Below are 144,179 nucleotides of genomic sequence, written 5' to 3' on the forward strand. Positions count from 1 at the left end.
GCTCTAATAGTCAATATTTTCATGAAATGTTGATGGAACAACAATAACAATATTATCCCTATTAAGACCTCAGAAAAGACTAGCAAACAGAAATACCAATGAAAGTGTAAGTGCTTTGCTTTATAACTTAAATTTATACTCTATTGTCAATAAAATAAGATACAGATTCTAAATACATACACAGGCATGAGCATGAAAGGCTTTGTCTATCATTGGTAGTTTCTCTGGCAGAATTGAAGTATAATTTCATGTTTATCCATATGTGGGTCTGAGAATTGCTCATAAGTCATATCATGCCTTGTAAAGTCCCTGAGTTGCAAGCATCAGGTTTAACCTTCTGTTAGCCTCTTGATCTTGCACACTTATTGATACTAAATAAACAATTATTTACAAACATAATTAATTTGATTGAACACCAGGATAACATAGAAAATCTTAAAGGAAAAGTAAAATTTGTAATACAATTATAAAAATGTATTTATTATGTTAACTTAAACTTTACTATTTAAAGATAGAAGTGTCACAGAAGTAAATATAAATTTTAATTTACCTGATTACTTTTAATTTGATATAAAGGGGGAAACTTTAAAATCTGGGAGAAGAGAAGCTTAACATTTATTATATATTTATGGATTAAAATTCTATTTCAATAGCTTTGACCTCTTCCATTACTTCAATAATTTTTTTCTTTATTTTAATTTTTCTTATCAGTGCACTACTCAACTCTGGTTAACAATGGTATAACAGATTGAACATTGGACTTTAGAGCCTCAGGCATGAAAGCATTTTGCATAGTGATTATGCTATACTCTATACATACTTCAGCAGTGCATCTACATACCTTAGTTCTGTGTCTTTAGATTGCTTTTAAAGTTCTGTAATTAATTCAGTATAACCCAACTCATGTGTATTTCTATTCTTCATGAAGAAAAGTCCAGTGACTCTCAAATTTCCACATACAAAGCTGTTTTTTTTTTAATTATCACTACCATAGTTTCAACAATGTTGGCTGATATATATTTATATACACATACATAAATATATACACATATGTACAAATAGATATGCATACAAATAGATATGTGGAGAAATGTGGAGAGAGAGAGAGAGAGAAAAAGGAAGGGCACTATAGCACTGAAGTGTGTACCATTGCAGTTGCAGCTGGGCTCAAGCTTGGATTAGGTACATGGCATACTGCCCAGGTAAGTTACTTTGCCATCTCTAGAGCTCTTTTATTATTATTATTATTATTTTTGGCTCCAAAGTATGATTACCTTTGTCTTACTTAACCAAGCCATCATGCTCTTAGAAAGGCTAAGAACAATCCTCTTTGTGTAAAAGGCTCTTATTCAACTTTTGCGTCTTCTAGTCCACTTCTTTTACTTAGATCCAACTAATTCAAAAGCATTTTCCTTTTACAAGAACTCTCTACTCCCCTAGGGAAAATAATCCTTTTCACACGTAATACTGGGGTATGTGCAATATATTTTAATTGTCATATTGAATTTTAATGATAGTAATAGATACTGAAAGTGTTAACACCAAAGTCTCAAAGAATTAGCATTGAATTCATATATGCTTCTAAGATTGTGATCTTAGGGAATGTACTTAATTTTTAAGATTAAATTTTCTAATAGGAAAATAAATAATATTAGTAACTGAACAAATTTTTTTAGTTGTTTTGAGTGTTATATTAGGTCATGAATATAAAATATCTCATACAGAATGTATACAAATGTCTATAATTATTTCTTCAGAATTACTGTTATGCAAAGTATAAAATTAAAGCATTATAGCTCTTTAACCATACTATAAGTATTTCTTAAAAAAAAGGGGGGGGACATAAATATTTGTATATCAAAAACATTTACTGAGTGGACTTACCTAAAAGAGGCAATTTTTTCTATATTTTTTCAAATTTAAAAATTCTCTCTCTATATATATCCTTAGATCATATAAACTTCATACTTAAATCATTTTATTAATAATTTTTGAATATTATTTAAAATATTTTATTATTTCTCAGCGTCTATACATAAAATGTACAATAACAATTTAGCAAGATGCAAATGAAATATGTATATAGCACTTAATCAGTCAAAGTAATAGAAATTCTTAGAAACACTGAGAGTTATCAGAGAAGTTTTTGTTTGCTTTTGTAGTTGCCATAATTTATTTCCTTATCCTGCCCTTTCAGATGGACAGAGACTGAGAGAGAGAGGAAAAGACACCATAGCACCAAATCTTCTCAGTACAGTGGAGTCTGGATTTTAGCGTGGGGGTTAAGCACATCTGACAGAGCAGAGGCATGTTCCCAGGGGAGATCTTGCTGGCTTTTCATTAAAGAATTTTTGAGCTTTTGTTTTGGTTACAATATTATATGAATGATTGGTACTATTAAATTGCTATTAGTAACAATAATAATTATCATCTATTAAGTATGTTTTAATTTAATAGCACTCACTCAAAAAAGTTTCATAATATTTGGGTATTACTGCTATCTTTATTTTATGGTGGACAAAATGGGTAAACTAAGTAGCAGACAAGACAATATAACATAAAGAAAATTAGTGAATGAAAGGCTTGAAAAAATTATCCATAATAAATCATTTAGAGGGGAAAGTTTGGAAAGAATGGAAATACTTTATAATCTAGCATTACATTTCCTATGCATATATCCAAAGGGAATGGAAGCACCAATTTAGAAAGATTTATGCATCCTTATATTCACACTCTTTACCATAGTCAAAATATGGAAACAACTTAAAAATGTGACAACAGATGACTGGATAAAGGAGTTATGAAATATATATTCAATGGAACACTATTATTCGATGAAAAATAACATTGTATCATTTGGAACAAAATGGACAGAAATGGAGATTATTATGGCAGGTGAAATGAACAAAGAGATAAAAGGCAACTAATAGATATTTTCACTCATATGCAGATTGTAGATTATTAAAATAAATGAACTTAAAAAAAGGTAGAACATTGTTTCTAGGATTTTGTGAAAATGTATGGTGACTATGGATTGGGGGTTAGAACTTTAGTGGAAAGTGTGGTGACTCAGAGCATGTGAATGTGAAATCATACCCTTGAAATCTTATAATTTAGTAAAATCTGTTAAATCTCTAATTTTAAAAATGTGAACAAAGGAAAGTATTTTGAAATGCAAAAAAAAACAACTGTGTGGAGAGACAGTATATAACTTTTGTCAACATGAGTGTGTTCAAAGAACAGAATATAAAGAAGGAATGAAGGAATGTGAGGTTACTTTTATAGCACTAAGAATATTTCAAAACTAAAGACTCTAGTTGTTAAATCAGACTAAACTGAACAAGACAAACTAAATAAAAAGTAACAGAAACATAGTAATAAAATTATAATGATAAAAATTGAGATAGAAAAATAGAAAAAGAAAGTTTACCTACAAAGGTATTAAACTGACAGAGTTTTGTCAATACTACCTAAGATATCTGAAGAGTGAAATATTTTAAAGCTTCTGAGGGAAAGTAAATGCCCACCTAGAATAAAATCATTACAAAAAAACTTTATTTCCAATTTGGTTTTAATATTTTCACAGTATTAAGTCATCTGATCCCAATTAGAGTCTCTTTAGTTCCGTTAACAATGATAATGTAGTTCTCAGAGTAACAGTTTTATATTTAGATTATAATGCAATATATATATATATATATATATATATATATATATATATATATATATTTGCCCCCAGGGTTACTGCTGGGGTTCAGTACCTGCACAACAAATCCACTACTCCTTTTTATATTTGGTAGGGCAGAAAGAAGTTGAGAGGGGAGGTGGGGATAGAGAGGGAGCAAGAAAAAGAGACACCTAAAACACAGCTTCATTGTTCCTGAAGCTTCCCTCTGTAAGTGAGGAGCTGGAGGTTGCACCTGGGTTCTTGATCATGGCAATGTGAACGCTCAACTGGGTGAGTTACTATCTGGTGCCTTAAATATTTTTAATTAATTTACTTTCTGTTTAATAATTCACTTTTTCTTTGTTCATTGTATGGGCATAGAATCCTCCCAAAATCGATCTACATTTTCAAGCAGTGGACCTATGTTTTCAAGCATTTTAGCAACAATGAATGGACAAGTTCATCCAATATTTATTTAGAAATAGAAAACAATGAAAATAAAATCAAAGTTGGAAGACATACAATTCTTAGTTTTGAAAGGTATATAAAGTTTAGTAATCAAGTAGGGTAGCATTGAGATTAGACACAGGTGAAAGGAACAGAATTGAGTGTCCAGATATAAACCTCTTATTTATAGTCAGATTGATTTTTGACAAAAGTATTGTGACAATCTAGATAGACTACTGTTTTTTTTTATCCCACAAATGGTACCAAAAGCACCTGATGTCTGTGTGAAAAATAGTGCATATTAAGAGCAAAAAATACATCAGCAAAACTTGTAGAAAAACAAATCTAAGAGAAAATCTTTATAACTTTCTTTATATAATGCTTTAAAAAAAGCGAAGATAACAAAAGCACAAGCAATGACAAGAACTAACACAGTGTACACTAGCAAAATTAAGTTTTGTACTTCAGCATCCAGAAGGATAGCCCATTGTGTGGAGTGAAGTTCTAGAATTTGGTTGCTTTTATGGAAATATGGTACATAATATTTGGACAAGTTATTAAGACATAGTGATTGTTCCTCATTAGCTTTCCATCAACTCCTCCTCTTCAGAAAAAGCAAGAATACTGAATGTGAGAACATTCAGTTAACTTTATTGTAGATACATGAAAAAATATCTATTGAAATAACTACATAAAACTCAGTGCATAATTTAAATGATAGTACATAATTATATTGAAATATATTTATTTTAAATATACATGTATAAATATACATATATAGATAGAGAGAGAGACAGAGAGAGAGACAGACAGACAAAAACCAGAGCTCTGAAAAATTCTGTTTTATGCTGGTGTTGGGGATTGAACCTGAGGTCTTAGAACTTCAGACATCGAAGTCTTTTGTAATATATAAGATTTAATTTTTTAATTTTTATTTATTTTCTTGATAGAGACAGAGAGAACCTGAGAAGGGAGTAGGAGAGAGGGAAAGAAACAGAAAAACACCTGCAGCCCTGCTACAGCACTTGTGAAGCTTTCCCCCTACAGGTGGGGACCAGGATCTTGAACCCAGGTCATTGCACACTATAATGTATGTCCTCAGCCAGGAGCACCACCACCACTACGTGGCCCATATATAACACTTTTAAAAGAAAAACTCCCATATGTTTTCTACCAAAAACTTAGATTTCAACTAGTGTCACAAATTTAATGCTCTGTGAAGTTACCACAAGGTATGTCTATCTAAATATTAAACTGGTATGACCCAATTATTGCCTAATTGATCAGAATGGCATTTGCAATATCACATTACTCAAAATCAAATGTTGTTCAGTACTTACTGGGAAGAATTTTATCTAAAGCTTGTACCTACAAAAGCTCATAGAACTCCCTTAATTCCAGTAGTATGCTAATATTTTATCCTTGTAGGAACAAGACTCTACTGAAATAACTTTTTTTGGTAGAGAATGCTGGCTTGTTCATTCACTGGGATTTTCTGCTGTTTCAGAAAGAGGGCTTTAGATGACTTTCATTGCTGTTTGCTAGAGCAATCTGCCATCTCAGCTGTTTTCCCTTACATGACCAAATTAAATTTCTCCTTCTAGCTTTCTAACTGTATCTCCTGAATTCCAATGTGTTTATTCAGGTGTATGATTTTCCAGATAGTTTATGTAGAGTCTTAGAAATAGTCCACTACATGTTTCACTACATTTGTTTTCTTTTGTTAGATTTCAACCTTACTCTGGCATGCCAGGAAATAAAATAATGCCTAACATCTATTTGTATGCTGACAGCTTTTATTCGGTATAGAATAGGTGTATTTTTTCTCTGTTTGATTGTGGATTTGCAAATTTACATCTTGTGAGTGTTACATCAACTAGTGTCAAGTATCATTTAGAGGTCTCAACTTTTTCTTTCACTCTCAATAGTTTCTACTAATCAAATGGAATTGGTTTATCAACTTTTAAAATTTATATAATTTTTATTTATAATAAGGAAATATTGACAAGACCATAGGATAAGAGGGGGTACAATTCCACGCAATTCTCACCACCAGAATGCCGTATCCCATATACTCCCTTGGCAGCTTTCCTGTTCTTTATCCCTCTGGGAGTATGGACCCAGTATCATTATGGGGTACAAAAGGTGGGTGGTCTAGCTTCTGTAATTATTTGCCCGCTGAATATGAGCATTGACAGGTTGATACATACTCTCAGCCTGTCTTTCTCTTTCCCTAGTAGGGCAGGGGTCTGGGGAAGCAGGGCTCCAGGACACATTGGTGGGGTTGTCTGCCCGGGGTCAATAATTTAAGGGTTGATTTTGATTTTTCTATCATTTTCCCATTCCTTATTCCACATATTGAAGAAAGTCATTACTCTTAATTCCAGTCTAAATAATAAGGAACAACAAAAATCGAGCCAATGAGTCAGTCAAATAGAAGATAAGAAAATAACAACACAAATAGAAGACAAAAAAAATAACACTGACAGGTTGGGAATATGGATCGACCTGTCAATGCCCATGTTCAGCAGGGAAGCAATTACAGAAGCCAGACCTTCCACCTTTTGCATCCTACAATGACCTTGGTTCCATACTCCCAGAGGGTTAAAAAATAGGAAAGCTATCAGGGGAAGGGGTGGGATATATAGCTCTGGTGGTAGGAATTGTACCCCTCTTATCCTATTATCTTGTCAGTGTTTCCATTTTATAAATAAAACATTAAAAAAATAACAGGATTTTCAAGGGCAACAGCTTGTATTAGTTAAACTAATAATAGTTCCTATAACAATCACGTTTGAAAATTTCAGTGTCTTTTGCAACTTTTTTCTCTTGTTCAAGAAATGTCACACTACATGCTTTGTTAATTTTTTGTAATAAATTATTATTTAATGCTTAATTGAGGAGATAGTATAACTTTCTACCAGGTTGCATGGAGAAGACAAGATGATGGTGAAAGTTTATCTGCTTAATTTGTTTTGTCTTGGAAGTGATATATAATCCTTATTTTATTTCATTGAGAAAGACTAGTTACAAAATCCCGTATAGCTTCAAAAGACTCTGGAAATCATAGCTCCTGTGTGTGAAGATTACTTAGAGCAGTAACAAAATTTTTAAAAAAGGAACTTTGGTATAGTACTAATTATTTCTCCTACTTAGCAGAAGTAAATGAGAGATTTTTATTAAAAGCATAAAGTCAAACTTTGACTCTTATTTTCAGCTATAGAAAATATAGCTCTTATTTTCAGTTATTGTTTTCTCTCTCTTTTTCATTTTAGGTACATTTTGAAGTTCAATACATAAATCTTCTTCTTTCTTGTAAAGAGGCATGCACTGTCCAAAATTGATATAGCTCAGAGTACTGCTCTTTCTAGTTCTCGCCCGCCAAGAGAATTGGATCATTCCTGTTAATTTCATGGGCCCGCTTGGCCCCGCCCCAAGAAAACCTGCCAGAGTTCCAGAGGAAGAGAGAGAGGGTTCCTGAGTTCCAGAGGAAGAGAGAGTGCTTGCGCCACCGCAAAGAGACAGCAGAGTTCTGTTTGGTGATTAGTTTGTCTTAGTTTATGAATCGTTGTTCCTGAATAAAGAAATACAGCTTCCCTGCCCAGCCGTTGTCTCCGCGTCTTTGTTACCTGCCCGTGAAGCTAGCCCGGCCTGCTAGAGCTTATGAATTTTAACAACAAATGTCTCCCACATGGACCTGACCTGCACATCTCTCAGATAAGTAAAGACAATTTGGCTACCTATGCACTATGGCCTTCTCTTCTGCTTGTGAAGAGATCTCCAAAGGCCTCTGCTCTTTCTTCATGAGACTGTTTCGCTGTTTCTGAAACATTTATCTCTGGACCACTCTGTGGTTTCCACTCGCTCGGGCGAACTCAGAACAGCCAGCGGGAAGAGCCAGCAGGCGGGAGGCAAGGCGCTGAGCTGCCGTTTCCACCTGGTTAAACAGCCAGCCAGCCGGCTGCGTCCAGACAACCCCACGCACCGCGCCCGCAGCCCCGCAGCCCTGCAGCCCCGCAGCCCGCAGGAGGCTGACGCCAGTATGCTGGAGCCCGATGCCAACACGCTGGAGCCCGATTCCACCACACAAGAGCCCGATGCCAGCACACAGGCCAGCCCACAGGAGCCGGCTCTCCACTGTGTGGTGCAGGGCAATGGACGCGTGATCCCTCCACACTGCTCGACCACTGCGAGCAGGGCAGCAGACATGGCAGGGCCATGGGGCAGGGCCGCGGTGGCCTATCATGGCCGCCACCCCTGGGCACCTAGGCCCACGCCTTCTACAAAACTGGCCTGCCTGCCCTCTTGCTATGAATTCTGGAACGATCCCAGGATTCCCGGACCCCCAGACTCCCTGTCGAAACTGGGCACATGAGATCTCCAGCTGCCAGTCCAGTCTGAAGACAGACAAGCTGGAGTACGCAGAGATTTGTACAGAGATCGCAACCTGCAATTCCTAGAAGTGAAGCTGCACGAGAAGCCACCTCCAGATGGTGAACCCCCCCCAACAACTAAGACAGTACAGATTTAAATTCGTGTTTGAAATGACATTTCTTAGTAACAAAGGTTTCTCTCCTTGTGTATTAATGACCATGTTTATATGTATGTTCAAAGTTTGGTAAACAGTAACTTTAAGGCTAAATTCTTACTAGTCAAAGTTAAATGGAAAAGGTTTTCAACGTAATTCTCATAAAGATAAAATTAACTTACATTTAAAATCTGAGGTAAAAATTAGTTAACAAGCAATATATTTTAACTAAGTTGGTCTAAACAAAAGGTTAAATAGACTTGTTGATGTGTAAAACTCTCCATTACCTTCTCTATTAAAATGGTAGATCGCACAATGGCTATGCTAATTATTCTCATGCCTGAGGTTTCCTTTCCTGACTCCATCTTGAATGGGTGTAACAAAAGGTTAAAAGACGTTGTTGCTATATAAAAGTCTCAAATTCCTTCTCTATTAAAAATATGCTAATAACAAGTTTTGTTTCATAGTAAGTAAGTTGCAGCCAGCTGCCTTTAGGACTCTAGGCCGTTCCCCACCCCCATGCAAATGTCCGTCTAGACAGGTATGCCCCCTAGAGGCAAAAAATGTTTTTTTTAAGCTGATAAAGTTTAGCCCACAGAGGCAGATATGGCCCCCTCAGGCCTTCCCTTAGCAGCACACTGGTTCTTGTTACTTGCTTACATGTTTCTCCATGTTTGTGCCAGTTTCTTTTTATAAAAATGCCTGTGCGATATAGGTTTCTGTTCACCCCACACCCTTGATACTGTAGCCATTTAGTTAAAAGAAAAGGGGGAATTGTTGTATGATTTACATTGGGTTCTAGTTCTCCCCCGCCAAGAGAATTGGATCATTCCTGTTAATTTCGTGGGCCTGCTTGGCCCCGCCCCAAAAAACCCCGTGAGAGTTCCAGAGTTGGAGAGTTGCAGAGTAAGAGAGAGTGCTTGCGCTGCCGCAAAGAGACAGCAGAGTTCTGTTTGGTGATTAGTTTGTCTTAGTTTATAAATCGTTGTTCCTGAATAAAAAATTACAGCTGCCCTGCCCAGCCGTTGTCTCTGCGTCTCTGTTACCTGCCATGAAGCTAGACCCACCCAGCTAGAGCCTCTGAAAACTTTAACAACAACTCTTGTTTTGAGCTGTTTTAATATTTCAAAAATTGAAGATACTGTAATATGTATTTACACATCTAATGAAATGTCTTAGTAAAATTATTATTTCACTTATAGGTAATTATTAATTAGTTGCTTAATCTTTTATTACATTGTGTATTCTTACACTTAACATTGTACAAGTGTTAAAACAACTTTTTGTTGTGTGAGAATTCTGGGGTCCTTATCTCCATATTCTAATGCTTGTACTGAGAAAATAAAGGAGAATAAATGAATTAATGCAGTCTAAAGAACAGGACATTTTTCTATTTATATTCATTTCTACATTCACTGAAATTCCTAAAATCATCTCATACTTAAGAGTGAATTAAGATATCTATTCTTTCATGTCTATTGAGTTCAAAGTGGAAATAATGTATATGAAAGATATCACGTAAATGTATAATTTAGGGAGTCGGGTGGTAGCACAGCAGGTTAAGTGCAGTTGGTACAAAGTGCAAGGATGGGGGTTAAGAATCCCTGTTCGAGCCCCTGGATCCCCACCTGCAGGGGAGTCACTTCAGAAGCATGAAGCTGGTCTGCAGGTGTCTTTCTTTCTCTCCCCCTCTCTGTCTTCCCCTCCTCTCTCCATTTCTCTCTAACCTATTCAACAATAACAACATCAATAACAACAACAATAATAACTACAACAATAAAATAACAAGGGCAACAAAAGGGAATAAATAAAATACTTTAAAAAATGTATAACTTAATGTGTTTTGTTTTCTTAGCATTATATAAAGAGCTCAGACAAGTTATTTTCTGATAGAAAATATTTCACAAATTCCTTAAATTATATGTATGTATTATTTGTATGTATTTGCATATGTTTATATGCAAATTAAAATCTTTGATGTGAATACAATATAGTAGAGAAAGACAAGCAAACAAATTATAAATGAAAACTATTGTTTCATTTATTTAGTATTTCAGATAAATTTATCCTTAAAATGTTTATATAGATAATACTTGACAATGGGCCCTAACCATTAAGTGTCAAAAGGAGAGTCTTTTTGACAAATAGTGTTGGAAAAAATTGGACTGAAACATGCAAGCAGATGAAATTGAATCATCACTTAACACCATGCTCAAAAGTTAGTTCCAAGTGGATCAAGGACATGGACATTAGGCCAGAAACTACCACATACATTTTGAAAGATAATCTGGAAATTTATCAGAACACTATACATAGACCTACCCTAAGACCCAGCAATTCCTCTCCTAAAAATTTACTCAAAGAAAACAAAAACACCTATCAGAAGATAATTGGTAATCTTCAGAACTTGAAAGAAACACAAATGTCCAACATCAGATGAGAAGCTAAATAATCTGTGATATATATATATATATATATATATATACAGTGAAATGCTACTCAGCTGTTAAAAATTATGAAGGTATCTTCTTTATATCCTCTTGGATGGAAGTTAAGGGCATCATGTTGAGTAGGATAAGACTGGAGGAGAGAACATAAAGTGAAATATGGAATAATGCTGGCACTCTGGTGGAGTGGATCCAGCCAAGAGATAAGTCACCAACCCTTCCTCTCTGGCTCTAAGGGGCCCAGAGATCAGGAAAGGTGCATCAGGGAGTATTCTGATACAAACACTCATTTATTTGAAGGTGAGTTTGAGTTTATATAGAAAGTTAAACAAAGAACAAAATACATAAAAAATTACAGATTTCTTAAAGTCAGTTTGCCCCTATGGTAGGGGGCTGGTATGACAAGAGTTGATGTGATACATAAAGGTCAAAACAATTAGTCTCCTGATGCAGGTATTTTAATTATCCAAAGGTATTTGAGAAAAGAATAGGGATTAAACCAGTAAGGTGAGATAGAGAAAGAAAAACAAGGCTTGATATAAATTAAGGACATCAAAGGACACAAGGAAATAAGATTTGGGGGCTTTTCATTGTCTGGTGTTAGGGGTGTGTGATAGGGTGTGTTCTTCTTTGTGATCAAAAGATGAAGTGGGTGTGTGAAGTTTGAGTGAGTGAACCTTTAAGCAGGCAACCATTTGGCCTGTCAGCAGGGGGAACTAAGTGTGACATGCCTGTAGGATTTCTGTGAGCTTGAGAGACTAACAAGGAGAAACTGAGTCTGGGAGACTTTTCTCTCTTGGCTCATCTCTATAAGGAGAGAGGCTAACAAGTGGGGTGTCTTTCCCAACCTCCATCCGAGGATGGGGGAGCTTCCCTAAGCTCTACCAAGCTTTCAGATAGTCCCACAGAATAGACATGATGCATTGGTAGGAAGGGAGAGGGAGGAGAGTAAGAAAACTTTGTGGAGCTGGTATATAATGAAACTATGTATGTCAGTGGCTACAATATAAAGCATTAACCCCCACAATAAAAAAAAAGTTCAAGTATTCATTTCATTTTAGGGAAATAATCTACTCATTATTATAGGCTCTCATTATTATTATAGATCCACTAATCTACTGAGATTACAAAGATATTCTATTTTTTTTCTTTTAGCACCAGTTGCTGGGGCTCAGTGCAATACATCACTTCCAGCAACCTTTTTTTCATATTCTATAGTACAGAGAGAAATTGAGAAGGGAGGGTACATAGACAGGGGGATAGCAAAACAGACACTTGCAGACCTGTTCACCACTTATGAAGGGACCCCTCTGCAGGTGGGGAGTGGGGAGGGGTTAGGGTGGAGCTCAAACTGGTATCCTTGTGCTGGTCCTTACAAAAATTTGAACAAATACCATTTTTTATCGGCTGAATATATATGCCTCATTTCAATATCATGTCATATATATATATACAGACACCTACACACACTCACCTGCTGTCATATACACAAGTACATTTTATAATTCACACAAAATACTTATATTTAGGATTATTAAAGTGAACAAAGTTTATATTTCCTTACAATACTTGGATTACTCTGATCATTGATTTTCCACAGAAATGCAGGAACTGTTTCTAACGAGAACAAGAAAACAATGTGAATCTTAACTTCCTTATCATTTATTTTTCTCTCTTCAGACTTCCCCTGCTAAATATTTCTATAGTTATTGATCTCATGACAATTTATATTGTTTTTCAGTGACATCTGAGAAAGCTATTTAGTCTTAAATTTTGGGTGGAAACAGTTAACATGAAAGTATAATTCTAAAAATTTCTGAATCTACTTAAGGTTCATCTACTTTCACTTTATAAGCCCAGTATCTACCATTCAACAAAAGGTCTTTATTTTGCATTATATACATAATCACTAAATACTAAAATATAAGGAAATTACCTTTTTACTATTACTCTCAACTACAGCTCTATCAATTTAAATGACACTAACATGTCATTTAAAATTAACAGTATAGTCAGAGTTTCTCAATTATTCTAAGATTAATGTTTCCCAAGATACCAGTAGCAGGGGAAAATATATCTTTAGACATTTTATGAATAGAGTTAGAAGCAAATTATGTCAAAAAAGATTTAGATAGACACTTAGTATCTTCGTTCTATGTTTAAATGCCTTCAGGTATTCAGCTCTAAGACTAATAAAAAGTAGTTCATTTACATAAATATTTAGAGAAAAATAATGTACTCTGAATTAGAATCAAAAGGTCTAAAATGGAATTTGATGGTTGAAACAAGAGATAGGGCAGTTGCAAATAAGGTAGTTTTATATATTATGCATATTTTATTTTGTTATTAGTATACACAAAAGGTTTGCATAGCAAATAGTGATATTAGTTAAAATCAAAGCAGTGATCAATGAAGTAGAAAACAAAAATACTATTAGGAATATTAATGAAACCAAGAGCTGGTTCTCTGAAAGGATAAATAAAATAGATAAACCACTAGCTACACTCACTAGAAGAATAAAAGAAATAGGTATGGTAAAATCACTCAGAAATGAGAGAGGAAATACAACAACAAATGAGGTAAAGATACAAATGATCATGTAAGACTCTTATGGACATCTGTATCGAAATAAATTTTACAACTTGGAAGAAATGGATTATAACAACTTGGACACAAGAAGCAGGCCAATCACTATTAAAGAAAGTGAAACAGTAAGAAAAATCCTCCTCTTGCCAAAAACGAAATCCAGGGTCCAGATGGCTATAATAATGAATTCCTAAAAGATTCAAAAAAGAACTAATGGGAGGTGGAGCCAAGATGGTGTCTTGGAGGCAGCTGCTGGTGTGAGCTCCCATAATAACGGCTGGATAGGGTAGGATACTGGGCCATCAGCAGTATCCTACCCTAAGAATAAGGAGTCCTAAGTGGGATACCAAGGAAGAGTCCAATATTGGGTTAGAAAACAGAGGAAAAAGAAAGGGAATATTTTGATTATTTCTGAAGTGCACACCTCCCCCCGCCCCATAACCAGACCCCAGGGATTGAGAGCTGCTACTAGCAGGCTCCCCACTCAGCTTTTTTCTTTACCAAGATTCCTGGCTCATCAGGGGTGTCATTCCAATCCTTTTCCTTTTTGATGTCCTTCTCTCTCTCTCTCTCTCTCTCTCTCTCTCTTCCTAAGTGGCTGGAGCTCTATTTGAGTGACAAAATGTCTGACCAATCAGAGCCTCACCCCTGCCCAGGAAAGACTACCTGGAGGTGTTTGTTTGTTTATTTAACAATTGGATGTCTTTGCTCAGGCTTCCTGAGCCAAATTGGAGCCATCCAAGCTGCGGACTGACTGTTAGGGTTTTTTTTACTCTATTTTATTTTATTATTACTATTATATATATGCATCTCCCCTTCCTCCCTCCTTCTTCAGGTTGACCAAAATTAACTGTTATTGTTCTTTCTATTGCTAGGTGAATGGGTGTCCTATCCATTGTGAGAGGAACTTGTTTCACTGTACCTCTTCCGTCCACTCTCCCCTTTTCCCCTCCTCTTAGCTAATTAAAAAAAAACACCTCTTTCCTTTCACTGCTCTTTTTTTTTTGTCTTTTCTAATTCTTGTCTTCTTTTTGTTCTTCCTCCTTTTTCTTCTTTCTGAATTCACTGATACTCATTTGTGAATTATTTTGGGGAAGAAATCTGACTCAGACTGGACTTTTTCTGTGTGTGTCTCTTCTCTACTTCCCTTTCTCCTCTTGCTACCCCTAGAATTTACAGTGGACAGTAGGTTTGCATAATTATATATTCTTGCTTTCCCTTTTTTTCCTTTCTCTTTCTTTTTCATTTGGATTTGGTTGCTATTTATTCTTGGACTGGAGGTGTTGTTTGCTGAACTGGTATTGCTAAAATGCATAAATCCTTCCTTCAGTTACCATTGTTGTAATTTCTGAGACTGGAGACTGCATTTGTCATAAAGGTATTTAGTAAGGATAAAGAAATAATCCTAAAAGCTGCAAGAGATAAACAAAAAGTCACATACAGGGGAAAACTGATAAAACTATCAGCAGACTTCTCCACTCTAACTCTAAAAGCCAGAAGAGAATGGCAAGATATCTATCAAGCCCTCAGTGAAAAAGGGTTTCAGCCAAGGATAATATATCCTGCTAGACTTTCATTTAAACTAGATGAAGGCATCAAAACCTTCTCAGACAAACAATAGTTAAAGGAGGCAACCATCACCAAGCCTGCACTGAAAGAGGTTCTAAAAGACCTCTTATAAACAAGAACATCACTATAATACTTGCCATATATCAGAGCAAATAAAAAATTGTTGAATAATGGTACTACAACACATTAAATCCATAAGATCAATAAATGTCAATGGCTTCAACTCACCCATTAAAAGGCACAGAGTGGGAGGATGGATCAGAAAACACAGCCCAAAGATATGCTGCTTGCAAGAATCCCATCTGTCACAACAAGACAAACACATATTGATACTGAAAGGATGGAAAACCATCATACAGGTTAATGGACCACAAAAAAAAAGGCAGCAACAGCCATTCTCATCTCTGAAACCACAGACTTTAAATTAAATAAAGTAATAAAAGATAGGCAAGGCCATCTCATAATGATTCAAGAACAATCAACAAAGAAAACTTAATAATTATTAACATCTATGCACCCAAGGAGGGACCGTCTAAATACATAAAACACCTATTGAAAGAACTACAAAAATACATGAATAGTAATACAACAATAGTGGAGACTTTAACACTCCACTCTCACACTTAGACAGATCAATGAAGCAGAGACTCAACAAAGATACAAGAGAATTAAATGAAGAGATGGACAGACTAGACCTCCTGAATATTTTCAGAGTCCTTCACCCCCAAAACTGGAATATACATTTTTTCAAATCCAAACAGCTCATACTCAAGGATAGACTACATGTTAGGCTGCAAAGACAGTGTGAACAAATTCAAGGGCATTAAAATCATCTCAAGTATCTTCTCTGACCACAGTGGAGTAAAGTTAACATTTAACAACAAGCAGAAAATTACTAAAAGACACAGAATTTGGAAACTAAACAACATACTGCTTAAGAGCCACTGGGTCAGAGAGACACTCAAGGAAGAAATACAAATGTTCCTGGAAACAAATGGAAATGAAGATACAACCTATCAAAATATTTGGGAAACAGCTAAAGCAGTACTGAGAGGGAAACTCATAGGCATATAATCACATATTAAAGAACAAGAAAAAGCTCAAATAAAAGACCTTACTGCACAGCTTAATAACTTAGAGGAAGAGGAAAAAAGGAACCCTAAAGCAACCAGAAAAACAGAAATCACTAAACTTAGAGCAGAAATAAACAACATCAAAAATAAAAGAACAATAAAAAAGATCAATGAAGCCAAATGTTGGTTCTTTGAAAAATTAAACAAGATTGACAAACCCCTAGCCACACTCAGTACAAAAAAAAAAAGAAAGAAAAGAAAAAGAAAAAAAGAAGGAGGAAGACTCAAATTAATAGAATTGTAAATGATAGAGAAGATATCACAACTGATACTCACCAAAGAAATCCAGAACATCATGCGAAACTTCTAAAAATAACTGTACGCCACCAAGCCAGAGAATCTGGAAGAAATGGATGAATTCCTGGAAATGTATACCCTTCCAAAACTGAACCAAGAAGAACTACAAAACCTTAATGCACCAATCTGATACAAAGAAATCAAAACAGTTATTAAGAATCTTCCCAACAACAAAAGTCCTAGACTAGATGGCTTCACAAATGAATTTTACAAAACCTTCAGGAAACAGTTAATACCTATATTCTAAAGCATCTCCACAATATCAAAGAAACAAGGACATACCCTTCTACCTACTATGAAGCCAACATCACCCTGATATTAAAAGCTGATAGGGACACACAAAAAAAGGAAAATTACAGACCAATATCTCTGATGAACATAGATGCCAAAATATTAGACAAGATGATGGCCAACCAGATACAACCGTATATCAAAAAGATTGTTCATCACGACCAAGTGGGATTAATCCCAGAATGCAAGGCTGGTTCAGCATATGTAAGTCAATCGGTGTCATTCACCACATCATAAAAGCAAAACCAAAATGCACATGATTATCTCAATAGATGCAGAGAAAGCCATTGACAAAATCCAACACCATTCATGCTCAAAACACTACAAAAAAGGGAATAGATGAGAAATTCCTCAAGATAGTGGAGTCCATGTACAACAAACCTGCAGCCGACAACATACTCAATAGAAGCTCAAAGCATTTCCTCTCAGATCGGGGAATAGACAAAGTTGTCCACTATCACCTTTACTCTTCAACATAGTATTGGAAGACCTTTCTATAGCAATCAGGCAAGAGAAAGAAATTAAAGGAATACAGATTGGAAGGGAAAAAGTCAAGCTATCACTACTTGCAGATGATATGATAGTATAATAGAAAAACCTAAAGAATCCAGCAGAAAAACACTGGAAGTTAATGGGCAATATACAAGGTGTTCAGGCTACAAAATCAATATATAAAAATCAGTGGCATTTCTTTATGCAAACAATATATCTGAAGAAGAAGACATCCAAAAATCACTAGCATTCACTGTTTCAGCAAAATCAGTAAAATACCTAGAAATAAAGTTGACCAAAAGAAGTGAAAGACTTTTATACTGAAAACTATGAGTCGTTATTCAGGGAAGTAGAAACTGATACCAAGAAATGGAAAGACATCCCATGCTCATGGGTTTGAGGAATAAATATCATCAAAATGAATATTCTCCCAAAAGTGATATATACATTTAACATGATACCCATGAAAGTTCCACCAAGCTTCTTTAAGAGAATAGAATGAAAACTACAATCATTTATCTGGAACCAGAAAACATTCAGAATTGCCATAAAAATTTTGAGGAAAAGAAACAGAAATGGAGGCATCACACTCCCATATCTCAAACTATAAGGCCATCATCATCAAAACAGCATGGTACTGGAACAAAAATAGGCACAAAGACCAATGGAACAGAATTGAAAGCCCAGAACTAAACCCCCACACCTATGGACATCTAATCTTTGATAAGGGGGCCCAAAGGATTAAATGGAAAAAGGAGGCTCTCTTCAATCAATGGTGCTGGGAAAAGCTAGGTTGAAACATGAAGAAGAATGAAACTGAACCACCTTATCTCACCAGAAACAAAAATCAACTCCAGTTGTATCAAGGACCTGGATGTTAGACCAGAAACTATCAAATACTTAGAGGAAAATATTGGTGGAACACTTCCCACCTAAACCTCAAGGACATCTTTGATGATATTAACCCAACTGCAAGGAAGACCAATGGGAATACATTAAATTGAAAATCTGCACGGTCAAAGAAACTATCACAGAAACAAGGAGACCCCTCACAGAATGGGAGATCTTCACATGCCATACATCAGACAAGAGACTAATCACCAAATTATACAAAGAGCTCAGCAAACTTAGCATTAAAAAAATCAAATGACCACATCCAAAAATGGGCAGAGGATATGAACAAAACATTCACTTCAGAGGAGATCCAAAAGGCTATGAAACATATGAAAAATTGCTTCAGGTTTCTACTTGTCAGAGAAATGCAAATAAAGACAACACTGAGATACCATGTCACTCCTATAAGAATGACATATGTCAAAAAGTACAACAGCAACAATTGCTGGAGAGGCTGTGGGGACAGAGGAACCCTCCTGCACTGCTGGTGGGAATGTACATTGGTCCTGCCTCTGTGGAGAGCAGTTTGGATAATTCTCACAAGGCTAGACATGGACCTTCCATATGATCCAGTCATTCCTCTCCTGGGGAAATACCCCAAGAACTCCATAACATCAAACCAAAAAGATATGTGTACTCCTAGGTTCATAGCAGCACAATTCATAATAGCTAAAACCTGGAGGCAACCCAGGTTCCCAACAACAGATGAGTGGCTGAGAAAGCTGCGGTATATATACACAATGGAATACTACGCAATTATTAAGAACAATGAACCCACCTTCTCTGACCCATCTTGGATGGAGCTAGAAGGAATTATGTTAAGTGAGCTAAGCCAGAAAGATAAAGGTGAGTATGGGAGGGAATCAGCAGTAGTGCAGCGGGTTAAGAGCATGTGGTGCAAAGTACAAGGACTGGCCTAAGGATCCCTGTTAGAGCCTCTGGCTCCCCACTTTCAGGGGAGATAAAGCAGGTGTGCAAGTGTCTCTATTTCTCTCCCCTTCTGTCTTCCCTCTCTTTCTCCATGTCTCTCTGTCTTATCTAACAACAATGTCATCAGCAACAATAAGTACAACAATAGAAAACACAAGGGCAACAAATAGGGAAAAATAAATATTCTTAAAAAACGGAAGAGTATGGTATAATCCCCCTCATAAACAGATGTTGAGAAAGAATAACAGAAAGGGAAACTCAAATTGGGATCTGTCTAAATTTGTATTAGGGCACTAAAGTAAAAACCCTGGGTGGAGGGTGTGGGTGGATGTTCAGCTTCATTGGGGGGAGGGTCTATGGGATCATACACAGTCTTTTGGTGGTGGGAATGGTTTTTATGTACACTTCTATTAATTTGTAGTCCTATAAATCACTATTTTTAAAATTTATTTATTTATTTTATATATGTATTTTTTTCCCTTTTGTTGTCCTTGGTTTTTTTCACTGTTGTTGTAGTTATTATTTTTGTTGTTATTGATGTTGTCATTGTTAGGATGGAGAGAAATGGAGAGAGAATGGGAAGACAGAGAGGGGGAGAGAAAGATAGACACCTGCAGACCCGCTTCACCACTTGTGAAGCAACCCCTCTGCAGGTGGGGAGCTGGGGTCTCGAACTGGGATCCTTATGCCAGTCCTTGTGTTTTATGCCACATCTGATTAACCCTTGCTACTGCCCAACTCCCACAAATTACTATTTAAGTAAAATGAGAGGGGAAAGCTGACTGAATGTCTCAAACTTTTGAAAGCACAGACTGGGTCTTTTTAATACATAGGCTGAGTCTTTGATAAGTTGACTCTCTTAAAAATTTAGTACAGGGAGAATAAAAGCAATTGATGGCATAGCTATATGTAAATAATGTCAAAGTAGATATAATATGGTGATGGTGTGTATGATACAACAAATCCTAACAAAGGGATTTTTTTCCAAGTTAACCCAATTGCCAAACAATGTGGTTATTGAAATAACTACCTATTGCCTTCTTTAACCCTAAGACAACAGGAATCTCCCACTTCCTCTATAGAGCCAATGTTTCTCCCAAACCTGGAACCTCTGGGGTGGGGCACACTTGCCTGCATGCTTCTCTCAAGTCATACCAAATGATATTGCATCCACCAATTCCAACCTAGTCAATGCAATGATTACCATTTCAGCATGCTTCACCTCAGACTGTGTATAGAGACGTCAGGCATGGAATGCCAACCTTTCACATTCATCACTTGGGTGAGACCTTTCCTTTCATGGTATTCTCTAATTCCATTCCAGGAGGTTCACTTTCTAACAAAGTCCCAAAACCTAGATATAGTCCAGGTCCCGTTAGAGCATATGTTCATATGTATCCATAAACTAGGGCAAATATATATACCTGAACGCAAAAATGCATAATAGTCTGTAGTGAGTCAGTATGAAGGTCATAATGAAATAGTGTCCACTTAGACTTAGATACCCTCCTCACCTACTTCCTATAACAGTTCTCCCACTCAATCCAAAGCTATCCCTATCAAAGCAAGGACTGCAAAAGCTAAATAAGGGCAAGAGACTGGTGTCAGGCCTTAAGCCAGCCCCCCCCACTCTGCTCCATGCTACATTGCTGACATTATGGTCTATTTACATAATAATTGTTTTGCCTGAAAGATCCCCAATTTTGATCTATATTCTTTCTACTTTGAGACCTGCACTATTAATCCCGCCAGTTAAAACCCTAGCAACCATTGCTATGGAAGCTTTCTACCTTCCCGCTATTTCTTTTCTCCACCCCCTTTCCCAGACATCTCCATTCCCAACTTGCCATTTCTAGTTTTACCCTATAAATATCACTTCTGTTCCTGGTTTCTCTCTCTTTTTTCTCCCACATCCTAACATGGAGAAGTGCTGGTGCAGAGTGGGAGGCGGATATTGCTGTTTGGCACCATGTGGCTTAACCCAGTGTGCTCAAACCCGACTCTGGGGTGTACACATGAATAAAGATTTGTATTACTACCACCACAAGCTTGATTCCTGGATCCTCTCTCCCACCTGTGACACTAGCCAGGCAGACTGGCATACTTTAACAATTACTTTTTAGTCACTATCAGGTCATTCCACCAGCTGGGGCCTTAATCGGGGAATCCTGAGATTCCCAAACATACCTGATGGACCTAGAACTGGAATAAATCCCTCTCTACATTGTTACTGGTCATTTCTATCAGGAACAAAACAATAGACCTATTTATGGGTCCCCATAGGACATTGCCCTCAATTTGGATCAATGATGGTAGAGAATGTCCCATCCTCTGAAGGGAGGATGGACAACATACTCTATGCTACAACTGAGGATGATGGATTGATACTGAGGTAGCATGGAATGTTCTTACTCATGACCACAGAATGTGAGCTCAAATCTAGAGGAATGCAGAGGTCACACAGACTCCTAAACTAATTATGGGCCCCAGATCACATCAAATTGATGGGGTTTATAGTCAAAAATATTTATACCCCTTTCCCATATTAGGGAGCTACTCTGTTCCCTAATCCAGCTTTCTGGTCCTTTTCCCAGCCATGATATCATCTCCCCAGACAATAACTTGGATCTATTTGCATATCAGATTTCAAACTCAGGCAAAAACAAAAAACAAAACCAAAAACAAACAAACAAAAAAACAACTCTAGTATAGCTACAGGCCCTTTGAAATATAACTAAAATATGCCTACTAGCTATCTACAAAATGGAGGACTCCCCAACACTTCATCTACACTATTCCAGCCTTTAGGTCCATGATTGTTCAACAATTTGTTTGGCTTTGTATGTTAACTCTCTTTTCAGCCACCAGGTTCCAGATGCTAGCAGGATGTGACCAGACTTCCCTGGACAGACAACCCCACCAATGTGCCATGGAGCTCTGCTTTCCCAGAGCCCTTCCCCATTAGGGAAAGGGAGACACAGGCTGGGAGTACGGTTTGACCTATCAACCCCCATGTTCAGCAGGGAAGCAACTACAGAAGCCAGACCTCCCAGCTTCTGCATCCCACAATGATTTTGGATCCATACTCCCAGAGGGTTAAAGAATAGGAAAGCTATCAGTGGAGGGGATGGGATATGGAGGTCTGATGGTGGGAATTGTGTGGAGTTGTACCCCTCTTATCCTATGGTTTTGGCAATGTTTCCCTTTTATAAATAAAAAATAATAATAAAAAAACTAACATCCATCCTCCTCAAAGTCTTTGAGAAAGCAGAAGAGGGAATACTTATAAACACATTCTATGAGGCCAACATCACTCTGATCCCCAAAACAGGAAAGAACTCCACCAAAAAAGAAAATGATAGATCTATATATCTGATGAAGAATGACACAAAAACCCTCAATAAAATCTTGCCTAATGGAATCCAACAACACTATAAGATAATAATCCATCAAGAAAAAGTGCAAAAGAAAGGGAATAAATAAATTGTGAATGTTCAAGACTTCAACCATACACACCCGAACCAATTACCAAAGAAAACTAAGAAAAGGAGAATTATTTGGGAAATTCAAGATTAACTTTCAATTCCTGATCAAGTATCTATCTACCTAGTATGCTCATTAATCCAATGTTACTGATGTTAAAAAGGAAAATACAGCAAAAAGATGCATATGATTAGATAGCAGTTAGGAAAGGTTGATCCACTGACTTCTCAGTCTGGAAAATTACAGAAAGTGGGTTCTGTCTATTTTTACCAGCATTAGATTAGATATTTGAAGCTGAATTGGAAGCCAAGATGTGTGTGGATGAGAAGTAAATAGTTTAATGTTCTCACAGAGAACACCAGGAAAATGAAATAGCTTTATAAAGGCATATTCTATTATGCCAAGGGATTCTGCTTGGTTGTAGTCTCTCATTACCATGTTCTGAAGGATTTTTATAACGTACATTAAATCATAGACAATGAGCTAGAACAGTTGTGAAGGTTATTAAACAGCATAGTGACCTTACCAGGGAAAATCACACAGAAAATTCTTTTTCCTCTGTTTTCTTATGGCCTCAACACTAGTAGTTAAGTGTAAGAAGATAGAAAGTTAAATGTAGAAATAATAGGGCATATCTCTTTATACTCATATTAAATAAAACCCAGGCAAGTTATAGAAAGAGTATCAGCATGTACAACTATTGTTACTAATTTTGCTCATTCTTCAATAAAAAATTGATTCAGTTGTAAAAAGGGAATATCTGTGTTGGTGAGATTGCTCACACAGGAGAGCATCTCCTTTGCCTTGCACATGACCCAAGTTCAAATCCCCAATACACCATATGAGAGTGCTCTAGCACTGAAGAAACTTTGATACTGTGGTGCTCTTTCTCTCTGACAATCTGACTTTTTATTTGAAAATGTTGACTGTAAAACTCTGATGACACAATAACAACAACAACAAAAAATATCAAATGAGTATTTAAAGTTCAGACTAAGGTGTTCACAGTAGGAAAGTAAGACCTTGTAGTTTCAAGCACCATGCTAATAATAAGTAATGATGAATAAAACAAATAAAATAAATAAAAACAAATAAAGCTTTATGAAACATTCTCCATTTTATGTAACATAGATGTAGACTATAAATTATTAAGAGCAAATTATCCATATACAGAGAAATGAGTGACATGAATATATGGCTCCGAGTTCTAAAGAATACTTTTAGAATTACACAGACGTCTTTAGAATCTATATCTGTCTCAGTTTCAAGTCCCTGGGAGTAGAAAACTGATTGTCCAAGTCAAATTTAGCAGGGATGGCTAGGTTGCAAGAAAGACATGCAGAATTTATCTAATTCTTTTTTATTATTATTTTTTTTATTTATGAAAAGAAAAGGTTGGCAAAACCATAGGATAAGAGGGGTACAACTACACACAATTCCCACCACCAGACCTCGGTATCCCATCCCCTCCACTTATAGCTTTCCTATTCTTTAACCCTCTGGGAGTATGGATCCAAAATCATTATGGGATGCAGAAGGTGGAAGGTCTGACTTTTGTAATTGCTTCCCCACTGAACATGGGCATTGACAGGTTGATTCATACTCCCAGGCTGTCTCTCCCTTTCCCTAGTGGGGAAGGGCTGGAGTTTTTTTTTTGTTTGTTTGTTTGTTTTTGTTTTTTGCCTGAGCCTGAAATCTGATATGCAAGTAGATTCAAGTTATTGTCTGGGGAGATGATGTCATGGCTGGGAAAAGGACCAGAAAGCTGGATCAGGGAAGAGAGTAGTTCCCTAATATGGAAAGGGGTATAAATATTGTTGATTATAAACCCCATCGCTTTGATGTGATCGGGGGCCGATAATTAGTTTAGGAACCTGAGGAAGATGGGTCAACACTGGGGCAGCATGGATTTATCTAATTCTTGTTGTATTGGTTGTACTGTTTGACTGGTATCTGTGACTCTACCTGAAAGCTATCTCACTCTCAACAATGATTTCCAGTGTTCACATAAAGTTTCATCAGTCACAATGTAAACAATGCTTTATAAAGAGTAATCCAAGTATCAATAATGCAGTATCTTTACTTACATACAAGGGTTAGAAATCGAATAACATTTATACTTGTATATATTATTTAAAATTCACCATTAAAAGTCCAAGCCTTAACTTAACTTTTCTCCTTGGTTCTGAAGTAACATTAATCTATAAAACATGTTAAGTTTTAGGTAAAATGTACATGCTGCACTTCAATTTATATTAACAATCTACTTTCTTTTTTATTTTAATTTTTATTTAAGAAAGGAGACATTAACAAAACTATAGGATAAGAGGGGTACAGTTCCACACAATTCCCACCACCCGATCTCCATATCCCATACTCTCCCCTGATAGCTTTTCCATTCTCTATCCCTCTGGGAGTATGGACCCAGGGTCGTTGTGGGTTACAGAAGGTGGAAGGTCTGGCTTCTGTAATTGCTTCGCCGCTGAACATGGGAGTTGACTGGTCTATTCATACTCCCAGTCTGCCTCTCTCTTTCCCTGATAGGGTGGGTCTCTAGGGAAGTGGAGCTCCAGGACACATTGGTGGGGTCATCTGTCCAGGGAAGTCTGGTCGGCAGCGTGCTGGCATCCAGAACCTGGTCGCTGAAAAGAGAGTTAACATACAAAGCCAAACAAATTGTTGAACAATCATGGACCTAAAGGCTAGAACAGTGTATATGAAGTGATGGGAAGTATTACCTATAGGCTCTTCTGTACTTCTGCTTTCAGGTATATATTTTTCCCCTAGTTTATGGGCAAGGGTGAACCTATGCTCTATCTCAGGGGACCTGGACTATATTTAGGTTTGGGGACTTTATTAGGGAGTGGAACACCTGGAATGGAATTAGAGAATACTATGAAAGGAAAGGTCTTACCCGAGTGATGAAGCTGAAGGGTTGTCATTCCACACCTGAAGTCTCTGGACACAGTCTGAAGTGAAGCATGCTGGGGTGTCACTCGTTGCGTTGATTGGGTTGTGATCCGCGGATGCAATATTATTTGATTTGGATTGAGAGAAGCATGCAGGAAAGTGGGCCCTATCCTAAGGTTCCAGGACTGGGGGAAATATAGGATCTATAGTGGAAATGTGAGGTTCCTTCTGTCTTAGGTTCAGGAAGACAATGGATAGTTATTGTTATCATCACATTATTTGGTGATTGGGTTAACTTTTGAAAATTCCCTTTGTTAGGGTTTGGGGTATAATACCCATCATCTTGTATATAGCTGTGCTACCAGTTGCTTCTTTTCTCCCTGGTCTAGGCTTTTGAGACAGTCAACATATCAAAGATAATCTACTTTCTATCTACCAACTTAATTCCCTCTTTATTTTCTAGTCTCTACCTCTCCCTCATTAGTGATCATTGTTTTCTCAGTGCACTATTAGTAGTATACAGTTATTTAATAACTAAGAATGTTAATATTGTTCACTTTGTCTAGCTGGTATCTTCTACATTTTTCCATCATATTTTATTATTTACCCTTTTAATTATTCAGTTTTTTTCTACTAATAGAGGTAATGAGAGATTTCGTGATGACTCATTTTTCATCTTCCATTCTATCCATTGTTGAATTTCACCTAGAATAATTTTATGCATAATAGTTGTCTACAGAAGGGAAAAAGGCAAAGGAATAATACAAAGAATGGAAGATAACTTAGGAAGAGCAACAAAGATGGAAAAGAAAACAAATTTATTGAAGATGAGAAGAAAAGAGAAAATATAAAAGGAGGGCAGGCATAAGGATTGCTCTCTTTCTAATCCATTAAGGAAAGCAAAATTATCCTAACTGAAAAATAAAACTTGTAATACTGTTTGACTAAATATTGAATTGGGTACTTATGATTCAAAATGCTGTCTAAGTAATTGTTGTGTTTACTTCTAGGTGAAAAATACAACTTGCAGGAGTTGGGCGGTAGCGCAGTCGGCTTGTTAAGGGCACGTGGTGCAAAGTGTTAATGGACTGGCGTAAGGATCCCAGTTTGAGCCCCAGGCTACCCACCTGTAGGGGAGTTGCTTCACAGGCTGTGAAGCAGGTCTGCAAGTGTCTCTCTTTCTCTCCCTTTCTCTGCTTTCCCCTCCTCTCTCCATTTCTCTCTTACCATCCAACAACGACTACATCAAGATCAACAACAATAACTACAACAATAAAACAAGGGCAACAAAAGGGAATTAATAAATTAAATATTTTTAAAAAGAAAAATATTACTTGCATTTGTTTTATTTTTAAAAAATATTTATTTATTCCATTTTGTTGCCCTTGTTGTTTTATTGTTGTAATTATTTTTGTTGTTGTTGTTGGATAGGACAAAAATGGAGAGAGGAGGGGAAGACAAATAAGGGGAGAGGAAGACACCTGAAGACCTGCTTCACCTGTGAAGCAGCTCCAATGCAGGCTCCAATGCAGGTGGGGAGCCGGGGACTCGAACTGGGATCCTTCTGCCAGTCCTTATGCTTTGTGCCAACTGCGCTTAACACGGTGTGCTACCGCTGGACTCCCGCATTTGTTTTATTATGTTCAGAATCTTGTTATCATTTTGAGAGACATAGGTGTGTGAAAGAACCAAGAACTAACAGATCAGCCATATTATCTGGTTGATCATTTCACATTTGTTCTGGTAAATAATATATATATACATATACATACATAGACATGGAGTAATTTAAAGACTGGATGAAAAATATAGAGCAACTGTTTGAGGATCGGGTTCCATTCATGTCCAGTCAAAACTAGTTTGTTTAATGGTGCTTACAGTCATATTAGCAAGTCTCAGGCCTCCCAGAATTGTTTAATTGCTTCTTTAAGATTTTCCACTAATCAGAACTACACTGAATATACCAATACATTTTCTTTTCAGGTTTTTTTTTTTTTTTAATCTAAGCACACAGTTAGATTCTTTGTTCTTTGAGCTGTAGTTCTGAAGCCTTGGGAAAATGTTTAGCTGTAATACTCACTCCAGCTATAATAATGAATCTACAAAGCTACAGCTGTAGTGTAATGTACTTTAACTTGATAAGAGTTTTGGTTTCTGGACCAATGGTTGCTAATTAATGTGGCCAATTACTGTTTGTTAGTAAAGGATTTGGATCATGATTTTTAGGCACTAGGGAATAAGTGACAATGATAGTTGGGTGATTCTAAGAGAAAGGGGTTTTGTTCTTCCAGAACAGTTCATAAGTATTTTAGTCATAGCTACTGTAATTCTTTACTAGAGTCCTTAACTAAGTATTTACATGTTTAGTCTGTGAATTCTTTGTGAGCAAAAATACTATCTTGATCATTTTTTCTCTTAGCACAATGTCTAGATAAGAGTAAGGATTTAATTAATAATCTGAATTATTTTTTTATTTATGAGAGTGAGAGAAAAAGAGAGCAGAATACTGTTTATCTTTGGCATGAGACAGTGCTGAGGACTAAGTTTGAAGCTTCAAGTATGCGAATCCTGTGCTTTCATGTTGAACTATTTTCTTGACCCTTCATATATACATAGTTTTTCAAGAATGATTAGATTTGTATAGTTTAGAATTTGATGGATTAATAGAATCTAGGACTGAAGTGAAGGAGTAATTATATAGAACTCCATAGATTTGTGGCGTGTCTGGCAGAAAGTCTCCTAGCTATAATCACTGCAACAACTGCCAGCATACCACTGCTAATTTCAACATTGAGAAGTTTTGTTTACTTTCTCAACAGCTCACTTCCTGACTAGGTCTTCAACATTTGACTACATTTGATGGCTAATGCTCAGGTTTCCTCCATAGCTGGGTCTTCATTTCAAAAGTACTTAATCCACTTAAATAACTGACCCTGAAAAAGGAATGCAGGAATGTTTAGGGGCTCAGCCAGAACTTACTCTTGCCACTGTGGTGATTAATTTGTGAGGTAGAACAGTTGTGTTAGCATCAAGCCAGGCAATGTTGAACTTTGTTCTGCCAAATTGTAATCAGGAAACACTAAGGTCATTTACTTAATCAATTTATAAAGGTTATGGTTTCAGAAGTCAGTAATAGGCACACAACAAAGAATGTAGTCAATGAACACTGTAAAAAGTGTGCAGACTTAAGGAAGTGGTAAAAGATGATGAACTAACAAAACAGGAAATTGTTTCCACCTGAGGACTGTTAAGGAAATGAGAAAAAAAGAGATTAAAACTTCATCACAGCTGAACATAGAGTGTGATCACTGATTTGAGATACATCCCTGGAGACAGTTCTCTGTCAGAACAATGGCAAGGTGAGTTACATATCCTGATCTCTCCTCTCACACTCTGTTCTTTCTTATTTCTTCAAATTCCCACACCTACCCAGCAGCCAAAGTTACATAGATCCTAGGAAAAGAAGACTTTAAGGGTAAGACTTGGAGTCCAAAGCAAATTAGAAAAAGTGTTGAGAAAAAAAAATCTGGAGAAAAGTATAATACTAAAATTATCTTTCATTGTCAATTTCCATTTCTGTGAACTGAATATTAAACTCATATTCTCTTAATACATATGACTTGAACTAAAAATGAATAATACTTATCATGAAGTATTATATTGCTAATACTTGATAATTTTATTTTTATTTTATTAGTGATTTAATAATGATCAACAAAACCATAGGATAAGAGGGGTACAAATTCACACAGCTCCCACCACCAAGTTTAAACATCCCATCTCCTCTACTGGAAGCTTCCCTATTCTTTATCCCTCTCAGAGTATGGACCAAAGATATTCAGGGGGTGCAGAAAGTGGGAGATCTGACTTCTGTAATTGCTTCTCCTCTGGACATGGGCATTGACAGGTAGATCCATACCCCCAGCCTGTTTCTATCTTTTCCTAGTGGAGTAGGTTTCTGGGGAGATAAGATTCCAGGACACATTGGTGAGGTCATCTGCCCAGGGAAATCAAGTTAAATTTTAAATATTCTTGGAAAATTGCTCAAGGCTCTAATCATAGATTACCTAATTTGTAAATAAAGTTATTTTCTAATTAGCCTCTTATTTCAAAACATAAAATAGAATCCAAGAGTTATGTCTCCCAACTTCAGAATATATATATATACTCATAGTTTATATACTTACACACATTTTGGGGCTCTTTTGCTTCAGAAAGGCCAAGACTGCAGTCTGGTCTCCAGTTTCATTACTAAGTAATATGACCTGTGAAATTATGTATTTTGTATGATCCAAAATTATTTTGATCATGGAAATAAGGGAATAACAACCACTACTTTAAGGATGTATTTAATAATAGTATCTAACAAATGGTAGACTCTCAGAAAATAACAATATTGTGCTTTAACATCACTATAGAAACTAAATATGAAAAATAATATACATACACATATAAAGGAAATAGACTTATTTTGCCACATGGTGTCTTATATTTAATATAAAAAATATTTGTACTGTATGTGTACTTAATCTTAAAACCTGTCTACAAACCATCCTACACCAGTGTTTCAACTGTGTGTTGAAATTATAAAGTAAGTATCTGAACACTAGTAACTGAGTTTGATGTTAATACATAATCTAAAAAGAGAATAAATTTCAATAGCCTTTATATATATTTTTGTTTCTTTGCCTCCAAGTAGTAAATATGATAATAGGTTGACTTTAGATGTCCACAGGAAAAAGCCTTCTTGTTGAACTTTATTTTCTTTTGACTACTCAACTATGTGAAGTCATTTTAGACAATTAAATATTTTTCTTTGCCCTACTTAGTCAAGAGACACTAGAATAAAATGTTTGGGACATTGCTAATACTTGATAATTTTATTTGGGACAAAACTAGAACCACTATACATTTTTTAGAGGGAACCCACAAATTTCACTGGGTGAGAAATGTTCTTGATGCAGAAGAATGCACCAGTGATAAGCATATTTAGCATTCTTGATGACTTTACCAAACCCACACCACCATCAGCATTCAGTGCAGTATCAAGACCTGCAGTAAACCATTCCATTTGTAAAAGGTCAAACATTGGTGGCCCTAAGCTTCTGAAATGAAGCAGAGAAAACTATTTCAGAGCTATTTATTACATTTTTCTCTGACAGCTTTCCTCCCTGCTCCCAGTAAGACATATTTGCTTTTATAGTTACAATCCTTTAAGTAAATGTGATGCCTGTGGCTACAAAAAATGCATTTGATTGTTTTCTCTGAGTCATAAGGCTTTTATCTTGTTTCTAAAATCATAAAGCCTACTAGACATTGAAATTTTCCAGGAGTACTGACTGATGTACATCCTATACATTTGAAAATCAGATAAGGGTGTAGATGATGATATTGGTAATACAAGAAAGAATTTATAATACATGAAGACTCTTTTACAGTTGAAGTAATGTTTCTTTCAGAAGGTAGAAAATTTGGTATTACTTAGCTAATAACATTCATCACACCTAATAAACTCTATAGCTTTATATGTTAAAAAGAATATACTTACCAGTCCTGTTAAGCACTGCTTAGTACAAACAAATTTGCACATTAACAAACTTGACTGCCATGTATCAAGAATATTATATCAAAATGATATTAGAATATATAAAACAAAGAAACTTTGGGGCAATAATGGTTTACAATGCAGCTATTGTTTCATTAGCACAGTTTCTCATTTCTCCCTGCATCATGCAACAGGACAGCAAGTTTCTCTCCACCTTCTCCCTCCATCTCCCTTAGCAGAGTGACTTGCTTTGGTATAATACAGCACAGCCTGTTCAAGTTTCAGTTAGTGATTTCTTTCTTTGTGCTTATTTTTTAAAGTTCTACCTATAAGTGGCATCATTCAGGATTTATCCTTCCCTTTTTGACTTATTCCACTTAAGATGATGTATTCAAGGACCATCCAAGATCAGGCAAAGTAGAATGATGCTGGGGAATTATGCAGATGTAGTATTTGCCCTCAGGCTTTGCCACTTCCCACGATATTCTCGCAGTGCCTTTTTCAACCAATCTTGTCCCGACACGTCACTCCTGGTTGTCGCCCTATAAAGCCCTTCTCCTTCCGTCCCTCATCCCTCTTTCCCAGTTTTCACCTCAGTGGTTTAGACACAGAAAAGGGTGGTCCAAGTGGTGGCCATTTTTGCTACCTCCACATGGTCCAAACCACTGTGCTCTCACCAAACTCTGAGGTGTCCGTGCAAATAAAGATTTGTATTCCCTCTTCGCTTTGGATCTCCTCTCTCTCTTCTCTACAGTGCAGCCCAACAGAATATTTTATATTTTGGGACCCGGCAGTGGCACAACTGGTTGAGTGCACATGTGACAATGCACAAGGACCCAGGTTCGAGCCCCCAGTCCCCACCTGCAGGAGGAAAGCTTTGCAAGTGGTGAAGCACTGTTGCAGGTATTTCTCTGTCTCTCCCTCTCTATCACCCCCTTACCTCTAGATTTCTGGCTGTCTCTACCCAATAAATAAAATAAAAATAATAATTTTTTTAAAAAATAATACTTCATATTTTTAACAATTGAGAAATATTCCACTATGTATATAAGCCAAAGTTTTTTAGGCATTCATATGTCATTGAACATTTGAGTTGGTTCCAAGCTTTGGCTATTAAAAATTATGTTGCTATGAACATAGGCATTTTTGTTTTCTCTACGTAAACCCTCAAGAGAGATACTGCTGGGTCATACAGAAGGTCCATTTCTAGTGTCCTAAGATATCTCTAGACTGTTCCCCACAAGGGTTGAACCAATTTACATTCCTACCAGCAGTTTCCATTTTTCTCTGCATCCTCTCCAATACTTGTTTCTATCCTTTCTGATGTATGACATTCTCACAAGTATAAAGTGGTATCTCATCCTTGTCACTTCTCTGGTAGTCAGTAACTTTGGGTATTTTCTTATGTATCTGTGTGCCATGATCTTTCTTATAATATTTTATTTACTTATTTGGCTAGAGACAGATAAATTGAAAGGGAAAGAGGAGATGAAGAGGAAGAGAAAAAACTGTAACACTGATTTTCTGCTTTCAAAAATTTCCCCCTGCTCTTTGGGGCTGTGGACTTTCACCCAGATTCTTGCACATTGTAACATGTGTGCTCAACCAATTGCACCAGTGCCCAGCCCATGTATACCAATAATTTATTTTTTAATCTGTAACAGATTATAACAGATTAAAAAAAATGGGGATCAAAAACTTAAATAGGCTAATTTACTTTAGAATTGTCTAACTAAAATGATCATATTATTAAATCTGACTCATGACAATCTGAAATCTTATTTAATATCAAAATTTACAATTTTATTAAGGGTATCAATTTCTAGAATCAGTCAAGACAGAAAGACTTGCCAAGAATATAAGCATAGTATGGAAACATATTCAAGAGTTGAAAGAACATTTCACTAAGGAGTTAGAAACACAAAAGAAGAGAGTACACTAAGAAACTAGAAAGCATTAAAGAATAATTTCAATCATAGTTCACTAAGCAGTTAAAAAGCATGAAAAGAAAAGTTGAGACAATAGCAGAGAGCAAAAGACACTTCGAGTGCAGTATACACTTAGGTAGAAGGCTTAGGAGGTAGACTTACTCAAGCAGAGGAAAGAATATATAATCTAGAAGATACAACTAATCCATTTTTCAATTTAAAGATAAGGGAGAGGAAGGGTTTATAAAGAATGAAGCGATTCTGCCATAATCTTTCTAGCTATTTTCTCTACTCTGATATCATTATCTCATATAATATTCTTATACAACTTCAGACTATCAAACTCAAGAAAAAACTACCATAATTGGGTGCACCCAAGAACATGCCTAAAATGGAATTTCTAACTTTCTTCTACCTTAAGATCCCAAATCACATCTCTAGTCCTACTTTTTGGTTCCTGTTCATTAACCATTTAGTCTCAGTTTTTGTCCTGCCATTTTCCAGACACAAAACTGCAGATGCTGCCATGATTCTATCCCGATTTCTCTAGGCAGATGACCTCACCAGTATGTCCTAGCTCTTAAGAGCTTGTTTGGCAGTACTAGCAGGGAAGCATAGCCTCTTGTATAGCCTCAACCAAATACCAGTTTGTTGTTATTCGGGGGCAGGCTGTCCTCTTTGACTAAGTGTGCACAGATTCAGGAGGGATGCACATGGAGCAGTGAGGAAGAAGGGTTACCCTCCTAGCCAGCCAGATCAGCCAAATCAACCCCGAGGATCAATGGGTGACAGATGTCACAGCCAGATTACCTCACATCCACCACTGTGTCCTAGAACCTCGCCTTTCCTACTAAGAAAAGATGGAAACAAGCTAGGAGTATGGACTGACCTGCCAATACCCATGTCCAGTGAGGAAGCAATTGCAGAAGCCAAGATTCCTACCTTCTGCACCCCAAAATAATCCTGATCCATACTCCCAGTGGGGGAAAAGTGAGAGGAGGAAAAAGATGGGAGGGCTGTGAACTCCAGCTCCATTAGCACCCAGACAGAGAGAGTGGAGGAAAAGGAGAGGGATATATGGAGGTAGTAATGTTGTCATGAGCGGCTTGGAGGGGAAAAGTCGATTGCATCAGGGAGAAAAATGGGACAATTAAGTATAAATGTAGACAGTTAATTTAGAGATGATGATTGGCCCATGTCTATAACCTTGGGGGAACTGTGGTGACTTGCAGTGGGGAGGGTGAAAATTCATAACCCTGGTGCTGGGAATGGAGTAGATTTATACCCCTGTTGACATGTAATTTTGTAAATCAATAGTAAATCACTATTAAAATTTAAAAAATAATGAAGTGATTATCTGTGAAATTGTGGACTCCATCAAAATGTTGAACGTACAAGTGATAGGAATTTCTGAGAAATAGGACAAGGTGAAATGAAAAGAGACCATATTCAGGGAAATTTTAGCTGAGAATTTTCTTCACTTAGGCAATCCTCAGAACATATTCATCCAAGAGGTAGACTATATACCCAGGTACATGAACACAAAATGACCAATATTAAGGCATATCATAATAAAATTATCAAAGCTCAATGATAAGAAAAAAAATTACAGATTTATACAGAAAGGAAAAAAGTGAAATGCAAATATCAGACTTCTCTTTACAAATCCTAGAGGTTAGGAGAGAATGGAATGACATATTCAAAGTACTAAAGGAGAGAATTCCAGCAAAAGATCTTATATTCTGCAAAATTATTCTTCTAATATGAAAGAGAAATAAAGGTCTTCTCAAATATCCAAAAGCTAAAGGAATTTGCCATCTCTAACTCCACCTTACAAGAATTACTGAACAGAGTTCCACAAGAAAATAAGAAGCAATGAATGTATGTTTAAAGTGAGGTGAACAGCAATGGATTAAATGTAAGAAGACAGTAAAAAAGGAAAGAAAAAAAACAGGAAAGGGGAGTAAAGTAATGGAGAAATCAGCTCTATTAAATATTAGTTAATCAAGGCCAAGTTAAAAAAATAATTTTTTAGATACACTGTTAATTATTACACTTTTAATAACCACACTACAAATCAAGGAACAAGGATTTACAGAAAGTACAAGAGAAATCAGTGAGGATCTCATCATAGAAACCCATCCACACAAAATGACAGATAGAAGCAAATGGTCAAAGAATCAACAATTTAAAACAAACTCACAACAAAAAATCAGAATGGATGTAAGTAAACCGCATATATCAATAATCACCCTAAATGTGAATGGCCTAAATTTACCTGTCAAAAGACTCAGAGTAGCTAAATGGATTAAAGAAAAAGATCCATCCCCAGGAAACACACACCCAAAGAAAAGACAAATGGAAGCTCAATGTAAGAGGTTGGAGGAAATTGATCCAAGTTAATAATTCAGGAAAAAAGACAGGGACAGCTATTGTTAACTCCTATTAACTTATAATCTTATAAATCTGTATTGATTCACTATATCAGGAGTGAAAAGTAAATTTAATACTTCCTGTTCTCTGCCTAGATCATAGCTCTGAGTATATATATATATTTTATTGAACCTAAGTATTTAATGTCTCAGATTTTAATGTGATCAAATTATGAAATTGGACCTAAATTCTTTAAGCAGCTCTAAAATATATACTTGTATGTTTTCTTATATATTTTATATTTAAGTTAACTACAATCTTAGGTGTGATAGATCAAAACCATTTGACCCTGGCAATATCTAAAATGCTATCATTAATGGACATTGTTTATGACATTCAAATGTCATAAAGCATAATGAGGTCAAGTATATTACAGTAAATCCTAACCATTGCATTTTTAAAGAAAAACAAGCTCCCAACTAACTTGGTTATAACAATAATTGACTATTACTATTTTAAATTATTTCTAAGACTACAAGGAGCTCTTTCCATTCTATTTAAGATTCATAGTTCTCCTAGCCCTGAAATCTGTGCTCGAATTTTTTAATTTTTTTCTCTCTGATACTGCCTGTTATGCTGCTCTGTTGGCCTCTACTAAATCAAGGCTACCAGTGCCACTATACCACATTATGCTGCTACTGACTTGTTACTGTGGTTTGTCACCTGAGATGTCAAGCACCTAACTCCCCTAATCTGGGATATTTCCAAACACATGGGACTACTTTGTTCCATTTCTGTGACACATTTTTAACACAGTTACAGATACTAGATAGAGGCTAGGGCCTAGGGTACTAGGAATGTGTTTACATGTATCCACAAACGAGGGGCAATTATATATATCAAAGTAGCACTTCATGATTAGACTTAGACCTAATAAGCCTGACATTGTAGTATAATGTGCTAAAGAAGGCATCATAAATTCTCTAATCATACATTTATTACTTAGGCCTAAACACTCTCCTCTCCTACCACTTCTCTTCCTTCAATCACTCTATCTACTGAACTAACTATACAAAAGAAGGTAAGAAATACTCTTCCATCTTATTTAATCTCTTCTAAGTATCATTATTGTTTCTCCTTTATAAGCTTCAGAAGAAACTTTATACAACCAGCCCAAGAGTTATACTGGCAAAAAAACTATCTATAAAATAAAGGACAATTATTGCCCATATAACAATCTTCATTATAGCAATCAAACAAGTAAATATAGAAAAGCTTGAAGCTGATTTAGACCCCACTAAAATCCTAGGTCTATTTCCTCCCTAACTTGGGGCCAGATCCTATAAACCTAATACTGGTTTGCATACAACAAAGTACACTCAACACTTTAACAACTGGGAGAAATTATAAGATGGTCAGATAAAGAATGGAGGGATTACAAAAGCTGGATAAGGGCAAGAGACTGATTCACTTAACGATGGACCTTTTGACCACTATCAGGCCATCCCATCACCCAGGGTCCTATACAGGGAATCTTTGGATTCCTCCATAGATAATGGGACTAGACCTCTGATAGATCTCTCTTTCTACCATTACTGGTCACACCCACTGGGAACATTATTATAAGCCCTTTCGTAGGCTTCTTCAAGAGCATACCCTCACTATGAAATAGCAATGGTAGGAATTGCCCCACTCTCTGAATGCAGAGTAGGTCATCCTACTCTGACATTTGAGTAAAACTAGCTCTGAAATGAGCACTGCCTAGAATGTTCCCTGTTGTGACTATGGACTGTGAGCTCAATCTGACAGGGACCAGTTGTACAGGCTTCTGTGCTAAATATGAATAGATAATCTCCCTGGGTTGGATCATTATGGCAATTTATGTATCTTCTTCAAGTTTCGGGCAACTTTCTACCCTAATCTTGCTTCATTGTTCTATTCTCAACTCTGAAGCCATTTTACCAGAAAATATTTCTGGTACACCCACATGTTAACTGTAAGCTCAAGCAAAGGTTATAAAGACATAGACCCCCAGTAACATTCCTAAAATAGACTTCCTAGCTTCCTTCTACCTTAAGGTCCCTACATTCATCTGCTTTATTACTATTTTACAGTTTCATTTATTAAACCTTTTGTATTACTTTTCAATCTTATTGCATTTCAGCTGCAAGTTGCAGATGTTACAATGATTCTATCCTTACTCCTCTGGGCAGATGATCTAGAACCTCACCTCTCCTGGAACCCTACCAAAGTAGGAAAGATAGAAACAGGCTAGGGGTATAGATCAAGCGGCCAACCCCCATGTCTAGAGAAGAAGCAATTACAGAAGTCAGAACTCCTACATTCTGCACCCTAAAAAATTTGGTCCATACTCCAAAAGAAATAAACAAAAGATAACATATTGGTTATGCAAACCGACTCTTATGCCTGAGGCTCCAAAGTTCCAGGTTTAATCTCCTGTACCATCATAAGCCAGGGTTGAGCAGTGCTCTGGTAAAAAAAGAGAGAGAGAGAGAGACAGAAATAATATGGAAGTTTTCAATAGAACTCTAGGGGTGGTAACTGTATATGATTGTACCCCCTATTATAATTATACACTTAACAATCTTATAAATCAATATTAAATCACTAAATAAAAACAAGACATTAAAAAATAGAATATGGGGACCCATGAAGAATTTACAGTAGATGATTTCATACAGGAAGATTTGTACTTTTGGAATGCTGAGAATGACTTGGGCATAGTCTTCAAGAAAAGAATGCAGATCCTAGAGATGTTTATGAATCAGAGTCATGGAACTTAATGATTAGTTAAACATAGGAGGTAAAGTGAACTAATGACCATGTTGAATAATGAGATACTTAGGACTTAGTAACTAAAAAATGTAAAGATATCATCAAACTCAGGGGGAAACATTAGCACATCTAAAAATGGGGAGAGAATATGGACAGAACATTCACAACAGAAGAAGTCCAAAAGGCCAACAACATAAGAGAAAGTGCTTCCAAGTCACTGATTGTCAGATAAATGCAAATAAAGACAACAGTGATATATCACTTTATTCCTGTGAGAAAGTCATACATCAGAAAAGGTAGCAGCAACAAATGCTGGAGAAGTTGTGGGGACAGAGGAACCATTCTGCACTGCTGCTTGCAATGTCAATTGTTCCAACCTCTGTGGAAAGCATTCTGGAGAACTCTCAGAAGGATAGAAGTGGACCTACCATATGATCCTGCAATTCCTCTCCTGGGGATATATCCTAAGGAACCAAACATAACCATCCAAAAAGACTTGTGTATACCTATGTTCACAGCAGCACAATTTGTAATAGCCAAAAAACTGAAAGCAACTCAGGTGTCCAACAACAGATGAGTGGTTGAACAAGCTGTGCTATATATACATAATGGTATAGACCTAAGTATCTACTTAGGTATTAAAAAATGTTGAATTCACCTTCTTCACTGCATCTTGGATGGAGCTTGAAGGAATCATGTTTAGTGAGGTGAGTCAGAAACAAAAGGAAGAGTGGTCTGGGAGGTGGTGCAGTTGATAAGGCTTTGGAATCTCAAGCATGAGGTCCTGAGTTTGATCCCCAGCAGCACATGTGCCAGAATGATGTCTGATTCTTTCTCTCTTCTCCTATCTTTCTCATTAATAAATAAATAAAATCTTTTTTAAAAAAAAAAGAAAGAAAAGGAAGAATATGGGATGCTCTCACTCATAGGCAGAAGTTGAAACACAAGATCAGAAGAAAGGACAATAAGTATAACTTTGACTAGAGTTGGTGTATTGCACCAAAGCAAAAGACTCTGGGGTGGGTTGGAGAGAGGATTTAGGTCCTAGAACATGATGGCTGAGGACCTAGTGTGTGTTGTATTGTTAAGTGGAGAACTGGGAAATGCTATGCATATACAAACTATTATATTTTATTGTTTGTGAACCATTAGTCCCCCAATAAAGAAATTAGAAAAAAAAGAATGTAGTAGATGAGATTTGGGATATTCATGTTGGAAGAAGTTAGGAAGTCTATTTTAGTTAACATATTTTCAGTATCAACTCTGTTAGATGTATGATGTGCAAATATTTTCCCCCAAGTGCATTTTTATCATGTTCTGTTTTTTTATAGAATAAAAGCTTTTTAATCTTATGCAATCCAATTAATTATTTTTATCTTTGTTTCCCTACTTTATTATTTGTTAATGTGGTAAATATATTTCTCAAGCCTCTGTCTAGAAACGTTTTTCCTAAGTTTATGTTTTCATGTTCTTTTATTTAATTCTTATGATATATATGTGTGTTATAATTATATATACATATATGTTATATAATTCTTATGTATTTAATTCTTATGTGTTAGTATTAAGTAATAAATTATTTTTTGTGCCTATGTCATACATATAGTTATCTAGATTTCTAGACTACATATTAAAGAGGTTTGGCTTCTTTGTCTTTTTGTGGTACAGTTTGAAATTAGAAAGTGTGAAACTTCAGCTTCTTTTCTATGAATTGCAATGGTTGCTTCCACAATTCAGGGCATTTTTGGTTGCATACAAAGTTTAGATGGTTCTATTTCCTTGAGCAATGTAGTTGTGATTTTGATAAGGGCAGCCTTTGAATCTGTGGAATGCTTTCACTAAGAATTATTTTGACAAACTATGAATAATCTTTCATTTACTTTTAAAGTATACTTTTTGTGCAATTCTGAATGAGATTATTAATATGTTTTCTCAGATTCACTGTTTATGGAAAAGTTTATAGTATATTTTTATGTACTAATTTTGTGTCCTATAACTTTACTGTTATTTATTGAATATTTCTAATATTTTTACTGTTTTCAATGAATATAATCACATTTTCAGAAAGTAATCATAGTTTTACTTTAATTTCATTTTGGAGTCTTTTTTTTTCTACTCTGTTCCAGAACTATGTTGATTGATAGTGATGAGAATAAGACATCTTCATCTTGTTTCAGGTCTTAGTGAAAAAGCTTTTAGTTTTCCACCATTAAGTATGATGCAAACTACAGGTTTCTGATATATGACATTTAATTGTTGCATTATGTTCTCTATTTTCAGTTTATTGAGAGTTTTCGTCAAGCATTTATTTATTTATTTTCATGAGAGAGACAGAGAGACCAGTGGTGTTATATCTATTCAAGGTGCCATGAGAACAATACCTAGAAGTGTGATTATCATCTCGCAAAATTAAAACTCTATTCCCTTTAAAGAAATGTATATCTTCACTTCTTATAATTCCTAGAAACTATTATTACATTATATTTTCTCTCTATGAATTTGATTAGTTTCCTTTTGTATGTTGAATAACATAGTGTGTCTTTTGTGACTATATTATTTTAATGACATTAAGAAGGTTTATTTCTGATATTGTATATATCAGAATTTTTTTTTCTTTTCTCTCTCTCTCTGTCTCTCTGTTTCATTCTTTATTTTTCCTTCTTCTTTTTCTGTAGCACTGAACTCATTCATGTATGACTTTTTGTACTGTAATATGATGTATATTCTAAGGAAGAAAATATTTATGGATATTTACTTTAAATGGAATGACACACAGTCAACAATGAAATTGTTTATACTTAAAAGTGATCTTTGTATTAAACTGGGGGTTCATATATAACTAAGATAAAGAACATTTAAAATATCTTAGAGTCAGAAGAAAATATTTGCTTCTTAAAAAGAAGAAAAATGTTCACTGATACTGTTAACTCAAAACAATCCATCAGAGAGAGCAATGGATGACTCCTACTTAAGGAAAACAGCTACTAGAATAATAATAATAGTATATATAAAGTATATAAACATTGTAATGTACTAAAACAATTTTATAAGAATAAAACTACAGATGCATGTACTAGTAAAATATGTGAATATTCATCAATTCAATAGTTCTCAGTAAAAATAACTGCATGTTTTCTGTGAACTTTGATCTTGCCATAGTGTGAAATATGCAAATGTAACATTTTCTCTTATGTTTGACTTTTAATTACCTTTTGCTCCATTTCCTTGAACTTACTAAATTTTTTTCCATTGTTTTTGTGAGTTAGACGAATGATCAAGTACTTAACTTCATGGGATGTAAACATTTGTTTAGCACATATAATTACTTTTTTAAAAATTTTCTTTTGTGAAACTTAGACTATATTCACTTTGAATTTCTCTCTGCTTTTACTACATGAATAAAATTTTAATGTCATCTCCCTGGAAAAGTTTTGGGCAGACAATAATTTGCTTATACAAAATTTCAATTTAAATTGGAGTTTCAATGTAACTAATTGACTTTAAGACCTTGTACTAATGTGAGATTGAGCTAATGGATGAGGATTAAAGGATTACATTTACAAGGAACATGAAGAAGATCTGGTGCACCAAGCATGATTTTAACTCAGATGTTCATGTTTATGTAAACTATTTTTCATTTGTAAAAATATAATCATAGTTTTAATGTTTCAGCTGTATCATGATGACAAGATGTATATATTTCTTTGTATGTGACTGTTTATCTTTAGACATAATTATATATACAAAGACTATTATTACTCAACATAGTGAATGATAAAAATAATGTAATAGTTTAGAAGAAAACTGATCTTGGTCTGGTGTCAGCAAGAAATAATAGCAATGCTTTGCTAGACTTCTATGTTTGCCAAAAGAGCACACTTTCTATTTTGCACTAGACACTCAGTTTACAATAGGCTGTTTTTATAATATTTTGTTTTTAATAAAAATTTTACATTTTTGTAAAGAGAGAACTATTAACAAAGATTACTATTTTTATTTTTCATAAGTCAAGCCAAAGAGTGATTTTTTTCTTTTTTGTAATTTAAGGTGGTTATGAGTTATATTCATGGTTTATAATGACTTTCAGAACCCAATTCATGTACTGCAACATTTCTTAGTCATTATATTGGAAACATAATAGTTAACAGTATCATTGTTGGCATGAGTACATTTCTTCTTCTTCTAGCGTTTGCCCTTCTTCCGTAGCCAGTCAACAGGTCAGGTTGAAAGCTGTCAGGAGCTGCTTGTTGCTGGCTTTGAAAGTGACTGGGATCCATGTGGATTCAGTCGGCTAGGAAGGATCGTCAGTTTCCCCAATGAATGGGTACTCACGGGATGCACCACGAAAAGGTCGATCCAATGCATCCCAAGTAAATTTCAAGATAAGGCAAAAATAAATAAATAAATTAATTAATTAATTAATCATGTTTTAACAATGAAATAGCAATCCATTGTGTATATATGCCACAACCTGTCCTTGGCATCTGTTTGCTCCCTTGTTTGGGCTGTTGCACATTGAGCTGCTGTGAACATAGACGTACACAAATCACTTTGGATAGATGTGTTTGTTTCCTTAGGATAAAGTTCAAGGAGAGAAATTGACAGGTTATAGGGTATATTTATTTCTAGTGTTCAGAGGAAACTTCACACTGCTTTCTACAAGGCGTGGGGCAAGTTGCATTCCCACCAACAATGTAAAATGTTTCCCTTTTCCCCACATCATCTCTGACACTTGTCATTTTTGTTCTTTCTAAAGTATGACATCTCACAGGTTTAAAGGGGGGTATTTCATCATGTCTTCAATTGAATTTCTCTGATAATCAGTGACTTCAATAATTTTTTCATGTCTTTTAGCCATCTGGATCTCTGGTGAAGATTGTGCCATGTCCTGCCCCCATTTTTTAATAGAGGTGTCTTTCCTTTCTTTTTGTTGAGTTTAGTGTCCTCTTTATATACTTTGTTATTATTCCTTCATCTGATGTATGATATATAAAGATTGTCTCCCATTCTGAAGGGTATCTTTCTGTTTTGGTGATGTTTCCCTTTGCTATGTGCAAGCTTTTAAGTTTAATGTTGTCTCAGTGACTCAGTTTTTCCCTTTGCTGTTCATTCAAGTTTTCACAGACATTACCAAAGCATATATCATGAAATGTTTTGTCAATATTTTCTTCTATGCATTTAATGTTTTCAGGTCTAATTTCCATGCTTTTGATGCATTTGTAGTTGACTTTTGTGCCATAGTGATATGTGTTGGTCCAGTTTTATTTATCTGTACATTTCAACCTAATTTCCTTAACATCATTTGTTGAAGAGACTCTCCTTTCTGCATTTAATGCTTTGGGCCTTCTTGTCAAAAATGAATTGTCCAAAGATGTGGGGGATTACTTCTGGAACCTCAGTTCTACCCTAAATACCTGTGTATCTATTTAGTCCTAGTACTACACAGTTTTGATTATGATAGACATCATTGGGACTCCACTGCTCCAGACCAAATGTCAAAATAGAAAAAAAAAAAAAAAGACAGAGATAGAGAGACATAAAGAAATACACCACAACACCAAAAGTTTTCCTCAGAGTGGTGGGGGATGAGCTGAAACCTGAGTCACATGACAAAGTAATTGCACTTTCCAAATGAGTTACCTTGCTGGTCTGTTAATCTTGTTTGTGAGATTCTGTTTTCTGAATGACACATGAAAGAACCCTTTCCTTTCTTAACTAGATCTAATTTTCAATGTAATTGATTCTGCTTACGAAATGAAAGAAATAGTCTTTGTTTATTAAGCGAATGAACCTTTAGAAATCAAGGAAAATGTTTTTAATATTGAAATACTAGAAATTCTAAGGAACTGCAATGAAAAACATGCTAAACTAACCGAAGCCCATAAGCTTGCTTACATTTCAGAATCTGTTAATATCTATTAACATCTCTTTGAATCAAAGAGTTCTCAAAAAACGACTTGAAAACAAAAATGTGGTCTGGAAAACAGCATAATAGTTATGCAAAAGAATAGGCTTTGAGGTCCTACTTTCAATCTGCCAGCACAACCACAGCCACAGCTTAGCAGTGCTCTGGTCTTTCTCTACATGATTCTCTCTCTGTATCATTCTTTTTCATTAAAATAAAGTAAATAAACTGTATGTTTTCATTGCAATAGGCTTTATCTATCTCCAGATTTTGATAGATATTTCCTATGACACAAATTAGTTCTTAGCAAGATCCATGTTACATTAACTAAACACTGAAGTTTTAAGGGAAATTTGAGTTTCAACTTTATATATTAGCAGAGAAGTTTTATAACACTTAATTAAAAAGTGTCACTGGTCACAGATAAGTGATTGCTCAATTATAATTTGCAGACATGTTATAGTTTGACTTAAGCAACTTGAGTCAGCACTGAAACTCAGGATATTATGAATAAAAATATTCATTCTGGCACAACATAGAAAACTAGAATATTTACAAATTTTAAGAACTCTTTCCCTCATGGTGATACTCAGCTACAGCTAAGTGACACTGCCTCATAAAGAGTTTTCTTTCTTTTTTTTTTTTTTTTTAACATTTTTTTCCTTTATTGGGAAATTAATGTTTTATAGTCACCAGTAAATATAGTTTGTATATGCATAAGATTTCTCAGTTTTTCACATAACAATACAACCCCCACTAAGTCCTCTGTCATCCTCTCCATGATATCCTCAACTGTGATACTGCTTCATAAAGATGTGCCAAAAATAATCCCTACTAGTCCAACTCACTAATGTTACCTGCCTAGCTATGAAAACATTTGAGCTTAAAATTCCTGATTATTTATTCTTTATTTTTTGTTTTTGATTACTTAGTTTTTGAGCTTAAGTTTGTTACTTAACATTTATTGAGTTCCTTTTCCATTAAAAAATAAGTTTGTAAATCTATACAACCAAGGTTCATAAACTCTGTAGAAATATAAATTAACAGTAGGACAGAGAGGCCTGGAGTTAGCACACCTGTTAGAGGGCTCACTTTACCAGGCATAAGACTCTTGGTTCAAGATCTGACATAATACAGAACCATCACAAATTACAAGAAGGTTCTATGGATGATGGAGCAGTACTATGGTCTCCCTTTAGCTCTCTCTCCTTCCTACTTTCTGAAGTAGTAGAATAAAATAAGTAGTACAAGAATGTCTCCTAGTGGTAACGTAATCCACACATAAGACCCTGGGTTCATTCACTAGCATGTCATATAAATTGCTTCAGTCAATAAAACATCTGTTAGGAAGAGAACATCATAAGAAGAAAAATTAGCAGAAACACAAAGTCAATAAGCAGATACATTTATGTAGACACAGTTTGTTTTATACAGTTGAAAGAAGACATACTCACTGTTCATTTAACGGACATTTTTATACAACATTAAGAAGGCAGATAACATGTGCCAGAAACCACTCAATGACACCTTTCAAAAGGTGCTTTATTGAGTGTATTGGGATATAGATAAGAAAGAAATGTGAGAAGCAGATAATTTGCAGTATAATCTAAATTGTAATCAGTTTTTTCTGCTACAAAACATAAAATTCTATAAAAAATAAGAAATTCAGTGGAAAAAGAAATAATATTTTATGTGTACAGTGTTTCTAAAATAGATTAAGGCCAGAAGAAATTTGTGTTCAAGAAAGCACAATTACTTTCACATTTTCACTTATAATATCTTTTCCCAAATGAATTGTAGTAGAGATAAGTTGTAAAAAATATTTGCAATCATTTTGGTAAACAGATTAGGTCTTGAGACTGTCAAATATAACTTGACATAGTAATCTAGTTAGAACACAAATTTCCTTATGGATAAACAACTAAACATTTATTTTGATGTTTTATAAAAAAAATAGTGACTAAATATTAAGTCTCTGAGGGAAACCATAATGAAATATGAAAATGAATAAAACATATTATAATACAGATGTTAAATTGTTTCTAAAGAAAGCTTCCCAGATGCTAGCAGGATGTGACCAGACTTCCCTGTACAGACGACCCTACTAATATGTCTTGGAGCTCCACTTCCCCAGAGCCCTTCCCCACTAGGGAAAGAGAGAGACAGGCTGGGAGTATGGAATGACCTGTCAATGCCCATGTTCAGCAGGGAAGCAATTACAGAAGACAGACCTTCAACCTTCTGCATCCCACAATGATTTTGGGTCCATACTCCCAGAGGGTTAAAGAATAAGAAAGCTATCAGGGGAGGGGATGGGAAATGGAGTTCTGATGTTCGGAATTGTACGGAGTTGTACCCCTCTTATCCTATGGTTTTGTCAATGTTTCCTTTTTATAAATAAAAATTTTTTAAAAAAGAAAAACAAAATGACACTGTAGAGAGAGCAAGAGACAAACTTGACAATGCCTTGTTAAGCCACACTAATGTGACTATAAAACTTTAAACAAAAAAGTAAAAAAAAAAAGTATTTTTCAAACTGTTCCATGAAGAATCTGATCATCTTAATGTATTTTAAATAGTTATACACCATTGAAACTATGTGATCTTAGCAACTGAATGAGTAGCTAGTCCTTTTTCCACTTCAATCAAACATTTCACCATGAATTCATTAATTCAATCCTAAGGCCCATTTCCTCTGAAATTATCCATAAATCTTCTATGTCCTATGGGATAACTGTAAAATTTAACAACATTTTTTAAAGTCTTGAAATTAAACTATGCTGAATGTTTAATGAAACTCTAAGTTGAGTGTGACATCCATAATCCTTTGGGAAACTACTGAAACACTTGCAAAAAAATCATTTCTGTATGAAACTTCCTGATTTGTTTTTATACACACATTATTAGTCCCTCTTGTTCTTTTATTTCAAGGGAAATATAATATTCTTTACTCTCTCAGAAACAGTCTTTAAACTTTAGTAATTTTTTTTCTCTACTGCTAGAATGCTCTGTAACTTTGAGCTTATTATTTACTTTACTAGGTTTTTGATTAAAGATGATGAGTGCTTGCCCTATACAAAATGTCTGAAACTAAGTAATTATATATAAAAAATTTCTGCCATGCATTTTTTAGATATCTTTATTGGAGGATTAATGGATTATAGTCAACATTAAAATACAATAGTTTATACATGTGCAACATTTCTCAGTTTTCCATATAACAACACAACATTCACTAAATCCTCCCCTGCAGTCATGTTCCAGGACCTGAACCCTTTCCCCCATCTACCCCAGAGTTTTTTACTTTGGTGCAATATACCAACTCAATATACACAAATATACCAACTCAATATATACAAATGTCTTTGGATGGGTATGCTTGGTTCCTTAGGATATATCCCCAGAAGAGGAATTGCAGGGTCATAGGGTAAGCCCATTTCTAGCCTTCTTTTTTTTTTCTTTTTTATTTATAAAAAATGAAACATTGAAAGAACCATAGGATAAGAGGGGTACAACTCCACACAATTCCCAACACCAGAACTCCATATCCCATCCCCTCCCCTGATAGCTTTCCTATACTTTAACCCTCTGGGAGTATGGACCCAAGGTCATTGTGGGATGCTGAAGGTGGAAGGTCTGGCTTCTGTAATTGCTTCCCCACTGAACATGGGCATTCACAGGTCGATCCATACTCCCAGCCTGCCTCTCTCTTTCCCTAGTGGAGAAGGGTTCTAGGGAAGCGGAGTTCCAAGGCACATTGGTAGGGTTGTCTGTCCCGGGAAGTCTGGTCGCATCCTGCTAGCATCTGGAACCTGGTGGCTGAAGAGAGTTAACATGCAAAGCCAAACAAAATGTTGATCAATCATGGACCTAAAGGCTGGAATAGTGCAGATGAAGTGTTAGGAGGGTCCTCCATTTTGTAGCTAGTAGGCATATTTTAGTTTCAAAGGGGCTGTAGCTATACTAGTGTTTTCAATTAATTAATTAATTAATTAATTTGCCTGAACCTGAAATCTGATATGCAGGTTCTCCAGACTGCTTTCCACAGGCCTGCTTTACTTCAGAGGCATCCCTGTGCAGGTGGGGACCAGAGGCTGGAAACCAGATCCTTGTGTGGGTTCTTGAGCTAAGTACTATGTGCGCTTAAACTTAAGCACTACTGCTGGCAGCCAAGAACTTATTCTTGTTTGTTTATTGTTGCATATCCTATATAAGGAGATGGATTTTGACTCTACACTAATTCAATACAACCTCATGTTAAATAACAACATATATAAAGACTTTACCCATATAAGTTATATGCTCTAAATATATATTACTATTGGAAAAACACTATTCAGTTCACTTTGGTATTTAGAGGTTAATAAATGAATATTTCTGTTTTCTATATGTAAATAAATATGATTTTTTAATTGCCTCCAGGGTTATTACTGGCTCAGTCTGGCACTAAGAATCTAGTACTCCCAGTGGCAATCCCCCCCCCCTTTCATTTTTCTTTTTGTTTATTCTTTCTTAGATCAGACAGAGAAGTTGAGAGAGGTTGGGAAGACAGAGGAAGAAAAATATAGACACTTGAAGACCTGTTTCCTTTTTAGTTCCCTCTCAAACTCTTTTTCTCTTTGCTTTTTTTGGTCCAGTCTTCAGGGCTTCACTATTCCTTATATACTTTCTTTCTTTTTAGCTAGAGAGACATAGTGATAGAGAAAAACAGAGGGAAATACAACACAGCACCAAAGTTTCCCCCAGTGAGGTGAAGGTCAGACCTGAACCTAAGTCAAACTCATGACAAAGTAGATGTACAATGCACTACAGTATATGTATTCAAACTTGCCAGCCTCAGTTCCCTCATCTTTTTAAAAAAATCTCTTTTAATAATATTTTAAGTTTCTTAGACTATGTATCATTTTCTTTATCTATAAAATAAAGATATTGCTAATGCCTATATGATAAGTTCCTACCCCCTTCGATAGCTCAGCTGGTAGAGCAGAGAACTGTAGAGAAGTTGTTATGATAAATTCCCTCAGAAATTAAACGTATTCATTTTGCTTATTACAAAGTTTTGGAGTCTGAGTGGTGATACATCTGGATGACTGCACATGTCACAATGTACAAGGACCAGGGTTCGAGCTCGTGCTCCCTACCTGGAGGGGGAAAGCTTTACAAGTGGTGGAGTAGAGCCACAGGTGTCTCTCTTTTTCTCTCCCTCTCTATTTTCCCCTACTTTCACAATTTCTGTCTCTATTCAATAAATAAAGATAATAATAAAAAAGAAAAGAAATATGGGGGTGTTTGTTTTGTTTTTACCAGAGCACTGCTCAGGTCTGGTCTCTCACTTCTGTTCTACTGGTCTATGTATCTATTTTTGTCTCAGTACCAGGCTATTTTTATTATGATGGCTTTATAATATAATTTGAGATCTGGAAATGTGATACTTCCATTTCAGTTTCTTGTTGATTGTTTTGTTTTTGCCTTTTATTTTTATTTTTTAGCATTTTTTATTTATTTATAAAAAGGAAACACTGACAAAACCATAGCATAAGAGGGCTACAATTCCATACAGTTCCCACCACCAGAACTCCATATCCCATCCCCTACCTTGATAGCTTTTCTTTTCTTTAACCTTCTTGGAGATTCTAGATGTTTTATCATTCCACATAAGTGATTGTAGCTTTTATTAAGTTCTCTTAAAGAAACTGAGTTTCACTTTGATGGGCATTTCATTAAATTTGTATATGGCTCTGGGTAGAATATTCATTTTGATGATACTAATCTTTCCAATCCATGAGCATAGGTTATCTTTCCATTTCTTGGTATCATTTCCATTTCCTTGAACAGCAACTCAGTTTTCAGTTTTCATTACACAAGTCTTTCACTTCTTTGGTCAGGTTTATTCCTAGGTATTTTATTGATTTTGCTGCAACAGTGAATGGGAGTGATTTCTTCCTCTTTGGACTTAGTGTTTGTGGAAAGAAATGCCACTCCTGTGTATTTGGTATGCGGACTCTCTCAAAAGCCTAGACCAAGTAGATCAGAAGCAACCAATAGCACAGCTATATACAAGATACTGGGTACTGTACAGCAAACCCTAACAAAAGGACTTTTCAAAGTTAACCCAATTAACAAATAATGTGATGATAATATTAACTATCGATTGTCTTTTTGAACCCTAAGACAGCAGGAACCTCACATCTCCACTATAGAGCCTCTACTTCCCCCAGTCCTGGAACCCTTGGATAGGGCCCACATTCCCGTATACCTCTCCCAATCTATATCAAATAATATTGCATCTGCCGATCACAACCTAATCAACGCAACGATGGCCACCTCAACATGCTTCACTTCAGACTGTGTCCAGAGACTTCACATGTGGAATGACAACCCTTCAGCTTCATTACTCGGGTGAGACCTTTCCTTTCATAGTATACTCTAATTCCATCTCAGGTGGTTCACTTTCTAACAAAGTCCCAAAACCTAGATATACACCAGTTTCTGTGAGAGAGAGCATATGTTCACACGTATCCATAAACTAGTGCAAAATATATACCTGAAAGCAGAAGTACACTAGAGTTTGCAGTGAGTATCCCCCTAACACTTCTTCTCCACTATTCCAAGCTTTGGGTCCATGATTGCTCAACAATTTGTTTGGCTTTGTATGTTAACTCTCTTTTCAGCCACCAGGTTCCAGATGTCATCAGGCTGCCAGCCAGGCTTCCCTGGACTGAAGACCCCACCAATGCATCGTGGAGCTCCGCTTCCCCAGAGACCCACCCTACTAGGGAAAGAGAGAGGCAGACTGGGAGTATGGACCGACCAGTCAACACCCATGTTCAGCGGGGAAGCAATTACAGAAGCCAGACTTTCCACCTTCTACAACCCACAATGACCCTGCGTCCATGCTCCCAGAGGGATAGAGAGTGGGAAAGCTATCAGGGAGGGGGTGGGATATGGAGATTGGGTGGAGTTGTACCTCTTCTACCCTATGGTTTTGTTAATTAATCTTTTCTTAAAAAAAAGAAATTAAAAAAAATTAAAAAGTAGTCCAGGAGGTGGAACAGGAGATAAAGCATTGGATTCTCAAGCATGAGGTCTTGAGTTGAATCCCCAGCAGCACAGGCACCAGGGTGATGCCTGGTTCTTTCTCTCTTCTCCTATATTTCTCATTAATTAATAAATAAAATCTTTTAAAAAATTTTTAAAAAGAGGGAGTGGGGCTGTAGCGCAGCGGGTTAAGCGCAGGTGGCGCAAAGCACAAGGACCGGCATAAGGATCCTGGTTCGAACCCCGGCTCCCCACCTGCAGGGGAGTTGCTTCACAGGCGTTAAAGCAGGTCTGCAAGTGTCTATCTTCCTCTCCTCCTCTCTGTCTTCCCCTCCTCTCTCCATTTCTCTCTGTCCTATCCAACAACGACGACAACAACAATAATAACTACAACAATAAAACAACAAGGGCAACAAAAGGGAATAAATAAATAAAATAAAATATTAAAAAAATTTAAAAAAAGAAATGCCTCTCATTTTATACATTGATTTTGTCTCCTGATACCTTGCTATAATGCCTAATGCTATATATTGCCTAATGCAGTTTTCTCCTGGATTCTTTTTTTGTTTAAATTTTGTTTTGATATTTATTTATTATTCCCTTTTATTGCCTTTGTTGTTTTATTGATGTAGTTATTATTGTTGTTGTTACTGATGTCATCATTGTTGGATAGGACAGAGAGAAATGGAGAGAGGAGGGGAAGACAGAGAGTGTGAGAGAAAGATAGACATCTGCAGATCTGCCTCACTGCTTGTGAAGTGACTCCCCTGCAGGTGGGGAGCCAGTAGCTAGAACTGGGATCCTTAATCTGTTCTTTGTGCTTTGTGCCATGTGCGCCTAAGCTGCTGTACCACCACCAGACTCCCCCTGCTGGATTCTTTAGGTTTTTCTAAGTATACTATCATATCTTCTGCAAATAGAGCTTCACTTTATCTCTTCCAATCTGTATTCCTTTGACTCCTTTCTCTTGGCTGATTTCTCTGATGAGAACTTCCAATATTATGTTGAAGAGTACTGGTGATAATGGGAAGACCTTTCTAGTCCCTGATCTGAGGGTGAATGCTTTCAGCTACTGCCCATTGAGTATGATGTTGGCTGTATGTTTGCTATATATGGACCCCACCATCTTTTTTTAAAATTTATTTTTTATTTAAGAAAGGATAAATTAACAAAACCATAGGGTAGAGAGGTACAACTCCACACAATTCCCACCACCCAATCTCCATATCCCATCCCCTCCCTGATAGCTTTCCTATTCTCTATCCCTCTGGGAGCATGGACCCAGGATCGTTGTGGGTTGCAGAAGGTGGAAGGTCTGGCTTCTGTAATTGCTTCCCCGCGGAACATGGGTGTTGACTGGTCGGTCCATACTCCCAGTCTGCCTCTCTCTTTCCCTAGTAGGGTGGGTCTCTGGGGAAGCAGAGCTCCAGGATGCATTGGTGGGGTCTTCAGTCCAGGGAAGCATGGCCAGCATCCTGATGGCATCTGGAACCTGGTCGCTGAAAAGAGAGTTAACATACAAAACAAAACAAATTGTTGAGCAATCATGGACACAAATGTTGGAATAGTGGAGAGGAAGTATTGGGGGGGGGTACTCACTGCAAACTCTAGTGTACTTCTGTTTTCAGGTATATATTTTGCAGTAGTTTATGGATACGTGTGAACATATGCTCTCTCTCACAGAACCTGGTGTATATCTAGGTTTTGGGACTTTGTTAGAAAGTGATCCACCTGGGATGGAATTAGAGAATGCTATGAAAGGCCTCACCCGAGTACCGAAGCTGAAGGACTGTAATTCCATACCTGAAGTTTCTGGACACAGTCTGAGCTGAAGCATATTGAGGTGGCAATCATTGCGTTGATTAGGTTGCGATCGGCAGATGCAGTATTATTTGATATGGATGGGAGAGGCATGCGGGAAAGTGGGCCCAATCCTAAGGTTACAGGACTGGGGGAAATATAGGCTCTATAGTGGAGATGTGAGGTTCCTGCTGTCTTGGCGTTCAAAAAGACAATCGATAATGTTATCATCACATTATCTGGTAATTGGGTTAACTTTGAAAAGTTGTAAGGGTTTGCTGTATAGTGCCCAGTATCTTGTAAATAGCTGTGCCACTGGTTGCCTCTGATATACTTGGTCTAGGCTTCTGAGAGAGTCCACATATCAAATACACAGCTTATATATTAAGAAGACCCAGTCTGTATTTTAAAAACTTCGAGACATACAATTAATTTTTTCCCTCTCATATTAATTAGTATTCTTCTTCTAGCGTTTTCCCTTCTTCCGTAGCCAGTCAACAGCATCAGGTTGAGCCTGATGTAAAGTTTCGAGACCTCCTTGAATCTGGAGAGGTGGCAGTCATTGACTATGTGGGTCATAGTCTGTCTGTAGCCGCAGGGGCAGTTCGGGTCGTCTCTGGCTCCCCAGCGATGGAACATAGCGGCGCACTGGCCATGGCCTGTTCGATAGCGATTGAGGAGAGCCCAATCATAATGTGCTAGGTCAAAGCCGGGTTGACGCTTGCAGGGGTCTGTGATGAGGTGTTTGTTAACTAGTGATTTATATGACTACACTTTACTAAGAGTGTACATAAACACCATTCCTACCACCAAAAGACTGTGTCCCATAACACACACCCCAACCCCCCACCATCCCAGGAAGCTGCATGTCTACCCCTCACCACAGGGTCTTTAATTTGGTGCCCTACTTTCAATTTAGTCAGAACCTCCTTTTAGTTTCCCTTTCAGATCTTCTTTCTCAACTTCTGTTGATGAGTGGGATAATCCATACTCACCTTTATCTTTCTTACTTGGCTTACTTAACATAATTCCTTGTAGCTCTGTCCAAGATGGGTCAGAGAAGGTGGGTTCATTGTTCTTGATAGCTGTATAGTATTCCATTGTGTAAATATACCACAGCTTTCTCAGCCACTCATCTGTTGTTGGGAACCGGGGTTGCTTCCAGGTTTTAGTTATTATGAATTGTGCTGCTATGAACATAGGAGTACACACCTCTTTTTGGTTTGGTGTTATGGAGTCCTTGGGGTATAACCCCAGGAGAGAAATTACTGGATGATATGGAAGGCCCATGTCTAGCCTTATGAGAGTTTTCCAGACTGCTCTCCACAGAGGCTGGACCAATTTACATTCCCACCAGCAATGCAAAAGGCTTCCTCTGTCCCTACAGCCTCTCCAGCACTTGTGGCTGCTGTCCTTTTTGATGTATGCCATTCTTACAGGAGTGAGGTGGTATCTCAGTGTTGTCTTAATTTGCATTTCTGTGACAATCAGTGACCTAGAGCAGTTTTTCATATGTTTGTTAGCCTTTTGGATCTCCTCTGAGATGAATGTTTTGTTCATATCCTCCGCCTATTTTTTGATGGGGTTATTTGCTTTTTTGGTGCTAAATTTGCTGAGCTCTTTATATATTTTGGTAATTAGTTTCTTGTCTTATGTATGGCTTGTGAAGATCTTCTCCCATTCTGTGAGGGGTCTCTTTGTTTGTTTAGTAGTATCTTGGCATGTGCAGAAGCTTTTCAATTTGATGTAATCCCATTGGTTTGTTTCTGCTTTAGTCTTTCTTGCAAGTCTTTCACTTCTTTGGTCAACTTTATTCCTAGGTATTCTATTAATTTTGGTGAAACATTAATAGGAGTGATTTCTGGATGTCTTCTTCAGATTTAGTGTTTGCATAAAGAAATGCCACTGATTTGTGTACATTGATTTTGTAGCCTGACACCTTCTATATTGCCTAATAATTTCCAGTAGTTTTATGCTGAATTCTTTAGGTTTTTCTATGTATAGTTATTATATCATCTGCAAATAGTGAGAGCTTCACTTCTTCCCTTCCAATCTGTATTCCTTTGATTTCTTTCTCTTGCCTGATTGCTATGGCAAGGACTTCCAGTACTATGTTGAAGAGTAATGGTGACAGTGGAGAGCCCTGTCTAGTCCCTGATCTTAGGGGAAATGCTTTCAGCTTCTGTCCATTGTGTATGATGTTGGCTGTAGGTTTGCTATATATAGATTGCACTATCTTGAGGAATTTCCCATCTATTCCCATTTTTTGTAGAGTTTTGAGCATGAATGGGTGTTGGATTTTGTCAAAGGCTTTCTCTGCATCTATGGAGATAATCATGTGGTTTTTGGCTTTGCTTTAATTGATGTGGTGAATGACATTAATTGACTTATGGATGTTGAACCAGCCTTGCATTCCTGGGATGAATCCCACTCGGTCATGATGAACAATCTTTTTGATGTGCTGCTGTAACTGGTTGGCCAAGATCTTGTTTAATATTTTGGCATGTATGTTCATCAGAGATATTGGTCTGTAGTTTTCCTTTTTTATTGTGTCCCTATCTGCATTTGGTATCAGAGTGATGTTGGCTTCATAGAAGGTGGAAGGGAGTATTCCTGTTTCTTCAATCTTATGGAAAAGTTTCAGAAGTATGGGTACTAACTGTTTCCTGAAAGTTTTGTAGAATTCGTTTGTGAAGCCATCTGGTCCAGGACTTTTGTTGTTGTGGAGATTCTTTATAACGGGTTCAGTTTCTTTGTCTGTGATTGGTTCATTTAGATTTTGTAGTTCTTCTTGGTTCAGTTTTGGAAGGGCATATGTTTATAGGAATTGTTGCCTTTCTTCCAGATTCTCTAGCTTGGTGGCGTATAGTTCTTTATGGAAGTTTCGCATGATTTTCTGGATTTCTGTGGTGTCAGTTGTGATATCTCCTCCATCGTTTAAAATTCTATTAATTTGAGTCTTCTCTCTTTTTTGTTTGGTGAGTCTGGCTAGGGGTTTGTCAATTTTGTTTAATCTTTCAAAGAACCAACATTTGGCTTCATTGATCTTTTGTATGGTTCTCTTATTTTCGATGTTGTTTATTTCTGCTCTAATTTTAGTGATTTCTCTCCTTCTGGTTGCTTTAGGGTTCCTTTGTTCCTCTTCCTCTAAGTCCTTGAGGTGTTCAGTAAGGTTGTTCATTTGAGCTTTTTCTTGTTATTTAATATGTGATTGTATGGCTATCAGTTTCCCTCTGAATACTGCCTTAGCTATTTTGATAGGTTGTGTCCTCATTTTCATTTGTTTCTTGGAACATTTGAATTTCTTACTTGAGTGACTGTCTGACCCAGTGGTTCTTAAGGAGTATGTTGTTTAGTTTCCAAATTCCTTGACTTTTAATAATTTTCTGTTTGTTGTTAAATGTTAGTTTTACTCCACTGTGGTCTGAGAAGATACTTGAGATTATTTCAATACTCTTGAATTTATTGATGCTGTCTTTGTGGCCGAACATGTGGTCTATCCTTGAGTATGTGTTATGTCAATTTGAAAAGAAGGTGTATTCCAGTGTTTTGGGGTGAAGGACTCTGAAAATGTCCAAGATGTCTAGTCTGTCAATCTCTTCATTTAATTCTCTTGTATCTTTGTTGATTCTCTGCTTTGTTGATCTGTCTAAGTGTGAGAGTGGGGTATTGAAGTCTCCCACTATTATTGTATTACTATTGATGTATTTTTGAAATTCTTTCAGTAGGTGCTTGATGTATTTAGACGGTCCCTCATTGGGTGCATAGATGTTAATAATTGTTAAGTCTTCTTGGATGATTGATCCTCTAATCATTATGTAATGTCCTTGCCTATCTTTTATTACTTTATTTAATTTAAAATCTATTGTGTCTGAGATTAGAATGGCTGTTCCTGGCTTTTTTTTTGTGGTCCATTAGACTGTATGATAGTTTTCCGTCCTTTCACTTTAAGTCTGTGTTTATCTTGTTGGGTCAGATGGGATTCTTGCAAGCAGAATATGGTTGGATTATGTTTTCTGATCCATCCCCCCACTCTGTGCCTTTTGATGGGTGAGTTTAAGCCATTGAAATTTATTCATATTATGCATTTAATGTATTGTAGTGACATTGTTCAGCAAACTTTGCTCTGATATATTGCTTGTATTAAAATGATATTCTTGTTTTAAGAGGTCTTTTAGAACCTCTTTCAGGGCCGGTTTTTGTGATGGTTGCCTCCTTTAACTGTTGTTTGTCTAAGAAGGTTTTGATCCCTCCATCTAGTTTGAATGAGAGTCTAGCAGGATATATTATCCTTGGTTGAAACCCTTTTTCATTCAGGGCTCGATAGATATCTTGCCATTCTCTTCTGGTTTTTAGAATTGGAGTGCAGAAGTCTGCTGATTGTCTTATTGGTTTTCACCTGTATGTGACATTTTGTTTTTCTGTTGGAGCCATTAGGATCCTTTCTTTATCCTTACTCCTTCTCATTGTCACTATATGTCTTGGTGACTTCAGGTCTGGGTTGATTCTGTTTGGAACTCTCTGGGCCTCTTGAATCTTGATGTCCTTTCTGTTATTCAGGTCTGGGAAGTTTTCTTCTATAACTTCCTCTAGAATGTTTCCTTCCCCTTGCTCTCTTTCTTCCTCTGCCAGGCCAATTATATGAATGTTACTTCTTTTGAGATCATCCCATATGTCTCTGTTTCTGTTTTCAGTGTCTCTCAATCTCTTTTTGAGTTCTTTCTCCTCTTTTTTAGTTTTCTCTAACTCATCCTCTGACTAATTCTGTTTTCTGCTTCTGTTAATCTGATTTCTCTTCCCTCAGCTTCATTCTTCATTATAGCTATTTCAACTTTCAGTTCTCTAATTGCCTCAAGATAATCAGTATTTTCCTTGTGGCTCTCAACTGTTGTTTCCCTAATACTTCCATTCCTTTCCTCCAATGTTGTTTACATTTCTGTGATTAATAAATTTATTATTGCTTCCATACTTTTCTTATCTATGGTTTCTTCTGGCTGATTTGTAGTTTATTCTGGGCTCTTGTCTTCATTCATTGGAGTAGCAGTTTTATTTGGTTTTGATATACCCATTTTTTTGATTTATGTGTTTCTTACTTTTATGCTCTGTTGTTCCCCAGTTGTTGTTTCTTGATTACAAGCAACACTGTACTAAATACCTTTATGACAAATGCAATAACCAACCTCAGGGATTACAATAGCAACTGAAGCAAGGATTGAAGCAGTTTAATCACTACCAGTTAGCCAAACAATGTCGCCAGTCTGTGAAATAATAGCAACCAAGTCCAAGTGAAGAAGAAAGAGAAAGGAAAGAAGGGATAGCAAAAATAGTCAGTTATGCAACTCTACTATCCACTGTATATTCTAGGGGTAACAAGAGGGGAAAGGGAAGTAGAGCAGAGATGCATACATAGAGAGTCCACTCTGAGTCTGATTTCTTCCCCAAGAAATGAATATCAGTGAATTCAGAAAGGCAAAGAAGAAGGAAGGAAGAAATGGAAGACAAGATAAAAAAAAGAGAAAGAAAAGAAAAAGGTAAGAAAAAGAGCTGTAATAAAAGAGCAGTGAAAGGAAAGTTTTTAAATTGATTAATTTATTTTTTATTTTATTTTATTTTATTTTTTTAATTATCTAGGAGAAGGGACAAGGGGAGAGTCTGTAGAGGAGGTAGGAGTAATGAGACAAGTTCTTCTCACAATGGATAAGATGCCCAGTCCCCTAGCAATGAAAGATACCCTAAGAGTTCATTCTGGTCAACATAATGGAGGGGGTGAAATAGACACACCTTTATATAATATTAATAATAAAATAGAGCTGGGTAAAAAACCTGTCCCAGATTGCCTCAAGGTTCCTGAGCAGAGGCAGCTGATGTTAAGAAATTAAAAAAAAAAATCTCAGGACTAGACAAGAATAGCAGGAATAGACAGTTATGCAAATCTACTATCCACTGTATATTCTAGGGGTAGTTAGAGGAGAAAGGGAAGTAGAGCAGAGATACACTCAGAGAGTCCACTCTGAGTCAGATTTGTTCCCCAAAATAATTCCCAAACCTGTATCGGTGAATTCAGAAATCTGGAGGAAGGAAGAAAGGATGGCAAGAATGAGAAAAAGAAGAAAAAAAATATAGAAAGAAAAAAATAAAAAGATATGAAAAAGAACAGTAATAAAAGAGCAGTGAAATGAAAGAGGTTTTTATTTATTTGTTTATTTTTATTATTTAATTAGCCATGGGGGGAGGGAGAGTATTGGTATGGGCGGTAAGAAGAGTGAAACAAGTTATTTTATCAGTGAATAAGACACTCAGTACCTTAGCCATGGAAAATACACTAAGAGTTAATTCTGGTCAACCTGAAGGAGAGGGGGAAAGGGATACAGGTTTATCTTGTATTGATAATAAAATAGAACAGAGTGAAAAACCTGTCCTGTCTTCAACTTGGATGGCTCCAGATTACCTCAGGCCCCCTGAGCAGAGGCAGCTGATTGGCTACTTAGAAAGAAAAAAGGCCAAAGGTTTCAGAAGGGAATAAAATTAGAATGAATGGCACCCCCTGGTGGGACAGGAATCTTGGCAAAGAAAGTAGCTCAGCAGGGGATCCTGCTAGGAGCAGATCTCTGACCCCCAGGGACTGGTTATGGGTGGGGGAAGGGGTGCACTTCAGGAATAATAATTAAAATAAAATTTTCCCTTTCTTTTTACTCTGTTTTTTAACCCAAATTGAGTTATAGTCACCTCCTTGTTGTCACCCTACTATCTTAAGGAATTTTCCATTTATTCCCTCTTTATAGTGTTTTGAGTGTGAAAGGATGTTGTATTTTGTCAAAGGCTTTATCTGCATCTATTGAGATAATCTTTTGTTTTTTTGGTTTTGCTTTTATTGATGTGGTGAATGACACTGAGTACAAGCCACATCAAACCAAAGTATTTCACAAACAAAATTACAAACCTCAGAAAATACAATAGCGACAGAAGCAAAGGGTAATGCAGTACAACCAAAACCAGTTAGCCAAACAACACCTCCTCTCTGAAAACAAAACAGAATCAAGAACAAAACCAAAACAAGCAATCAAGGAAAGACAAAGCAAGGACAGACAATTACAAAAATCAACTATTAACTATAAATTTTAGGGATAGTGGGAAGAGAAAAAGAAGGAGAAAAGAGAAAGAGAGAAACATTCTACTCTGAGTCAGACTTCTTCCACAATATAATTCACAAACAAGCACAAGTGAATACAGAAAAAAACTGTAACAAGAGGGGAAAAAAATTCAAATCCATGAAGAGGAAAGAAAAAGAAAAGTGGAAAAAGGAGAAATAAAAGCAAGCTCCTCCCACAACAGAGAGCACACCCAATCACCAAACAATGGGAAAACAACAACAGCTAATTCTGGTCAACCAAGAGAGAAGAGAAAACAGACAAAGGCAAATAATAATAATAAATTAAAGAAAGAAAGAAAAAATCCCTAACAATCAGTCTGCAGATTAAACCACTCCAGATGTGTTGCACACAACCTCTTCCCTTTTTAAACCAAGCAAGAACAACCAACTATAAGAAGCAACTATTAAACTCAAAAGGTGGAAAGAAGAAAAATAAACCAACCTAAGCAAAACTGGAAACTACTCTTATAGCCCAGCAGGGGCAGAGATTGGTTAGTTATTCAGCCACTCAGACAGAGCTCCGGCCCCATTCAAAAAAAAAGGGAAGGGAGGTGGGGCTACAGAGTAGCAGCAACTGCTTCTCTCTCCTCTCCACAGTCAACTAAGAATAACAAAGAAAATCACCCTAGAACACAACAAGACAAAACTCTTTGGGAACCCACCAAATCACAGGTGAATGTAAACATGTGCAGCTCATGGACAGAGAGGAGCCTAAGGAGAGATTCCTGCAGCTGAAAGCCTGTAACTACTTGGTAGTGACTGGTAATAGTCCAGCAGTTTTCCAGAAATAGAAGGATGAATATGGGATGATCTCACTCATAGACAGAAGTTGAAAAACATAATCAGAAGCGAAACACACTAAGCAGGACTTGGACTGGAGTTGGTATATTGCACCAAAGTAAAACACTCTAGGTTGGGGGAATGGTTCAGGTCCTGAAACATGATGGCAAAGGAGAACCTAGTAGAGGTTATATTTTTATGTGGAAATGTTATACATGTATACATTGTATATTACTATTGATAACAGTTAATCCCACAATAAATAAATAAATAAATAAATAAATAAAAAGAATACTTAAAAAAAAACTTTAATTGGGAAAAGATTCCCTTTTCTTTGAGTAACTCCCCACTGAGCTTGGAATCTTGATAAGGAGATTCATTCCACAGGAGGGCTTCCCTATCTGTAGCTTGCTCCCTCACCCCACTTCTGTGGGTGATGGTCTTGGTGTGTTTGTAGAGGGTGGGGAGGGTGCAGAGGAAAAGAGCTCAGGCCAACTCCATGTTTCCTTTGTCCTTTTCAGCCTACATTTGCCAGCCTAAAGATTGGTTATAGGGCTCTTCCTTGGTTCTACCTTGACCCCCTGCACTCCTCCTCCACCACTGGCTCATAAATCCTACCCTCCCTAGAAAAATTACCAGGTTTAAAGCAGCCTCCTTGCAGAATTCATGCCAAGTGTTGTCGCCAAGCTGATTCAGAGTTTATCTGAGATATTGACTGTATCCTAGTAACAACAGAACAAAGAAAGCAGTAATGTGCTTTTTTCCCCTTTCATTCTCTCCGTGAATTGCACAAGTATGGTTTTGTGATGCAAAAAAATATATACAACTTTATATAATAAACAAATGAAGCAGATTCCTTGCAATCACTAATACTTCAAGTCACATGGTTCTATAATATACATTTCTAGGAATGTAAGGTCAAAACAGTAAAGGTTATAAGTATATGGTTAATAACCAGCTACATTTGGACTTGTCTCTTCACTTAATCCTTCCAAGTAGAATAACAGAGAAAGTTACATAAATGTTCTATGCTAGGAAAAAAAATTATACCTAATTCATGAAATGTAATATGGAAAGAAGTATAACATTTAAACTTTTAAAAATGAAAGCAATTAATTTTGTTTCTTCTTGCTATTCTGAAAGAAGAGAACACAATCTCAGGAGAACAATTTAATAATTTTCTGTCATTGCAGAAATGGGAGTTTGTATATAAGAGTATAGGAACAAATCAGGAACAAGGTAGATTTATCATATATACCAAAGACACAGGAAGAAAAATATATATTTGAGAAAAAATAAAATTTTAGATTGAATAATAAATGGATCTAAACTGAACTTGTCCAAAAGGAAACTATGTCCTTTTGATAAAATGTATTCTTCCAGATTTAGAATGATTTTTTTGGTCTATGTCCATTTCTGCCAACCTATTATATCATGGAGATAGGGAAACGTTTCATGAGAGAAGCAGAGTCTGACAAAGATAAACAACTATTCTAAATGCACCTTTACTTATATCTTTAATGTTACCAGCTACTCACTGGGTAAAAGTCAATATTCTTTGGACAGTTTATAAAAATGTAGGCAGACTCTAATGTAAGTATCTAAGAAGCAGTCTTTGAAAAGGCATTCTTCCAACTAGTCAATTCAAAGTGAACATGACACTCCCCTGTTTCTTATATCATGTGAAGGATTTTTGTGGAATATGCAAATAGGTGATTGTTTTCAGCTTGAAAATTTGTGTAAGGTTCTTGAAAAGTGGGTGTAACTACCATGGAAAGATTAGAAATTGTATCATTGTGTCAACAATTGTACTATAACTCATTAGCCCCAAAATCAAAGGGGAAAGTGGTTGTAAAATAGTTCATAAGATACTGTAAATGAGATATTTATGTGAAGTTTTGTTGTAAGATGTTGGGAGCAGCGTTCAAGGTAAACCTCTCAGGCCCCCTGAGAAGGGGGATAGCCGGGAGGGGTGACATGGGTACACCATGACCTTTGGCTGCGCTCTGCAAATTCCCCTATTATTGTTTATGCCTGGCTATCTAATGTGGACTTGGTGGCATGTAGCTGCTCCCCTGTTTGTGCTCTTCTGATTCTGGTAGGACATATTAATCTTAAGATACAATACTGTGTAATCATAGAATAGTGTATGAAAGTAAGCAAATGCCAGTTACCACTCCCCTGTTTTACTGTTATGCTCAGTTGATCATATTCCTGGAACTAGGTACATACAGAACAATAGTAATGGGAACATAGCAACTGTAGAAAAATAAGTTTGTAAGTAAATCATTAGGGGAGGACAGCAAATTCCAATAACTTACAACAACTGATTGATATTTAACTGCAAGTAAATCATGATATCTTGTATTGTGTAAAACTATCTTGTGTGATCTTGTATTGTGTAGAACTTCTTGCTTTCTGTATAAATTTTGGAGACTCAGAAATAAAGTTGCCTTATCTTTGACATGGTCCTCCCTACTCCATTCGTCTCTCATACCTTCTTCTCTCAGGCTTATCATTGAATTTTACTCCATGCTGGACATGGAGACAACAGTAAGAGATCATGTGCGGTCGCTCTGGGTCACCTGCCTCCCCAGTCACTGGTGACGGAGGGTGAAGCAGCCCCCTGGGAGATCTAGGGTGGCTCTGCATGATGAGGATGTAATGCATGGAGAGGAAGAAGCCACAGATTTATCCAGTCCTGAGAGAAGCCTCAGAAGGTCAACTTAGTTATTAGGAGAATGCAGGCAAGCAGGCATACTCATAGTCCAGAAATAAGGTTGAGGTAATCATTAATCCAAACACAATGCAACACAATGCATAATTACATCTTGACCTACAAAGTATATGATCATAACTGGAAAGTTATTGTACAAGGCTTAGTCATGAGCTCAAAAATGCAATTTTCTCTGGGGGTAAATTACAGGCACTTCAGAGCATGGCAGAAGGGAGCAATTGAGTAAAATCAAGATATTTGCGGTGGGTTACAAGTTGACCATACACAATAAACAGTAATTCATGGCCTTTGCTTTAAGAAGATATACACCTGCAGACCAGCTTCACCATTTCTGAAGTGACTTCCCTGCAGGTGGGGAGCCAGTATCCTTATGCCAGTCCTTTCACTTTGAGTTAATATTTTAACAAACATTCTTTGAAGGAAAAAGTAACTCAAATGGTTTAATAATGAAAGAGAGAAAAGGAGAGAGGGAAAGATACACAGAAAGAGAAAGTGAGGGAGGGAGGCAGAAGAGAACATCAGAGTATTACTGGCAGTGCCAAGGGTTAGATTCATTGCTTCCTACTTGCTAGTACAATACTTTACCCACTAAACCATCTCTCAGCTTGGTGAAATAAATATTATATTATTTTAAGATATTAGCTTAATTTTCTGCTTGTCTACATTTGCAAATAATTGACATAGTTAAAATATCCATCCTATAGCTGTTAAACATGTCAACATTATTAAAATACTGATTCTAAATAGGGTTCTGGGGTGATGCAGACTGTAAGTGCACACTTTCCATGCTCAAGAATCCAGGTTCAATATAGCATTGTTGACTACAATGATGAAGCTACATGAGTGGTGAAAGCAGTGATGCAAGTGTCTCTCATTCTCTCACCTTTTGTATTTCCGTCTCCTTTCTCAAGTTGAACAGACCAGTATCTCTGATTAACATAGATGCTAAAATATTAAACAAAATTCTATCCAGCCAGATACAGTAGTATATTAAAAAGATTGTTCATTGTGACCAAGTGGGTTTTATCCCAGGCATGCAAGGTTGGTTTAATATATGTAAATCAATCAACGTGATCCACCATATCAATAAAAGCAAGACCAAAAACCACATAGTCATATAGATAGATGCAGAGAAAACCTTTGACAAAATACAACATTCCTTTATGATCAAAATACTACAAAAATGGGAATAGAAGATAAATTCCTGAAGATAGTGGAGTCTATATATAGCAAACCCACAATGAAAGTCAATGGTCAAAAACTGGAAGCATTTCACTTCAGATTAGGTACTAGACAGGGCTGCCCACAATCACCATGACTATTCAACATAGTGTTGGAAGTTCTTGTCATAGCAATCAGGAATTATAGCAAGGAATTAAAGGGATACAGATTGGAAGAGAAGTCAAACTCTATTTGCAGATGGCATGATAGTGTACATAGAAAAACCTAAAGAATTTAGCAAGGTGTTTTTGGAAATCATCAGGCAATACAGTAGGGTGTCAGGATACAAAATTAACATCCAAAAGTCAGTGCCATTCCTCTATGCAAACACTAAGTTAGAAGAAGTAGAAATCCAGAAATCAATTCCTTTTACTATAGCAACAAAACCAATAAAATATCTAGGAATAAACCTAACCAAAGAAGTGAAAGACTTTTATAGAGAAAGTTATGAGTACGAGTCAAGGAAACTGAAAATGACAGAAAGAAGTGGAAAGATATTCCATGTTCATGGGTTGGAAGAATTAACAATCAAAATGAGTATACTGCCCAGCGCCATATACAAATTTAATGCTATACCCATCAAGATATCAACCACAATTTTTAGGAGAATAGAGCAAATGCTACAAATGTTTATCTGGGTCCAGAAAAGACCTTGAATTGCCAAAATAATCTTGAGAATAAAGAACAGAACTGGAGGCATCACACTCCCAGATCGCAAATTGTGTTACAGGGCTGTTGTACTGAAAACTGCTTGATACTGGGACATGAATAGACACACTGTCCAGTGGAATAGAATTGAGAGCCTGGAAGTAAGCCCCCACACCTATGGACATCTAATCTTTGACAAAGATGCCCAGACTATTAAATGGGGAAATCAGAGTCTCTTTAACAAGTGGTGTTGTCAAAAAAGGGTTGGCCACTCCTTAATTTTTCTTGGATTACTAACTTTGTCTTCTTTTCATTTTGAGATATGCTAGGTTACATAAGCTTGCATCAATATGGATAGAACATTATTAGGGCTGGGCTGGGTGGTGACACACCTGGTTGAGCACACGTTATAATGTGCAAGGACCCAGGTTTGAGCCCCTAGTCCCTACCTGTAGGTGGAAAGCTTTGAAAGTGAAACACTGCTACCGGTGTCTCATTTCCTCTTCCTCTCTATCTCCTCCTACCCTTTCAATTTATGGCTATCTCTATACAATAAATAAAGACAATAAAAACAATTTTTAAAAAAGAACATTTTGGAGCAAGCTAGTAGCATATGGAACTTTGTCCTTCAATTCATCTACTTAAAAATAAATTTCACATAAACTTTAATAGTCAAGTAATAAGCTTGTAATTGTTTCAGTAAATTTAAATTTATAATATCATATATATATGTGTGTATGTGTGTATAATTAATATTTGTGCTGCACTGTTTTAGAAGCCAAAATGATGAAAAATAGAACATGAGCTCAAGTCCTGATGACTGGGGCATAGTAGTATCAAGCAGTGATTAATAAGTTAATGTGCATTATATAGTAGTCAGACATGGGTTGTGTAGAAAACTCAAGTCCATACACAGCAAACACAATTACATAAAGTTTACTAGAATAAACAAGTCAAGAATAGATACTAAGAGATATGATGGGCAGACATAAAGAAACAGCTACTGAAGGTGAAGTAAAAGGAATCAAGTCCAGGAAGAGGAAAGCAATTGCCCCCTGTTAGGCAAAAGTTCACTATATGCCATTTCTAATGGTATTTTTTGGGTAAGCAAAGATAGAAGTTAATCTCTACTGAGGGTAACTTCCTATCTTATTCAATTACTAGGTGTGGATAAAGAAGTTCATTTATGGCTCCTGTCTAGGTTAAGCATATTAGTATTAAACAAAAGTTACAAGATTTCTTTATTGATTTCTTTTTAAATGCCACAAAGGTTATCACTGCTCATAAAGCATGCAAATCCCCCCCCCCCTTGTGCATGGTAATGTGCCATTTTCAGTCCCCTTTGATTTTCTTTTGTTTTCCTCTCTCTCTTTCATTTTCCTCCAGGGTTACTGCTAGGACTTGGTACTGGCACTACAAATCCACAGCTCCCAGCTGCCACTTTATTGGATAGGACAGAGAGAAATTAAGAGAGGATAGAGAGAAATTGAGAGAGGGCAGAGAGAGCGGGAAAGAGAAAGATATGGACCTGCTTCAAATCTTGTGAAGAGGCTCCCCTACAGGTGGGGAGCCAGAGGCTCAAACCCAGATCTTTGCAAGGGTCCTTGCACTTAGTACTGCTTAGTACTGTGTGGGCCACTGCCTGGCCCCATTGATTAATATTCATTTTTGTTGTTGCTGTTGAAGTTTTGATGATATTGTTTATTGCTTATTTAATTTACTTATAAAATAGAAAATATTGACAAAACCACAAGGTAAGAGGGGTGAAATTCCACACATTTTCCACCACCAGAGTTCCATATCCCATCCCCTTCCCTGATAGCTTTTCTATTCTTTATCCCTCTGGGAGTATTGACCTAGCATCACTATGGGGTACAGCAGGGGGAGGCCTGGCTTCTGTTATTGCTTCTCCACTGGACATGGGTGTTTTCAGGTCAATCTATACTCTCAGGAAAGTTTCCATCTTTCCCTAGTTGGGCAGGGCTCCAGAGAGATGGGCTTCCAGGGTACATTGGTGAGGTCATCTTCCCAGGGCAGTCAGGTTGGTGTCATGGTAGCATCAGCATCATCTGAGAAAGCATTAAGGTATAAAGAACAATTTTTAATCCAAGTATCTGACAACTAACAACCCAGAAATTTCACTTACTAATGTTGTACACCAAAATCTAGTGGTTGAGGTTTTCCTTTGGCTTAGATTTTGAATTTCTTTATTTCATCAGCCTGACAAAAAGTCATATAGATAAATTTATGTATGGACCAAAAATGGTGAATTATGAAGTGTTAAATCATGTTCCTAATAGTCATTCAGTAAATATGTATAGAGACCTAAGTCCAGGTGCTCTTTAGATGATGCACATACAGTATTAAACAAAAGTTACAAAAATACTTGTCCTCACATAGTATACAGTTCAGAGTATCAGATAACAGAGAAGTAGTACTTGCTTTGTTCTGGGCATGACCCAGGTTTGAGTCTAGCCCACTATTGACCAGAAGAAGCTTGGTGCTGTGGTGTCATTTCATTCCCTCTCTTTGTCTCTTCTATCTAAAAAAGTCTGCCCTTGGAGTTAGGTGGTGGTGCACTGGGCTAAGCATACATAATAAAAAGATCCAGAATCCTGGTTCTAGCCCATGGCTCCCCATATGCAGGTGGTGTGTAGCTTCACAAGTGGCGAAGCAAGTTTGCAAGTGTCTATCTTTCTCTTTCCTTCTCTATGTCAAATCTTAGAAGATTTGAGCTGAGATGTTAGGGAGAAAAAAAAAGATAATCTCTCTAGGGGTTGAAATGTGAGCTGCATTTTGATGAGTAGGTGAGTTTTGAATTAGTATGTCACCACTGATGAATAGCTAAGATCAAAAGGCATAGGAGAAATTTCTTAGGATATCTTGATGGAAAGGTGCCTAGTGTGTACTAAGTAGAGGAAACATTTTCAGATTAATGAATTATGATGAAACTAATGGCCTTGGAAGATATGAAACCAAGCTCACTTCTGGAAAAACAAAAAGTCTACAATCATAGAAATGTTATACCCTGAAAATTTGAATCAATTGGAGGAAAAAATGGAGGATAAGAGATAAAAGGAAAGCAGAGAAAAAGGAAATTTATTTGCTTCCATAGCAATTAAAAAAAATCAAACTATTTTTTCTAACACTCAGTGGACTCTGAATTTCCTCTCATGATCTGTACACATGATAGTTTTGTGTATGAACAGAATTACTGATAATGGTAAGGTAAGAAATATTCTTTGAAGAGGTAGGGGGAAATGGGAAGTTTAGAGGTTTAAAGAAATATAAATGCAAAATGTCTAGCCAGAAAATCTGAATTTTTATTAGCACTGTCTTTAAATTTGATATTAAGAATGTTTTAATGTGTTAACATCTATTGCTATATAGTAACCTGCTCTTGAGGCTACCTCCCACTGTTTCTTTAGCTGTCAACATTTTTAGATAAACAAGGTTTTAAAGCTCACTTTTCTAACAGTAAAATAAAAAAAAAAAGTACTTTAATGTTTGCCTCATACTTCCTCTCTGACATAGAAAGATTTTCACATAGGCTGATACAAGAGGTAAAAATAAAAATTACTTTTACTGGGCCATTGGACTGAAAAATGCAGTAAATTTCTAAATGGCAATGTTAGATCAGTGCTTATGACTATGGGGATTTGCTTACTACATAGATAACTTTTAGGTGGGATGGGAATTTGTGAAATTATATTTTCTATATGTTGGGTAGTATGCCAGCTCCCCCGGCTTAAAGCTTCTGTCTGTAATCCTGCTTAACTAAGCACCAGCATGCCTGCAGGGCATTGGTTTGATCCCACTTAAAGCTGTGGTCTATTTACATAAACCACTGTTAACTAAGCACCACCCTCCCTCCAGGGCATTGGTGGTTCAATGGTAGAATTCTCGCCTGCTCTGCCCTCTCTCCTTGTCACACCCTGATTTTCACCAACCTCTTTTTTTGCTCCACCCTCTCTAGGTCACACCCTGTTTACAGCCTACTTAGCTAGTATATATACAAGCTGCTTTTTTGAGTAAAAACACTTGGAATTGCTTTCAAGCTCCCTGAGTTCCAGAGTGTATCTCCTGCGACGTTAGCTCGGCCCGAGTTCCTGATCCCTCTCCCACGCAGCAGCCTAGATTGGCTCCAGTTGAGTTCTGTCCAACCCAGAGAGCACTTGCTCAGGAAGAAGCACTCTCAGGCTACCCCAGCATCTATATATGACCTTTTCCAAATGTAGATGATGGGCAAAAATTCTTTTCAACCTTGACTGGGTTTCCAAAGTTATCTTCATTAAATGGACTGTCACTGTCACTGAATGGTTAAAATAACTGAAATACAAATCTGCCTAAGTTTATCAGCTGTGAAGACTCATGTTTGTGTGCCAAAATTAAAAAGAAAAGTGAGTTTTATGAACAACAAATAACATTGTTTCAAGTATATTTAATAAATTTCTAGTGATCTACTTATGTATTTTGTTGTCGTTATCTTAAGAAGTGACACAACCTGACAGACAACGATCTCCTTACCTCACATATTGAATTACCGATGGGGAAAGAACAGAGAGTGTTGTCCTAAGACTAGAATTCTTCCAACTATGGCCCTTGGGGCAATCTATTTCCAAAACATCACCCCTTTTTGCAAGTGAGATTTTTGTATCAATATGCATTCACTATGCATTAATTAAGGCTATTTTTACCAGACAATGAATGGCAGAGCTGAGAGTTACTATAGAGATTGCCTCCAAGCAAGGGAAAAATGATAGGGGAAGCTCTAAACTTCAACTTGATCAGAACCCAGAGAGAGAAAAAGAAAAAAGGAAGGACATCTGATAGTAGTAATAGGTGTAGGTGTGACTTAGACCTTTCTCAGAGAAGGCAGGTATATATGGGTGTATATATATACCAATGTATACAAATATAGACAGAGATAATAGTTAACTCCTATCTGCAAACTTGGAAGAACTACTGTAGCTTCAAATATAGGGCATGGGAACTCAAATCTCTGGTGGTGGAAACAGTGCTGAATTATAACCCTGATCTCTTATAATTTTGTGAATCAATATTAAGTAACTAATATATTAAAAATTAAATTTTTTTAAAATTTTGGTCTATAACTCCTGGCTATATTTACTATATGGCTTTTTTAGAAACATGTTGTCATTCTTTTTTAAAAGCCCTACCACTTATGAAAATCACACTGCTGGAAGGCAACATTCTGTTAGGAGATTGCAGAGAAAGTTAGGAAGATTAAGAAAGTGAGAGACAAATAAAGCAGTAAGAGAACTCACTGGCTTTGTTAAACATCTTTTGAAGACCATTGTTTCTGTGCAACTTATTTGAATACCCAAATCATCCAATGTATTACTTACTTTGAAAAATAAAAGCAGATTTTTCCCAAACCCTATAATAGTGAGTTTTTTGCTACCTTCAGAAAAGATTTGTTTGGAGTTTCTATTTATCTAATACAAATACAATTATTATGCAACATACCATATGGTTGCTTACATTATTTCTTTACCAAGGCAGTGATAAATAGGCTGTTGTCACTTTCTCATTCTCATCCCCTTTTATTGTAATAGCTATAGTATACAACACTATGTGGAAAAAAATTGCTACTTTCTGAGGTCACAATTTAACAGCAAAAATAGATGGGAAATTCAGATCTGTGGCATGCCATATGTACTACTATAAATGTAAAGACTGAAATCTGTGGTATTTATTGAGGAAAATATCCACTTTTGTCTCTTGAAAAAGAGCATTATGTCTCATTTTTACCTGTAAAACCTCAGAAAACTATGCATTTTATAAATATGAGAGAAAAACTTGAATTGTGCATTGAGGCGATGAAAATACTGTGCTAAATTATTAAACTTAGAAGTACTTGTTGATGTCAAGGCTGTTGCAAACTCTGTTTACAGAAATAAATAAGTTGTAAATTTTGTTTTCACACAATTATAGTTACATTTTTCTAAAGTGGTTGTGCCTCACCATCTTTGCAATTAATTTTAATTCTAAGTTAATGATAAACTAAATTAATGAAAATATTCAAAATATATTAAATTTGAGTATTAGAAGACTTTCACATTCAAAATCCTAGAACGTCAAGGTAGTTTTCGTTACTCTATCTTTTACTGCCATTTATAGTATTATAAATTAAAATTAACTTAAGATATTAATTAGTTTTTAATTTCTAATTGTCATAAATACACATAATAAGAGGATTATATTCTTAGCATTCCTGATTCAGTGTAAGTATATATGCATTGCTTTGTATTATAAGTCCATTTAAAAATATTTTTATTTGTGATTAATAGTAGGTTACAAGATTATAAGATTACAGTGTATAGTTCCATACCACACACACCACCAGAGTTCTATAGTTCCACTGTCCCAACTCCCAAAGGTAACCACTATAGTTTTCACAAGTCTTAGAAACAGTTTACTTCCTTATTTTTTTCTTCAAGTTGATGTTCACTACATTCTGATTTAAGTTAAACCACTTAATAACTCTTCCATCTCTTTACTTATTTTGCTAAGGTATTTCTTTTTTTAAAATATTTATTTTATTTATTTATTCTCTTTTGTTGCCCTTGTTTTATTGTTGTAGTTATTATTGTTGTTGTCATTGTTGGATAGGACAGAGAGAAATGGAGAGAGGAGGGGAAGACAGAGAGGAGGAGAGAAAGATAGACACCTGCAGACCTGCTTCACTGCCTGTGAAGCGACTCCCCTGCAGGTGGGGAGCCGGGGTTCGAACCGGGATCCTTATGCCGGTCCTTGTGCTTTGCGCCACCTGCGCTTAACCCGCTGCGCTACAGCCCGACTCCCCACTAAGCTATTTCTTAGCAAAATTATTATTATCACTTCCAGTTTCATCCATTTTGTACCGTAAAACATAATATCATCTTTTTTGATTGCAGAGTAGTATTCCATGGAATATGTATCTCATAGCTTCCGTAGCCAGTCATCTTTTGAATAAGTTAGGCTTATTCCACTCTTTAGATATTGTGACAAAATGCAGTTATGAAATAACACATTTGTCCCTTCTTATTAGTGTTTGAATGCCTATAAGACAAAGGCCCAAGAGTGGTATTGCTGGATCATAAGGTATTTCCATTTTGGACTGTCCATACAGTCTTCCAAGGGAACTACATCAGTTTGTATTTTCTTTTTTTTTTTCTTTTTTTATTTTATATAAGAAAGGATAAATTAACAAAACCATAGGGTAGGAGGGGTACAACTCCACACGATTACCACCACCCAATCTCTATATCCCACCCCCTTCCCTGATAGCTTTCCCACTCTATATCCCTCTGGGAGCATGGACCCAGGGTCATTGTGGGTTGTAGAAGGTGGAAAGTCTGGCTTCTGTAATTGCATCCCCGCTGAACATGGGTGTTGATTTCTAATGAGTCTGTCTGGATGGAACAGTGGCCTTTGCCTAGGGAGAAGATAGAAATTTTAAAAGAGCTCATCTGAGAGCAGTTGTCCTTGGGACACATTCGTCATTCCCGAAGCCCATGGAATACTCCTGCCGTTGTGATCAAAAAGCACCCTGGAAAATTGGGCCTCCTACAAGATCTCTATGTGGTTAATAAAACAATGCAGGTCTCTGGCTCCCCCTAAAGGGGTTTGCCTCTCACTTCTGCAATTCCCACGGGACTTCCAATCATAGCTATTAATATACAGGATTGTTTTTTTCTCTATTCCCTTGCACCCACAAGATTGTAACTGTTTTGACTTCTCTGTTCCTTCTATTAATAACACCAGCCCTGCCGATAGATTTGAATGGGTGGTACTGCCCCAGGGCATGGCTAATAGTCCTACAATTTGTCAAGGGGCTGTTAAATCTGCCGTTTTCCCATATATTCATAAGGGCCTTAAGGTTTTTCATTATATGGATGATGTCTTAATATGGGGAGAATTAGGTACAGATCTCTGTGCCCTACGTGCTTTTCTTATTCCTACCTTAAAGAAAAGTGACCTTAATGTAGCTCCTGAGAAGGTACAGCTAATTCCTCCAATATTTTTCTTAGGTTCAGAGATTTCTCTGATGCAGATTCGTCCCTTAAAGTCTTGTGTTATTTTTCCTTCTAATCTCACTCTTGCTTCTTTACAAAGTTTTCTTGGAAACTTAAATTGGCTTAGGCAGTATCTTTATCTGCCTACTAGCTGCCTCCAACTGCTGTTTGATTTGTTAAAAGGAAACAAACTGCCCTCTTCAAAACGTATATTAACTCCTGAAGCCTCCTTGGCTCAGGAAAAGGTTAACCAGGCCCTCCAAGACATGCACCTTGTTCGGTTCTCCCCCTCCTTTCTGGTAAATCTTCTAATCTTTAACTCCATCCCCACAGTAGTGGAGGCACTGTGGCAGAACCATGGGGTTTTTGAGTGGCTTCATACACCAGTAGGTGGAGCTCCAAGACTCCTTACCGAGATAGACGTGTTAGCATTCATGGTTTGTCAACAAAGAAACAGGTTGGTGCAGGTCTTAGGAAAGAAACCAGATTCAATTATTCTTCCCTTTTCTCTCACAGATACAGAGTGGCTCATATGCCACCATTCTCTTTTTGCCATAAGTTTAATGGGGTTTCCAGGACAAATAGATAACCATTTTCCTTCTAATAAATTGATAGCTTCTTTACCTATTTTGCATCTACTAGTACCTAAACTTTTCTCTCAAAATCCCATCCCCTCTGCTCCTACAGTCTTCACTGATGGTGGAAAAAAGGGAGCTGCTGTCCTTATATATTATCCAGACCAGCAATACCCTAAACCTCTCTTTACTGAGCTTCTTGATACTTCCCCTCAGTACAAAGAACTTTATACTGTTTTCCTTGCATTAAAAGCTGTACCAGAATCCTTCACCTTTTTTTCTGACAGTGTGCATACTGTTAACTTACTTCCATGGCTTGCTTGATCTTATGTGAGAATTGATGACAACCCACTTTCCCCTCTCTTAATTCAGGGCACACCCCCTGAAACCCATGATATGACGTGACACGATCTGAAGAACCTGATTCACAGACTCCAAGGACAGAACTTTCTTACTGCCTGTCTGCCCTTCCTGCTGCTGCTTTGCTGTCACGTGTTGGCAGTTCCAGCTCACTTTCTACAGAAAAGTGGAATTCCAGTGGCTAAGCTTCCCCATGGAGATAGACGTGCAGCATTTCATCCCCTGGCATTTCTTCCCCTAGTTTCCTACTTTAGACTGAGACTTCTATGGTACTTTCTGGTATACCTTTTGGACACTTTAAACAATTTTACAGCAGCTTCCTTCCCTTCACGCTATTGGCTTTTCAAAGACTGACCTGCAGTAGTTCATGGACTTTGCAGCCTGTTGCCTTGAGGACTATACAATGCCAACTAGCCCCTCCGTTGGCAGGCCACACTCTCCCACCTGAAGGTCCTGTCCTTTGAGGCAAGAAACACCCCCCCATTACTAAACACTGCCCCCAGAGGTAAGAGATTCCCCCAGATGCAGGAGATGCCCCCAGAGACAGGAAACACCCCATTGCCCAACAGCCTTCTCTTGGCATTACACTGGCTCTTACTGCTCCCCTACTTTTCCCTTCATGTTTTGTTATAGCATTCAGGTTTATGCCCAAAAGGTTTCCGCTAACCCCTACACTACTATTTCTCTGTCACAGATGGAGTCTTTTACAGACATAGACCCATCTTAATGCCATGACTATGTCGGGACCCTCAAATCTCGGTCCCTGACCCCCAGGGAAAGAAAGACGCTGCCACTGGCCTCCCAGCCTGAAAGGACACTCAGACACAGCAGGGAAGCCTGCCAAGCAATTCTTCTTTATTATGTGATGGGCATTGATATTTAAAGGAATTTTTGGTGGGCAGAATTTTGGCGGGCAGGGTTATCTTATTTTGCAGAGGGGAAGCCGGTGTGGTTATGCTGAAGTGGTTTCCGAGAAATACAACCATTGAGGTTATTCTCGGAAGATGAATGGCATGAAGTGTTCTCATACCAGAGTTATGAGGAAGTGACTTATGGGCCTAGGGTGTATTCCACACTTCCCTCTTTTTTGTTTTCTTTGTCAGAGCTATTGTAGTTTGAGGCCAGTTGGTGACATAGCCTGGAAGCCTTGGAGTCTGTGCCTGTTAGGTTACCTCATCCGGGAAGAGAGCATACCCGTTTTTGGTCATCAGACCAGCTTGAGTGAGGTCGTTCTCGGGGTACTTTCCTGTCTTAGGTTGCCCCTCCCGGGAAGGGCCTTACCCATCATTGACTACCACACCAGCTCACAGAACTCATCAGACACTTTTACTTTGTAATCCGTTTGGACCCAGGGCATCTTTTGCCCACTACAGTTTGTGAGGTCTTCGACCACATGGGACAGCATAACTACTGACTTAAACCTTTGATGTATAAGGCTATTCACTCGGTTTAAAATACAGGGCCAAGGGTAAGGAGCAAAAGCAAGATTACTAAGGGCCAAGCAAGAGAGGATAGCAGGGTGGACAGCCAAGGAGATTGGTTAAACCAGCTTTCAAACCATCCGGTTTGTATTTCTCTTTCCCGTCTTCTTTTAGCGAGCCCCTCCTGCAAACTGGTCATGGACTTGCGGACCATTCCTAAATGGTCAGCACAAAAGCAGCACTATTCTCCCAATGCAGCACAGACTTCTCCCTGTTGAAGGAAAATCAGGTCAAGTCCTCTCCTGTTCTGTAATACTACCTCGGACAGTGACGTAAGGGATTTTTCTAAATGACTTATGGAGGTCTCTATCTGCTCTAGATCTTCATCAATGGGTGCTCTGAGTGAGTGTACCTTCTTATGTGTGGTAACGAGGGAGGTTGTGCCCACTCACTCTCTGGAAGCCCCCAGCAGGGAGGCCACAGTAATGAGGGTAGCATCTATCGACCACCTATGTCTCTGGGCTTGGTGGATTCCCTCTATGGTGTCTAAGAGACTCTCATAAACATGATAGATCACACAAGGGTATACAACAGGACTAAGATGCACCACTCATGGTTTTTTCCTAAGATTTCTACCAAGACACAGGGGGTCACTCCTGAGGCCTTGCAAGCCCACCAGGCTTCATCAGGGGCCGGGTAAAAAGCTGTCTTGTTGGGTTGAATGGTGCAATTGCATAACCCAGGTTCTATTGAGGTACCAATACAAGTCCCATTTCCCTGTACTTCCTGAAGGGTCATTCCTGTCTCAATAGCCCTTGTCCACCTACACCGATGGGAAGCCTCTCCTTGTATGGTAGTGTTGGTAGTTGCTATCTCCTCGTAGTACAGGGCTGCAGTGTGGAAACATAACCAACAGGCAGTGGTTAGATTTGGGGTGGTGTTGTTGAGAACAGAAAAGGTTCCCTGGATAAGGGGCCACATGGGATCTGTGGGAGGAGAGGTCCGTGGAGGGATAACTGGCCTTGACCTATTAGAGGTCATCAGTGTGGTAAGGGAGGAGGAGTCAGCAGGAGTAAGGGTAGTAGAGAGAGTGGGAGGGGGCTTTGGCTTATTTCTGCCCGTTTGGGATCCCTTTATTACAGGATTGGGTCCAACCGGGTGGGACGGTGGTGTCTGTGGCTGCCACCTGATGGTAAAGAAAATCCCTGGGTCTTTTCCTGAAACATATAACCTAAGCCCCCAGGTATTTCCAGTCCTCCACTGGATATCAGACTGCACTCCTTGCCATGTTTTAACCTTGATGGTGAAGGGATTTCATTTGCCTATTGTTGGTACATCTGTGTCATTTCACTTCATCTCTATTTGTGTATCTCTCTGAGCCCATGGTGCCATGGTCTCACATCCCCATGCTTTAAAATGATAGTCGGCCTGTCCCTTGCAATCTGGGGAAGCCTCAGCATAGCAGCCGTACCACCCCATGGATCTTACTGTTCCCTCTATTCCTGTTTGTCCACAGTCATATGCACTTGCACCGGGAACCCAGTTCCAGGTTGTTCTGTCTACAAAAGTCCTAATGTTGGAGCCAGACTGTTTCATGTGGGTGTCTATCTCTAGGGTTAGATCGCATAGGTCTACATGAAAGCATGGCTGATCTGTCCCTGTGTATTCCTCAATCTGTTTCCTGTTGGGGAGGACTTGACCTGTGGGAGGTTATTGTATTCCTGAGTATGGTGGTGGTCTAGGTTAGCCAGCATAACCAGACTCCAGTACTCAACGTGTTTTTCAGCACGGTGGTGAGGGCTTACCCTTTGGCGGATGTGTGTGAAAACAAAGGAAGGAACCTCAGGAACCGGTGTCCTTGGGCTAGGTTAAATTATTCAGAGGGGGAATTTTGGGGGGACTATAGTGTTTGTGTTAGTGGACTGCAGTTTGATATTTCTGGCTGGGATCCAGATATGTCTGGGTTCATTAGGAAAGACACACCCGAACCCTTGCCCCATCATTAGGAGGGAGTCTGGGCCTTTCCATTCTCTGGTAAGCTGGTCTCTCCAAAGAACAATAATCTCTTGTTTTGGGTTTATGTTAACCCAATGTTTTTGAATAGGTGTGAGGGGTTCATTTTTTTTTGAAAATTGAGAATATTTAAGGTGAAGAGGGCAAGACTTAGCTGTTGATGTGGGCTAGATATCCCCCTTTTTTGTTTTAAAAGCTGCGTTTTTAGGTTTTGGTGGAATCTTTCAACAATTGCTTGTCCTTGGGGGTTATAGGGGATCCCTGTGACATGATGGATATTCCAAGTATTACAGAAATCAGTAAGGATTTTACTGAGAAAGCAAGGGCCATTATCCTCATCTTCCCAATCAAGGTCAGTCTCAGGCTCCCATGACGATGTGTCCCCCCCCTACTCCATGAATGACAGACCCCTGTTTAATAGATCAGGAGGAAGGAATCTCTTTGGCCTTTAAGACCATCCTGTCTGCTCCTGTGTCTACCAGGCAATTAAACCATTTTCCTCCTATCTTAATAGTCATTTTGGGCTTGATCCTGGGAACTATAGGGATGGTCCAGTGAGCCTGGGGCTGTCAGGGTCCCTCTTGGTTTAACGGGGCTGAGGAAAGCCCCCCATGAATTTTAAAGCCTTTCCATCTTAATCGTATTTGGATCGGCACTCTGTCTTCCAGTGGAACCCTTTCTTGCACCTCAGGCATGGTGTGGAGGGGGGCCTGGAGCTTGGTGGCCAAGCTTTGCCTTTAGGGCAGGAGCCTCTCTGTGTCCTCTCAGGGCGGTGGCAAGAAATTCTGCCTGCTGCCTGTGGCTCCATATCCCTGGTGGCCACTATACACCTCTCCATAGACCTATCTTTTAGCCACAAACAGGCCATTTTATGATCAGCATTCATTCCTTCCCATACCGAAATTCTGACAAACTGATCTCAGAGAACCCTGGGGGGGGGGGGGGAATTTCCTCTGCAGACTTTTCTCTACTCTATCAATCAAAGTAGCTAAGTCTTCTCCACTTTTCTGATTGATTCCTGAGAAGGGAAGGTCCGTGGGACCTCAGCCAATTGTTTCCAGGCTGATAAGGCTAGGTGACGAATCTGATCATGGTAGCGGTCAGGGAGGGCGGCCTGTTGGGTCCCTGTGCTCCATTGGTCTGCCGTTCCCAAGAGTTGGCCAAATGTTAAAGGAATTGATGGTTGGGCTGCTAGGTTTCTCTCAGCCTGCATGTGGCACTCCTCTTTAAAGAGGGTGCACCATTTAATAAATTGCGGTCCTGACAGGGACCACCTTGCAGATGGTAAGCCAATCTTGAGTAGTACAGGGCTGATGGCCAGACACTGAAGGATCGTTTCTGCCCAAGGCAAGTTAGGACCATCTTCTAAAACAGTCTCTTTCGAATCTTTAAGAGTTTTCAGCTTCCAGGGATACCATGCAGCAGGTCAAGCAAGATTTGGATTAAGGTTGACAGGATAAGCCTGATATGATGGGGGGCCCGGATGGTAGAGGTGGGGTCAATTGGATCAGGGCTGGTAGATCTGGATGAGGAGGGTTCTTTCCTCCAAAAATATCTTGGGCTATCTGATCCTCGATATCAACCGGATCAGGATCATCCCAGCATAGGATGGGGGATGAGTCCCTAGGGGGAGGATCTGCACATGAGTCCGGACTATGAGAGTCAGGTTCAGGGGGGGGGTCCTATTGCCACTACTTTCTCCAAAGGTGGAAAACAAGCCTTAAGGGCAGACAATGTGGCAGGGACGCCCAATGTAGGTTCTTCTCCATACTTGATTTCTCTCCATTTAACGAGAGCTTCAACACTTCCCAAGTGTCCCAAGAAAAGAGATTCCCCCCCTTGATCCACGGGGCATCCCTCAAAACGGCCTCCCATGATTGAAGGGCATGGCGATTAGAAAGCTCAATGCCATGGCTCTTGAGCATGTACCTGAGAGACTTGAGGGAGGGATTTTGTCCTTTAGATGATATCGTACCCATGGTGGGATCAGAAGAAAAAGAAGAGAAAGTATACAAGAAGGGATATTAAGACAAGGCAACCAACAAAAGGGAAGAAAAGGGGAGATCTGAGGGGGGAAGGTATCTGTTCTGACCTATCATCAGGTAGTAGGCCAAAGGGGGTCCACAGTTTCCCTAGGGGGGTATAGGATTTGGGCATAGGGAGTGTAAAAGAACTGGCACCCAAGGGGTGACAGACAATCAATTGTGCTTGCCTGGCCAGGCCCCTCGCAGGACCTTAAGGAGTCTTAGCTTAGGAGTGGCCGTATAAACCCCAACCTCGGTCTCGACAGTGTCGAGAATCTCCACTGAGCTGAGATGACGCCACAGACACACAGGTTGAGAGCTCAATCATGCCCCATAGTATAACGACTGTGAGGCACACAACATGCACACAGACATTCGTATAGAGGCATTCATTCAGTCAAGAAGGGGCAATTGCCTGTCCAGCTGCTGCTACTGGAATGTCGCAAGTCAGGCCTTCAGGGTTCACCAGAGAGTAGCTCCGGCCAGAACCTGTCAGTTGCACTGACAAGGTCAATTCATTCACGAATTGCCAAAGTGGAGAGAGAAAGTGCAAGAAAGAGGGAAGTGAATGAAGAGTTATTGGAAGTGACCAGCACCCTGATCTGAGACCTCCTGTTGTCTGGCCAGTTGACTTACAACTGGTGAAACCTGTCTCTTTCCTCATGTGGAGCACCACCTGTCTGGACCCTCAGATCTTGGTCCCCAACCCCCGGGGGAAGAAGGTAGCTGCTGCCGGTCCCCCAGCTCGACAGGACACTCAGATGCAGTGGGGAAGTCTGTCAAGCGGTTCTTCATTTATTATGTGTTGGGCATTGATATTTAAATGAATTTTTGGCAGGCAGAATTTTGGCAGGCAGGGTTATCTTATTTTGCAAAGGGGAAGCAGGTGTGGTTTTGCTGAAGTGGCTTCCAAGAAGTACAACCGTTGAGGTTATTCTTGGAAGATTAGTGGCATGAAACGTTCTCATACCAGAGTGATGAGGAAGTGACTTATGTGCCTAGGATGTGTTCCACATGACTAGATAGAAAGTTAGGGAAAGATGTAGAAAAATTGTGAGGAGATGGTGGAACCTGGCAGAGCTTAACCTATGAGATGAGTCCCTATAGGTAAGTCTCTCTCTCTACAGTGGGGTTGAGCACAGGGGGGGACACATAAATCTCACAAGATTGGTGGCCATGTAAGTCTTCCCTCCCCTACAAAAACATCCTACATCTTCCCAGCTGAGCATGGCATTACTTAACATTTAAAACTGCTCCACTCTAAATACTGTGGCCATTAGATAAAAGGAAAGGGAGAGATGCTGGGAAATTGTGCAGTTTCAGTCACAGCTGCCATGTTGTCCCCTCAGGTTATTGCTAGTTCCCATGAGAGTTAGATGATATTCTCAGAGTGTCTGTTCCCACTATGTTGTCCCCTCAGGTTATTTTCAGTTCCCATGAGAGTTAGAAAATATTCTTGGAGTGCTTGTTCCACCATGTTGTCCCCTCAGGTTATTGCCAGTTCCCAGGAGAGTTAATTCGATATTCTCAGAGTGCCTTTCCCAACCAATCCTGTCCCGTCTTGTCACTCCTGGTTTTTGCCATATAAAGCCCTTCTGCTTCCCCCCCCTCTTGCCTGGTTTTCACCTCAGTGAATGGACACAGGGAAGGGTGCTGTACATAGAGGGAGGCGGCCATTTTTACTAGCTCCATGTGGCCTGAACTCCTGTGCTCTCACCCAACTCTACACTGCCCATAAATAAAGAATTGTGTTCCCTCTCCGCTCCAGATCTCCTCTCTCTCTCCTCCGCATTGCATCCTGACAGTTCCTGGATCATCTCTCTCTCCCACTCACAATGCTAGGCCAGCATAAAAAATTTAAAACAATTAAAGTACATTTTACTCAGATATTTTCTTTGTTTCATACTGGTATTTTAGATGAACATATAAGCTTGCTTTATGTTAGATATAAAATGATTCCAGTGAGTCCTTCATAAGCTCAGTTCATAAGAATCTAAACCAAATATCAATTCAACTATTTTTAGGTAACAATCACAATGACTATGAGTTTTTTTTAAATCTCATGATACTTTTATAGTTATTAAAACATGCTCATTTGAACTTTCTCATTACAGAATCTAATTTTCCAAAATTTCAATAACTATAACCATTATAACCAAAATGAAATAGTTTTTCTAATACTGTTACTAAGTAAATGTCAGGTCAACATTTGATCCATAATGTTTATATCCCAGTAATTGTGTGTTTTCACACTATAGTAGTTCCCTTTATAGTCAGCAAAATTAGCATTTTAAAAGAACAATATTATACCAGGTTCTGTATTCACCAGCAATTTAGCAATCTAAAAAGTTACTAAATTAACATGTCAAGTTTTTCCTTTAATAAGTAGAGTTAAGTAATTCAGCATAAATCTAATTTAATGTGCTATCCATCAATTAATAAACTTTTATTAGTGTTCCAACAATTTAAATTGCATTTAGTGGATGACCAGTCATTTCAGGGTAGTATATTATATATATTATATTTTACCATAAAATAGATGATGCATCCATGTTTTCTAAATATTTATCTTAATAGAAACCATTGTAATACTTCATTATATGTGGTACCAGACATAGAATCATGGGTATCATGCTTAAACTATACTTACATGGTCACCGTACAAGCTAAAATATATTTTCTCCTTACCAAGTTAATATTTTTCTTTTTTAGCAGGTAAAATGTGAGTGATATTAATAATACCATGTTGGTACAGCCACCATAGTAAGTCATGCTCTTGGGTGGGTAGTAATTGAATATTTTTCTATTTATCATATTATCATCTATTATTTATCTATAATCCATCCATTAACCTGAGACTTAGTATAATATTTTAAGCCAGACATTCCATCTTGTGCATCCCATAATGTCCCTTGGTCTATCCTCTCAGAAGGATAAAGAATAAGAAAGCTATCAGGGCAGGGTATGAGATACATAGTTCTGGTGTGGGGAATTATGTGGAGTTGTACCCTTCTTATTGTATGGTTTCTGCCAGTGTTTCCTTTCTATAAATAAAAAAATTTAAAAATGTCAAAGAAATAAAAAGAAAATTGAAATGGGTCATTGTATGAAAGCCGCACGAGTGAAAGACTTGTATACTAAAAATTATGAGTCACTACTCAAGGAAATTGTAAAAAAAACAAAGAAGTAGAAGAATTCCACTCATGGGCTGGAAGAATTCACATCATCAAAATGAATATACTACCCAGAGCCATATACAAATTTAATGTTATCCCCATCAAGACCCAACCACATTTATTAAGAAAATAGAACAAATGCTACAAATGTTTATCTGGAACCAGAAAAGACCTTGAATTGTCAAAACAATCTTGAGAAGAAAGAACAGAACTGGAGGCATCACACTCCCAGATTGCAAATTGTATTTACGATAGGGCCATTGTACTGAAAACTGCTTGGTACTGGAACATGTATAGACACACTGACCAGTGGAATAGAATTGATAGCCTGGAAGTAAACCCACACACCTATGGACATCTAATCTTTGACACAGGTGCCCAGTCTAGTAAATGGGCAAAGCAGAGTCTCCTCAACAAGTGATGTTAGAACAAATGGGTTGAAACAAGCAGACGAATGAAACTGAACCACCATATTTCACCAAATACAAAAGTAAATTCCAAGTGGATCAAGGACTTGGATGTTAGACCACGAATTATCAGATACTTATTGGCAGACTTCTTTTCCACATAAATTTTAAAGACATCTTCAATGAAACAAATCCAATTACAAAGAAGACTAAGGCAAGCATAAACCTATAAAACTACATAAAATTAAAAGGCTTCTGCACATCCAAAGAAATCACTACCCAAACCAAGAGACCCCTCACATAATGGGAGAAGATCTTTACATGCCCTACATGAAACAAGAGACTAATAACCAAAATATATAAAGAGCTTGCCACACTCAACCACAAGAAAACAAATAACCCCATCCAAAAATGGTTGGAGGACATGGACCACAGAAGAGATCCAACAGACCAAGAAACATGAGAAAATGCTCCAAATCTTTGATTGTCAGAGAAATGCAAATCAAGACAACAATGAGATACCACTTCACAACTGTGAGAATGTCATACATCAGAAAAGGTAACAACAGCAAATGTTGGAGAGGTTGTGGGGTCAAAGTTATCCTTCTGCACTGCTTGTGGGCATGTCAATTGGTCCAACCTCAGTGAACAACAGTCTGGAGAACTCTCAGAAGGCTACAAACGGACCTACCATATGATCCTGCAGTTTCTCTCCTGAGATATGTTCTAAGGAACCCAAAAGACCCATCCAAAAAGATCTGTGTACACATATGTTCTTAGCAGCACAATTTGTAATAGCCAAAACCTAGAAGCAACCCAGGTGTCCAACAACAGATGAGTGGCTGAGCAAGTTGTGGTATAGATACACACAATGGAATACTACTAAGCTATAAAAAATGGTGACTTCATCATTTTCAGTCAATCTTGGATGGACCTTGAAAAATTCATGTTAGGTGAAATAAGTCAGAAACAGAAGGATGAATATGGGATGATCTCAGTCTCAGGTAGAAACTGAAAAACAAGATCAGAAGAGAAAACACAAGTAGAATGTGGACTGTAATTGGTGTATTGCACCAAAGTAAAAGATTCTGAGGTGGTTGGGGTGGGGATACAGGTCCAAAAAGGATGACAGAGGACTTATTGTTAGTTGTATTGTATACAGAAAACTAAGAAATGTTATGCATGTACAAAAAAAAAAAAAAAGAAGAAAAAAGAAAACCCTGCTAAAAGAACAAAGAATGATTCAAGTCATAATATTTAGATTGGGTGGTTTGTATAGCTTATAACTATTTGACAAAAGTTTAGAAATGTCTCTGAAAATCATTCAGAGATAGTCATTTTCTTCAGAAAAAAATTTAAGTTTTTCAAAAACAAGACATGCAAATACTAACACTTTCCTTTTTGTAGCTGTTACATGACATCAGACCTAAAGACAATATCTAAGGGAGAGGGAGAACGACTAAAATCAGACTGAAACTTTCATTTAATTTTTCATGCATCTTTCCTCTCTGCTGAGATTGCAGTATTTCTGTTTATATATTTACACATAATGAACTTTATGTCCAACCAACTGAGATGTTTTTCTCTAATTATTTTTTCTTTTATTTTGATAGGATAGAGAGAAATTGAGAGAGGAGAGGGGATATAGACAGGCAGTGAGATACCTGAAGTCATGCGTCATAGTTGAGGAAATTCCCCCTGCAGGTGGGGACAGTGTCAGGTGATGGGGGCAGATGTCTGTGCCAGGTAATGGGGGCAGGTGTCTGTGCCAGGTGATGGGGACAGGTGTCTGTGCCAGGTGATGGGGGCAGATGTCTGTGCCAGGTGATGGGGGCAGGTGTCTGTTCCAGGTGAGATGGGACAGGTGTCTGTGCCGGGTGGCAGGGAGAGGTGTCTGTGCCAGGTGGCAGGGACAGGTGTCTGTGCCAGGTGATGGGGGCAAGTGTCTGTTCCAGGTGAGATGGGGCAGGTGTCTGTGCTAAGTGGCAAGGGCAGGTGTCTGGGCCAGGTGATGGGGGTAGGTGTCTCTGCCAGGTGAGGTGGGGCAGGTGTCTCTGTTCCAGGTGAGACGGGGCAGGTATGAGGGTTGAATCCAAATTCTTGCACATCGTAATATGTGAGCTCAATCAGTCATGACACCACCTGATTCCATATATTTCTAAAAAAAGAAAATGAAAATTGTTTCTCCAAATGAATACTCTATTTTTTTTTTAGCATTATCAATAAAATATTGTTTTTTGGTTTTGCCTCCAGGTTTATCACTGGGGCTTGGTGCCTACACTACAAATCCACTGCTCATGAAGGCCATTTTTTCCATTTTGTTGTTGTTGTAGTTGGATAGGACAGAAAAATTGAGAGAGGAGGGAAAGACAGAGAGGGGTAGAGAAAGATAGACACCTGAAGACCTGCTTCATTGCTTGTGAAGTGAACCTCTGCAGGTGGGGAGCGGGGGGCTTGAATCAGGAATCCTGCACCACCTGTCCCTGTTCTTGGTGCCATGTGTGCTTAAACCAGGTGTGCTACTGCCTGGCCCCTAACATATTATTTTCAACCTGCTCAAAAGAAGGAAACATACTATATTCCTCCTTTCATCCTCAACACTTGCCTAAAAGCCAAGACGCTCATAAGGTTTCAGAGATCAGATTTATTGTTGTTTTACACTTTCATTTTTATTTCACTACATATTCTGTATTACAAAAATGGTAAACACTCTATCACAAACTACAGTAAATAGTTGTCACTAGCAGACTGGGAGTATGGATAGACCTGTCAATACCCATGTTCAGTGGGGAAGCAATTACAGAAGCCAGACCTTTCACCTTCTGCACCTCATAATGATCTTGGGTCCATACTCCCAAGAGGGTTAAAGAATAGGAAAGCTATCAGGGGAGAGGATGGGATATGGAGCTCTGGTGGTGGGAATTGTACTCCTTTTATCCTATGGTCTTGTCAGTGTTTCCATCTTATAAATTAATAAATTTAAAAGAAAAAGAATTGAAAAATAAAAAACAGTTGTCTCTAGGAAAAGTACATAAGTTATACTGAATTGACTGCTCTTGTCATACAATACCACCTTCAACTGAAAGAATGTCTGGCAAACATATATTCATATGGAATATAGGCATTTGCAGACTTTTTCTTATAAAGGAAAAAAATGAGCTTATCACTGTAAAAAATCAGCAATAAACAGTCATTAATGATATACCTTGCTATACAGATTTATCTTAATGTCATGCTTGTTCAGTGTATTTAAGTTATGAAGGATAGGAAGCACAATAGATTTTTTTCTGCTGTCAGGGTGCATTGCAGGAGAGAGAAGAGACCAGGAACTTGTGGCAGAGCGGGAACGCAAGTCTTTATTCACGTGGACACCCCAGATTTGAGTGCGAGAACAGAGGGTTTAGGCCACATGGAGCTAGCAAAATGGCTGCCTCCCGCTATGCCCGCCAGCCCTTCTCCAGGTCTTCTCCATGTTGGGACATGGAAGAGAAAAAGAGGCAAAGCCGGAACAGCATTGGGCTTTATAGGGTAAAAAATAGAAGTGGCAAGTTGGGAACAGGATTGGCTAGGGAAGGGGGTGGAGAGAGGCAGAAGGCATGCTGGGAAGTTGGAAGCGTCCTTAGCAACTGTTGCGGTGGTTTTAACTGAATTAGCAATACCCTGAGGGGATAACATGGTGGGGATCTTTCAGGCAAAACAATGATTATGTAAATAATACTTGCATGGAAATATAGTGGTTTGTGCATCCTGCCTAACTCAACCACATCTGTACAATATCACAACATTCTGCCTTTCTCAAAAAGAGCTACATGATGTAGTATAACATAAGTTGTTACTTGTAGATAATATTTTTTAAATTTTGCATTCAAAAATTACAAATACAAACATATAAAAGTTATGTACAAAATTGAATTCTTCTAGCCTTAGACATTAAGATTTTTTTTATCTTTTTCTGTTTTTCAAAATTATCTGATCACAGAATAAATTCTTCCCATAATAATCTTATTGGATATGCAAAGAAAACACATATATAGTAAAGTTAAAAGCACTATGAAGTCATATATGCTTCTGCTATTATCTAAAAGACAGAATTAAAAAGAGAAAAGAAAGCTAGCTGAAGCCATCAACTTATTTCTCTGTGCTTCCACTCTTTCTAAAGATTGAAACTAAGAGTGCTCAGTAAAATAAAATAATAATAAAAAAAAAATTTAAAGGGAGTCGGGCTGTAGCGCAGCGGGTTAAGCGCAGGTGGCGCAAAGCACAAGGACCGGCATAAGGATCCTGGTTCAAACCCCGGCTCCCCACCTGCAGGGGAGTCGCTTCACAGGCGGTGAAGCAGGTCTGCAGGTGTCTATCTCTCTCTCCTCCTCTCTGTCTTCCCCTCCTCTCTCCATTTCTCTCTGTCCTATCCAACAACGACAACAACAATAATAACTACAACAATAAAAAACAACAAGGGCAACAAAAGGGAATAAATAAATAAAATAAAATAATAAAAAAAAGAAATTTAAAAAAAAAAGAGTGCTCAGTACTTGTCAGAGAATTAAGAAAAGAGTAAAAGGTCTAGTTAGAACACTAGAGCCTAGAAATCTTAAACGAATGTACCAGAGTGACACTAGAAACATTAGTGGGCAGTTCAATGGAAGGCCACCTATTGACCAAAGTCACTAAATTCTCCAAGCTTGTGATAGTTTTGTACAGGTAAATAATTTCCCCTAGGTAACCTCTAGCATCTATTTGTTCTGTTACACTCAAGAAATGAAAATAGGGACAGGGTGACTGCTATTGAGGTCTTGGAGCATATGACACTTTGAATCTATTTTAGTCAATATTTTTTCACAAAATAGGGGAAGTCAAATATCACATAATGAAATATTTATTAACAAGTTTATCACAATTTTCATACTTAATTGCATAGATTATTCAAATTGCCTTAGATAGACATTTTTCTAATGCCTTTATTTCTAAAAATCAATTTCATTTTACTTTCCTTGTTAATATATTATATGGATTGATCCATTATCTGAAAATGCGGTTTCTTATTTAGCTTATATATATTTTAATGAATATGTATATAAATGAATATGCATCTATACATACACACCTTTGCTCTACCTGCTGAGTCACCTTCCTGGCTGCCTACATCTTGTTTTTGTACCCTTTATATATAAATTTCTACTGCTTTTTTGTAGTGGTGTTCTTCCTACATGAGATTTAATTTTCAATATGTAAGGTTTTCTGAACATGCTTCACTGTAGATTTACTGCTAAGTTTCAGTTAAGTATTCAAAATTGGGTTGTTGTAGAGCCAAATGTTGTAGTGCGCGGGCCGCAGAGAAGAGAGAGAGGGTCCGGAGTGAAGAGGAAACACAAATCTTTATTCGCGCTGGCACCTCAGAGTTGGGTGTTAGAGAAACAGGTTGGGCCATGTGGAGGTAGAGAAAATGGCCGCCTCACGCAGTAACCTTTCCTGCATCTGAACACCAGAGTGGAGCGCTGGCAAGAGAGCGAGGTGTGGAAAACAAAGGGTTTTTATAGGAGTAGCTTTCACGAGAATGGGAAGGGGGAGGAGTAACCATAGCACTCCAGGATAGGATAATAACTCTCGTGAGAATGGGAGGGGGGAGGAGTAACCAGAGGACTCCAGATATCGCGGGGATATAGACCATGTCCTGAGGGCACAACATGGCTGAACAGGCACTCCAAGAATGTCCCAACTCTCCAGGGAACTAGCAGTAGCCTGAGGGGACAACATGGTAGATGTGACTGCATTGGCACAATTTCCCAGCATTGGGTAGCTATCTTTCTGTTTAATTCACCAACTTTTATCCAACAATAATCCATTTTCTTTGAAATTATTTTCCTCTGTGCTTAGACATCTCCTCCTTCTTATCTCTCCTCCTCCTGCTGCTCCTGCTTCTCCTCCTCCTTCTCTTTATTCTTATCCTCATATCCCTCTAATCTATTTTATTCCCTTATTCTCTTCCTCATATCCCTCTAGTCTATTTTATGTTTCTCAGCATCTCCCATTCCTCTTCTATTTCTCTGATAACCAAACATAATTAATTCTGACCACTCCTGGAAATTATAAATCTTAGATTAGCTCCATTATCCATGATACCTATAATCATTTTGAACATCATGTTTCTCCCTTAGTAGAATATCTTTCTTAAGCTATAAAATTAGTAGAATTAAATGGATTGTGTAGGACTAACAAGATAACTCACCTGAATAGTTTGTCTGCCTTGCTACATGTATGACGCAGAAAAAGCCAAACTCCCACCATACTGGAGAAAATTTCAAAGTTTTGATGTCTTTCTTTCTCTCTGCTTTTCTCTATGTCTCTGTAGATGTAGATTTTAGACAAATGAAGTCGCAATGAAGACCCAAACAAACAAAAAAATAGAATATATGCATAATTTAATCATACATTTTAATAATTTGTAAACAGATGTTAATATATGACTAATCAGTCATATTATAAATTATAATTATAAACTGACCAATCAGAGACTTTTGTGGAAGTATTTTTTTGAGTTCTCAGGAAAAACACTCTTTTTATGATTTTTTAGCTGGAAGATAAATTCTAATTAAACACTACATAAAGAAAGAGAGAAGGAAGCTGCTGATACTGTTTGAACTCCTAAATTCAGTCATAGGTTTGTATGGTTAAGTGACATGATCCAATAAACTATTTTATCTTTCATGCCTTCTCTTCTTTTCATTCTATATAGGATACCTCATTGTCTACAGGATGGAAGTAAGGTATTATTTGCATAGATATAATGTTATTACTGACTAAATAGTACTAAGGTCATAAATAACTTTCATGCAATCCAACAAAAAATATATCACTGGATAGGGCACCTACTTTTTCAAATATATTTTTATTAGTTATTTAATATTGACTTAAAAATTGTAAGATAATAGGTGTATAATTCCATACAATTCCCACCACTAGAGTTCTATGTCCCTATCCTCTCCATTTGGAAACTCAGTAGTTCTCTCAAGGTCACTGATAGAGGATGAATCTTAAATTCAGTGTACAGAATTTACAGAGAGCTCCTTCTTTACCCTAAATTACTTTATGCTAGATGAAAGCCTATCATAATGTTTTTGGTTTCTGTGTCATGTTTTTTTTATTTATTTATTTATTTATTTTTACTTTTAGTGCTTCAAGTTTTAAAATACAGGAATATTAGTTCATTTTTCTAGATATTTTTACTATCATTATTCTGATACTATTTTAAAATATTTATTATTGGATAGAGACAGAAAGAAATTGAAGGAAGGAGATAGACATAAAGAGGCAGAGAGATGCTTGCAGCCTTGTTTCAACACTTATAAAGCTTTTTCCCTGCAGGTGTGAACCAGGGACTTGAACTTGGGTCCTTCTACACTGTGATGTGTGCGCTTAACCAGGTGTGCCACTGCCCAGCCCCTTGATACTAATATTTTAAGACTCAAATAGGATCAAATATAAACTAGTATTAATTTTCTTTTCTTTTTTTAACGGAAAGATTACTGGTTTATAGTACATATAGTAAATATAGTTGTTGATACATGTATAATATATCTTAGTTTCCTGAAAAAACTCTTCCTCCCCAACCTAGGTCCATCAACATGCACCAGGACCTAAAAGCTGCCCTCCCACCTCCCACACACCCCCAAGTCCTTTTATTTTGCCAAACCTAGACAAAGTGCTACTTTGCATTTCCCCTTTCACTTCTTATTTCTCAGCCTCTGTCCCTGGTGAGAGTTCCCCTTTTCTATTATACCTCCTACTAGTTTGCTTACTTAATGACTTTGAGTTTAATTTATTACCTGTAAAATGGAATAATTTGGGAATATTTAGCATAAGACATATCTAATAGTAGTTTGAAATTACATAATCAACAAGATAAATGAATATTGTAATGAATTTATCTGAAGCTTTGTAGAAATATTAGATTTTAAATTTTGAATAAACTTGAATAAACAATTCTGTTTTAAATTGTTACTTTGTTCTTTCTAATAGAGAGAGGATTCTATAAAGTAAGAAAATATTTCTGTGAAATACAAATAAAGACAACAATGAGCTGTCACTTCACTCCTATGAGAATGTTACACATCAGAAAAGATAGTATCAACAAATTTTGGAGAAGTCACAGGTGTAAAGGGACTCTCTTGCACTGCTGGTGGGAATATAAATTGGCTTAACCCACATGGAGAACACTCAGAAGGCTAGAAATGGATCTATCCTTTGACCTGACAATTCCTCTCCTGGAAATATAGCCTAAAGAATTAAACACAATCATAAAATAAAATGTGTATTCCTATGTTCAGAGCAGCACAATTTGTAATAACCTAAACCTGGAAGTAAGCCAGGCATCCAACAACATATGAGTGGCTGAGCAAGTTGTGGTATATATACAGTGGAATATACACTACTCAGCTATTAAGAATGATGAATCCGGGGAGTGGAGCAGTAGCACAGTGGGTTTAAGCCCAGGTGGCACAAAGTACAAGGACCAGCATAAGAATCCCGGTTCAAGCCCCGTCTCCCCACCCGCAGGGAAGTCCCTCCACAAGTGGTGAAGCAGGTCTGCAGGTGTCTATTTTTCTCTCCTCCTCTCTGTTTTCCCTTCCTCTTTCCATTTCGCTCTGTCCTATCCAAAAACAACAATAATAATAACCATAACAATAAAACAACAAGGGCAGCAAAAGGAAATAAATAAATAATTTTTTTAAATGATAAATTCACCTCTTCACCTTATCATGCATAAAGCTTGAAGAAAACATGGTAAATGAAATAAGCCAGAAAGAGAAGGGTAAATATGGGATAATCTCACTCATGGACAGAAACTGAGAAATAAGAACAGAAATGGGAAATCCAAAGTAGAACTTGGATATGGTTTGGTGTTTTGCACCAAAGCGAAGGACTCAGGGTATGGGGTGGGGAGAGGACTTTCAGGTCCTAGTACACAATGGTGGAGGAGGACCTAGGCTGGGGGTGAAAATGTTCTGCAGAAAACTGAGAATTTTGATTAATGTATTAACAACTATTTACTATAAACTATTAATCATCCCAACAATAAAAAAATTATCTCTGTGGTTGATTTACATGCTATTCAATTTTTATTCTTTATTCAACTCTACTGACAAATATAATTGCAGGTTTCAAAAATGTATTTTCAGTGTTTTTTTTAAGACATACATACTGTGAAAAAAAATCCCTACAATAAAGTTAATTAACACATCCTTGATTTCACAAATATCTTTTTTAAAGGCACAAACACTTAAATTCTAGTTTTCTAGCAAATTTCAAGTATGCAATAAACACAAGATCATCAACTATGCTAATAAGAGTCACAGTTTGTTTTTCATATTGTATGTACCCATTTACATTCAAATCTGCTGTATGCAATGTTTTTTACATCCTGTCCAAGGTTTGTTTTCTCTCAACATTTTCCTAGTAGATAGCCTAGCAAATACAAGGTGATAACGATTTGTGACTTTAATTTGTAATGTTGAATATTTCCTGCCTCATATCCATTCATTCATATAATTTCCTTGAAAAAAATTCTATTCGAGTCATTTGCTGATTTTTTTTTTTTTAATTGGGGTTTGTGTTCTTATTTTGCAGACCTTTGTAAGTATTTACTTTTCTTTCATTGCTCTTAGGGACTCCCAGTATTTGAGTGTATGGTAAAGCCCATTCATTACTCAAAAGGAAGGATATCTTATTGTGTGTGTGTGTGTGTGTGTGTGTGTGTGTGTGTGTGTGTGTGTGTGGTGTATTATTTATAAAAATGGAAATAATGACAAGACCATAGGATAAGAGGGGTAGAATTCCACACAATTCCCACTACCAGAACTCCTTATCTTATCCCCTCCCTTGATAGCTTTCCTATTTTTTAAAAAGATTTTTATTTATTTATTAATGAGAAACATAGGAGGAGAAAGAAAGAGCCAGAGAGCCAGACCTCACTCTGGTACATGTGCTGCCAGGGATTTTGGGACCTCATGCTTGAGAGTCCAATGCTTTATCCACTGCACCACCTCCCAGACCACAGCTTTCCTATTTTAATCCCTCTGGTAGTATGGACCCAGGGTAATATGGGGTGCAGAAGGTGGAAGGTCTGGCTTCTGTAATTGCTTCCCCGCTGAATATGGGCTTTGGCAGGTCGATCCATACTCCCAGCCTGTCTCTCTCTTTCCCTAGTGGTGTGGGGCTCTGGGGAAGCGGGGCACCAGGATACATTGGTGGGATCCTCTGCCCAGGGAAGTCTGTTTGGCATCATGGTAGCATTTGGAATCTGGTGGCTGAAAACGTGTTAAGATATAAAGCCGAACAAACTGTTGACTAATCATGAACCTAAAGGCTGGAGGCTGCAATTTGATTAGAAGCTGGAACCTCAGGAAATAGTTTAAAAAGTAAGTAAATGAAGGTCGTCCCTAGGACAAACTGGGAAATGGGTTTTTTGTTTGCCTTTTCTATGCTGAGCTTGTTTGTAGAGCTTCAGATATATCCAGGTGCTTCAGTGTTTGGTAGTCACTATTTACTACAGTCCTATAGGATTTGTGATTGCAAACCCTGTTGACTAGCAGAACCAGTTTAGAGAAGTGAGCATGGGTGACAGGTACAAAACCTGATGTACTAGACACTTGTACAAATTTCATCTAGAATGATATTGACATTTTGAGGTAGGTTTGAGAAGTCCAGGTGAATTGTCTTTCTGTGACTCTGAAGGGTATTGTGATCACTAGCAATAACCCTGGTTGCAATAATATATATATAAAACTACTGCTTGAAGTGTAAATCTTCTGATTTAACAACATATAGGGAGTATAGTTGAATGAAGATTAAAACTTGAATAGCATGTAAATCTTTTTCTTTTTTAAATATTTATTTATTTCCTTTTGTTGCCCTTGTTGTTTTATTGTCGTAGTTATTGTTGTTGTTGTTGCTGGATAGGACAGAGAGAAATGGAGAGAGGAAGGGAAGACGGGGGGGGGGGGAGAGAAAGACAGACACCTGCAGACCTGCTTCACCACTTGTGAAGCGATGCCCTTGCAGATGAGGAGCCCGGGGCTCAAACCAGGATCCTTAATACTGGTCCTTGTGCTTTGCACCACTTGAAATAGCATGTAAATCTAAGCCACAGAGATAATTTCTTTTTTTTTGTTGGGGTGACTAATAGTTTATAATAAATAGTGGTGGGAATTGTGCGAAGTTATACTCCTCTTATCCTATGGTTTTATCAGTGTTTCCTTTTTATAAATAAAAAATTTTTAAAAAGAAAGCATTTTACATAATGAATTTGACCCAAGATAGTAAAGGTGATACATGAAAATTTAAGATAATATTCAATAAATGAGAGCAAAGTGTATCAGGGAATCTTAGTAAAAATCAAACTTTCTCTTTCAAGTCAATCTCCTAAACCATTATTTTAATTTTTCTTTACTTTTTACTATTTTATTTTGGGATTAATGATTTACAGTATATTTGTTGACATGTGGATATATTTTTGTCATCTCCCTGTGACAGGTGTATGTAGAACACTCTCACTTTTCTACCATCATGAACCACTCCCCTGCATCCTTCCTCAGAGTCCTTTGCCTTGGTGCAAAGCATCATAGCCAGTCCAAGTTTCACTTTGTATTTTCCCTTTCTGTTGTAAAATATTATTGCTAGTCTTTAAGCCATCCACAAAGAGACAATAATTTTCTACTTGGAATAAAATGACTTCACTGAGACCCCTATTTAAAAATAAACAGCAAATATATTAGACCAAAAACAAATTATACTTGATATTTAGATAGCCCTCATACATTTGGGAAGGAGCAAGGTGAAATAACTCTAAAAGCTTAACTGAAAGGTAAGGGCACAAATAAAACTGCTTACCTGATTCATAAGATAAAGGGTAAAAGTCACTTTGAATGGAGATTTACTTGACTTGCTAAAATAAGCAGAATTTATACAAATGTGTCAAGGGGCTTATGTAAGCATTTATTACTTGCCCATTTAAATGGGTGGAATTGTGTCTTTCTCATCAAAATAGATGGAATTTAAGGTACTTAAATAAAATGAGGAGAAAAGTAGAAGATAACTTGGTTACTTTACATATATGTGCAACATAGATAACTAAAACAAATAATTGAAAAATAAATAATAAAAATAATTTTAGTCTTGAAACCTAGTAGTTATCAGATGAAAGAAGGTAGGAGCCTGTAGCAGGAGAGATATGTAACTAGTTCTGTTTGGTTTGATGACACAGAAACATTACTGGTAGATGTGGTGCATTATAGACACACACATACAGAGTGAGATTTATGTATGTGAAACTATACTTCTGAAATCTTATTATAAGTAAGTGTTGAACTATATTTTTTAAGGAGGAAAAATATTCATCAGTCTTTGAAAATAGAGAAGATAAAGAAAAGAATAATTCTTCACATCACTATTAATAATATTTTCATTTTAATATGAGGAGGAAAGATATCTCACTGGGTAGAGTGCCTGAATTACTATGCATAAAACCAAGTTTGAACTGCAGCACTATAGCAATGAAAAATTGGGGGGGTATTATATAATGAAATTGTATGCACATATCAATGATTGCACTAAACCCCTCAATAATAATAACAATAGTAGTAGTAGTAATAGTACTGGACTTCAGTGCTCTATACCTTAATAAGTAAAATGGCATGGCATAATGAAATCACACATGTATGAAGCCCTGGCTGCACAGAAAGAAGAGAAAAAAAATGGAGGAGATGAAGGTCAAGAGAATAAAAAGGAGGAGAGGGAAAAGAGAAGAAGGAGGAGAGGGAGGAGGAAGAGAGTTAAAGGAGGAAAGAAAAAAAAGTCAATTTGTAGAAAGTAATATTTTGTACAATGTGTTTTCCCTTAAATAAACCCACTATTGCCTTGTTTTATCTTTCCCATAAATCCTGGGGAAAATATATAGAGAGACAGATAGTTGGTGTGTAAAGATCCCTCTTGAAATTTGACCTAATATTTCATGGCATCTGAGCTTAGGGTCATGAATCTTTTTTCCTCCCAAAATTAGAGTCTATTATATGCCCATTTTTAAATACTGACCTGTGTGTTGTTGATATAACCAATAGATTCTCGATATCATGCTGTATTAATAATTTATTTATTTATTTTACTAGAGCATTCCTCACAGCTCTAGTCATTGGTATTACAGTGTTGATTCCTTTAGGATAATTTAAAGTTGTTACAGATTTACTATGTTGCTATATTTTACATATAGAGTGTTTGAAACTTTATTGACATTCTTTTTATGAGAATCTGGAAGGCAGAATGTACTTGACATCACATTTTGCTGAGAGTTTGATGCCAAAACAGTATTTTTAGCCATTATATAACTTATATATTCTCATTCTGTCAAATGACCTATAAAAAGTACATAGAAAGCTATTGCTTGCTTTCCACTTAATCATCTGCTATGTCAGTGAACTCCTTGGGACTTAAAATACTGTTCACAAGTCATAAAGGAGAAGTATGTTTTGTTAATGTAAAATTGTAGGATAATAGCAAACCCTGAAAGTAAAAAATTTCCTGATGTTGAAAAACCAAAATTTTTGGAAAACACTAAAAAATAAATGAGTAAATTTGTTTCACTGCCAATGACCTGACAGTTTATGTTTATGACAGAATATTTGTATGTTTACAATACTGAAAATACATATCATGGATGCTTTCTTTTATCCTTACTCTGTTTTCTGACATATCTAATAATAGAAAATAACACTATAGAATCTATTCAGTTATTGTCATTACTATGTTGTCTCACAGAAACCAAAATAACCAGACCCTTATAATCTCTACTCTATGGACCCTTGGTATATTAGTAAATAAATATTACAAACAGCAATTTATCATTTTTAAACCCTATATAAATGTTAATAGTCTACATTCTACAAGTTATTGTTTTACTAACAATTATATATTCTGTAGTAAGATAATGTCCTTTATCCTGTGCTAAATATGGGCCCCAGATCAGATCAAACCTATAGGGTTTACAGTTAACAATATTTATATAATTTCCCCATATTTGGGAGCTACTCTCTTCCTTTACGCAGCTTTCTAGTCCTTCTTACAACTATGACACCATCTTCTCAGATAATAACATGGGTCAACTTGCATATTAGACATCAGGCCCAAGCAAAAACTAGTAAAACTACCTAAAATAGACCTACTAGCTATTTCCAAAATGGAGACCCCAAATCTTCATCTGTAGTATTCCAGTCTTTAGGTTCATGATTAATCAATAATTTGTGTATCTTTATATGTTAACTCTTTTTTTTCAGCCACCAGTTTCCAGATGCTACCATGATACCAACCAGGCTTCCCTGGGCAGAGGACCCCACCAATGTGTCCTAGAAATCTGATTCTCCAGATCCCTTCCCCAGTAGGGAAAGAGAAAAACAGGCTGGGAGTATGGATCGACCTGTCAGTGCCCATGATCAGTGCGGAAGCCCAGCCAGTCTATCTTGGCGTTACTCTCGATCGCACTCTGTCATTTCACAAACACCTCATAAAAACTGCAGCAAAGGTGGGCGCGAGGAATAAGATCATTGCAAGACTGGCCAGCTCCTCATGGGGCGTGAGCGCTTCCACACTGCGATCATCATCTCTGGCATTATGCTATTCCACTGCAGAATACTGTGCCCCAGTATGGTTCCGTAACCCCCATGTCCACTTGGTCGATTCCAAATTATATTCCTCCATGAGGATAATTTCTGGAACCATCCGTTCCACCCTGGTTCCATGGCTGCCAGTTCTTAGCAACATCGCCCCGCCAGATATTCGTCAGGATGCGGCATCATCTAAGTTCATTTCCCACGTCTACGCTCGACCGGACCTGCCAATATACGCGGATATCTTCACCCACCCTGTTCAACGCTTGACGTCTCATCACCCAATCTGGTCCCCTACGCCTACACTGAACTTCTCTGTTCCAGTCTCTTGGAAACAGAGCTGGCAGTCAGCTGAGGTAAAGAACAAACACCTCATCACAGACCCCTGCAAGTGTCAACCCGGCTTTGACCTAGCACGTTATGATTGGGCTCTCCTCAATCGCTATCGAACAGGCCATGGCCAGTGCGCCGCTATGTTCCATCGCTGGGGAGCCAGAGACGACCCGAACTGCCCCTGCGGCTACAGACAGACTATGACCCACATAGTCAACGACTGCCACCTCTCCAGATTCAAAGGAGGTCTCGAAACTTTACATCAGGCTCAACCTGATGCTGTTGACTGGCTACGGAAGAAGGGCAAACGCTAGAAGAAGAAGTGCGGAAGCAATTACAGAAGCCAGACCTCCGACCTTCTGCACTCCAAAATAATCTTGGGTCCATACACCCAAAGGGATAAAGAATAGGGAAGCTATCAAGTGAGAGGATCGGATATGGAGTTCTGGGGATGGAAATTATGTGGAAATATACCCCTCTTATCCTATGGTGTTGTCAACATTTCCATTTTATAAATAAAAATTTTTAAAAATATATTTTCCTTTATTCTGAAATACATTTTTGTATTAAGGTTTTAAAAACATACTATGATAGTGTAGTTCATTTCTGATATTTTACAACTACATAATAATGTTCTTGTTATTTTTTATTTAAAATTATTTATTTTATCATTTGTTGACCTTGTGTTTTTTATTGTTGTTGTAGTTATTATTGTTGTTGTTATTTATGTTGTTAGGACAGAGAGAACTAGAAAGAGGAGAGGAAGACAGAGGGGGGAGAGAAAGACAGACACCTGCAGACCTGCTTCACCACCTGTGGCGACTCTCCTGCAGGTGGGGAGCCGGGGCTTGAGCCAGGGGCTCCAACTGGGATCCTTATGCTGGTTCTTTTTTTTTTTTTTTTTTTTTAATTTTTTATTTAAGAAAGGATTAGTGAACAAAGGCATAAGGTAGGAGGGGTACAACTCCACACAATTCCCACCACCCAATCCCCATAACCCACCCTCTCCCATGATAGCCTTCCCATTCTCTAGCCCTCTGGGAGCATGGACCCAGGGTCGTTGAGGGTTGCAGAAGGTAGAGGGTCTGGCTTCTGTAATTGCTTCCCCGCTGAACATGGGCATTGACTGGTCGGTCCATACTCCCAGTCTGCCTCTCTCTTTCCCTAGTAAGGTGTGTCTCTGGGAAATCTGAGCTCCAGGACACATTGGTGGGGTCTTCAATCCAGGGAAGCCTAGCCAGCATCCTGGTGGCATCTGGAACCTGGTGATTGAAAAGAGAGTTAACATACAAAGCCAAACAATTTGTTGAGCAATCATGGATCCCAAGTTTGGAATAGTGGAGAGGAAGTGTTAGGGAGGTACTCACTGCAAACTCCAGTGTAATCCTGCTTTCAGGTATATATTTTGCAGTAGTTTATGGATACGTGTGAACATAAGCTCTCTCTCACAGAAACTGTTGTATGTCTAGGTTATTGGACTTTGTTAGAAAGTGAACTACCTGAGATGAAATTAGAGTGTACTATAAAAGGAAAGGTCTCACCCAAGTAATGAAGCTGAAGGGTTGTCATTCCACACGTGAAGTCTCTGGATACATTCTGAGGTGAAGCATGTTGAGATGGCAATCGTTGCTTTCTTATGCTGGTTCTTGCGCTTTGCCATATACGCTTAGCCCACTGTGCTACCACCCAACTCCTCTCTTTATCTTTTTAAATAAAGATTTAATAATGCTTGATAAGACTGTGGGATAAGGGGGTACAATTTCATACAATTCTTACCACTAGAGTTCTGTATCCCATCCCCTCCATTGGAAACTTCTCTATTATTTATTCTCTATTCTTTATCATTATGAGGTGCAGAAGATGGGAAGTCTGGCTTCTGTAACTGCTTCTTCGCTGGACATGAGAATTGACAGGTCGATTCATACCCACAGCCTGTTTCTATCGTTCCATAGTTGGATAAAGTTCTGTAGAGAGGAGGTTCCAGGACACATTGGTGAGATCATCTGCCCAGGTAAGTCAGGTTATTGTCATGGTAGCATCTGCAACTTGGTGGCTGAAAGGCAGGGCAAATTGTTAAATAATCAGGAACCTAAAAGTAAAAATAGAGCAGAAAAAACTAAGGGTCTTCATGTGGGAAGAAGCTAGGACATCTATTTTAGGTATATTCTGAAGGGGCCATGACTAATAATGTTTGCTTGAGCCTAATAAAATGCAGGTGGACTGAAAGTACTGTTTGTCATGGTGTCAGAGTTGGAAATAGAACAAAAAAGCTGGATCAGGGCAAAAATCAGCTCCCAAATATTGGAAAGGCATATAAATACCGTTAACTCTAAAGCCCATCAATCTGACCTAGGGCCGGTGTCTATATGTAATTAGTATAGAAGCCTGTGTAGCCTCTGCATCCATTTGGTCTGAGCTCACATCCCATGGTCATAACTAGGAACATTCTAAGCTGCATTTATTTCAGGACCAGTTTTTCTTGAGTAGCAGCGTATCTTGATCCACCATTGTCAGGACCCTCGGATCTCTTCCCCGACCCCAGGGGGAAGAAGGTTGCTGCCGCCGGCCCCCCAGCCAGAAAGGACACTCAGACGCAGCGGGGAAATCTGTCAAGCAGTTCTTTGTTTATTATGTGCTGGGCATTGATATTTAAAGGAATTTTTGGAAGGCAGAATTTTGGTGGGCAGAGTTATTTTGCAGAGGGGAAGCAGGTGTGGTTTTGCTGAAGCAGTTTCCGAGAAATACAACCATTGAGGTTATTCTCGGAAGATGAATGGCACTAAGCGTTCTCACACCAGAGTGATGAGGAAGTGACTTATGGGACTAGGGTGTGTTCCCACACTTCCCTCTTTTTTGTTTTCTTTGTCGGAGTTGTAGTAGTTTGGGGGCCTGTTGGTGGCATAGCCTGGAAGCCTCGGCGTCTACACCTGTTATGTTGCCTCATCCCGGAAGAGAGCATACCTGTCTGGTCATCAGACCAGCTCAAGTGAGGTCATTCTCGGGGTGCGTGCATGTCTTACGTTGCCCCTCCCGGGAAGGGCCTTACCTATCATTGACTACCGCACCAACTGGCAGAACTCATCAGACACTTTCACTTTGTATTTTGCTCAAGGCTGTTTGGACGCAGGGGGTCTTTTGCCCACTACGGTTTGTGAGGTCTTCGACCACATGGGACAGCATAACTACCGACTTAAACCTTTGATGTATAAGGCTATTCACTTGGTTTAAAATACAGGGCCAAGGGTAAGGAGCAAAAGCAAGATTACTAAGGGCCAAGCAAGAGAGGATAGCAGGGTGGACAGCCAAGGAGATTGGTTAAACCAGCTTTCAAACCATCCGGTTTGTATTTCTCTTTCCCGTCTTCTTTTAGCGAGCCCCTCCTGCAAACTGGTCATGGACTTGCGGACCATTCCTAAATGGTCAGCACAAAAGCAGCACTATTCTCCCAATGCAGCACAGACTTCTCCCTGTTGAAGGAAAATCAGGTCAAGTCCTCTCCTGTTCTGTAATACTACCTCGGACAGTGACGTAAGGGATTTTTCTAAATGACTTATGGAGGTCTCTATCTGCTCTAGATCTTCATCAATGGGTGCTCTGAGTGAGTGTACCTTCTGATGTGTGGTAATGAGGGAGGTTGTGCCCACTCACTCTCTGGAAGCCCCCAGCAGGGAGGCCACAGTAATGAGGGCAACACTTATCGCCCACTTATGTCTCTGGGCTTGGTGGATTCCCTCTATGGTGTCTAAGAGACTCTCATAAACATGATAGATCACACAAGGGTATACAACAGGACTAAGATGCACCACTCATGGTTTTTTCCTAAGATTTCTACCGAGACACAGGGGGTCACTCCTGAGGCCTTGCAAGCCCACCAGGCTTCATCAGGGGCCGGGTAAAAAGCTGTCTTGTTGGGTTGAATGGTGCAATTGCATAACCCGGGTTCTATTGAGGTACCAATACAAGTCCCGTTTCCCTGTACTTCCTGAAGGGTCATTCCTGTCTCAATAGCCCTTGTCCACCTACACTGATGGGAAGCCTCTCCTTGTATGGTAGTGTTGGTAGTTGCTATCTCCTCGTAGTACAGGGCTGCAGTGTGGAAACATACCAACAGGCAGTGGTTAGATTTGGGGTGGTGTTGTTGAGGACAGAAAAGGTTCCCTGGATAAGGGGCCAAATGGGATCTGTGGGAGGAGTGGTCCATGGAGGGATAACTGGCCTTGACCTATTAGAGGTCATCAGTGTGGTAAGGGAGGAGGAGTCAGCAGGAGTAAGGGTAGTAGAGAGAGTGGGAGGGGGCTTTGGCTTATTTCTGCACATTTGGGATCCTTTTATTACAGGATTGGGTCCAACCGGGCGGGATGGTGGTGTTTGTGGCTGCCACCTGATGGTAAAGGAAGTCCCTGGGTCTTTTCGTGACATGTATAACCTAAGCCCCCAGGTCTTTCCAGTTCTCCAATGGCTATCTGACTGCGCTCCTTGCCGTGTTTTAACCTTGATGGTGAAGGGATTTCATTTGCCTACTGCATGTCCATGTGTGCCATTTCAATTCATCTCTATTTGTGTATTTCTCTGAGCCCATGGTGCCATGGTCTCGCACCCCCATGCTTTAAAATGATAGTCGGCCTGTCCCTTGCAATCTGGGGAAGCCTCAGCAGAGCAGCCGTACCACCCCATGAATCTTACTGTTCCCTCTATTCCTGTTTGTCCACAGTCATATGCACTTGCACCGGGAACCCAGTTCCAGGTTGTTCTGTCTACAAAAGTCCTAATGTTGGAGCCAGACTGTTTCATGTGAGTGTCTATCACTAGGGTTAGATCACATAGGTCTACATGAAAGTATGGCCAATCTGTCCCTGCATATTCCCCAATCTGTTTCCCGTTGGGGAGGCTTGGTGTCCATTTTCCTGGTGGAGACCTGTGGGAGGTTATTGTATTCCCGAGTATGGTGGTGGTCCAGGTTAGCCAGCATAACCAGACTCCGGTGCTCAACATGTTTTTCAGCATGGTGGTGAGGGCTCACTCTTTGGCGGATGCATGTGCAAACAAAGAAAGGAGCCTCAGGAACCAGTGTTCTTGGGCTAGGTTAAATTATTCAGAGGGGGAATTTTGGGGGGTTCTATGGTGTTTGTGTTAGTGGACTGCAGGGGAAAATGTTTGATATTCCTGGCTGGGATCCAGATATGTCTGGGTTCATTAGTAGGAAAGACACACCCAAACCCTTGCCCCATCATTAGGAGGGGATCTGGGCCTTTCCATTCTCTGGTCAGCTGGTCTCTCCAAAGAACAATAATCTCTTGTTTTGGGGTGATGTTAGCCCAGTGTTTTTGAATAGGTGTGAGGGGTTCATTTTTTGAAAATTGAGAATATTTAAGGTGAAGAGGGCGAGACTTAACTGTTGATGTAGGCTAGATATTCCCCCTTTTTGTTTTAAAAGCTGCATTTTTAGGTTTTGGTGGAATCTTTCAACAATTGCTTGTCCTTGGGGGTTATAGGGGATCCCTGTGACATGATGGATATTCCAAGTATTAAAGAAATCAGTAAGGGTTTTACTGACAAAGCAAGGGCAATTATCCGTTTTGATTTGGAACGGGAGACCAAGGACAGCAAAGCATTGTACGAAGTGTTGTTGAGCATGCCTAGCCTTTTCCCCCTTGTGGGCTGTGGCCTAGCAAGCCCATGAGTACGTGTCTATGGTGGTGAAAATGTATTTGTGATTTCCAAAAGGGGAAAAGTGTGTAACATCTGTTTGCCAGATTGCATTTGCTTTAAGCCCTCGGGGGTTAACTCCTGGTCCTTGTACAGAGGGGGTGTGAAGGTAAGGTTGACAAGACTTGCAGGTCCAGATGATCTGCTTGAGATCAGTTACTGGAACAGAGGGAAATCTATGTTGTAGCCCTCTCCAGGTCATGCAATTTTTGGGCTTCACCGACGTGGAATGCAACAGGGGTTATGGAGGCAGTTTGGTCCGCCAAATTGTTTCCTTCGGATATAAGCCCAGGGAGTCCTTGATGACCCTGTAGATGAAAAATAAACAAAGATTGTGAGTGCTGCTGTAGCAGGGATCTAGCTTGTATCATGAGAGGGGTAATGGGATTAGAATCTAGCTGGATGTATGCCAAGATCAATCCTGGAAGCAACTAGGTAACATATAGGGAATCTGAGAAGATGTTGATGGGCTGGGGGAAGAGAGAGAGTTCCATAACAACTACAAACAGCTCTTTGTAGTGGGCCAACCCCTGCAAGGTTCGAAGTAACACTGAGGTTTAGGGTCAGCCACAACAATTATGGCTCTTTTGCCTCCGTCTGTGAAGACATCTTAGACTCCCCTGATTGGTTTTCACTTAAACCATGTCGGGGAGCACCAGCTTAATTAATGATGCGAAGCCTTCTCATACCAGAGTGATGAGGAAGTGCTTTATGGGCCTAGGGTGTGTTCCCACAGAGCCTCCCTTCTAATAGTGGGGCAAATATTTAAAAATAATTATCCTTAAATTGATTAGTACTTGCTTTGAAAAGATATCTGGAAAACATTGGTTAAAATTTCAATGTTACATATGTGTTATTAAGAAACTATTTTTTAAATGAAAGTCATTCAGTGATTCCTTGGGTGTCTTATTGAGTTTTAACATACAGAAGGCATCCAAGTAACTTAAGTGTATAAACTTATGTATAGGTACCTATAAAGGCTATGTGTATGTTTGTATGCTTACAGTTACCCTTAATACAACTGTATAATTTTATCCCCATAATATAACAAAATAATTAAATATTTTCTTTGGGAAGCAGTAGAAAAGAATTTGGGGGAAAATCCTGAAAAACTGTTGCTTTTGTGAGTGGCTAGAGATCAGATATGATGGCTTTATATCACCAACCTTTGGTTATCTTGTATACGTTAAGTTCATAAAGCTATCTTGTAGGTATTAGCATCTATAGTCCATGAAATTAAAAAAAGATATTTTTATTGAGAATATTGTTTATTTACAGTATAGGCAATAACATGAATATAATTTCATTAAGGACCAGTGCCCTGAGGTTCTCTTCTACTCCTCCTTCCTTACCCAGAGTCCTTTTCTTTGATGTAATACACCATGCCCAATCTCTGTTTCATTTTGTGTTCTCCATTCCTGTCCCTATTTATTAAGTTCCACTTATAAGTAAGATCATTTGTATCTGTATTTCTCTTTTTGGCTTATCTTACTTAACATGATGTCTCTTGTCTCTTGTTCCATTAAAGTTAACATAGAGGAGAAAATAAACATTTTTAACAACTGAGTAGTATTACACACTGTATCACTTTTTTTTTTAGCCAATCAGCTGTTATTGGACATCTGGCTTGCTTCCAGGTGTTCAATATATAGTAGGTATCACCTAGTTTATTGCTTAGTTTGTTAGAGCTTAAGAGCTATGTCCAGATTTCCCTGTGGAGTAAAGTCAGTCTGTGTATAGTACTAAAAAGGGGAGGCAGGCAGTGGCACATCTGGTAGAAAGCACATATTAGCATGAGCAAGAATCTGGGCTCAAGCCCCATTCCCCATGTGCAGAGGAAGCTTCATGAGCAATGAAGCATGGCTGCTTGTGTTTCTCTCACCCTTTCTCTCCCTTTTCCTTCTAAATGTATCTTTCTCTATCAACAAGAGAAAAGAAAGGAAAGAGGAGAGAAGAAGGGACGGGATGGGAGGAGACAAGACAGGAAAAAAATGGCCCACAGGAGTAGTGAATTACTCATCCAGACACCAAACCCCACCAATGAAAATTTTAAAGAAACAAAGAAAATAAATAAAAGCAAGAGTTTTGTGGTAAACATACTCAGATCATATTGTAAAATGTGGGCTCTGGAGATGACAAAGTTTTAGTACACAAGATTTTCATGGAAGAAGTCCTAGGTTCCATAACAAACACCATCAACAGCCAGAGCTGAATGAGACATAAGCTGAAACAAACAAATCAATTTGTAAAAAGTGAAGACTATTCAGTTACTTTTGTTTCAGAAGAGTGTAATACAGCTGTGAGATCTCTAAATCTAAATTTTCCCACTTTTCTGTTTACAAATTCATTAAGATTCTACTGTATGTTCATCTTCTACTTGTGCTTAAATGACGAGTTTTATAAAAACAAATTAAGCCATCTTTTTTTTTTTCTCTGTACTCTCCTCCTAGGTAACTTATTCATTTTAATGAGTGAAATTTGTAAAATAATGTGCAAATGACTTTCAAATTTAGCTCATCTGCCTTATCCATTTTCTGAGCTGTGAATATACATGCACATAAATATCTATCAGACATTTAGAATTTATTCTTCAAGTTGTAGGTTTGGGTAGTGGTATATCCAGTAAAGCACCCAAGTTACAAGGGAGAAACTGGGTTCAAGTTCCTAGTCTACACCTGTAATGGAGAAACTTCATGAGCAATGAAAGAGTACTGTAGGTATTTCGTCCATCTCTTCCCCTCTCTCATCTCCCCTCTGTTCCTAACTCTGTCAAAGAAAAGTAGAAAAAATATTTACCTGTAGTGATGGAGTCATTATCATTCAGGCACCAAACCCCAGTGATAGTCTTAGTGACCAAAATGATTAATGATAAATATGATAATTATTATGCAGATGATAGTAGTAAATAATAATAATGATAAAGTTTCTAAGTGGCCTGGAAATCAAGATACTCAAAATTCAGCCCTCAAATTTTCTGCCTAAGTTTCATGCACAGTTGCTAGCCACTTACTGTCCTGAAACCTTGGAAAATTGGAACAGATACATATGTGCAGACTAGGTAATCGTGTGGTAGAATAAAATTCAGTTAAGTGCTAGATACTGTGGTCCAGGAGGTGGTGCAGTGGAAAAAATGCTGGACTCTCAAGCATGAGGTCATGAGTTCAAGCCCTGGCAGCACATGTACCAGAGTGATGTCTGGTTCTCTCTCTTTCTCTCTCTCCTCCTATCTTTCTCATCAATCAATAAATAAAATCTTTAAAAAAAAGTTATATACTACCAAGTCTAGCACTTCTTCACTGTTATACTTGTGCTGAAAAAGCAGAATCATCTTCTGAATAAGTAGAATCATCTTCTCAAAAGCAAATTTGTGAATTATATGCAATACAAGAGGTATCAGGTTAATGAATAGTGAATATTTTAGTATATCATTTTATTTGTTATAACAGTTCTTAAAATAAGCAATGGTAACTTTATGTTGTAGATATGAAATATAGGCACACAAACTATTTTCTCTAAGGTAATACAAGAAGGTAGCAATGGAGCTTATATTTAAAAATAAATACATCTTATTTAGGGCAGGTGGTAGTGCACCCAATAGAGTACACCCACTACCATGGGCAAGGACCCAAATTCAAGCCCCAGGTCCCCACTTGTGGGAGAGAGGGGAAATTTTCACTATTGGTGAATCAGTGCTGCAGATTCCTCTCTCTCTCTCTCTCTCTCTCTCTCTCTCTATTTTTATCTCCAATATCAATATCTTTTTGATCTCTCTATCAAAAAGAAAGAAAAACAGAAAAAAATAGCTATACCTTCCAAAGGTAGTTTAGTTGTCTTTCAAACACCTAGTCCCTAGCAATAAGCCAAATATTCATTATAGTTCATCTTCATTAACCTAAGAATTTACATTTTTTCTGGTAAACTAAAAGTGAAGACTTATTTATGGGGGATGGTCGGTGTTGAGTGTATATGTTACAATGTGCAAGGACCCAGGTACAAGTCCCCTATCCCCTATCTGCCAGAGTAAAGCTTTGTAAGTAGTGAAGCAATGCTGCAGGTGTCTCTCTTTCTCTCTCCCTGCCTATATCTCCCTACCCTCTCAAATCCTTTGAAATCTTTCTCAATATTTATCAAATTTTTAAAATTTTATTTATTTATTTTTTGGGTAGAGACAGCCAGAAATCAAGAAGGGAGGGGAAGATGGAGAGACAGAGAGACACCTGCAACACTGCTTTACCACTCACAAAGCTTTCCCCTTGCAGGTGGGGACTGGTGGCTTGAACCTAGGTCCTCCTTGTGCACTGTAACATGTATGCTCAACCGTGTGCCACCTGGCCCCTTCATAGAATATTTCACATGTGTATACCTTCTGGTTCTTCAGCTTCAGAAAGAATTGGATTAGTTTGAATTATTCAAATTAGAATTTCATTTAAACTGGAAAATTTGGATGATTTTACCATTTAAATAATTGAGTGTTTTTTAGTTCACTTAACCACATAGGATTATGAACCAACCATTTGACCATATTCGAGTTGAACATGGCAAAATCATTTTGTGTATATTTAATTCTTAAAACTCTCTGAGCCCCACATCTGTACTGTTCTTTCAAAACTAAGAAACAGCAACAGTACTTACTTCCTTAAGGGAAGAAGTGATTTAATGACTAAAATACTGCCTGGTTTTTAAGTACATAATTAGAGATTTTTCATTAGCTTGATGATTTTAATAATTTAAAAGTTGCTTTTCTTGCAATCAAAATGAAATAATTTTTCCTGATAATTACCTCTGTCACTTTTAAAGAGTCAGTGATCACTATATTCATTCTGTAAGATATAAAAGGGTAATTAGATAGAATTTAGCATTGAATATATTTTTCTCTGTTATCTATTGAAATCTCTAAGTTTAATACTAGTAAATGATTGGTATTTTTTAATAAATTTATTGGTATATTAGTGTTTTACAGTCAATAATTGTTATTTCAACATGATGTAATTAATTATTCACTTATTAGTTATTCACTTCAGGAAAATAAATCTTATTATAGTTTCATTTCATTTATAGTTTTATCAAAGAATCTCTAGGCAACAGATACAATTCAAAGACAAACTTTGGGATAACTTCATAGACTGAATACCATATATTTTATTATTATTATTATTGTGGGGTTAATGATTTACAGTACAGACTTTAGCATATAGGCACAAACCTCTCATCTCCCTTGATTGCTGTCTAGGAAACACACAATGTCCCCATCCCTTTTCCCCAGTGTCTTTTGCTTTGGTGCAGTATGCCACACAGAGTCTGAATTTCTTTTTTCTTTTTTTTTTTTGAATTTTCTTTTTTTTAATTTCTTTATTGGGGAATTAATGTTTTACAGTCCACAGTAAATACAATAATCTGTACATGTATAATATTTCTCAATTTTCCACACAATACAACCCCTGTAGGTCCTCTGCAATCCTGTTCCAGGACCTGAACTCCCCCACCCCACACCCCAGAGTCTTTTACTTTGGTGCAATACAACAACTCCAGTCCAGGGTCAGGATTCTTAAACACACATTTATAATAGAAGTTCCAGGTTTGTATACATCTAATTTATTTTGTTGCTAGGCAGCTGGGGAAACAGCATAATGGTTATGCAAAAGACTTTCATGTATGAGGTTCCAAGGTCCCGGTTTAATCTCCAGCACAATCATAAACCAGAGTTGAGCAATGCTCTAGTTTCACTCTCTGTGTTTTTTCTCATTAAAATAAAATAAATACAACTTTAAAAATATCTTTTTGTCCCTAGTGAACTCCTTCCTTCTCTCTATGTGTCTCTGCCTCTCTCTTTTGTATTTTCTTTTTTTTTCTATTTTATTTAAGATAGGACTAATTAACGAAACCATAGGGTAGGAGGGGTACAACTCCACACAATTCCCACCACCCAATCTCCATATCCCACCCCCTCTGATAGCTTTCCCATTCTCTATCCCTCTGGGAGCATGGACCCAGGGTCATTGTAGGTTGCAGAAGGTAGAAGGTCTGGCTTCTGTAACTGCTTCCCCGCTGAACATGGGCATTGACTGGTCGGTCCATACTCCCAGTCTGCCTCTCTCTTTCCCTAGTAGGGTGGGTCTCTGGGGAAGTGGAGCTCCAGGACACATTGGTGGGGTCTTCAGTCTAGGGAAGCCTGGCCGGCATCCTGATGACATCTGGAACCTGGTGACTGAAAAGAGAAGGGATAGAGAATGGGAAAGCCAAACAAATTGTTGAGCAATCATGGATCCAAAGGTTGGAATAGTGGAGAGGAAGTGTTAGGGGGTTACTCTCTGCAAACTCTAGTGTACTTCTGCTTTCAGGTATAAATTTTGCAGTAGTTATGGATATGTGTGAACATATGCTCTCTCTCACAGAAACTGGTGTACATCTAGGTTTTGGGACTTTGTTAGAAAGTGAACCACCTGAGATGGAATTAGAGTATACTATGAAAGGAAAGGTCTCACCTGAGTAATGAAGCTGAAGGGTAGTCACTCCAAACGTGAAGTCTCTGGACACAGTCTGAGGTGAAGCATGTTGAGGTGGCAATCGTTGCGTTGGTTAGGTTGTGATAGGCAGATGCAATATTATTTGATATGGATTGGGAAAGGCATACGGGAAAGTGGACCCTATACAATGGTTCCAGGACTGGGAGAAGTAGAGGCTCTATAGTAGAGATGTGAGGTTCCTGCTGTCTTAGGGTTCAAAAAGACAATCGAGAGTTAATGTTATCATCACATTATTTGGTAATTGGGTTAACTTTGAAAAGTCCTTTTGTTAGGGTTTGCTGTACAGTACCCATATCTTGTATATAGCTGTGCTATTGGTTGCTTCTGATCTACTTGGTTTAGGCTTTTGAGAGAGTCTGCATATCAATTACACAGCCGATATACTAAAAAGATTCAGTTTGTGTTTTGAAAAACTTCGAGACATACAATTAATTTCCCCCCTCTCATATTAATTAACTAGTAATTTATATGACTACATTTTACTAGGAGTGTACATAAACACCATTCCCACCACCAAAAGACTGTGACCCATCCCTCCCAACCACTCCCACCCCCCACTGGCTCAGGAATCTGCATGTCTACCCCTCACCACAGGGTTTTTACTTTGGTGCCCTACTTACAATTTGGTCAGGTCCTGCTTTTAGTTTCCCTTTCTGTTCTTCTTTCTCAACTTCTGTTGATGAGTGGGATCACCCCATACTCATCTTTATCTTTCTGACTTAACTCACTTAACATAATTCCTTCTTCTTCTTCTAGCGTTTACCCTTCTTCCGTAGCCAGTTAAATGGCTTGAAAGTGACTGGGATCCATCCATGTGGATTCAGTCGGTTAGGAAGGATCGTCAGTTTCCCCAATGAATGGGTACTCACGGGATGCACCACGAGAAGGACGATCAAATGCATCCCATAACTCCTTCTAGCTCTGTCCAAGATGGGTAAGAGAGGGTGGGTTCATTGTTCTTAATAGCTGCATAGTATTCCATTGTGTATATATACCACAGCTTTCTCAGCCACTCATCTGTTGTTGGGCACCTGGGTTGCTTCCAGGTTTTAGCTATTAGGAATTGTGCTGCTATGAACATAGGAGTACACACCCCCTTTTGGTTGGGTGTTATGGAGTCCTTGGGGTATAACCCCAGGAGAGGAATTACTGGATCATATGGAAGGTCCATGTCCAGCCTTCTGAAAGTTTTCCAGACTGCTCTCCACAGAGGCTGTACCAATTTACATTCCCACCAGCAATGCAAAAGGGTTCCTCTGTCCCCACAACCACTCCAGCATTTGTTGCTGCTGTCCTTTTTGATGTATGCCATTCTTACAGGAGTAAGGTGGTATCTTAGTGTTGTCTTAATTTGCATTTCCCTGACAATCAGTGACCTAGAGCAGTTTTTCATATGTTTGTTAGCCTTTTGTATCTCCAATGAGGTGAATGTTTTGTTCATATCCTCTGCCCATTTTTGGATGGGGTCATTTGCTTTTTTGTTGCTAAGTTTGCTGAGCTCTTTATATATTTTGGTGATTAGTTTCTTGTCTGATATATGGCATGTGAAGATCTCCCATTCTGTGAGGGGTCTCTTTGTTTGTTTAATAGTTTCCTTGGATGTGCAGAAGCTTTTCAATTTGATGTAGTTCCATTGGTTTATTTCTGCTTTAGTATTCCTTGCAACTGGGTTTGATTCATCAAAGATGTCCTTGAGGTATAGGTGGGAAACTGTTTTACCAATGTTTTCCTCTAAGTATTTGATTGTTTCTGGTCTGACATCTGGATCTTTGATCCATTTGGAGTTGATTTTTGTTTCTGGTGAGATAAAGTGTTTCAATTTCATTCTTCTGCATGTTACAACCCAGTTTTCCCAGCACCATTATTGAAGAGAGCCTCCTTTTTTCATTTAATGCTTTGTGCCCCCTTATCAAAGATTAGATGTCCATAGGTGTGGGGATTTATTTCTGGGCTTTCAATTCTGTTCCACTGGTCTGTGTGCCTATTTTTGTTCCAGTACCATGCTGTTTTGATGATGATGGCTTTATAATATAGTTTAAGGTCTGGGAGAGTGATGCCTCCATTTTTTTTTCTTTTCCTCAAGATGGTTTTGGCAATTCTAGGTGTTTTCATGTCCCAGACAAATGATTATAGTGTTTGTCTATTCTCTTAAAAAAGCTTGGTGGAATTTTGATGGGTATTGCATTAAATTTGTATATGGCTCTGGGGAGAATATTCATTTTGATGATATTTATTCTTCCAATTCATGAGCATAGGATATCTTTCCATTTCTTGGTATCAGTTTCTATTTCCTTTAAAAGTGACTCATAGTTTTCACTATACAAGTCTTTCACTTCTTTGGTCAGCTTTACTCATAGGTATTTTATTGATTTTGTTGCAACAGTGAATGGGAGTGATTTCTGGATGTCTTCTTCTTCAGAGTTAGGTTTGCATAAAGAGATGCCACTGAGTTTTGTACATTGATTTCGTAGCCTGACACCTTGTTAGATTGCCTAATAACTTCCAGTAGTTTCTGCTGAATTCTTTCAGTTTTTCTATGTATACTATCGTATCATCTGCGAATTGTGAGGGCTTGACTTCTTCCCTTCCAATCTGTATTCCTCTGATTTCTTTCTCTTGCCTGATTGCTATGGCAAGAACTTCCAATACTATGTTGAAAAGTAACGGTGATAGTGGACAGCCCTGTCTAGTCCCGATCTGATGGGGAATGCTTTCAGCTTCTGTCCATTGAGTATGATGTTGACTGTATGTTTGCTATATATAGGATCCACTATCTTGAGGAATTTCCCATCTATTCCCATTTTTGGTAGAGTTTTGAGCATGAATGGGTTTTGGATTTTGTCAAAGGCTTTCTCTGCATCTATTGAGATAATCATGTGGTTTTTAGCTTTGCTTTTATTGATGTGGTGAATGACATTGATTGACTTATGGATGTTGAACCAGCCTTGCATTCCTGGGATGAATCCCACTTGGTCATGATGAACAATCTTTTTGATATGTTGCTGTATCTGGTTGGCCAAGATCTTGTTTAATATTTTGGCATCTATGTTCATCAGAGATATTGGTCTGTAGTTTTCCTTTTTTGTTGTGTCCCTATCAGCTTTTTGGTGATGTTTGCTTCATAGAAGGTGGAAGGGAGTATTCCTGTTTCTTCAATCTTATGTAAAGCTTAAGAATTATGGGTACTAACTGTTTCCTGAAAGTTTTGTAGAATTCATTTGTGAAGCCATCTGGTCCAGGACTTTTGTTTTTGGGGAGATTCTTAATAACGGTTTCAATTTCTTTGTCTGTGATTGGTGCAATTCGATTTTGTAGTTCTTCTTGGTTCAGTTTTGGAAGGGCATATGCTTCTATAAACTGTTTCATTTCTTCCAGATTCTGTAGCTTGGTGGCGTATAGTTCTTTATAGAAATTTCGCAGGATTCTCTGGATTACTGTGGTGTCAGTTGTGATATCTCCTGCATCGTTTACTATTCTATTAATTTGAGTCTTCTCTCTTTTTTGTTTGGTGAGTCTGGCTAGGGGTTTGTCAATTTTGTTTAATCTTTCAAAGAACCAACATTTGGCTTCATTGATCTTTTTTTATGGTTCTTTTATTTTCGATGTTGTTTATTTCTCCTCTAACTTTAGTGATCTCTGTCCTTCTGGATGCTTTAGGGTTCCTTTGTTCCTCTTCCTCTAAGCCCTTGAGGTGTTCAATAAGGTCGTTCATTTGAGATTCTTCTTGGTATTTAATATGTGATTGTATGGCTATACGTTTCCCTCTCTGATCTCTGTCCTTCTGGATGCTTTAGGGTTCCTTTGTTCCTCTTCCTCTAAGCCCTTGAGGTGTTCAATAAGGTCATTCATTTGAGATTCTTCTTGGTATTTAATATGTGATTGTATGGCTATACGTTTCCCTCTCAGTACTGCTTTAGCTGTGTCCCAAATATTTTGATAGGTTATGTCTTCATTTTCATTTGTTTCCAAGAACATTTGAATTTCCTGCTTGAGTGACTCTCTGACCCAGTGGTTCTTAAGGAGTATGTTGTTTAGTTTCCAAATTCTGTGACTTTTAATAATTTTCTGTTTGTTTTTAAATGTTAGTTTTATTCCACTTTGGTCTGAGAAGATACTTGGGATGATTTCAATGTTCTTGAATTTATTGATGCTGTTTTTGTGGCCTAACATGTGGTTTATCCTTGAGTATGTGTTATGTGGATTTGAAAAGAAGGTGTATTCCATTTTTTGGGGGTGAAGGACTCTGAAAATGTCCAAGAGGTCTAGTCTGTCAATCTCTTCATTCAATTCTCTTGTATCCTTGTTGGTTTTCTGCTTTGTTGATCTGTCTAAGTGTGAGAGTGGGGTATTGAATTCTCCCACTATCATTGTATTACTATTGATGTATTTTTGAAATTCTTTCAGTACGTGCTTGACGTGTTTAGATGGTCCCTCATTGGGTGCATAAATGTTAATAATTGTTAAGTCTTCTTGGCTCATTGATCCTCTGATCATTATGTGATGTCTTGCCTATCTTTTATTACTCTATTTAATTTAAAATCTATCGTGTCTGAGATGAGAATGGCTGTTCCTGCCCTTTTTTGTGGTCCGTTAGCCTGTATGATAGTTTTCCAGCCTTTCACTTTAAGTCTGTGTTTATCTTGTTGTGACAGATGGGATTCTTGCAAGCAGCATATGGTTGGTTTATGTTTTCTGATCCATCCCCCCATTCTGTGCCTTTTGATGGGTGAGTTTAAGCCATTGACTTTTATAGTGCCATTGTTCAAAAAAATATTTTTGCTTGCTCTGATATATTGCCAGTATTATAGTAATGTTCTTGTTTATAAGTGGTCTTTTAGAACCTCTTTCAGGCAGGGCCGGCTTGGTGATGGTTGCCTCCTTTAACTGTTGTTTGTCTAAGAAGTTTTTGATCCCTGCATCTAGTTTGAATGAAAGTCTAGCAGGATATATTATCCTTGGTTGAAACCCTTTTTCATTCAGGGCTAGATAGATATATTGCCATTCTCTTCTGGCTTTTAGAGTTTGAGTGGAGAAATCTGCACATAATCTTATGGGTTTTCCCTTGTATGTGACTTTTTGTTTCTCTCTTGCAGCTTTTAGGGTCATTTCTTTATACTTACTTCTTCTCATTTTGACTATGATGTGTCTTGGTGTCTTCAGGTCTGGGTTGATTCTGTTTGGTACTCTCTGGGCCTCTTGAATCTTGATGTCCTTTCTGTTATTCAGTTCTGCGAAGTTTTCTTCTATTATTTCCTCTAGAAGGTTTGCTTCCCCTTCCTCTCTTTCTTCCTCTGACAGGCCAATTATGTGAATGTTACTTCTTTTGTGATCATCCCATATGTCTCTGTTGTTGTTAGAGTCTAAATTTCACCCCAAGGTTTCTCTCACTGTTTCTTGTTCTTAAGTTACACATATAAGTGAGATCATTTAGTGTTGTTCAAGGAAGCATAACATACCATTATCCTTAAATTATGTTTGAATGTCTTATGCTAATGTAAATTCCTTACTTTTAACAATGCATTATGTTTACGAAAGATATTATTATTGGGCGAAGTTGCTCAAAGGTACAAGTACACTGTACTATTTTTGTAACTGTGAATCAGGCTAATAAAAGTCTAACTGAAAAATAACTAAAGCCAGATGAATATAGCATTATTGTTCTGACAGATGTTACAAAATTAGTCAGGAATTGAGTATCAATCAAAAGTATTTTTTTTCAACTGTTACAAGTGATAGGAACTAAGACACTAAAACACAAGAGCCTTATGGAAATTTAAATTGTTTAGAAAATTGAGGAGTATTCCATATGAAAGTGAGTCAGAAAAACTTAAATGAAGATGAAAGCTTAAAACATGAAAAACAGGAATAACAGTATATATAGAGACTACATTTTCTGTTTGAGTGCTTACATAACTGCTACCAGGGCTTTACTAGAAGTTTATGTATGCAAAATAACAGCACTGTAGTCTTTTTTAAACTGTTATTTTCCTTTTTCATTTAGAGAATAAGCAATATAAAGAGAAAAAATTGAGACACCACAGCAGCATTCTACACTTTGTGAAGCTTCTCTACTTCATGTTCCCATACAGTGGCTGGGGACTTAAACCAGGATATTCAGCACATTAAAGTGAGTAATCTCCCAGTCATTTCATGCCATGAGAAGTTCTGGAAGTATCTGTGGCTTAAGATGTTCAGAATATATAGAGTCAACACCAAATTGGGTACCAAATAATTCAAAATGTGTCATGTATAATTCAAATATTTAACTTTGTCCTAAAACCAATGAGCTACTTTTAAAAATATAGTCTACTCATTATATGACAATTAAGTATTACAGATATTCTTTTTTCACCATGAAAGTGAATATGTCTGTTTGTCACAATAACCATTTGTCAATTTCATTATGTAAGACTATGTTATATCAAGGCTAGGGAGACAATATAATAAAGCATGCATGAGGTCCTCAGGTCACAGATTCAATTTCAGGAACCACTTTAAGTCAGAGCTGATTAGTGCTCTGAGTGCTCTGATTCTCTATCTCCCTCTCCCTCTTCCTTCCCCCCCCTCTCTTGTAATGAACATATTTTCTTTTCTTTTCTATCTATCCCTTTCCTTTTCTTTAATTTTCCCAGAGCACTGTTGGACTCTGGTTTTCAGTGCTGCTGAGGAGTAAATCTGAGACCTCTCAGCCTCAGGTATGAAAGTCTTTTGTATAACTACTATACTGTCTCCCTAACCAGAATAAAAATCTTTAAAAAACAAAAGAGGGGCATGGCAGTGGGGCATTTGGTTGAGTTCACATGTCACAGTGCACAAAGACCCATTCAAGTCCCTGGTCCCCACCTGCAGGGGGAAAGTTTCACATATGGTGAAGCAGGGTAGCAGGTGTCTCTCTGTCTCTCTCCCTCTATGTTTCCCCCTTTCCTCTTGTTTCTGGCTGCCTCTATCCAATAAATGAAGATTGAAATAAATAAAAAATTGTTATTTCATTCAAGAGTTCACTACACCAATGTTTAATTTTCTTTATACACTTAAAATTTTTCTAACTATGTCACATATACATGCACAAATTATAGGACAGGCTGACATTTCACAAATTTAACTCTTAATGTAGTTGTCATCTAAATGAAGAAATTGAGTATCAAAAAAAAATACTCCTACAGATGTTTTTTTCTCCCCTTTTTTAAAAAATTCATTATTGGTTACAGACAGAGATATTGAGGTGACCAGGGACTTAAACCTGGGTCCATGGACATGAATGTCTTCATTTTCATTGCTATTCCATTGTGTGGATTGTCATTGACTTCTAAAATATTTTATTTATTTATCTATTTATTTGATAGAGATAGAGAGAAATTAAGAAGGAAGGGGAAGACAGAGAAGGAGAGAGAAAGATACCTACAGCACTGATTCACCTTTTGTAAATATTCCCACATGCAGGGGCTTTAACTCTGGGTTTATTGAACATTATAATGTGTGCTTAACTAGGTATGTCACTGCCCACCCCAGACACCTTTGTTAACTTAACAATTGTACTATCATGAAAATTTCTATAGTTTTTATTCATTTTTATGCTCAGACTATAATTGTCAAGGTTATTATCATAGTGTTGCAGTTTCATTTGTAAGTATCTTCACAACATAAGCCACAAACCAAAAATACATTAACAACACAATTTAAAAACAAAATAGTATATTCTAAGAATATTAGGAAAGCAGAATATTGGGAGTGGGGCAGTAGCGCAGCAGGTTAAGCACATGTGGCACGAAGCCCAAGGACCTGTGTAAGGATTCCAGTTGAAGCCCTGGCTCCCCATCTGTAGGGGAGTCACTTCACAAGCAGAGAAGCAGGTCTGCAGGTGTCTATCTTTCTCTCCCCCTCTGTCTTCCCCTCCTCTCTTGATTTCTCTCTGTCCTATCCAACAACGATGACATCAACAACAATAATAACTACAACAACAATAAACAAGGAAGGTAACAAAAGGGAAACAATAAAAAAAGAAAAGCAGAATATCTTGCTTATAGGGTTTTAAATATTAATGTACCTAAATATATAAGTTGACAGACAAAATCTTTAATTAACATTAATTAGCAATTGTTTCTTCAACAACCATTCCTTCATGTTTCAAGTGGGCTTCCCTACTAGGTAGATCTAGAAACCAGATGCCACTAACAAGAACTACCATTCTATCACTGTATCTTACACATAAGGTACTCATTCCCTCCTTCTCCTGCTATCAAGCCATAATTCCTCTAAAATCTACTAACACCTTTGAAGATCTTGATAGATTTTTTTTGGCTGTGTGAACAAAGCTGTCATAGGTGAAGCAACTCAACAACAGTTGGGATTTCTGCATGCATGAATTCACAGCAATAATAGGACAAATGTTATGATATATATCTTGACCCTAATAGTTGCCCCAACTTCTTTGCTAATTACGACCAAAAACTTCTTTCAGTATAATGGTTCTTCGCTTCACAAATTGATCTCTGGACATAACAGACATCCAAAAAACTGTGGCAATATCTATAAATTATAACTCAGTCTAATATTTCCCAGTACTTAAACTTCAGTTGTTTTGGCACCAAGAGCTCTAGTCATATAGAATCTAGAATATGAATACGGGATGCAATATTGTGTTTGTATTCTCTTTTGACCGAGGGAAGGAGGGTAGTATCAAAGTTTTCACTTAACTTTATATACTATGATAAACATTAACCTAGCACTCAGTGTGGAAATTGTTTTGGTGACAAATGTGGCAATCATAATTTTTAGTGACAAATGGCATGGTTACATATGTGACTGGATTTGGAAACTGGCTCAGCCAATGAAATGGTAAAAGACATCACTTTATTACAGAGGCATTTCTTTTTTTTAAAATTTATTTAAGAAAGGAGACATTAACAAAACCATTTCTAAGCCTCCTGTGCCCCTTCTCATCCGTAATCTATTTCTAGGAGTAAAGGGAAAGGAATCATTTATTTGTATATAAATAAGTACAGCTGTGTAATAATCTCTCTTATTATTGCCTAACCTACCAATAAACTATTTAATGGTATATATTCTATTATCATGAACATTTTCTTGATACTTTTGGTACAAAATGTATATGTATTCTTGGTCCTCTGGTGAAGGATACTCCTTTTCTCAGTCTTGTTACCCAATTTATAATATACCAACATGTCCATGTGCCTCTACTCCTTTACTCTTTTTTTAATGAACATTTTTATTTTATTTATAAAAAGGAAACACTGACAAAACCATAGGATAAGAGAGGTACAACTCCACACAATTCCCACCACCAGAACTCTGTATCCTATCCCTTCCCCTAATAGCTTTCCTATTCTTTAACCCTTTGGGAATATGGACCCAAGGTCATTGTGGGATGTAGAAGGTGGAAGGTCTGGTTTCTGTAATTGCTTCCCTGCTGAACATAGGCGTTAACAGGTCGATCCATACTCCCAGCCTGTCTCTCTCTTACCCTAGTGGGGAAAGGCTTTGGGGAATTGGAGTTCCAGGACATATTGATGGGGTTGTCTGTCCAGGGAAGTCTGTTTGGCATCATGCTAGCATCTGGAACCTGGTAGCTGAAAAGAGAGTTGATATATAAAGCCAAACAAGTTGTTGACTAATCATGAACCTAAAGGCTGGAGTAGTACAGATGAAGAGTTGGGAGGGGTCTCCGTTTTGTAGGTAGCTTGTAGGCATACTTTATTTATTTTCCAAAGGACCTTTGGTTATACTAGTTTTTATATTTTTCCCTGAGCCTGAAATCTGATATGCAGATGGCTTGAAGTTATTATCTGGGGAAATGATGTAATGGCTGGAAAAAGGTCCAGAAAGCTGGATCAGGGATGAGAGTAGCTCCCAAATATGAGAAAAGTGTATAAATATTGTTAATTGTAAACCCCATTGATTTGATCTGATCTGGGGCCCATATTCAGTTTAGGAGCCTATGTAATCTCTGCATCCCTGTATATCCAAGCTCACATTCTGTGGTCATGACTGGGAACATTCCAAGCTACCCCAATACCCATTTTCCTCAGGTGTAGCATAAGGATATTGTCTAGCCTCCCTTCAGAGGATGGAACATTCTGTACTGTTGTTGATCCAAGTTGGGGGCAAAGTCCTATGGGGGCCCACAAAGGGGTCTATTTTGTTGTTCCTGATAGAGATGACCTGTAAGAATGGAGAGAAGGATTAAACTTGTATACCCTGCTCACCTATTTCCTATTATACTTCCCTCACTCACTCCCAAGCTATCCTTATCAAGGATCCTTAAGCAAGGACTGCAAATGCTGAATAAGGGCAAGAGACTGGCATACCTTAATGATGACTCTTTAGTCACTATCAGGCCATCCCATCAGCTGGGCCCCTATTTGGGGAGTCCTGAGATTCCCAAACAGACATGATGGGCCTAGACCTCGAATAAATTACTCCTTTATTCTTTCTTATGCTATCTAAATTAACAATTCAGATCTTTCAATCACAGCACTGGGTCTCAATTTCTGTAGACTCTTAAATGCCAACTCCTTATTGCCAATTTGCCTCCATATTGTAGAGATGTTTCCAGTGTTAAATCCTATGTTCTGAGGACTGGCAGAAAAGCATGTCTGAGTAGTATATTGCTTTGATATGTGCAGTATCCAAGTTCAACCTTGCCCCTAACACATTGAAAGATATTTTTTCTCTCTCTCCCCCTCTCCCCCCCCTCTCTCATCTGTCTCTCTCTCCTCTCCCTCTCTTCCTTATTTATCCAATTTCATGTCCTTGACCACTTTCACATGTATCCTAAATACCCCTCTACATCCTAGATATTATTTTTACAGTTTTACTAGAATATATTCTATTTACTTCCATTTTTAAACTTTAATATCACTTTTTTTTTTTCAACAAGAGCACCATTCAGCTCTGGCTTATGGTGGTGTGGGGGATTGAACCTGGGACTTTGGAGCCTCAGGCATGAGAGTCTGTTTGCATGTTTGCATAACCATTATGTTACTTACCCTCTGCCCTAATATCACTTTATTGAGAGACTGATGATTTATATAACTGTTGTTATAATGTTACACTTAGATTTTTTTTAAATTGGGAGGATTAATGATTTACAGTAAATATAGTTGTTGGTACATGTGTGAAATTTCTGTTTTCTGCAAAACACTCTCATCTCCACCCTAGATCCTCCTCTATTATCATACACCAGGAATTGAAAGCCACCTACCTTCACCAATACACCCCAGTTCTTTACTTTGCTGCAGTGCACAAAACCAAGTACAAGAGCTACTTTGTGTTTCTCCTTTCTGTTCTTATTTCTCAACTTCTGTCCATAAATGATATCGTCCCATACTTATCCCTCTCTTTCTAGCTTATTTCACTTAACATGATTCCTTTAAGCTCCATACAGTATGAGGTAAAGGTGAATTAATCAGTCTTAATAGCTGAGCAGTATCCATTGCATATATTAGCCACTTATCTGTCACTGGACACCTAGGTTGAAACCAGGTTTTTGCTAGTATAAAATTGTGCTGATATGAACATGGTTATACACAGAACTTTTTGGGTAGGTTTGTTAATGACAACTCTTGAGCAAGGTTCCATTGGGGTTTACAATTTCTATCAATAAAGAAAAAAAAAAGAGGGAATCGAACGGTAATGCAGCAGGTTAAGCACATGTGGCGCAAAGCTGAAGGACCGGCATAAGGACCTCGGTTTGAGCCCTCCGCCTCTCCACCTGCAGGGGAGTCACTTCACAGGTGGTGAAGCAGGTCTGCAGTTATCTATCTTTCTCTCCCCCTCCTCTCTCCATTTCTCTTTGTCCTGACAACGATGACATCAATAATAACAATAACTACAACAACAATAAAAAGGGCAACAAAAGGGAAAATAAATAAATAATATTAAAAAAAAGAAAACAAGAAATACCATTCTTTATTGGGAATTTATCTATCTTGCAGAAATGAAGTCTCTCAATTTCGTTATGGTGAATGTAGCACTTCTTAGAGAAGGGTGAAATATCACTGAAATATCATAGCATTAGTAAAAAATGCAGAACCAATCAGAGAGGATCCAACTAATGTTTCCATGCCATTTTTCAGGGTTTCAGGTTTTCTCATCCTGATCATAGCACAAGACATCTATGTTCAATGTTAGAAGCAACCCAGATGTTGAATGACAGATGAGTGGCTAAGAAAATTGGCATTTATATACAGTAGGGAATATTTATCAGCTGTTAAGAATGATTAACTCATCTCTTTTGCCTCATCTTGGATGGCGCTTAAAGGAAACATGTTAATTTAGATGAACCAAAAGGAAAAGGAGGAATATCAAATATTTCATCTGTAGGTGAAATTTAAGAAATGCAGAGAGAGAAGGGTTTAGTAGTGGCTTTCTGGCTTTCCCTGTTGAGCACACGTGTTATCATAATTCCCCAATTCAAGACCCCAGTTCCCATCTGCAGTATGGAAGCTTCACAAGTGCTGAATCAGTGCCGCAGGTGTTCTCTTTTTTTCTCCTCTATGTCTCCCCTTCCCTGTGTTCTATCAAATAAAAATATAATAAAAATTTAAATAATTTTAAAACTAAAGGTCAAGCTTTTTAAAAGAAAGAAACAAATATTGAAGGGTGGAGCCAAGATGGTGACTTGGAAGCAGCAGCTGGCGTGAGCTCCAAAAAACAGTGGCTTGTGACCTGTGACTCTCTGGATAGGGTAGGATACTGGGCAACAGCAGGTGGGTGAATAAGGGGTCCTAAGGGTGACACCAAGGAGGAGTCCTATAGCTCACTCATGGGTTAGAAAACGGAGGGCAGGGAGACAAAGGAAGGAAAATCTCTTGATTATTTCTGAATCTCATCCTCCACCCCACCCCAGACCAGCCCTCAGGGGTTGGACAGACACTCCTAGCAGGCTGGCTGCTGAGCTATTTTCTTTACCAAGATCCCTGGCTGACCAGGTGTGTCATTCCAAGCTTTTCCCTTTTAGTTTTCCTTCTCTCTCTCTCTCTCTCTCTCTCTCTCTCTCTCTCTGTTTCTTAAGTTGCTGAAGCTCTATTTGAGTGACAAAATACCTGAACAATCAGACTCATCCCTGCCTGGGAAAGACTACCTGGAGGTTTTGTTTGTTTGTTTTTTTTGATACTTCTTACAATTGGCTGCCTACAGACAATTCAGAGCAGTCTCAGCTGCAGACTGACTCTTAAGATATTTTACTTTATTTTATTTTATTTTATTATTACTACTATTATATATGTGTGTCCCTTCCCCCCCTCCTTCTTCAGGTTGACCAAAATTAACTATTATTTTTTTCCATTGCTAGGTGACTAGGTGTCCTATCAATTGTGAGAGTAACTTGTTTCTCTCTACCTCTTCCCTCAACTTTCCTTTTTCCTTCCTCCTAACTAATTAAAAAAAAAAAAACCAAAAAACTTTTCTTTCATTGCTCTTTTTTTTCTTGTCTTCCTTCCTCCTTTTTCTTTCTTAATTTAATGATACTCATTTGTGAATTATTTTGGGGAAGAAATCTGACTCAGAGTGGGACTCTCTCTGTTTGTATGTCTCTCCTCTCTACTTCCCTTTCTCTTATTGCTATCCCTAGAATTTACAGGTGACAGTAGACTTGCATATTTGTCTATTCTTGCTTTCCTTTTTTTTCCTTTCTCTCTTTTTCTTTTGAATTTGGTTGCTATTTTTTCTTGGATTGGATGTGTTGTATGGCTAACTGGTATTGGCTGAACTGCATCAATCCTTGCTTCAGTTACTATTATTGTAATTTCTGAGGTTGGTCACTGCATTTGTCATAAAGGTCTTTAGCGTGTCTTGCACTCAAAACACAACAACTGAAGAATGAGAGAAAATAAAAATAAAAATGGGGGTGGAGCCAAGATGGAGACTGCTGGCCTGAGCTCTGACAACAATTGCTTAAAAGCATCAGATCCTGGCCTTCAGCAGGACGGTGAACAAGATGTTCTAAGCATGACATCAAGGAGGTGACTATAGCTCAATTTGGGTTAGAGTACAGAACAAAAAGAAAGGAAATTTTTTTTTATTATTTCTCTCCCCCCTCCTCCATAAACAGACCCCTGGGGTAGGGAGCTACTGTTATCAGGCTTCCTGCTGAACTTTTTTGTTTACTAAGATTCCTGGATCACCAGGGGTGCCATTCCAATCCTGTGCCTTTCTGAATACCTTGGATATATTTTTTTTCTCTGAGTAAGGGACTTAGACCCAGTTGGAGTGACAAAGCCTCACCCTGCCTGGGAAAGATTGCCTGGAAGTTTTTCTTTTTTTCTTTTTCAATCAGTTGTCTAGACTCAATGTACCTGAGCTAACAGGGAGCGGTCCAAGCTGCAGACCCACCACTAAGACTTTTTACTCTGTTCTATTTTATTATTGCTATTATATGTATGCATATTCCTTGGGCCCCCCTCCCTCAGGTTGACCTAAATTAATTCTTGGTATACTTTCCATTGATAGATTACTGGGTGTCTTATCCATTGTAAGAGGAACTTGTCTCACTCTTCAGACCTCCTCTATCCACTCTCCCCTTCTCCCTCCTCCTAGATAATTTAAAAAAAAAACAGAACTCTCCTTTCACTGCTCTTTTTTTTGTACTTTTTTCCTTTTCTTTTTTCTTTTCTCTCTTTTCTCCTCCTGTCTTCCTTTCTTCCTTCCTCCTTTTCTGCATCCTGAATTCACTGATACTCATTTGTGAATTATTTCAGGGAAGAAATCTGACTCAGAGTGGACTTTCTTTGTGTGTATCTCTGCTCTACTTCCCTTTCTCCTCTTGCTACCCCTAGAATTTACAGTGGACAGTAAATTTGCATAATTGTCTATTCCTGCTATCCATTTTTCCTTTCTCTTTCTTTTTCATTTGGTTTTGGTTGCTATTTTTCTTGGATTGGATATGTTGTATGGCTAATTGATATTGGCTGAACTGCTTCAATCCTTGCTTCAGTTACTATTGTAATTTCTGATGGTGGTAATTTCATTAGTCATAAGGGTATTTAGTGTAGTGTGGCTTATACTAAAAAAACAACAACTGAAGAACAACAGAACATAAAAATAAGAAACACATTAATCAAAAAATAGGTAGATCAAGAACAAATAAAACTGATACTACAATGAATGAAGACAAGAACCCAGAAGAAACTACAAAGCAGCCAGAAGTAACCATAGACAATAAAAGTATGCAAGGAATGATAAACTTAATCACAGAAATGGAAACAACTTTGGAAGAAAGGAATAGCAGTATTAGGGAAACAACAGATGAGACCCTCAAGGAAAATGCTAACTACCTTGAGACAATTATAAAACTGAAAACTGCAATAGCTAAACTGAAGAAATAAGCTGAGGAAAGGGAAACCAGATTAACAAAAGCAGAAAACAGATTAGCCAGACAGAGGATGAGCTAGCGAAAACTAAGAAAGAGGTAAAAGATCTCAAAAGAGATTGAGAGACACTGAAAACAACAACAGAGACATATGGGATGATCTCAGAAGGAGTAACATTCTTATAATTGTCCTGCCAGAGGAAGAAAGACAGGAAGGGGAAGTAAACATTCTAGAGGAAATTATAGAAGAAAACTTCACAGACCTGACCAACAGGAAGGACATTAAGATTCAAGAGGCCCAGAGAGTCCTAAACAGAATCAGTTAAGACCTGAAGACACCAAGACACATCATAGTTACAATGAAAAGAAGTAAGGATAAAGAAAGGATCCTAAAGGCTGCAAGAGAGAAACAAAAATTCACATACAGGGGAAAACCCATAAAACTATCAGCAGACTTCTCCACTCTAACTCTAAAGGCCAGAAAGTAATGGCAAGATATCTATCGAGCCCTGAATGAAAAAGGGTTTCAACCTAGGATAATATATCCTGCTAGACTCTCATTCAAATTAGATGAAGGCATCAAAACCTTCTTAGAAAAACAACAGTTAAAGGAGGCAACCATCACCAACCCGGCCCTGAAAGAGGTTCTAAAAGACCTCTTATAAATAAGAACATCACTATAATACTTGCAATATATCAGAGCAAATAAAAAATTGTTGAATAATGGCACTGCAATACATTAAGTCCATAATATCAATAAATGTCAATAGCTTAAACTCACCCATCAAAAGGCACAGAGTGGGAGGATGGATCAGGAAACATAACCCAACCATTATGCTGCTTGCAAGAATCCCACATGGCCCAACAAGATAAACACAGACTGAAAGTGAAAGGATGGAAAACTATTATACAGGCTAATGGATCAAAAACAAAAAATAGGCAGGAACAGCCATTCTCATCTCTGACAATAGATTTTAAATTAAATAAAGTAATAAAAGATAGGCAAGGTCATTACATAATGATTAGAGGATCAATCAGCCAAGAAAACTTAACAGTTATAATCATCTATGCACCCAATAAGGGAGCATCTAAATGTATCAAGCACCTACTCAAAGAACTTCAAAAATACACCAATAGTAATACAATAATAGTGGGAGAATTTAACACCCCACTCTCACACAAAGACAAATCAGCAAAACAGAGAATCAACAAAGATACAAGAGAATTAAATGAAGAGATGGACATATTAGAACTCTTGGACATTTTCAGAGTTCTTCACCCCAAAAAACTTGAATACACATTCTTTTCGAATCCACACAGCACATACTTAAGGATAGACCACATGTTAGGACACAAAGATACCATCAACAAATTCAAAGCATTGGAATCATCCCAAGTATCTTCTCAGACCACAGTGTAGTAAAGCTAACATTTATCAAAAAACATAAAATTATTAAAAGACACAGCATTTGGAAACTAAACATACTCCATAAGGAACACTGGGTAAGAGTGACACTCAAGCAAGAAACTCAAATGCTCCTAGAAACAATTGAAAATGAGGACACAAGCTACCAAAATAGTTGGGACACAGCTAAAGAAGTATTGAGAGGGAAACTCATAGCCATACAATCGCATATTAAACACCAAGAAGAAGCTCAAATGAATGACCTTACTGCACACCACAAGGACTTAGAGGAAGAGGAACAAAGGAACCCTAAAGCAACCAGAAGGACAGAGAAATCACTAAAATTAGAGCAGAAATAAACAACATCGAAAATAAGAGAACCATACAAAAGATCAATGAAGCCAATGATGGTTCTTTGAAAAATTAAACAAGATTGATAAACCCCTATCCAGACTCACTAAACAAAAAGGGAGAAGACTCAAATTAATTGAACTACAAACGATAGAAGAGATATCGCAACTAACACCACAGAAATCCAGAAAATCATGCAAAACTTCTATGAAAAACTATATGTCACCAAGCTAGAAAATCAGGAAGAAATGGAAGATATCTTAGAAACAAATGCCCTTCCCAAACTGAACCAAGAACTACAAAACCTTAATGCACCAATCACAGACAAATAAATCAAAACCATTATTAAGAATCTCCCCAATAACAAAAGTCCTGAACAAGAAGGCTTCACAAATGAATTGTACAAAAACTTTAGGAAACAGTACCCATACTTCTAAAGCTTTTCCATAAGAATAAAAAAAAGAAACACTCCCTTCCACCTTCTATGAAGCCAACATCACCCTGATACGAAAAGCAGATAGAGACACAATAAAAAGTAAAACTACAGACCAATATCTCTGATGAACATACATGCCAAAATATTAAACAAGATCTTGGCCAACCAGATACAGCAGCACATCAAAAAGATTGTTCATCATGACCAAGTGGAATTTGTCCCAGGAATGCAAGGCTGGTTCAGCATACATAAGTCAATCACGGTCATTCACCACATCAATAAAAGCAAAGCCAAACATGATTATCTCAATAGATGCAGAGAAAGCCTTTGACAAAATCCAAAACCATTTATGCTCAAAACTTTACGAAAAATTTAAATAGATGGGAATTCCTCAACATAGTGGAATCCATATATAGCAAACCTACAGACAACATCATACTCAATGGACAGAAGCTGAAAGCATTCCCCCTCAGATCAGGGACTAGACAGGGCTGCCCACTATCACCATTACTCTTCAACATAGTATTGGAAGTTCTTGCCATAGCAATCAGACAAGAGAAAGAAATCAAAGGAATACAGATTGGAATGGAAGAAGTCAAACTATCACTATTTGCAGATGATATGATAGTATGCATAGAAAAACCTAAAGAATCCAGTAGAAAAATACTGGAAGGTATTAGGCAATATAGCAAGGTATCAGGCTACAAAATCAATGTACAAAAATCAGTGGCATTTCTCTATGCAAACACTAACTCTGAAGAAGAAGACATCCAGAAATCACTCCCATTTACTGTTGCAACAAAATCAATAAAATACCTAGGAGTAAAGCTGACCAAAGAAGTGAAAGACTTGTATACTGAAAACTATGAGTCACTTTTAAAGGAAATAGAAACTGATACCAAGAAATGGAAAGACATCCCATGCTCATGGATCAGAAGAATAAATATCATCAAAATGAATATTCTCCCCACAGCCATATACAAATTTAATGCGATACCCATCAAAGTTCCACCAAGCTTCTTTAAGAGAATAGAACAAAAGCTATAATCTTTTATCTGGAACCAAAAAACACCTAGAATTAGCAAAAACATCTTGAGGAAAAGAAACAGAAATGGAGGCATCACCCTGCCAGATCTCAAACAATATTATAAGGCCATCATCATCAAAACAGCCTGGTACTGGAACAAAAATAGGCACACAGACCAGTGGAACAGAATTGAAAGCCCAGATCTAAACCCCCACACCTATGAACATCTAATCTTTGATAAGGAGGCCCAAAGGAAGCTCTCTTCAATAAATGGTGCTGGAAAAACTGGGTTGCAACATGAAGAAGAAAGAAATTGAACCACTTCATCTTACCAGAAACAAAAATCAACTCCAAATGGATCAAAAACCTAGATGTTAGACCAGAAACTATCAAATACCTAGAGGAAAACATTGGTGGAACACTTTCCCACCTAAACCTCAAGGGCATCTGTGATGAAACAAACTCAATTGCAAAGAAAACTAAAGCAGAAACAAACCATTGGGACTACATTAAATTGAAACGCTTCTGCACAGCCAAAGAAGCTTTCACACAAACAAAGAGACCCCTCACAAAATGGGAGAAGATCTTCACATGCCATACATCAGACAAGAGACTAATCACCAAAATATACAAAGAGCTCAGCAAACTTAGCAACAAAAAAGCAAATGATCCCATCCAAAAATGGGCAGAGGATATAAACAAGACATTCACTACAGAAGAGATACAAAAGGCAAACAAACACATGAAAAACTGCTCCAGGTCGCTGATTGTCAGAGAAATGCAAATAAAGACAACATTGAGATACCACTTCACTTCTGTGAGAATGGCATACATCAAAAAGGAAAGTAGCAACGAATGTTGGAGAGGCTGTGCAGACAGAGGAACCATTCTGCACTGCTGGTGGGAATGTAAATTGGTCCAGCCTCTGTGGAGAGCAGTATGGAAAACTCTCGTAAGGCTAGACATAGACCTTCCATATGACCCAGTAATTCCTCTCCTGGGGAAATATCCCAAGGATTTCATAATGCCAAATCAAAAAGATATGTGTACACCTATGTACAAAGCAGCACAATTCATAATAGCTAAAACCTGGAAGCAACCCAGGTGCCCAACAACAGATGAGTGGCTGAGAAAGCTGTGGTATATAGACACAATGGAATACTAGGCAGCTATTAAGAACAATGAACCCACCTTATCTAACCTATCTTGGATGGAGCTAGAAGCAATTATGTTAAGTAAGCTAAGTCAGAAATACAAAGATGTGTATGGGATGATTCCACTCATCAACAGAAGTTGAGAAAGAAGAACAGAAAGGGAAACTAAAACAGGATCTGATTAAATCAAGAATAGGGCACCAAAGTAAAAACACTGTGGTGAGGAGGAGGGTGGACATTCAGCTTCCTGGGTAGACAGGGGGTGGGGCACTGGGGGTGGATGGGACACAGTCTTTTGGTGGTGGGAATGGTGTTTATGTACACTCCTATTAAACTGTAGACACATAAACCACTATTGAATTAATATGAGTAGGGAAAGATTGATCATATTTCTAGATCTTTTGAAAGCACCGACAGAGTCTTTTTAATACATAGGCTGAGTCTTTAATATGTTGACTCTCTCAAAAGCCTAGACCAGGGAGAACAGAAGCAACTGGTGGCACTGCTATATACAACATTCTGGGTATTATACAGCAAACCCTAAGAAAGGGATTTGTCAAAGTTAGCCCAATTAGCAAATAATGTGATTATAACAATACCTATCCATTGTCTTCTTGAACCCTAAGAAAGCAGGAACCTCACATTTCCACTATAGAGCCTATATTTCCTCCAGTCCTAGAACCTTAGGGTGGGGCCCACTTTCCTTCATGCTTCTCTCAATTCATATCAAATAATTTTGCATCCCCCAATAGCAACCTAATCAACACAACGAGTGTCACCCCAGCATGCTTCAGCTCAGACTGTGTCCAGAGACTTCAGGTGTGGAATGACAACCCTTCAGCTTCATCACTCGGGTGTGACCTTTCCTTTCACAATAGTCTCAAATTCCATTCCAGGTGGTCCACTCCCCAATAAAGTCCCCAAACCTAGATATAGTCCAGGTTCCTGAGATAGAGCATATGTTCACACGTGCCCATAAACCAGGAAAAATTATATACCTGAAAGCAGAAGTACACAAGAGTCTGCAGAGAGTACCCCCCCAACACTTCATCTGAACTATTCCAGACTTTAGTTCCAGGATTGTTCAACAATTTGCTTGACTTTGGATGTTAACTCTCTTTTCAGCCACCAGGTCGTGGATGCCAGCATGATGCTGACCAGACTTCTCTGGACTGAGGACCCCACCAATGTGTCCTGGAGCTCTGCTTCCCCAGAGACCCACCCTACTAGAGAAAGAGAGAGGCAGACTGGGAGTATGGATTGACCAGTCAATGCCCATGTTCAGTGAGGAACCAATTACAGAAGCCAGACCTTCTACCTTCTGCAACCTACAATGACCCTGGGTTCATACTCCCAGAGGGATAGAGAATGGGAAAGCTATCAGGGATGGGGATGGGATATGGAAATTGGGTAATGGTATTTGTGTGGAGTTGTACACTTCCTATCCTATGTTTTTGTTAATGTATCCTTTCTTAAATAAATAAAAAAAGAAAAAAAAAAGAAAAAGAAAAAACATATCAAGAAAAAAATGGTTAAATCAAGAGCAAATAAAACTGCTACCACAATGAATCAAGACAGGAGCCCAGAATAAACTCCAAATTGGTCATAACTAACCATATATAAGAAAAGTATGCAAGCAATAATAAACCTAATATTTACAGATATGAAGACAACTATGGAGGAAAGAGCTATCAGAATTGGGAAAACAACAGATGAAACCCTCAAGGAAAACACAAGCTACCTCAAGGTAATTAGAGGACTGAAAGCTGAAATAGGTATGCTAAACGACCAATTAGAAGAATAAGCTAATAGTATAACTGAACTAGTTATATATAATAGTATAACTGAATAGTATAATAAAAGATAGGCAAGGCCATTACATAATGATTTGAAGATCACTCACCAAGAAGATTGAACAATTATTAACATCTATGCATCCAATGCAGGACCAGCTAAATACATCAAACACCTACTAAACCCTAACCCTCACAGAATGGGAGAAGATCTTAACATCCCCTACATCAGACAGGAGGCTAACCAAAATATACAAAAAGCTCATCAAAGATAGCAACAACAAAAAAAATGACCCCATCCAAATATGGGCAGAGGATATGAACAGAACATTCACTAAAGAGAACATCCAAAAGGCTAACAAACATGAAAAATTGCTCAAGGTCACTGATTGTCAGAGAAATGCAAAAAATACAACATTGAGATATCCCCTCACCCCTGTGAGAATGGCATACAACAAAAAGAACAGCAGCAACAAATGCTGGAGAGGCTGTGGGGACAAAGGGACACTTCTGTACTGCTGGTGTGAATGTGAATTGGTCCAGCCTGTCTGGAGAGCAGTCTGGAGAACTCTCACAAGGCTAGACATGGACCTTCCATATGACCCAGTATTTCCTCTCCAAGGGATATACTCCCAGAACTCCATAACACACAGCCAAAAAGATATTTGTTAGCCTATGTTCATAGCAGCACAATTTGTAATAGCTAAAACCTGGAAGCAACCTAGATTCCCAATAACAGATGAGTGGCTGAGAAAGTTGTGGTATATATACACAATGGAATACTATGCAGCTATTAATAACAATGAACCCACTTTATTTGACCATCTCTATGGAGATAGAAGGAATTATATTAAATGAACTAAGTCAAAAGATAAAGACAAGCATGGGATGATCCCACTCATAAACAGAAGTTCAGAAAGAAGAACAAAGAGAGAAACTCAAAGCAGGATTTGACTGAATTTGGAGTAGGGCACCAAAGTAAAAATCATGAATTAAGGGTGTGTGTATGTTCGGCTTCATGGGGTGGTCAGTGTTAGGAGTTAGGGGGGTTGGGATGAGACTGTCTTTTTTTGGTGGAAATGGTGTTTATGTACACTTCTATTAATCTTCAGTCATATAAATCACTATTTAATATTATAGGGGAAAATTGGTTGAATATCTAAAAATATTTAATGCAGAGACTTTGATATGTTGACTATCTTAAAAGCCTAGACCAGGGAGAACAGAAGCAACCAGTGGCACAGCTATATATAAATAATAACAAAAGACATAAATTATGGTGGTGTTGTGTATGATACAGCAAATACTCACAAAGGGATATTTCAAAGTTAACCCAATTGCGGGCGTTGGGCAATAGCGCAGTGGGTTAAGCACATGTGGTGCAAGGCGCAGGGACCAGCATAAGGATCCCAATTCAAGCCTCTGGCTCCCCACCTGCGGGGGAGTCACTTCATGGGTGGTGAAGCAGGTCTGCATGTGTCTATCTTTCTCTCCCCCTCCTCTCTCCATTTCTTTCTGTCTTATCCAACAACAAACAACATCAACTATGGCAATAATAATAACCACAATGAGACTACAACAACAACGGCAACAAAATGTGGGAAAAAATTGCCTCCAGGAGTGGTGCACCAAGTCCAGCAATAACCCTGGAGGAAAAAAAAAAGATGGGTGGAGGGTAGGAGGGTAGATAGCATAATGGTTATGCAAACAGACTCTCATGCCTGAGGCACCAAAGTCCCAGGTTCAGTCCCCTGCACCACCATAAGCCAGAGCTGAACAATGCTCTGGTTAAAAACATAAAAATAAAAAAATTAAAAAAAAATTTAACCCAATTGCTAAATAATATGATTATAGCAATAACTATCTATTGCCTTCTTAAACCCTAAGACACCAGGAACCTCCCACTTCCTCTATAAAGCATATATTTCCTCAATCCTAGAACCTAAGAGTGGGGCTCACTTACCTGCATGCTTCTCTCAATTCATAACAAATGATATCACATCTACTTCTTCTTCTTCTAGCGTTTGCCCTTCTTCCGTAGCCAGTCAATAGCATCAGGTTGAGCCTGATGTAACGTTTCGAGACCTCCTTTGAATCTGGAGAGGTGGCAGTCGTTGACTATGTGGGTCATAGTCTGTCTGTAGCCGCAGGGGCAGTTTGGGTCGTCTCTGGCTCCCCAGCGATGGAACATAGTGGCGCACCGGCCATGGCCTGTTCGATAGTGATTGAGGAGGGCCCAATCATAACGTGCTAGGTCAAAGCCGGGTTGACGCTTGCAGGGGTCTGTGATGAGGTGTTTGTTCTTTACCTCAGCTGACTGCCAGCTCTGTTTCCAAGAGACTGGAACAGAGAAGTTCAGTGTAGGCGTAGGGCACCAGATTGGGTGACGAGATGTCAAGCGTTGAACAGGGTGGGTGAAGATATCCGCGTATATTGGCAGGTCCAGTCGAGCATAGACGTGGGAAATGAACTTAGATGATGCCGCATCCTGACGAATATCTGGCAGGGTGATGTTGCTAAGAACTAGCAGCCATGCAACCGGGGTGGAACGGACGGTTCCAGAAATGATCCTCATGGAGGAATATAATTTGGAATCGACCAAGTGGACATGGGGGCTACGGAACCCCCAGAATACTGGGGCACAGTATTCTGCAGTGGAATAGCATAATGCCAGAGATGATGATCGTAGTGTGGAAGCGCTCACGCCCCATGAGGAGCTGGCCAGTCTTGCAATGATGTTATTCCTCGCGCCCACCTTTGCCGCAGTTTTTATGAGGTGTTTGTGAAATGACAGAGTGCGATCGAGAGTAATGCCAAGATAGACTGGCTGGGCTTCATGCTGGATTCTCGTATCGCCAAGCTGCACATTAAGCTCACGCGAGGCCAAGGCATGGTGTAGATGGAAAACAGATGATACCGTTTTTGCAGTGCTAGGGATTAGTCGCCATTTTTTATAGTAATCAGATATCAGAGACATGTCTTTCTTGAGTGTTTCCTCGAGGATGTCGAACTTGGATGCCTGAGTTGCACAGCAGATGTCATTGGCGTAGATGAACTTCCTTGAAGAAGTTTCTGGGAGGTCATTGATGTAAATATTAAATAGCATAGGAGCCAGAACAGAGCCCTGGGGGAGGCCACTTGAGACAAGTCTCCATCTGCTAGACTTGTCACCAAGATGAACCCGGAATCTTCTGTTTTGGAGAAGAGACGATATAGTGTTGGCCACCCATGGAGGCAGGCATCTTGAGATCTTGACTAGGAGACCATGGTGCCAGACTGTGTCATAGGCTGCTGTGAGATCAACAAAGACAGCACCCGTCTTTAAATTCTTCTGGAATCCATTTTCAGTGTAAGTTGAGAGGGCCAGGGCTTGTTCGCAGGTAGATCTTCCTGGGCAGAAACCAGCCTGGGCGGGTGATAGGAATTTCTCTGTAAGATGAGAAATACATGACAGAAGCAGCCTCTCAAGGAGTTTGTAACACACAGAGAGGAGAGAAATTGGTCTATAGCTGGCAGCCAGTGTTGGATCTTTCTTTGGTTTCAAAACCGCTATAATCTTCGCACGACGCCAAACTTTGGGCATAGACTCAGATTCCAAGATGTGGGACAGGAATGAAGCGAGCCACTTCTTTGCCGCGGGGCCCAGGTTAAGAATGAGTTCTGGGGTGATGTTATCATAGCCAGCAGCTGTTCCCGGTTTAACCCTCTTCAAAGCATCTTCCAGTTAAGACAGTGTAAAGGGAGAGATTTTTGGAGATGGACAAGATAACCAGAAGTGGGATGACCATTCATGGGAAATTTCTCTTTTCCAGACTGGGTCGATCTTAGCACGTCCAACTTGAGTTAGGTGACTGGCCACTGAGTTTGGAGATACGGGAGGATGGGAGATGGGAGGGGGTTGGCTACCGGCACCCAGTCTGTGAAGAAGCTTCCAGGCCTTCCTACTTGAGTGGGTGAAGTTCAGACTTTCCGTGAGTTGTTGCCAGCGTGTTTGGTGTGCTGCATCCAGGGAGGCAATGAGATGGTCAGCCACATCTGGGTTGCCCGACTCATCATACTGCTTTAGTAGTTGCTCGCATTCAGCATCAAGACAAGGCGTATAGTTAGCACGTCTCCCACGAGGAATGGCTTGGGAAGCTGCTTTGAAGATGACTTGGAGGAAGCACCTGTAGGAATCTTCAGAGGGGATAGAGTTAATTGGAATTGCAGGAATAGATTTGTTGGTAAGATCACTGAACAGACGCCAGTTTGCTTTCTGAAAGTTCCATCTTAGTTTCTCCGAGCACAGAATCAGTCGGAGCTGGAGACCATTGTGGATGATAGCTGGGCGGTGGTGACTGTGCGGGAAGATCTTGAGAACTTGTCTCATAGCGGAAAAGGCTTGGCCGTTGACTGTGCTAATCCAGCACAGGTCGGGTGAGGAGTCTTTATTCCATCTAGCACTGTGAAAAGAGCCTGGATGTTTGGGATCCTATAATAGGGAGAGGTCATTCGCTGAAGCCCAGTTGGCTAAGATAGAGCCGTCAGCATGAGTGGAGGAATATCCCCAGTCTTGGTGATGACTATTAAAGTCTCCAACGTTAATGGCTGGGTGATTCGGGCTAGGCAGGACCTTGTTATCCCATGAGGCACTGGGAGGCTTGTATACGTTGATGAGCTGAATAGTTCCAATAGTAATGGAGTCATAGAAGGTCGAAGAGGCCGTATGGTAAACGTCCGCAAGACACGATTTGGCGTAGATGGCTCGGCCATGTTTAGGATGGAGATTATAGCATATTAAATCGAATCCACTGATGGTGAATCGAGCAGCTTCATCAACTGCTATATGTGTTTCTTGTAGGCAGATAACATCTGCCTGATGCTGAATCGCCAATTGACCAATAAGAACGTGTTTGGCAAAGGACAGCCCCTCAACATTAAGTTGGAAGACTCGAAGAGCAGGACCAACAGCTTGAAAGCTGCCAGGAGCTGCTTGTTGCTGGCTTTGTAAGTGATTGGGATCCATGTGGATTCAGTCAGCTAGGAAGGATCGTCAGTTTCCCCAATGAATGGGTACTCACGAGATGCACCACGGGAAGGTCGATCCAATGCATCTCATCACATCTACTGATCCTAACCTAATCAGCGCAACAAATACCACTTTGGCATGCTTCACTTCAGACTGTGTCAAGAGATGTCAGGCATGGAATGTCAACCTTTCACCCTCATTACTCAGATGAGACCTTTCCTTTCATAGGATTCTCTAATTCCATTCTAGGTGGTTCACTTCCCAACAAAGTCTTAAACCTAGATATAGATCAGGTCCCACAAGATAGGGCATATTTTCACATGTATCCATAAATTAGGGCAAAATATATACCTGAAAGCAAAAGTACACAATAGTCTACAGTGAGTCAGCATGGCATTCATATTGAAATAGTGTCTTCTTAGACTTAGATACCCTCCTTACCTACTTCCTATTATACTTCCCTCAATCACTCCCAAGCTATCCTTATCAAAGCAAGGACTGCATAAGCTGAATAAGGACAAGAGACTGGCATACTTTATGCATGACTCTTTAGTTAGTTCAGGCCACCTAATCATCTGGGGCCCTATTTGGAGAGTCCTGAGATTCCCAAACAGACATGATGGGCCTAGACCTCGAATAAATATTTCTCTACATTGTTACCATCTTCTATATCAGGAACAACAAAATAGACCCTTTACGGGCCCCCAGAGGACCTTACTGTCAACTTGGATCAACAATGGTAGAGAATGTTTCATCCTCCGAAGGGAGGCTGTACATCATACTCTATGCTACACTTAAGGAAGATGGGTCCTGTTATTGGGGCAGCTTGGAATTTTCCTACTCATGACCACAGAATGTGAGCTTGGATATATAGGGATGCAGAGGTCACATAGGCTCCTAAGCTGAATATGGGTCCCAGATCAGATCAGATCAGATCAATGGGGTTTACAGTCAACAATATTTATACACCTTTCTCATATTTGGGAGCTACTCTCATCCCTGATCCAGCTTTCTTATCCTTTTTCCAGTCATGACATCATCTCCCTAGACAATAACTTGGATCTACCTGCATATCAGATTTCAGGCTCACAGAGACAACAAAACAAACAAAACCCTAGTATACCCACAGGTCCTTTGTAATATAATTAAAAAATAGGCCTACTAGCTATCTACAGAACACAGACACCCTCCCCCTCAACTCTTCATCTGTACTACTCCAGCCTCTAGGTTCATGATTAGTCAACAAATTGTTTGGCTTTATATGTTATCTCTCTTTTCAGCCACCAGGTTCCAGATGCTAACATGATGCTAACTAGACTTCCCTGGACAGACAACCCCACCAATGTGCCCTGGAGCTCCAATTCCCCAGAACCCCGCCCCACTAGGGAAAGAGAGAGACAGGCTGGGAGTATGGATTAACCTGTCAATACCATGTACAGTGGGGAAGCAATTACAGAAGGCAGACCTTCCACCTTCTGCATCCGACAGTGACCTTGGGCCCATATTTACAGAGGGATAAAAAAATAGGGAAACTGCCAAGGGAGGGGATGGGATATGAAACTCTTGGTGAGAATTGTGTGGAGTTGTACTCCTCTTATCCTATGTTTTTTTCAGTGTTTCCTTTTTATAAATAAATAATAAAAAATAGAGTGGCTGGAAGAAAAAAGGGAAATAAAAAGTTCAATAAATATCCATAAAAAATACACATCACATATATTAAAATAAGAAATATATAAATAATATGCAATAAAATTAATATGCCTAGATGCAACTATCCTCTTTTCTACATAGTAACATATAGTTATTAAATGTAAATAACTATATTCAGAAGTCTTCACTTCTGAAGATCCTTCCATCAATCATAAACTGCAAATATGTTGATGGTTTCAAATTTTCTATTTTTTTTTTACCAGAGCTCTGATCCATCTGGCTTATGGCAGAAACAAGATTTGAACATGAGACTTACAACCTCAGAAATGAAAGACTTTTGCATAATCAATATACTATCACCCAGGGACCTCTCTTTTCTATTACTACTGATGTGTATTTCTGCTGATATTATAATGCTTGGCATTCTTAAGGTCAAGAATTTTACATGGCAGCATTCTCCTACATCATAAATTTGGAGCAACTCTTGAAATATCATTTACCCACATGCTTGATTTAACCTCCAGTTGTTCTGTTCATCCTGGCCCCAAAAGTTACATAGAATTTGTACCACATGTGAAGGAATTCCTAGTTATCTGAACTGAATAGCAAACACATACTGCTTTCAGAACCATGATGATCATGACCAAAGCCAAAAAAAAAAAAAAAAAAAGTATTTGTTAGGATGCAGAAGAATATTGAACCTTACTATGCAGCTAGTAAGAACAATGAACCCGGGAGTCAGGAGGTGGCACAGCAGGTTAAGCGCACGTGGCACAAAGCGCAAGGACCACCATAAGGATCCCGGTTTGATCCCCTGGCTCCCCACCTGCAGGGGAGTTGCTTCACAGGCAGTGAAGCAGGTCTGCAGGTGTCTGTCTTTCTCTCCCCTCTCTGTCTTCCCCTCCTCTCTCCATTTCTCTCTGTCCTATCCAACAACAACAACATGAGTAACAACAACAATAATAACTACAACAATAAAAAATAAACAAGGGCAACAAAAGAGAATAAATAAAGAAATATTTTTTAAAAAGGACAACGAACCCACCTTCTTTGACCCATCTTGGATGAAGCTGAAGGAATTATGTTAAGTGAGCTAAGTCAGAAAGACAAAGACAATTATGGGATGATCCTACTCATAAACAAAAGTTGAAAAAGAATAACAGAAAGAGAAACTCAGAGCAGGATCTGACTGAGTTTGGAGTAGGGCACCAAAGTAAAAAACTCTGGGTTGAGGGTGAGGGTGGATGTTAAGCTTCATGGGGGTGGGATGGGGGTGGGATGGGACACAGTCATTTGGTGGTGAGAATGGTGTTTATGTACATCCTATTAACTTGTAGTCATATAAATCACTATTCAATTACTATGTGAGGGAAAAAATTTATTGAATGTCTCAAACTTTTTAATGCAGACAATAGGTGGATTCTTTTAAATGCTGACTCTCCTAAAAGCTTAGACAAGGAGAACAGAAGCAACCAGTGGTGTTACTTTATAAAATACACATACACACACACACACACATATATATATATGACACCAAAGGACAAATTATCGTCAGATCGTGTATGATACAGAAAATCCTAACAATGGGATTTTCAAATTCAATCCAATTGCCAAATAATTTAATTATAGCAATAACTATCTTAAACCCTAAGACAGCAGGAACCTCCCGCTTTCTTTATAAAGCTCAAATGTCCCCCAGTCCTGGATCCTCTAGGGTGGGGTTCACTTTCCAGCATGCTTCTCTCAAGTCATACCAACTGATACTGCATCTGCTGATCCCAACCTCAGTGCAATGAGTACCACCTAGGCATACTTTACTTCAGATTGTGTCCAGAGACTTCAGGCATGGAATGTCAACCCTTTAGCATCATTACTCTGGTGAGACCTTTCCTTTCTTTTTTTTTTTTTTTTTTTTTTTTTTTTTTTTTCTCTTTTTTTTTTTTATTTAAATTTTTAATTTAAGAAAGGATTAGTGAACAAAAGCATAAGGTAGGAGGGGTACAACTCCACACAATTCCCACCACCCAATCCCCATAACCCACCCTCTCCCATGATAGCCTTCCCATTCTCTAGCCCTCTGGGAGCATGGACCCAGGGTCGTTGAGGGTTGCAGAAGGTAGAGGGTCTGGCTTCTGTAATTGCTTCCCCGCTGAACATGGGCGTTGACTGGTCGGTCCATACTCCCAGTCTGCCTCTCTCTTTCCCTAGTAAGGTGTGTCTCTGGGGAAGCTGAGCTCCAGGACACATTGGTGGGGTCTTCAATCCAGGGAAGCCTAGCCAGCATCCTGGTGGCATCTGGAACCTGGTGATTGAAAAGAGAGTTAACATACAAAGCCAAACAATTTGTTGAGCAATCATGGATCCCAAGATTGGAATAGTGGAGAGGAAGTGTTAGGGAGGTACTCACTGCAAACTCTAGTGTAATCCTGCTTTCAGGTATATATTTTGCAGTAGTTTATGGATACGTGTGCACATACGCTCTCTCTCACAGAAACTGGTGTATGTCTAGGTTATGGGACTTTGTTAGAAAGTGAACTACCTGAGATGAAATTAGAGTGTACTATAAAAGGAAAGGTCTCACCCGAGTAATGAAGCTGAAGGGTTGTCATTCCACACGTGAAGTCTCTGGATACACACTGAGGTGAAGCATGTTGAGATGGCAATCGTTGCTTTGGTTAGGTTGTGATCGGCGGATGCAATATTATTTGGTATGGATTGGGAGAAGCATACGGGAAAGTGAGCCCTATCCAAGGGTGCCAGGACTGGGGGAAGTAGGGGCTCTATAGTGAAGATGTGAGGTTCCTGCTGTCTTAGGGTTCAAAAAGACAATCAATAGTTAATATTATCATCACATTATTTGTTAATTGGGTTAACTTTGAAAAGTCCCTTTGTTATGGTTTGCTGTACAGTACCCAGTATCTTGTATATAGCTGTGCTATTGGAAGCCTCTAATCTACTTGGTCTAGGCTTTTGAGAGAGTCCGCATATCAAATACGTAGCCTATCTATTTAAAAGATTCAGTTTGTCTTTTGAGAACCCTTGAGACATACAATTGATTTCCCCCTCTCATATTAATTAACTACTGATTTATATGTCTACATTTTGCTAGGAGTGTACATAAACACCATTCCCATCACCAAAGGACCGTGACCCATCCCTCCCGCCCATTCCCACCCCCCACTGGCCCAGGAAGCTACATGTCTACCCCTCACCACTGGGTTTTTACTTTGGTGCCCTACTTACAATTTGATCAGGTCCTGCTTTTAGTTTCCCTTTCAGATCTTCTAAGTCAGCTTCTGTTGATGAGTGGGATCATCCCATACTCATCTTTAACTTTCTGACTTAGTCCACTTAACATAATTCCTTCTAGCTCTGTCCAAGCTGGGTCAGAGAAGGTGAGTTCATTGTTCTTGATAGCTGCATAGTATTCCATTGTGTATATATACCACAGCTTTCTCAGCCATTCATCTGTTGTTGGGCACCTGGGTTGCTTCCAGGTTTTAGCTATTATGAATTGTGCTGCTATGAACATAGGAGTACACACCTCTTTTTGGTTGGGTGTTATGGAGTCCTTGGGGTATAACCCCAGGAGAGGAATTATTGGGTCATATGGAAGGTCCATGTCTAGCCTTCTGAGAGTTTTCCAGACTGCTCTCCACAGAGGCTGTACCAATTTACATTCCCACCAGCAATGTAAAAGAGTTCCTCTGTCCCCACATCCTCTCCAGCATTTGTTGCTGCTGTCCTTTTTGATGTATGCCATTCTTACAGGAGTGAGGTGGTATCTTAGTGTTGTCTTAATTTGCATTTCTCTGACAATCAGTGACCTAGAGCAGTTTTTCATATGTTTGTTAGCCTTTTGGATCTCCTCTGTGGTGAATGTTTTGTTCATTTCCTCTGCCCATTTTTGGATGGGGTCATTTGCTTTTTTGCGGCTGAGTTTGCTGAGCTCTTTATATATTTTGGTGATTAGTTTCTTGTCTGATGTCTGGCATGTGAAGATCTTCTCCCATTCTGTGAGGGGTCTCTCTGTTTGTTTAATAGTTTCTTTGGATGTGCAGAAGCTTTTCAATTTGATGTAGTCCCATTGGTTTGTTTCTGCTTTGGTCTTCCTTGCAATTGTGTTTGATTCATCAAAGATATCCTTGAGGTGTAGATGGGAAAGTGTTTTACCAATGTTTTCCTCTAAGTATTTGATTGTTTCTGGTCTGACATCTAGGTCTTTGATCCATTTGGAATTGATTTTTGTTTCTGGTGAGATAAAGTGGTTCAATTTCATTCTTCTGCATGTTTCAACCCAGTTTTCCCAGCACCATTTATTGAAGAGAGCCTCCTTCTTCCATTTAATCCTTTGGGCCCCCTTATCAAAGATTAGATGCCCATAGGTGTTGGGATTTACTTCTGGGCTTTCAATTCTGTTCCACTGGTCTGTGTGCCTATTTTTGTTCCAGTACCATGCTGTTTTGATGATGATGGCTTTATAATATAGTTTAAGGTCTGGGAGTGTGATGCCTCCATTTCTGTTTCTTTTCCTTAGGATGGTTTTGGCAATTCTAGGTGTTTTCAGGTTCCAGATAAATGATTGTAGTGTTTGTTCTATTCTCTTAAAGAAGCTTGGTGGAACTTTGATGGGTATTGCATTAAATTTGTATATGGCTCTGGGGAGAATGTTCATTTTGATGATATTTATTCTTCCAATCCATGAGCATGGGATATCTTTCCATTTCTTGGTATCAGTTTCTATCTCCTTGAGTAGCGACTCATAGTTTTCAGCATACAAGTCTTTCACTTCTTTGGTCAACTTTATTCCTAGGTATTTGATTGATTTTGCTGAAACAGTAAATGGGAGTGATTTCTGGATGTCTTCTTCTTCAGATTTAGTGTTTGCATAAAGAAATGCCACTGATTTTTGTACATTGATTTTGTAGCCTGATACCTTGCTATATTGCCTAACAACTTCCAGTAATTTTCTACTGGATTCTTTAGGTCTTTCTATGTATACTATCATATCATCTGCAAATAGTGAGAGCTTGACTTCTTCCCTTCCAATCTGTATCCCTTTGATTTCTTTCTCTTGCCTGATTGCTATGGCAAGAACTTCCAATACTATGTTGAAGAGTAACGGTGACAGTGGGCAGCCCTGTCTAGTCCCCGATCTGAGGGGGAATGCTTTCAGCTTCTCTCCATTGAGTATGATGTTGGCTGTAGGTTTGCTATATAT

The sequence above is a fragment of the Erinaceus europaeus genome, chromosome 4 (assembly GCF_950295315.1).
Source record: "Erinaceus europaeus chromosome 4, mEriEur2.1, whole genome shotgun sequence".
Classification (NCBI taxonomy): Eukaryota; Metazoa; Chordata; class Mammalia; order Eulipotyphla; family Erinaceidae; genus Erinaceus; species Erinaceus europaeus.